Genomic DNA, 144,179 nt, shown 5'->3' with positions numbered 1-144,179 from the left:
AGTAAGGCATTGCTTCAAACAAAATCCAATCCATAAATTCACACAATTCCAAGACACTCATAACCACACAATTAATTGGCTGAAAGAATTAAGCAATAACAAAAATCGAAATTACAGACAGCCCAAATTGAACGGCAAAACAATCAGATATCTGAGATAAAACACCAAATTTTTGGGTTTATCTGATTTGCTTGTAAAACATGGTGACATAAAAGGGATTTCACTTCCCAAAGCAATAAACTATTACGCCACATGACATAAACGTCGAATTTAGAATCAACCACAGTCTTCTATTCAATACTGAATCAGCAAAGAAATAATGTAAATTGCTGAATTTAACGAAAACAGGTTAAAAAGGAGATTACCTTCGAAGCAACCTGTTGAACGTCAATGCTTCTCAGAATTGATTCCTAGAAAGAAAGGGAAAGGACAAGAAACTCAGAGAATCGCAAAGCATAATCCGAAAACACCCCCAAAATTTAAAGTAAAAAACAAAAACAAGGCAAAGAAAAAAACGCAGACAGACAGATGCAATCGGAACCGGGGTGCGATTAGGTTATGCTAGGTGAAGTTTATTTTTTTTGGTTGAAAATGTTAAGTGAAGTTTAACAAATTTTACTGAATAAATATTCATTTTTATCCTAAAATTAAGAAAATGATGCATATTAGTCCTATCATAAAACCTGTACAGAACAGTCCTATCATTAAATTTAACTTGTGAAATTATTTTATTAAATTATAATATTTAAAAATCAATTTAATAATAGATTATATTTTAAGAATCAATTTCATATAAAATTATAAAATTTATGAACTAAATTAGCAATTAAATTATGATTAATATGTCTTTTTTTTAATTTCTATCTTGAGACCAGTTTCATAACTGATCACACTTAGGGACCAAATTAAATATTTATTTATTTTTTTTAAAAAAATATTAATTTTAGGTTTTAGTTATTCAATAATGATAATTTTAGGTTTATTAGAATGTTTTCCTCTCAGAGAAAAAGTTTAATAGAATATATTTTAAATAATAATAGTCAGTACAGTAAAAATATAAATAAATAATATTTTGATTCTATCATTTTATTTTGTTGAGTACATATTATACAAATTAATATTCAGTTTGTAAAAAAAACAAGAACTTTGACTCGTTTTTAAATGTTATATTTTAAACTGAATATTAATTGTGAATTTTTAGAACTACTTAATTTTGACTCAATTACAACATTTATAATAATTAAATAAAACTGAAAATCACGTCAAAAAAATAAAACTAATAATTAATAATATACCACATTATAATTAAAATCATGACAATATATTATACAAATTAATTATTATAAATATAATATTACTAACTTTTTGTATTAAATTGTGAATTTAGCGTGTGGTTATTTTATTTATGAATTTGTTTCATATGGAGACACTGTGGTTAAAGAAAAAATATGAATTTTAAAATAGATTGAAATTAGTTAATGTTATTGATGGCAATTGAAGATATTTGGTATTGCAATAAGCAATTCAATCGGAGGAATAATAGGAGTGATTAGGAATTGAAATGTGATTAATAAGTCCACAAGTCTAGACCATTAAATTTGTAGGCTAATAATATTCAGGTCAAATTAATAACCATTTTATTATGGTTTCAGATCTATGAGACCCACACAATCCTTCATAAACTTCTCCCATTAGTCTTATGGACTCAATTTGGTTAATACATCTTAGTAATACTCCATTGGAACTTCTTACGTTGAGATCATCTCCTATCATGATATACTTTAAAGCCTTTTCTTTCAGTTTAAATTCTACTTTGGCACTTGGCTTTTGCAAATAGTTAATCAATTTTTATTGCCATGTATCCAATTCCTCAACTTGGATAATGGCTAAATCTTCTATAGAATAGTCCATCATTTCTCCTTTGATTTTCTTGTATTCAAAAACATGTTATGCTAACTCATTTTTCCCATCATTCTCGTCCCTACAGGTATGTTCTATGATCACATCGACAAAACATTGCAACAAGTGCTTAGCTGATTGATAAAAATCCAATAGTTGGACAATATTACACTTATATTCCTCATGCCTAATCATCAATTGGAAATCACCATATATTCTGAAATATTGCACACCTCTTTCTATTAAAATCTTTAAACCCAAAATCAAAGCTTCATATTCAGCTTGATTATTTTAAAAACATGGGTTTATTATTCTAAAATATCTCCATACTTTGTTGTTTGGATTGATTACTACTATTCTCACCCCCAAACCATTTTGTGTCAATGATCTTTCAAAACCTAAAAACCAAGGTTGTAGGCCAACATAATTATTAGTCCACTTTAATTCATCATTAATAGGGATACAAATGTTAAGTCTGCCTGCGACCAAGTCACATTGGACTGTACCAAACAATTAAATCCCAAAAATTTTGATGTTAACAAAGTATAAATTTTATCTATTAACCTTTCATGCTTAAGCTACATATTCATAGACCTATATGAGACACAAGTAGAAAAGAATAAATTGAAAGGTTATGGACGATAGGCAAAGTACCAGTAGTTGGACGATATTGAATTAGTGTCCATTAATGAGAAGACAAGTTTTTTAGCACTTGGCTCGCAATACAAAAGCAATAGAACAATTACTCTATTCTCAAGTACTGCAAAACAATCATCATAAAGTAACATACATATGTTCAGTAAGAAACTTGTGTCATGACGCACAAAAGGGAAAATTTAAATTGTCTTGTCTTGACATTCTTAATTTCTTTTGTCTTATATTATTAATGTTTCTTTCAATTCATACGGTAAAATTCAACTTTGAGTACTAGGAAAAATTGATAGATTCTCCTTCTCTAAAGATCTGTTGCAAAAATTGTTTGTGGTCCCACTCTCTCTCTACACAGTAGCGGTCTCATGTCAAGTGTCAAAGCTATTATATAACGGCTAGCTAGGATCTCTCAACGGATCGAAGCTCTGAAGTCTATATAAAGCTTGAAGGTGTTTGTGTTAAATTTGTTGAATCATAAGAAAATAATCTGAGACAAAACAAACAAGTGTTGTAACAATGTCAGTTTACTGGACGAAGGAAACTTGAACAAATTGAGTGAATCTTAGCTTTGCTAGGTTTGAGAGTTTCATTGTATCTGAGCTTATTGTGTAAACACTCTTTGAGTGATTAAGAATATATTTTCTATCAAACATATATTGTTTGTGAAAGACAATAGTGGCTTAATGACAAAGAATACTTAGGTTTTAATCTCAAGGGGAGATTAAGTGTAGTGTCAGGAGTGACCTAGTATTCGTTGTAGCCAAAAGTGACATAGAGAATACTTAATTGTAATCGAAGAATCGATTAATGGAACTCTTCAAGGTTTGAAGGAGAACTAGATGTAACCCAAAAGTTTGGTTGAACCAATATAAAACCTTGATGTTTTCTTTATTGCTTCTATGTAACTAGTTTGTTTTTATAAGTTACTCCTGCACTACTATATCCAATTTTTGTGAATTGGTTTTCTAAGCATTAAGTGATTTCAAAACCACTTGGACGAAGCCTATCGTCCATTGATATTTGTTTGAGTAAAACTTTTAAAATTTTTTGGAAGACTAAGTTTTTATCCATCACATTATTTAACCCTTCTTCTAGTGTGTTTCAGGTACTTCAACACAAGGGTTAGGTTATGAAATCAGCAAGAACTTGTCCTTTCATTGCTCATTATGGAACATACATTAAAGAATATGCATTAAATTTAATCACTCATTTCCTTAAATATCCATGAAATCTATTAAAAAAATACCGGACAATATCAAACTTGCATAAAACCAATACCTCATTGGGCAGTAAATAGTCCTTGAGTTTTGTACACACATGAAATAAAGATAAGCATAATTTCTCAATAGGAATATATCTACATTCAACATCAAGTAATAATCGAATCAAATAATATATGGCTATTTCGATCCCATCTTCAGTATCTTGTGCTTAAAGGAATTTATACTTTTCTGCAATTGAAATGTACAATTTCAAAGGATTGCATGGTATTGGTGGAACTAATATTGCAGGTGCAACTGATACTTACTTAATTTGGTCAAAGGCTTGTTGTTGTACATCTCCCCAAATGAATTCATCTTTGTTTTTTACTTTCAACAATACTAAAAATGTCTTCATTTTTCCAGTGGAATTGGCTATGAATTGACGAAAGAAATTAACCATTGGAAAGTTTAAGTTTTGGGAAGAGATTGATCAACCTTGTTATTGCCAAGCCACGGTCCAACTTTTGTTCAATTGCATCATGATTTCCTCTCCTCTTGGCCTAAGTGTATTGATATCCTTCCATTAGAAGGTCATGCAAATTACAGTCAAAGATTGCTTCTCTAAAACCATTGAGCAACCAAGAAAGGGGATCCATTAAACAAATTTTTCCATCATTTGATAGCAAACCATTGAAGTCTCAAAAGATACACCAAGGGAAGGTAGTATGTGATGCCATAGAACAAAGAAGGTTCAAAGACTTTCTTCTTTTGTTTTTGTTAGGGTAGCCATAGAAGCTCGTTAATCTCCATGGTGGATGATCAGGGTGAAGAACCTGGACATTAATTAGAAGAAAAGTTGAGAAAATGACAGGTGAAAGGATTTTTCCAGAGCGGTGCCAAACCACCACTACTTCCATTGACATCCATTGAGAACAAGAATCAAGTCATGATGAAATTTTATTTCTTCTATACATATAGTGTGAGCAAGTGTTTGGCACAATCCACATGATATAACAAGACAATATCCCATAAGATAAGAAATATGCTCGGGTCGCCTAAACCCTCATAGTTCCAACTGGGTAGAGTCATTATCCCTGGAAGGCCTAACTGGGTAGGTCAATTAATTCAATGCTACTAGCCAAATTTCAAGTAAAAGTGAGTTATTAAGAAACATAGAGAAAAAGAATCTTCATCTACTTCATAAAACTCAAGGCATGAAGAAAAAAAATGAAGCACATAAATGCCTAGACTAAAAATAATCAAAACAAATGTCTCATCTACAAAAATGTATTAGGCATTGTAAAATTATCAAACCAAAAACTAAATTAGGGGCTTCATGCTTTTTAAGTTTTGTTCTAACACCAACTAAACATAGTGAGAAATCAATGTGTTCTTCAAGGTTTGGAACAAAGGATATTTGAGCCCTAGATCATTCCCATCAAGGTTAAGGTTCTCCATCCGAAAGGAAGGTCAAGGATTAGGAGTGGTTAAGGGAGAAAGCAGGTAAGATACATTTGGTTTAGGATCAAGTGCTTACGAAGAACCGTATCTTTAGTATAAGGCTCTATGGGTATGAAATCTCAATATCTATAGGTAATTTCCAATACAATAATATGCTCCACGAAAAGATGCTAGAAATGCATAAACATTGGTTCAACTGCATAAGTATGTTATGGTATGAATTACCCACCTTATGTTCGAAATGGATTATTGATTTAAGACTAAGCTGTTGATAAATATTGTCTCGGGTGTACTTTTAATGGAATGAGGTGTAAGGCCTTTAGAATTTGGTTAACACTTTGATGAGGTTGAGTTCATGAAAAAAAAGGAGGTACATGTAAAAGGTACTTCCACACTCAAGTTAATAACAATTTCATAAAGTAACTATGTATATTAAATATTTACCTGATTAAGTGACATTGGTGTTATATATAGTGGATAGAGATGAGCTTAATTCTGAAAGAGAGTCCAAGGCTTCTCATGGACAATAATACCTGGCTTGGTGTAGCAACAGAACAAGTATACTTCAAGATGTGATATGACCCACACTGTTCGTGAGTGCATGTTAAGATTCTTGTTCTTGGTGTTGACCTGGTTAACACTTGCAATTTTTTTTATTTTCTTGTTGTTAACACTTGTGATTTTAGACTAATAGGCAAAGATTAGTCATCATATAGATTGAGTCTAAGCCCAGCACATAACATGAACAAATACATGTATAATTGATTTTTAAAACATTTCCTATAATTGTTGAAAGTGTTTAGAATCGAAATGTAACTTAAAGAAAGCTACTTGTTTATTGTAAGGGCAAATTAAAATGAAACGAAGTAAAATTATATTATATAGGCTAAATTATAAAAATCACAAAACACGGCTAGACATGCTATTTCTAGTGACTAGGATCCAAGTATGTTTTGCTATGTAGGACTGGACCCCACTACACCATAGGTGATTCCCTAAGTTTTTCATGTAGTTCTTAGCCAATTCAAAGTCCAAACCTAGCGAGCATGTGATTGGGGTGTGGTCATCCCCAATTGTTGGCTGTTGCTAGATGCACCCAGCAATATTGCTGGTGCACCCAACATTTAAGGGAAAAAGAATGAAATACCCTTGATCTGTAAGTTTTTTAAGTTGATCCGTAAAAGGCTTATGGATCAACTTGATCCTTATGCTTTTCATCATACAGATCAATTTGATTCGTATTAATCTTACGGATCAACTTGATCCGTACGATTTACGGATCACTCTCACGCACACCCAACACAAATGCAAAAAAAGCGCAGGGACATTTTTTATATTTTAAAAAAATGTTGGGTGCACCTAACATCAGCCCCAATTATTTCTCCATTTGGGCAAGTTATAAGAGGCAACAAGTTCACCTTTTCAGCCTTGTGGAAACTTGTGTCATGCCCAATACCAAACTCAGCCCAAAGCATGCAATTGGCCCATTACATAGGTTTCTTGTGGTGGCTAGTGAAAGGGTCGATCAATAAAAAGAAAAAAATTGAGCTTGTTTACTAAACAAACTTGTGCACATCTTTTTTCAATCCATGCCTATTTTATTCATGGGTTATTCTTTTCAAAATATTTAAGGTCTTCCTCTAAATATTGTCAGAGTCATGAAAGTGGAGCGCAATAGCAAGTTCTTTATGGGATTTGAAAGAGCCGAAAGAAAAATTGACGTACATATTTGTATGTATGACTCCGTTGAATCTTAAACACAGCTCATAGATTGTAGAAGTTTTAAACTAGCAGATATTGCGTCCGTACTTATTTATTGCGTGTTATGATTTATGAAAAGTAGTTTGGTTTGTTATTTATGTATTTATTCATCTTAATATATAGTGTGGTTCGTACAAACTTGGCATAGCCTACTTTATTTTATTTTCATGATACATAGCCTACTTTATTGTTTATATATCATGTTGCACGCACGCAAGCAACCAATTCACATTTAACTCTTGGTTGCATTTTGTAATAAAGCTCACAAAAGGGTTCAAAACATGCTTTTGAACATCACAGAAAAAGAGCCAACAAACTTTTTCTGGTCCAAGTGTAGCTTCGGTAAAAGAAATTTTTTGTAATGGAACTCAATAAAGTCACTGAATCATTTATTAGGTGCTAAAAAGAGCTTATTTTCTTTACAATGCTTTAATAGTCAAATTTAATCCTCTAGAAAGCATGTCAATAAATGAGTGTTAAGTGTCTTATAGCACCAATATTCAAAGTATATGGTGTGAGAGATACCAAACTCCGGATCTTGTTGAGATTTTCATACAAGTTTGCAACTTGTTAATAAAGGAATAGAATTTGTATAAAAAAAATATGATAAACTGAAAGCAAGATCACATGAAAATTTACATTAGAGTAAAATAAAAAAGGCCAGGTACATGACAACAAACATTTCTCTCTCTCTTTTTTTGAAAAAAAAAATACAGTTTTGTGACTTGTAAACATCACTCAGCAATCAATTTAATGTAGCACTCAGGTGTTTGAAAATTACAAGGTTTCAAGTAACGTATAAGATGATATGCCAAGTTTTGATGACCCATATCATCCACGGTAAGAAAGATTAGCAATCTTGTAGTAAGGTGCATTTTCTTCTAAAAGCAGTGTTTAAGGTATATATCACAGCCAACCACAACAAATGTAATTGGAAGAGGGCAATCGTCCTGTTTGGCGAATGTATTCTGTTTGAGCCGCAGTTCTTTCTGCTTCTCGATTTTTTCTAGCTTCAGCTGCTGCACATTTTTCTTCCAATCTTTGCCTCGCCATAGCAATCTTTTTTACCATTTTTGCATGTGTCTGGGCTCTCATTTGCTCAACTTTGGCCTAAAATGCATTTAGTTTCAATCAAAGGTAAAATATTAGTAAAGACTTTAGCTAAAGTATTTCTAAGGCCAGATTGCAATTAGATAATGATCAAGCATTTCATGCACTATATTCAAGTAGTTATAATAATCATAACAAAATTTATCATGCCTCTCTCTCTCCTTCCCTCTACATATACTTGGTTTAAAATCCTCTGTAAATTGTAATCTCTTCAAACTATATTTAGGTTTCAACTTTTAAGCATGCAGTAACTTTGTTTCCAATGAATATAGGTATGTGAACAAATAACTACCTCAATTCTTCCCATTTCTGCTTCTAATTTTGCCTTTTGCTGACTTTCCCATGCTTGGATTTTGATTTCCTCTCGCTTAAATCTGCAAAATGTCATAAATTATAATCACATTAGAAAGGATGAACAAATTACACGGTTCGATTATTATTTTTCATAAAACATGATTTACATTAGTCTTATAGATATGTGAGTAAAAATAAAACCTTGCAGTATGTTTAGATTTCTCAGCTTCCTCCCACAGAGCCGCACGTTTTTCAAATTCAATTCTCTCCTGTTCTAGCACACTCACGTCCCGGGGAGAAGATTTGTTCTTTTCCTGTTCATCTTTGCTTGCCCATGCAGCAATATTCATCTTACCAAGCTGCACCCCAAGGGCTGCAATCTCTCTCCTTGTCTTGATCTTCATTTCTTCTTCAGACAAATGCCTTTTGCCATTTTCAACTGGAAACTGGGAATCCTCATTGGTCGTGTTGTCCAAAGGTGTCGGAGCAGGTGCACCTCTCCTAGGAGTCGACGGCATTGAGGAAACAGGGCTTCGTAGTGGTGTCGCAGACCCAACAGGTGTAGCAGTCCGCGAAGGTTCTTGACTTGGCACAGGGGTCATTTCAGTTCCCATGTCTCTCATGGCAACAGATCTTATCCCAGGCATCACTGTATCATGAAAAACAAGTTAATCTTACTGTCTACACTCTGAGTATGTCACCTACGGAAAGAATCCGGCTTATAATAAGAACATGCACCAGGAAATTCAAATTGCACTTTTTATGTTTCAGTGGTTTCACTCAAAATCTCAGATCATCCATCTACTAAATTAGGCAATATATTTTCTATGGAAATTAATCTTTGTATATACTCTAGAGCATGGGAAACACATCCATATGAATAAAAATTCCCTTAGATCAGTGGCAGCCACACTGACCCAATGAGTTGGGGGACACGGGTGGTGTCTGACCTAGGGCAAAATAATAAACACATCCACACTCCAGCGCCCAGATAAACAGGTGTGTATATATAAACTTTCAGCTAGCCATAATTGGCTCATATTCTCATTCTCCAGTTATGCAATGAGGTTGCCTTAAATTAGCACGAATAATAATTATGCAAATGATTTGTATACTTTTTAATCTTCCAAAAAGAGGATATAAGAAAACCTATATCATCAATACTGGGGGTCGAATAACATACCTGACTGATCATCTGTACTTCTTGAGCAAGATAAACCCAATTCATTGACATCCTTTAGATCTTTGCTTTGGGGAAGAGACTCCACAACTGGATTTCTTCCGTGTGCTTGACCTGAAACCGAATGAGCATCGGAAGGAACAAAAGAGAATTTCTCAAATCCCATATATGATGTAGTCTGACAGATATCGACTCGCTTTGTTTCTGTGGCCTTGCCTATTGGGAGTTTATGATCATAATTACCAGACTCTGGTGCAACCCTGCCCATATTTGTTGGCATGCGATTTGCTTGGTTATGTGCAGTATTCTTTTTCGAGTGATTAGCCTGTATGTTTTGCCTATTCATTATCCATTTCTCGGCATCGTTCCACTTAGAAGGAATAGGTCTGAATAGGGATCTAGTGGCAGGATTGTTCCCTGGTCTCTCCCCTTTATCAAACTCAAAACTGGACGAGCTAGCATTGCTGTCATAATCAAGATTTTCATCTTCTATTGCTCTCACCGCATGAATTGCGCTTGAATTTCCCGTGTCAACCTTCTGAAAATGCTGCATCTTTACACGCCCCGTGTTGCTGTTTTCCTTAGCCATTGTCTCCTTTGCTTCATAGGAAATCTGGCCATTTTGTCTCCGGTCCAGCACAGCATCACTCGACGGCTTTAATGACAGAACATCCAAGCTTGGAGATGTAACTGAGAAGAACAAGTTTCCAATTAGTCAATATATGAAGCTTTATATTCAATAGAAAAATTAATAAATACTGACTAACATATTAAAAAATGTACATACAAAAATTGTTAAATTGCAATTGAAATTGCAGACCTTCATCATCAAGGTTGTCATTTTTTGAGCCAAGTAAGCTATTCACAAATTCAGCATCCTCAATCCTTGAAGGGGAGGTTCTGGATGAGTTACTGTTGGATCCATCTTTCTTCCTATGATGGAGAGGTCCTAATAACTTCATCCTCAGTTTACTGGGGGAAATTATTCCAGCCTGCAGAAAAAATGGCATACTTTTCCTCATCAACAAAATTCTAGAAGAACTCAATTAGCAAATTTCTAACTGAATCCATATCGCAGCACACTTCATAAACAATTATACCCAATAAATGACCACTTTCTTCTTTTCCACCAAAAGGCCCACCCCACCGTTTCAACCCACACCCTTTATTTACTCAGGAGAAAAACAAGCGCAAATCAATTCTACCCTTCTTTTTTTTTCTTTCAATTTTCAGCCTTTTTCCCCCTCTCTTCCTCACCCACCCACCCAAAAAATAATAATGGCAAGCCCCATCCTTCCATTCATTACAAAAGTAGAAAAAGCAAAAGCATGCTTTTTGAAACCATGTTAAAAATTCACTTGGAGGGAATCAATGAAACCAAGCCCACAAAAAATAAAAAACAGAAGGGGGAGTGACCAAGTGTAATCGGAACTCCAAGAACAGAAACCTTTGAATCATATGGACCATTTTTCCACCAACCCAGTTTAAGAAACAAAATAAAGATTTAATTTTGATGAAAAAAACAACAACTATGAGGTTGAATGGAAGAGATGGCAGCAGTGCGGCTAAATGCCAAACCTGAACTTTCTCTATCCTCTCGTACTCCATTAGATCTCTGACTGTCTAAGTTGGAAAGTAGTTCATGCAGAAGTGGAAGGGGAAAAAGTTGAATCTTGCAGCTTGGCTTGGAAGTAGTAGTTATGAGTGGTGAGTTGTGATTGTGAATGAGAGAGTGAGATTATGAATGAATGAATGAATGTTGATGCAGCAAGAGCAGGTGTTTGCTTGCTCAAGAAAGTGTTCAAGTTGGGTTCCTCTGCAGTAACGGAGATGCTGTATCTATCTATCACAATGGCCCCTCCTGCTACAAATTCAATTCGCATTTAAATAATCTTTTATGAATTTTATTTTTTTTGGTACACACCTCGTCTATTTTTACAGGAGTCCATCATTGTAGTCATGGGTTGTAAGTTTATTTTAGAAATTAAATATAGAAGTCACATATATTCTTTTTTTATATAATTATTTTAAAAATCATATTAATAATAAATTATAACTAAACAATAATATCAAAATATTATACCTTAATACATAACATTAAACTCTGTCTTTTCTAGAAAGATAATTTTGTTTGTGTAAGATAATTATATTTCAATTAAATTTTAAAGATTTAATGATATATTAAATTTTAATTTAAAATTTTAAATAATCTAATGTCATTTGTTTATTATTTTTAATTTTAATCCAATAATTATTATCGATTATTCTTACATAAGATAACGTATCCATGTCTCGTGCGCGCATATATATATATATATATAAAATAACCAATAAAATTTATTAGATAATGATTAAAATAATAGATGGTCAAAATTAAAATATATAAAAATTAAAATTAAAATCTAATATATTATTTAAATCTAAAAAAAAATTCATCAAACAAACTACATCATAAAATATTTTAATTATCATTAATACATAGTATTATTATTGTAATTATCATTATCATCACTATTTCCCTTGTCACAATGATCGTTAACGTCCCTATTCTATTGGTGGCAACAAAGGTCAGATGACTACAATGGTGGCAGCTAAGGATTTTTTTTAGTAAATACACTTTTTTTTTTTTCTCAATCTACCCTACTTTGTAATTTAATTCTCAATATACATTACTTGAAATTTTCTATTTCCTTTTTATTTTTTTTAATTTAAAATATTATAAAATATAAAAATTATATTATATAATTTTTTAATTGATTTTAAAATTACTTATTTATTAAATTAAATTTTATAATTTTTTTATTTTTATTTTTTTAAAAATAATATTATTAAATATAATTATTTTTGTTTTATTATTTAATTTACTTAACATATTTTTGCTGAAAAATATCAGTGAAGTAAAGCCGTAGATGCGGACATAGTAGCTAACTAATTATTCCGATAATCTCGGCTCCGAATATCTTATATTAGTAACAACTTTTAAAAGAAAAATACAATAAAGACAACGTGGTTTCAATTGAATTACTCGAGGCGGAGCTAACAATTGTTCGGATACTTTTGATTGGATAGAAAATATTACCTTGTACGAGAAAAAAATATACATCAATGTAAAATTTTATACAAAACCATTTAATTATAATTTATTATATATAATAATTTTATTAAATTTAAAAATAAATATTTTAAATTAATTTAAATAATAATTTGTGATTAAATAATAATATAAAATTACTTTATATACCATAAGTGCATAACCAATAAATTTATTATTTTAAGAATTCCAACTTTTTATGTATACATTAAAAAACACACTCTCTTCAACATTCAATTAACTAATTAATCAAGAGGAAAAAATTAGTTAATGTAATTTAGAATATTAAATATATTTTAAATTGGTATTTTAAAAAAATTATGCATGAGAATAAACTATCAAACAATAATAAATTGTACACTTCTATAATACTTTTAATTACTAATGTACCAATTAAATATTTATCATACCAATAAATCTTTGGTTTAAGTGGTAGTTGACTTTTTCCTTTTAAGTAAAATCTTATATTTAAGTTTTATTGATAAAAAAATATAATTAAAAAAAAAGAGTCTCAAAAAAGTAATAAACCAAATTATTAGACAAAAATTAATTCTCATCAAAGTCAATAAATATTTTATATCAATAATATTGTCATCCAAAAATACTTATGAGTACTAATATACCAATTATGTCCTTTTTCCCTACTCATAAAACCTTTTTTCATAATTTTATTTATGTATTTTTATAAGATTATTTTCTAATTTTTAAATATATTAATTATTTTTCCTAGATATCTCTACTTAAAATTTCTCTCTACAAGTATTAATAAAAAATAATTAAGTGAATAAAAATATATGAAAATTTTATTTTAAAATGATGTTACAAATAGTCAATAAAATTAATGTGATTAACTAAATTAATTATTTTTTAAGGTACATAAATTAGTTTAAAAAATCATCATGTTATTACTTTGTGAAATGTCAAGAACAAATAGTCTAACACATTTTTTTCATTGTTAATATATTATTAAAAGTGACAAAATATTACAAATCCCACATCATTTTGAATGACTTTCTCTCTAATTTTATAGATTTTAATACATTTTAATTAATAAAAAATATTTACAGAAAAATATGTTAGAGAGTGTCAGTAATATTCATCGGTAATATTCATCTTCATAAACAAATAATTCTTTTGGTCTTGAATATAAAAAAAACATCATTTTTTTTAAATTTTAAATATAAAAAATTTAATTAATTTCATCTTATTTAATATAATTATTTTTAAAATACTTTTTATTTAATTAATATGCCAGTTTTAATATTTTTTTTCTTATCATTGATATCAAATTTCAATAAATAACATTTTATTTAAAAACAATATAATTAAATATAATCAACAATTTTTTAAAATTAATGCGTGATTTTATTTTTCATTCTTATATTTAAGAACAATAGATGACAAGGAAGGCATGAATATATTCCTTGGTGGGTCAAAGATACTTCTGGGAACACATCCACGAAAGCAGGCTCATAGTTATAGATTTTAATTTATTTGACAGAGGAATTAAATTAATTAGGGCGTCAGAAGACAGAAGCCCAAAGATCAGAGTTCGGAATTCTATAATGTGACTTCTCCTTTCACTCTGCCCACACCATTTTAATTTAGAAATTTTTTTAGTGCTAGTACTTATCAAACAATACAAAATAGTTATTTAGTATTTCTATAAGAATTAAATAAAAGATTTAAAAATTTCATATATTTTTAAGAAATTATTTTTTTCCCAAGTTAAAAACCATTTTTTAATTTATTAGGTCGAAGATTAATGATACTCATAATACATAAAAATGACTGATCTAAATAATTTTTACATATGGTGATAATTAATTTAAAACTTTTTTACATTAACTTTTTTATAAAATATCCTTAATTATAAGTTATCTTTTGCTTTCAATAAATAATAAGTAGAATATATTAATATTTTAAACTCTTTAAAGTTTAACTTTGTTTTGTAAAAAGAGTATTTAAAAAAATTGATTTGATTTGATTTTCCTCTTCTTTCTTTTTATTTTGAATATTCCCTTCTCCCCTTCATCAATGCTCACGTATTAGGCATAAAACTTGATTTTCAAATGCATTTACTTATTAACATTCTAAAATAATTAAGGATCTTGAGTAACAAAATCTTGTTTCAACACTTTCACAACGCTATTTGAAAAATTATTTTATAAAATAAGCATGGAACACATGAATTAGTTAGCACAAAGATTATTTAACCAATTGTCTCAATCTTAAGTCCTTAAAATGTAACTATAAAATGATCTCTAACATAATATATATATATATATATTTTTTTTTTTTTTTTTTTATATATATATATATATATATATATAACTCTTTCTAATAAAACACTTCAATATAATATTATATATCTTGCATCTGTTTCACTTGATCGAAACTACTGTCAACTGAATCAAAAGTTTAGACTGCAACTTATGATGTTCATAACTTGATCCACAGATTCTTACTCAGAAGTTTCTCACGTAAACTTCATGATCAATAATTAATACTCTGCACTCAAATAGCATAGTACTATGCCATTCAATATAGGCCAATATTGTTTAGTTTAGTACATTAACAAACTTTTTTGTTACATCTTTATTAAAACTAATCTCTTCTTGATACTACTTGAAAGCTAGGTCTTTTGAGCCTACCAAACACTTTCTAAACAACCTTCTAAGCAACTCAATTCTTAACTTAAGAATAAACACAAAAGGGCTTTTAGTTTTGTAAAGCTTGCAATTCAACGTCTCATGTTGCGATTAAAATATTTTCTTTATTGATTTTTTATGCATTTTTCTTTATTGATTTTGTTGTGTCATGAATGTGACCTGCAGGTTACAACTCTATGGATGATTGATTCAATCTAAAATAGGCTAGTTTCCATTTAATTCAGAATTTTCTCGCAAGTTGGTGTGTATTTTTAGGAGATTCTCCTTTTTCTTTGAAGATTAAAAAACCAGTAGACAGATGATATCACAATCATAAAAAAAGTTCAATATCAATAAATGATAAAAACATGTGAATTAAAAGTGGTTGAAAGAGATTTTATCCAGTTGATACATACGCTATAATCAAAAGTCATACAATTTTATTTTCATAATCAAAGCAGCATTGCAAATAGCCAAATAGCAAAGAGCATAATATTTTATGAGTGGGTGAAACATACTGAAAGACATTATTTATGCAACTTATATCCCTTCTCGATCATATAGTCATACTCAATTAGTTGATATCTTCTTCAAGACCATAGACAAATTTGATATAGATAGATACTGGAAAATTTGATAGATTAAAATATAAACAATTTTCTTTACATTTGTTTTTTAAATTATAAGCTTTTTGATGCAACAAACTAAGAAAGTTAGAAAAAGAGTAATGGTGGAAGTTGGAGTAATTTGTACACGATCTTATATTCAAATTTATTATCTTAAAAATGTATTGAAGTATTAAACATACTTCAATGGAGGGGAAAAAAGAAGAAGACAAAACTCATCTTGTTATCAAGTCTAAATAAATAACTTAAAAAGGACGGATGGTAAAATAATAAAATAAAAAAATTAAAATTTTAAATGAATATAAAGAACCATAAGTATAATTATTATACCATTCAAAAATGTTGTTGAGATCTTATTTCAGATTGCCCACAAGCCGTAACTTCCTTTGACTAATTTGAAAGTGCAAATGAGCTACACTTAGTAGTCAACTAAGGAAGAGAAGTAGATATAAGTCATTTTATGTCGTACATGCACGATCCAAATCAGTTTTAGCTATCATTTTACAAATACTCTATCTATATTTTTAAGGTTCTGATAACATTTGATTAAGAAAATACTGATTGATAAGGTGAAGAGTATTAATAATATTAACTACTTTTTTCACAATTTATTGATTAGAAAAACTGATTAACCCTCTTTTCCCCCCCTTAATAATCCCTCACTTCTATTCTTCGGCTCATTAATTAAGATGCCATGCATTTAGAAACGTAGCTAGGAGACCGTTGCCAATGAATAATTGAATAGTAATTAGGTACTCCTCATTCTTTTAATTAACTCTATTTGCAAATATATTAACTTCCCGTATCGGTCTAAGAAAACATTATTTTAAAGGCGGTCTAAGAAAACATAATTAACATTATCCAAGATCTAAATAAAATTTTTAAAGCTCAAAACCCTATGGGAAAAGTAGGGAGGTTATACTACACTTTTTGTTTGCTTTTCATTAAGGTATATGGTTCTATAAAATGCTTCTATTTAAGTAACGTTACACTTTTATATTGTTTACTCCTATTAGGAGCTCAAGAAACATTATTTTATTAGTGTTAATTTCATCAATTCATTAACCAAAAGTTAATTTCATCAATTTCACATTTCACATGGTGTGTTCTCATTTTGTGTGGGGCCCATTCTCTTTTGAAGATTTTGGGTATGATGTGTACTATGGTTTATGCCCTTCAAAGGGGCTTTGACCAATTTGTCTTATATATTTTGCATTCGTTTTGGTATGTGAACTCATTGATTCGCCTACATGTTTGACCACCTTCAAATTCCACATTTGAATTCAGGTACAGATCGAAAACGATTCCATAGTCCATACTAAATGTTTTATTTCATACTTTTATAGCATAAGTATGTCTTCGTAAAGTTTTGTAAGCTAATACACTTCACCTCTGTATTGACTTTTTTAAACCGAAGAAAATACACCGATGAAAAAGATGATAGATTTTTCAAAACTAGAGAAACATGCAGAGAAGCAAATAATAAATGTAGAAAAATAAGCCACAATGAAAAACAAAACAACCGACATGATGTGTCATAATTAGCAAATAAGTTTGTCCTTGATTAGTAATTCAATCTTTAGATTCATGCATTGAAAATGCATTTGTTGTAAGATTCATTAAATGAATTTTAGAAATTAAAGGAATTAGTTTTTAAGAGAGATAACAAAATGGACTCAGTTAATTGGATAAACCCAAATATGTCTTAATATAGGTTTCTTAATTGGATCCAATTATGACTTAATAAAGGTTAAGCCACAAAAAATCTATTAAAAGCCCACAAAAATAGATTTTTTACGAAGTTAAATTTTATTTTTTAGGCTCAAATTAAATTTGAACCTTTTTACCCGACCCATTATAACATATGACTCGCGTAGAACTTAATTGTATCGAGTTGAATAACTTTTTTACCACCTATAAGCTTTAATTATATCATGGATTTGAAAAAGAAGAATAAAATAAAATCAATGAAGATCAAGACACTAAAATTTTATGTGATTTACTCAATGTGCCACATCATGGTACTTCCATAATATTCACTATAATTACATGATAATATATAAAGATTGAGGCCAACAAAAACCTCAACTTTTTTCGGTGATAAAAGAAGAAATCTTATTTTTTATATATTTTTTAAAAAAATGACGCTAATGATTTTTTCCTCTCTTACTAAGTTAATTTATTTTTTTCTTAGGTTAGAGATCACGATGTCCTCAATCAACTGGATTAGAAATTAATCTCACTTGTAGTGTGTGATTATTGTTGATCCAAAGAAATTTTACACATGATAAGAATAAAAAATTCTCTCATTAAATAAATTATCTTCACTCATGTGAATACAATAGAATCTTATACAACCACATTAATTTTTTGAGTTTAAGTCAATTCATTCAAATAAAATATTCCTTTAAAACTTCATTTCTCAAGTTGGAAAGATCAAATCTTGTTTCTTAAAACAAGATTTGAATGTAAACCACGTTTGGTAATATGGACTCTTATTCCTTGTAAATTTTCAGGCCTAACATATTTGCGAATTTTCAATGTTGATATAACAGAAGTCCTTTGAACTTTGAAGTGAAGGTATACTAATTATAACAATTAAAATTGTAAATTTAATTGCAAAATATTATCCAAAGGTAAAGGTCTATAAATTTGAAAAATAAATCTAATGAATATATTATCACATATAGCATAAAGGATCCTTTTAGTACCAGACTTTCAGTTGTCTTTCTAATTGAAGAACACTTCGCTTACAAGTTACATCCAACTACGAACATTAAAACAGGTACAATTTCCTTTAAGAAGCTAGGAAAAACAAAGATGTTAACCTATTTTATTGTTTTCGTTGTTTTTTTTCCTTGGCCCAAGTTCTTTTTTAGCTTGACATGAGACTCTAGTCAGAGACTGTTTTGACTAAATTTTGTAAAATTAAATTTACTCACATGATCTATAACAATTTATGTTTTAAAAACATACATTAATCGGATAAATTTGGATTTGGAAACAAAATCAACTTAATTTAATACATTCCACCATGACATCAAGCAACACTTATATTCCAAACTAAGTGACAAAAGCTACAGTGATATTTATTTAATCTTCATTGACAACTCTCTATCTTAGAGATAAAAGCAAACACTACATTAACAGACTTTTTAATGGCTTTATGAGGACAATGACCAATGATAGTATGAAAGCAACAATTAAACAAGGGAGGTAATGAGCAGAAAAAACACGAGTGGGTGGGAATCTACTGATAGTTTTATTTGTGTGGTCGCCATTCCAACATGCAGATAGAAATGGTTCCACTTCCAGCTCCTAGTCAAAACAAAAGAACCCTTTCCCTTTTAGTTATAGGGTCGCATTATCCCATCTTTATTAATGCTAAACTAAATCATTTATCTTATTTATTAACTATTTATTTAATTGCTTTAGAAACTAATTTAATTAGTTATTTTTTTAAGGATAAGCACTTTTAAAGCATTTGACAATCAGTTAAAAAAATGTTTTTTTTGATATATTAAATACTTTATTTTTTATTTAATATTTAATATTTTCAATTTGTTTAACAAGTTTCTTTAATTTTAATTTTTATGGCATTTATTAAAAATACCAAAATGCTTACAAGTAGGTTGGAATCTCCAGTACTCAGTATTCAGCTTGGACTGTACTTGCTTTGGAGAGAATTATTGAGTATCTTTCCAAATACTGTGTATCGATCTTATCGTGAAGCAATGCAAATTTGTCAGCACTATCATATAACCAATGGTAAGTCGTTTTCTCACATTAGATTCAGGCACATGGTCTGGGCATTTGCGTTGTTAGTTTGCAATAAAACGTACCAAAGCTATTGTTTTTTTTTTTTTTCTTTCTTTCTATTTTCTAGGTTAATTTATAATTACTAAGTATATTTTTGATTTCTCCAATCTCCATGGCATTATTTTAATGGCACAGTTTATTGTTAACTATTACAATACATGCTTTAATATACCTTATTTTTAAAAATCTAATGGAAAATACAATACATGCTTTAATATACCTTTCTTCTAATACACAATCTATTGGTTAAAAATTGTTAACTATTACAATATTTTTTTGACTGCTATTACAGATTATAAACGAGACTCTTTTTTTTTTTAAAAAAAAAAGAGTTATAAATGAGACTGGTTAATTATGAAGTTTTTTTTTTTTTGCTGAATTCATTAATTAAGAAGTAATATCTACAAATTTGTGTGATGTCTAATAAATTTAAGTCAATAATAGCAAGTATGTTCAAAATAGATTGTTAGAAAATACATTTCTTTACATTTAATTGTAGCAATACTTAATAATACCAATTTATCTAATTTTTTTTATTCTAATTGTTATCTAATTGAAAAGTTAAACACAAATCTAATAAATAAAATTAAATTAAATTTAATATAAAATTACACCTTCATAAACTATGATAATATTAAATGTCTTAATTTATTTATTAATAAAGTCTATATAAGATGTTAACCTCGGGTCTAGTTGAGTGAATCAGTTCAGAGTTTCATATCTCACAAGTTGTAAGTTTAAGCTTTCATTTGTATCTTTGAGATCATGTATATGTAAGTATATATATATATACTATTTTTATAAGCACTCGAACCTAAAGATTTTTAATTTTTCTTGTCTTGAACTAATGCGTTATCCTGTTCTTACTGAAGAAAAAGGTCTTTTAAGACTCTCAATTCAAAGATATGAGATTGAATCTCAATTTGAGGAAATTGTGTGTTTGTTTGGAACAGAGGGGGGATTAACCTATATTTTCTATTTTAAACTTGAAATGAGATGAAATAATAATAATTATGTACCTTTCATTCACTCTATATTTAATTTAACAATACACACAATTCAAATGTAAAAAATGGGCCTCGAACTCATTTCCAATCTTTTTCTTCTTCTTCTTCTTAAGTGATGCATGTAAAGACTTATAATATTATAATTCACATTGTTATATGACATTTAAATACGTATTTTTCTTTCAAGTCAATTCAATTCAACCAGCTTTTATTTGGCAAAAAATTTAAAGAAAGTTACTTCAGGACACTAATGTACCATGTCTCCCTCAATCTTCTATGCTTGTAATCGTAGGATCTAATATGGTAATTTGGCTTTCATATATAACCTTTTGATATGTAGTACAAAATATTTTATTGTTCCTTTCAACTTTTCCTTGGGATGGAATTCGATCTTCATGAACGAAGTCATTGTTATAGCTTGGAATTATGAATATTAAGTGAAGGAAATAAATGAAGATTATACACCACACCATCCAGTATGCAGTGTGGATAAACTGGTGCGAGAATGTTTCAATTCAAATAATTATTTTGAATTTGAATCTCATTTAAATAGTTACGTTAAATATTAAAACGGAAAAGTTTTAGTCCATAATTGTGCTGCACTCTATCCAATTTAAATAGTATTTTTTCCTATATGTGATCTATTAAAAAAATGAAAATTGTACTGCATCATCATCTGGTGGTTAGAAACTACATTTGTGGGTGATTATAAGTTGCTTTATTGTGTATTTGTGTAACTTTTGTATCAGAACTTGACTTTGATTAACTTTCATAGATGCATTTGAGCTTAACAAAGATAGACATATAGTGAATTGGACTCAGACCCAAACCGTCACAAATGTCATGCAGACGAGTCATTGTTATAGTATACTAACAAACAGTCAGGCATAATGAAGTATTGCACGATTGAATGAGATAGCGTCCTAAGTGGATTGAATTACAAGTGTGAGGAATAATCTCACACGAATAAAAGTATAAAAGTTAAATACGATATAAATAAAAAAAATTCATAAATTTAAACCTCAAGATTTTAGGTTAAAATATAATATTAAATTTTCTTATATGATTTTAAATGATATTTAACTTTTAACATATTCAGTTATCATAATTAATTAAGTTAGTGTCAACAATGCATAAATAACATCTAAAAAACCAAAGAAGTAATTTTAATAAACTATCAGTGTAAATTTCCATACACTATAAACTGATTAGAATAAATTTTACAAATAACTATTAAAATAATTGTTATAAAAATAATAATTTTACCATATATAACATTCCATAATTGAACGGAAGTATTTGTACATTGAATATGTTCTAATCAAATTCAAAACGAAATAGCGTACTATTTGCTGACCCAAAAGAGAAATCATACTATTTGCTTAAGTAGCTAGTGGCATATTGCTGTCAAAATTAATACCCACAAAAAGAAAGAATTCACGTGGGACCTATGCGGGAATAAAATTCGCAAGGCAGAATACTAAGTTTGTTGGGACTTGTTGGGACCCTAATGAACTTTGACTGGGAAAAAGGAATTGCAGCTTTCTGATTTTGGGACCCTTTGATAGCTAATGTTAGGTGCAGGAAAAAGCTAGCTGACTTGGAGGGTCAGTACCTTCAAAGGTTAGTACCTCCAGAGTATAAGGGAAAAGAAAGGTAAAGGGCAAATTGTATTTTCTTATGTCCTGTTTACTTATTTACATAGATATATATAGGAAATTCCAATAATAAAACTGTGTAAATTCTATCTTAAAGGAATATTCTACTAATAACATATTTTGTAATTTTGTATGCAAACACCGACTATTTTTACTATTATAGGTTTCTTTTGCAAACTATTTATTAAAAGGAGACTGTTTTCAAACTATTTATCGAGGGGGTCAGTTTTTATTTGTATTGTATTAAAGGCAGGAGTGCAATTCAACAGAGAGATGACATATGGCATTGAACTGTTGTGCCAACAACTTTGCATAATGAGTTGCTACACTTGGTCAGACTTTTGACAACATGTGTACTTGACCAACTTTGTGCAATGGGTTACTACACTTGCATTTGTCGGTGCTTCTACGTTGAATGTGACAAATTTGCTATTATCATGTGGGAATAATGTAACTGCCAATGAATCAAAAGTTCAAAGATTTGCAACAAATTTAGATGAAGATTCTGACGATGATGATTATATGACATTTAATTCATATGAAGAATGTATATTTAATCATTGATATCTTCCTCCTCATCCAACGAGTCCTCATCATCGTCAGAATCTTCATCTAAATTTGTTGCAAATCTTTGAACTTTTGATTCATTGGCGGTTATATTATTTCCACATGATAATATCGAATTTGTCACATTCAACGCAAAAGCACCGACAACTGCAAGTGTAGCAATCCATTGCGCAAAGCTGGTCAAGTACACACGCTGTCAAAAGTATGTCCAAAAGTGATTGCGCCACTGCAAGTGTAACAACCCATTGCGCAAAGCTGTTGGCACAATAGCTCAATGCCACATGTCATCTCCCCGTTGAATTGCGCCCCTGCTTTTGACGCAATGCAAATAAAAACAGACCCCCAGTAAATAGTTTGAAAACATCTCCCTTTTGATAAATAGTTTGCAAAAGGAGCCTATGGTGGTGCTTTTGCCTGCAAACACCACCAAATAGGCTTCGTGTTGATTTTGCTGATTCACTATTCCAATTCTGTCCTTATACATAGTCTGCAAGGTAAGTTGACTTAACCACCCTTCTCTTGATCTCTTCTCCCTTTTGCACTCTTGTTGCTGGTGCTTCCTTTGTTGCTGGGATTATAAGCTTGCTCGTATCAGCTAATCTTTGAAAAATCTATCAAATATTCAAATATAGGTGTGGAAAGTCGCTTTCTCATGCTTTAACTATTTCCCCCTTTGTCAAGCAATGAGAAATTTGGCTTGCTTTGCCTTTAAAGTCAATAATGGTTTACAAACTTTTGGAAGCATTTAACGATATGGCAAATCTAAAGAAAATCAAGACCAACACTACCAACTAAAAGGTGCCCTTCAAAGTGTGGTGTTTGATTATAATTCTTTAAGGAATCAAAGTAGCCATGGTTTAAAATGATTGAAAAGATCATTGTTTGCTTTGAATAATGTGTTCTAAGCTTAGAGTGTGTATCCAAAATTAGCTTTTAGTCTAAACTCAATAAAGGCTAAAATATTTTCTTTTAATTGGAGATATAGATCTTTTAACTTTATTTATCTGAAAAGAAACTTTTTTTTTTTAAAAAAAGGAATTTCAATGAAGCACAATAACGTTCAACGCATTTAATTTACCCTAAGTTCCTAATAACATTAGGGTTGCTTCTGCTGTTTACTTAGATTGAACGTATGTGTAGTGCTTCCTCTGCAAATGTTCTTTGAGGACCATGGGTCGAGATGCAACTTGTAAATCAAAGGAGAATGCTTCTTGAGCACAAATTTAAGACAACAAAAAGATGTTTCTTTAAATTTGAAGTGTATTTTTAAAATGCATATTGTTAAAAGAAAATAAAATGCAAGTAAGAGATAGAAATAAGCATATATAGTACTTATATATGATGTTTACTTTTAATAATAAAATTGGTGATTAAATGTAATAATTGTCACTTACCCAAGAAAAGCAACTACAGGAAAAGCCACAATTTTCCGTTCAAATGTGTCCCAATGTTATATATTACTCTTTAAGTGAGCCCATGCTAATCTCTAGCCCAGCAAACTATGCATAGCCCAAACGAGCATCGTGACCACACACTTGCGGGTTATTGCTTCCTGCACCTCCTTTATGACTTCTGGATTGCTAAATCCAAAAGGTAAAAAAACATTCCAGAAAGGATGCAGAAAGCAACTTGGAGATGCAGGTCCCTCTATCTTCTATCACTTTCTTATCATAATAGGAAGTGTAAGTTCTTACTGTTCCGTACTTGTTCTTTTCAAGATGAAACAAGCATTCAACTGTGGCATAATATAGTCAGTGCATATCTTTTGCACTAAGACCCTATGCAATAGTTATTGTGGACCCAAATCTAGATATAACACCCAAAAGACAAGTTGTGTTTTTCATAATTAATTTTGTAGAAACTAAGCAATTAAGATTTAGTCAAATTGAGAGTAACTGTGTTCAATTGTTCCTTTAGAAACACCATATAATCCTCACCCTTGGCCTGACTCCATCTACTATAGAAATTCAGTATTTATGCGAGCCTAATAGAAGTCAAGAACAAGAGAAAGAAAATGTTAAATGTGACAAAAACGGTGTTCACTATCAGCTTCAGAATTGATCACATATTTCCAGAAAAAAATAAAAATAAAAATAAAATCAAATTTTGCTCTCACTCTAGTATCATATCGCTTGCAAACATAAGGATCATTATTGCTTGTCTCTGCCCTTCTATTCAGAAAGAGTTAAATAAGTTAACTAGAGATAAAGATGGATTTTTTTAATATTCTAGCAAAAGTTTTAAAAAAAGGATTAGCAGTTATTTTTGGTTAAGATTTCAATACCCTTCAACTGATTTTACAAAAACACATTTACAACAATAAACTAATCTTTGCAACACATGTGCTCTCATTGGTGCATAAGTTGTCCTTGTGTGCTCTCTTCTTCATCTTCTAACATCCGATGAGGAGAATCATAGGGAAGATTCATCATATTTTCACCACTAACATAAACTACTCAAAAAATATAATGCTTCATCTCAGTGGAGAAGCGTTCAAGATAAGGCATCATCCACTTTCTATGGTCTGAGCTGAGAATCCATGAGTAACAAAATTGTAGGGACTGCCACACATGAATGCATACCACTCTTGGTAAGCATTGGCCTTTCATGCAAAGGCCTGAAGTTATGCCTTCTGTTTTTGGAAAACTAGACCTAAAAATTGCTAGGACTGCATAGCACAGATCATTAAGGTCCTTTGTAGTTGTGACTACTGAGTTCATGGATATTATGTCACCAGTGCTGAACTTTACAGCTAAAGAGCCATCTCTTGATTCTCCAGCATATGCATCAAGGAAATTGTGTTCAACCACCAAGACTGCCATTCTTGTTACATTATTGGTTAGCATTGATTGCTGTAAAGGGAAAATTGCAAACATAAATAAATAAATAATCAGGGCATGGCATGTTGGAGATGCCGCATTAACTAGTATATAAACAAAAAATTAATGAGAGACAATTCTTATTCCACGAGCTGGTTTTTAGTGTTGAGTTATGCTCAAATTTAAATTCTAAGACATGTGATCGATTAATCAGATTACAAAAATTATTAATCTAGGAAACTTAGTCTTACTCCAGCTACTTTATAATTATTCTCACGTGAATATTTAATGATGAAGATCAATGCGCATTGCAATTATGAAACATTGTCTTACTCCAGCTACTTTATAAGTTTTAGATATTCTGTCATAGCAGGAAAGTAGAAAACTAGAGCTGGCTTCTAACATGAAATGTTCAATTATTTTCTTCTGAAGAGGGTTAGTTTTCCTTGGCATCCATGTCTATAAAGACGTGCCAGTCAAATTCTAGAGTTCTTGTCCCACAAATAATATTTATTTAGTTAGAATTTGAAGACATGGATGTGAATGAGCCTCTGGCGCTTCAAGATTATGCACTAGTAAAACTTTTTCTTCAGCTATATTTTATTCCAGAATTATTCCTCATGAAGAGGGTGTGCGCATGTTGAATTTCATGTAATAATACTTTCCTAACTACTCTTTGAAATGTCCAGGTTTGGGAAAGTAGCACATAATGTGGTTAATATCATCAATTTGTTTCAACTGCATAAACCACATAAGCCTTTCTCTCCAGATGTTGGTGTTTGTGTTATATATATAGTTTAGAAGCTGCTAGTCAACAGATTTTGCATTGTGATTCTGCTAGACAGCTGCAAATACATTTTTTATATTACATGGTGAGCATTGTTTTGTATTTCATTTCTCTTCTAATAATTCCTTCTTTTATCAAAACACAAACACTCATAATCGTGGTTCACAAAAAGGTTTCATCAGAATTGTCTTGTTTTTCTATATGGACGTCTAAATTTTATTAAGTTGCTGTCTTATTGAAGTACTTCAAAAAAGAAAACCAAGAAAGCAGTCCAATAGTTAGGGATCAAACTTACAAGATTTGCTGTCAGCTTATCTTTTTCATCACTAGACCGTTTCTGCCATGCTCCATACCATATGATCTGATTACAGGACATGACTTTTTTATAACACAAAGTGCAAAAAAGAAAATAGTGTAGCGTGATATGCTCAGTGGGGGAAAAATAACTAGCACTAACACGTACCAACATATGTACCATGTAACGGAGTAATTTACAGTGACACATTTCACTAAAAAAATGAGAGTAGCCTGTTCATTATTGCACCTGAACTGAATAATCTTAATGATCTGAAAAACTATCAAGTGGGTTGATCGTTTTGGTTCCAAGAAAAGTTTTCAGCTAAGTAATATTAGGAATTAGAATTTTTGTTTCTAATTTATTTTAGGAAAATGCTTACTGTTGATTAGCTACATGATGAAATACTTTAACACAACTGACTAGGAGTTGATGCCATATTTATCCATCACTGATGCTAGACTATCATGGAGGTATGAAACAAAGAAGTTCTCATTCACAAAATATTAGAAATATTACAAAAAAAAATTACGTGGAATAGGAAAAGCAAAAATTGATGCTATATATTTTTTCCTTATGTTGTGTTTACTTTGAAGCCAGTCATATCGGAAAATCATTACAAATGTTGGTGCAATCTTCCAGTTATGGCTACCCCACTCAAACAATAAATGTACTACAATTTAACAGAATAAAAAAGGGGATTTCATTTGTTTATCAGCACAATTTCAACCATATAGAAGGAAAAGAAAGAACATACACTGAGAATTGAGATTAGAAAAAAATTTAAGAGAAAATTTTCAAAACTGAATTAACAAAATTTAAAATTAGAGAAAGGAAAGAAGAACTTACCATATTTTCATGTATGCTCCTGTTTACGCTGAAATTTGGTAAACAATCGCTAGTCTAAGTTAATTGCTTGCGAGATCAACTAGTGAATCTCAGGAGCATGCCATTTGTGTGTTTGCATTACATGTAAAGCCTTTAATGTTCATCGTTGCAACAAACATTCAATGGTTTGAGATTTGCAGAAAGTAAAGTTTTTTGAAAGAAACGAAATGCTGAAAGTAAATTGACAAGGGAAAGGTAAATTGCAGAATTTAAATGATCAGCGAGTTCATCCGATCGAATGAACCATTTAAAAGACAGGAATTATAAAGTGAAACGTAAATTGCATTGCACTTGAACTGTAAAGTTTGCAGAAACTTAAAATGGTTCACAATCATACATTCTCCTTGCGTACTCGTTTCTCTCTGCACTGGGTACTTTGAGTGTATAAGGATTTGTAGAAATGATTTGCGACCCTTAAATCTGACTAAAAAACTGCTATATATAGACATTAAAAAATAAACTGCCCTAACGGTCGAAACACTATCCTAATGCCAAGTGTCCTGCTACGTACACCTTGCATGCACATAACTGCTCCTTAGAACGGTTATCCATATTGCTCGAAGTCGAACTAATTTTGTGGAGTTTTGTCAGAAATTGCGCTAAGTCCAGAAATCTTGTTGCCTTGACTTCGATTCGACCATACGCCAGCTCGATTCGCCCAATGGTTCGAAGCCCTCTTTCTTGTCTTAGCCTTATATTTTGTAAATACTTCCTTGAACCTGTGAATCCTTTTCAATAGACTCTTCTTTCTTTTCGATTCAAACAGAACCTGACAAGATTCGTATTTAGAGCATATTTTTAGCTCATAAAAAAATATGGGCTAACAAGTTGCCCCCAAAAAATGCCTGCTTCGATTTGAGATCGAAGGAAGATGAGAAGTTGACATTTTTTCTCTTCTTCTACCAGTTTTCCTGAGATGGCGTCATAATTGCACGTTTACTGTGTAACCGTCGCCTCGATCTCCCACTACCCATCATTAATTCCATTTTTCTAGGCAGAGTGGGACACGTGTCACGCTGGGAAGTCGGAAGGGAAATCTGATTTGATTGATTTTTGACAATTGATTATTATTATATTGTTTTTTCCTTTTTAAAGTGAAACTCCATAAATAGCGCCAAAAACTCCAAAAAAAACCCCTTCAGCTTCTTTGCTTCCAAAACCCTTCTTCTTCTAATTCGTATCTACTACCTCCGGCGAGACCTTCTTATTTTCAGATATTCATATCAACCTGTTACTCCTTTCATCATCAACCTCACCGTATCTCTGAACTTTGCCACTGTTCTTCGTGAATCCAAGCTTTTACTCACTGATTCTACCAGTTACCAAACCCTTCGCAAGAATCATCCCTTTTCAGATTTCTTACGATGTCGCAAGGACAAGCAGTTCCGTTTGCTGGGAAGTGGCAACACTTTACAGTCAGGAATGATGGAGAAAAGGTGGTTCCAGAACCACATGGTGACGCAGAACAGACAGAAACCTGGGAATCAGAGGTGATGATCCCTTTTGCAGTGGAAAGAACGGTTTACGCTTTTGGTGGACCCCTGCCAGACAAAGCATCACTTTCGAGTAAAATGAGTAAGGTATTTCCCTGCTACCAAACTTGCGAACCTAGGATTTTTGATAGTGAGCCTTACAACTTTAATTGTTTAAGCAAACCCAACAAACTCTTTCGATCCGCCCCGTCAATAGCCCATAGGGATTACCTGCCTTGGCTTGATCGAGTCGAACAAGCGTATGAGGATTTCTGGAAGACATATGGCATCTTTGATTTGATACAATTCTCTCGATCTGGTCCTGAATATCGACCAGAAATGCTGATAGCAGCTATGCACTTTTTCGAGTCTTCTACCAACACCTTTCAGTTTAAATGTGGTATGATGACCCCCACTCTCTTAGATGTGGCCGCCCTCACAGGCCTTAGGCCTAGCGGAGAAACTTACGACCCCACTAATTCTAGTGATAATATCAAGCTAGTATATAATGAGAATACCTTTTCCAAATATATAGCTGAACACAAAGGACCGGTCGAAGAGGAGGTCTCTGATGAAGAGCACGTAGCCTTCTTAACTCTGTGGCTATCTCACTATGTCTTCTGCACGAAATCCTTGCAAGTAGCCAAAAGATTTATTCCAATGGCATTACAAATTCATGAAGGTCAGAACTTTGGATTTGGACGCCTCTTGTTAGCAGTGCTATACGAATCGCTTGGTGAGGCATGCGATGATCTGAAGAAATCGAAGGATGGGTCTTCCTTCTTAGTGTCTGGGCCTATGTGGCTTCTCCAGTTGTGGCTTAATGCCACTTTTGAACAGGAAATGGGATTAATAATCCCACAAGATTATACTGAAGAAGTTACAAATCGCTCGATCGAAGGCCAGAGAGCACTTCGACTAACGCCCAAGACCTTGGATCCAAGCTCACAAAAACTGTTCCTAAAGTATATGAGGATTTTCCTGAGCTTTGACAAGTTTCTTCCCCAACATGCTCTATTCATTAGTCGAGAAGTTGGCCCAGCCTGGTTCACTGACTATTTCCCTACTGTCGATCCGGACAATGAAGAAGAGGTGAACGAAATATGGTCATTTTACTTGAATCCACAGATCCTGTCTTGTCGTACAGGTGTTCAATCGAACTATTTAGGCCTGGTTGGATACCAGCCTAATTTGGTTTCAAGACAATTTGGCCTCTCGCAAATTCGTCCTAAAAGCTTGTTCGAAGATCCTCAAGACGTCATAAGAGGGGCCAATCTTTCGGAAAAGACTTTCAAGAAGTTTTTGAAGATTTCTCTTGATGAAAACTATGACTTGCATCCTTTTGAGTTCAACCATTCCCACTTCTGCACCATGGGGTTTATTACCTGGTGGGAAAAATATTATTCGACTCGTTCGGTTGGAGACACTACTACCATGATCTCCAGGCTTGAGAGTGGCTTTGCACAACCAACGGTCGAGAATATTCGCTCAAGCCTTCAAGCTCGAGGTACTAACTTACTTTTGACTTTCTAAATTGATATGTATTTTTGCTTTTTCTAATATTATTACTTTCAGGCAAAACACCCATGACGAAGAGGAGTGCTGAAACGTCTCGAGCTGACGTAAGACCCAAGAAACCCACTGGGGTGAAAATCCAGGAAGGGAAACAAGAAGAGAAGGTAACTCTTCCGAACTTATCTTTTAATCTTAACGTCTTGCCTCATATTTCTTTATTTTTTCAGAGTCAAAAGAAAGATGATAGCACTGAGACTACCACGACTTCAAAACGCTCGAAGCATGCGGGCGTCGAATTAGACGAAGAGAAAGATGCAAGTTTTATTTCTAATGTCAATATTATAGCTTTCTTTCAAGTCTATATTCTGACATTTCTTTACCCTCGTGATGCAGGAAGAAGAGGAGAGACCTCTTATAAGAAAAAGAAAGTTACCTACGACTTCAACCAAATCTGCTGACCAAACAGAGGCAGGCAATTCCCAGGCTCAAATGCCTAAGAAGAAAAAGAAAGTAAAGCAGGTCGAGCCTGAACCTTCTGTGGCTGCTGAGGGTGGTGAGCCAGCCAAGAAGAAAAAGAAAAAGACCAAGTCTTCAAAAGAACAAGGTGACAACCAGCCTGTTGACGTCCAACCACCTTCGCCCGATATTGACGGCACTGAGGTAGAAACTGCCCCTCCTATTGCTGAGATGGGCAACCCTGTCGATCAACCGGACTCACCTCAAGAACAACCTGCCGTCGAGGTATCATTCTCTTAATGTAATTTTAATCATGGCTTATATGAAACCATTCGTTAACCTTTTTTCCATGACAATTCGAATCAGGTGCAACAAAATGTCTCTGCAGAAGAAATACCCTCATGTGCGCGAACATCTCCCGCTCCTGAGGCGGATGCAGTGAATGTTGAGGAATGGGGTGAAGGTCAAGGCATTGGATCCAGTAGTCCTCATGGTTGGGCAGAGGTTGATGACCATCATGAGCCAAACCAGTCAGATAATACCATTCCTCATGAATCAAGTCAAAAAAGTTCATCTGAAGGAAACTTTTTCGATGAAGATGCCATAAAAGAGGCTGAAGCTGGAGGCTCCGACATTTACCCGGTGTCCTCAACATCTAAACTTTCCGCTAGCATAGGGATCGCAGAAGATACATTCATTCAAATGCAAAATGAAGACCCTGCTGCAGCCCTTCGACTCCTGCTGAACACAAGTCAAGCCAACACCTCAAGTGACAAGATTCCTGGTGCTTCGACCCCATCTGATGCTGAAATAAACTCTTCAGTACGTCAAGATTCTTTGCTCTTGAAGTTATCAACGGAATACGCACTGAAAGATGTGCTTAAATCCATTGAAGAGAACCCCTCTGCTGCCTTTGGGCACCTGAACTTTTTGAAGAAATTGCACAACCCCCTTACCTCTGATGAGACTCTAGGCAAAGTTATCCAAATCGAAACCATTATTGACCAGTTTGCAAGTACTGTGCAGAAAAAACGCGAAAATGGAACAAGACTAGATGCCCAGAAACAGGCATATACCCTTCTGCTCGAGAAAGCCCGAGCTGCTCAACATGAAGTCGAACGTCTCACCAAAGAGGCGAAAGAAGGGTCTTCTGAGATCAAAGACTGTGATGATAACATCTCCTCCTGGGAGGCAACTATTACGGATCTGCTGTCTCATGTCGATGATCTAAGGCAGAAAATTGTGACAGAGCAGGCCAAACGCAAGGAACTCCAGGAGAAGGCTGCTAACTCGATCCAGAAACTGGTTGATAAAAAAGGGAGGGAAGGCCTGAAGGCCTTTAGCGCATCTCAGGCTGTAGCGGATGAGGCAAAGGTTATGGAGAGTGCTGACCAGGTCTTAACTAAAGAGATGGCCTCCTTGAAAAAGCTGTATGGGGATTTGGTCAAGAACTTGTAGAACTTGTGATTTCTTTATTTCGAATTCTGTATTTCGATTCTACTTTTTGATGTAATATTGACAAATGCCCTTTTGTGGCAATTTACTATTATCGCCATTTTTATGTTTCCAGTATTTCTCTTATTCTATGCTTATTTTAACTTTGAGCAATGTTGGTTTATATTTTTTCAAATACTTACCATTCATACTCAAAGTACGTTTCTGAGGGGTTAGCTCCTCCAACTCATAAGCACCATTCGAATAAATCTGAATTATTTTAAACGGTCCTTCCCAATTTGGGGACCATTTGCCCAAGGCTCGATCCTTACTATCCATGGGCAGGATAACCTTCCAAACTAAGTCTCCAATATTAAAAATTTTTGACTTCACTTTCTTATTATAAGCCTTAGCAACTCTTTCTTTTTGTTTAGTCAAAACTTCTAATGCTCTTAATCTCTCCTCATCTAAATCAACCAATTCATCTGACATCATTTTCCAATAATGGTCGATTGGAATGTCCATTTGTTTTTGTACCCTGGCTGATTGCAAATGTATTTCGACCGGAAGTACAACATCATGCCCATAAGTCAGTCGAAATGGGGTAGTATTAGTTGATTCCTTAGGAGAATTTCTACATGCCCATAGAACTTGATCTAACGTTTTATTCCAATTTCTTGGCTTTTGGGCAATGTGTTTTTTAATCAAGTTAATTACAATCTTATTGGCTGCTTCGACCTGACCATTTGCTTGCGCGTAATATGGTGTTGAGGTTAATAATCGAAAGCCAGTTTTTTGGGCAAATTCTTGCATTTTTCGTCCAGTAAAAACTGAACCTTGATCAGTAGTAATTGTTTCGGGAATACCATACCTATAAATAATATGATTTTGAATGAAACTAATTACTGCTTCCTGATCAACATTGGGCAAAGGGACTGCTTCGATCCATTTTGTAAAGTAATCGACACCAACTATGATATAACGCTGGTTCTTAGAAGACGCAGGCTTGATTTCACCAATTAAGTCCAAAGCCCATCCTCTGAAAGGCCAAGGTTTGATTATGGAGTGTAACTCACTAGCAGGTACATGCTGTATCCCTGCATGCTTTTGGCATTCCTGACAGCCTTTAGCAAATTTTATGCAGTCTTTTAACATCGAAGGCCAATACAAACCTTGTCGAAATAAAAGCCATTTCATTTTATGGCCTGCTTGATGTGATCCACAGGCCCCACTGTGAACATGGGAAATTGCCAAGTATGCTTCTGATTCACTTAGACATTTTAGCAACACTCCTTCTGCAGTCTTTTTAAACAAATCATTTCCCACAACCACGTAATTTAAAGCCCTATATTTGACCTTTCGAGCCACATTACCTATTGGATTTTCCAAATATTCAACAATGGACTTTCTCCAATCATTATCTAACATATTGTCAATGGCCAAAATTTGAATTTTTTCCTGAAGATCATCCATGCTTTCATCTTCATTATTTTGTGGTGTACTTGCCCCCACAAGTTTTGGCATTGGCAATTTAGTGCCTAATGGCTCTAGTAACACCAGTTTATCTTTTATTTCGATCAACTGAGTTAACTTTTCCTTCGACATTTTGTACCCTGAAGCTATTTGGGCTAAATCATTTGCTTCTTGGTTTTCTTGTCGAGGTATATGCTCAATGTTAATGTAATCGAAATGACTCAGAAGAGAACTTGCCATAACAAAATATTTTGCTAAGTGTTCATTAACACATTTGTATTCTTGTGTTAATTGCCTCAACACTAATTCTGAATCACCCCTTATGTTAACATTTCTTGCCCCCAAGCTAATTAAAATTTCAAGGCCTGTAATTAGAGCCTCATACTCAGCCTCATTATTAGAACAAAGCCCTTTGATTTTATATTTGAATTTAGTTGGAACTTTATTTGGGGATATTATTAAAACTCCAATTCCAGTTCCATGTTTGTGTTTCGAACCATCGAAATACAAAATCCAAGGCTCTGTATCGACATAGTCTTGCGGCATTTCGATCACTGAGTGATCTACAATAAAATCTGCCACAATTTGACCCTTAACAGATTTCAAAGGCTTGTACGTTAAAGAATATTCTGTTAATGCTAAAGCCCATTTTCCAATTCTACTGTGTAAAATAGGTTTTGACAACATGTGCTTAATAATATCATAATGAGAATATACATAAACATCAACAGGCTTTATATATTGCTTAAGTTTTGCACAAGAGAAATACAAACAAAGACAAAGTTTTTCTATGGCAGTATATCTAGTTTCTGCATCATTTAGTACACGACTAAGATAATAAATTGCATGCTCTATGCCATCATCATCTTCCTGAGCCAACATGCTACCAATGGTCTTGTCAGACGCAGCAATATACAACTTCATAGTCTTGTTTCGACTAGGAGGCATTAACACAGGAGGCTTGATCAGATATTCTTTAATTTTATCAAAAGCCTTTTGATGCACTTCATCCCATTTGAATGATTCATCTTTCTTGAGTCGAAGTAATGGCGAAAAAGTTTGAGCTTTGCCACTTAGATTCGAGATGAATCGCCTCAAGAAGTTGATTTTTCCTAGCAAAGACTGAAGCTGTTTTTTGGTCGAAGGAGGCTTCGTCTCAAGAATAGCCTTTGTCTTGTTTTGATTTATCTCGATGCCTTTTTTATGCACCACAAAACCAAGGAAATCTCCTGCACGCACACAAAAAGCACACTTTAATGGATTCATTTTTAATCCATGTTTCCTCATTCGTTCGAAAGATTGCCTAAGGTAATCCAAATGGCTATCTTCTGAGGAGGATTTGATGATTATATCATCAATATAAACTTGCATAAATGTGTCAATAAAATCATGAAACATGGAATTCATGGCCCTTTGATAAGTGGCCCCAGCATTTTTCAACCCAAAGGGCATAACTACCCATTCATAAGTGCCTAAAGCACCAGGGCATCGAAATGCTGTTTTTGACACATCACTTTCAGCAATAAATATTTGGTTATAACCAGAATAACCATCTAACATGCTTAAAAATTCGAAGCCAGCTGCTGAATCTACCAACATTTCTGCTACTGGCATAGCATATTCATCTTTAGGTGTAGCATTATTTAAATCCCTAAAATCTATGCATACTCTAAGAGTTCCATTCTTTTTAATGACAGGGACTATATTTGCTAACCATTCGACATACCTGGCAGATCTGATGAATTTACTCCTCAGCAGCCTTTCGATCTCTTCCTTAATCTTGGACATGATTTCTGGTGCGAATCTTCTTGGTAGTTGTTTTACTGGTCTTCTTCCCTCCTTAATAGGTAATTTCATTTCGACCATTTCTCTGCTTAACCCCGGCATTTCGTGGTAATCCCAAGCAAAACAATCTTTAAATTCTCTAAGAAGAGGCACCAGCTTTTCTTTTAGACTTGAGGTGATATTGGCACTGATATAGGTTGGCCTTTTTATCGAGCCATCTCCAATGTCGATCTCCTCCAAAGGATCTTGAGCCTGCATCTTTGGCGCCTCACTTATGGGATTTTTTTCAAAACCCAGTGGCTCATCATCATAAATGCAGTCCAGTCTTCGATCCTTTATTTCTTTGTTTTCATGATCTTCGATCTTGGCTTCAACTGCCATATTTTGTTGGGATTCAGCCTCAAGGGCCGTATTTAGTCTATTTTCGGCCATATAAGTCGTAATTCTGGCCCATGCAGTGGCCTCAGGCATATTAATCTTCATATATATTCCACCCAGTTGGTGGAATGACTCCATCTTCAGAGGAAACAGCCTCAATTTCCTCCCTCTCCCATATAAACCCATGGGTAGGATGGAGTTTGACAGAGTGGATAACATTATCACTTGGCTCGAAAGCAATCTCCTTGTCACCACAAGGTGCTATGTTAGCCAAATTTTTGTCAAAGGTTTGTGGAGTAACATTATCAACCTCTGACTTATAGAAGCTTTGATCTGCCTCTATATTTTCAACAATCCCATCCTCCCTCCAGATAATGAGTTTCTGGTGGAGAGTAGATGGCACAGCCCCAACTCCATGGATCCATTCCCTTCCTAATAGCAAGTTAAAATTAGCCTTGGACTGTATTACCAGGAATAGAGTTGGTCGAACTATACTGCCTACAGCAACATCTACTTGAATGGCTCCCAAAGAATAGCCAGTTTTGCCCTCATAATTAGAAAGCACAATGTTGTGGGCAGATAGATCAGTGTCATGTTTCCCGATCTTGTAGAGCATAGATCGAGGCATTAAGTTGACAGCCGCTCCTCCATCTATGAGCACTTTGTTGATTCCAACATTCTCAACTTTTGCCCTGATGAAAAGAGGTTTGAGATGACTTTTCATCCGAAAATCTGGCTTTTCGAAATAAGCTAATTGTTCTTCCACACAGCCATTGTTCATAACATAGTAGCATACTGGCTTTGGGTCAGCCATATCAAAATGATCGAACTCACCTTCGATCTCAGTAACCTCAGACTGGACATCATATTCAGATGGCAAGATAGATACCACACAGATGACATCAAAGTCTGGTTCAGAATCCAGTAGATCCTCATCCTCCATCTTATTTTCATCCACTGGAGGCAGGAGTCTCTCTTTTACTGGCCTCCTAGACACTTCTTTATACTGGCCCGTTTGCAGATTCTGTTGGGCCAATTTCTTCTGACGCTGGAACCTGCACCATTGGGTCCTCGTCATAGGATTCTTTCCTCTGTAATTGTTCCTATAAGAGTACCTATTAGCCTCCTGTGGGCCAATTTGCTTCGTTCCACTCGAACCACCTACTTCCATGGCCCCTTTGTTGAACCTTATGAGTCCTTGGTGTATCCATTTTTCGACCGGAACTGAACCAGGAGGAACGAAAGTATTCCTTCGACCATACCTCTGATTACTGTTCGACTGCACCATAACCCTTTTGCCTTTATCGCAACGTTGGTTCTGCTTTGCCCCCTTGTTAACAGCTTGGTATTTTCTGAGGCCCTCAGTAGCCTCCCTATCACATACTGCACTGCAGCGAGGGCAGAGCATCACACTCTTGCCTTCGAGTTTGCATCTGTTCAAGAAATCAATTAGATCCTCCTCAGCCTGAGGATACACAACCTTCATTTGTTCGTTGTAATCCTCTTCAGATATGCCCTGAACTTGCACCTGAGACAACTCCATTGCTTCGACCATCATTATTTCTTGGGGCTCTGCATAAAGAGTTTCAGCAGCTTTGGATGTTTCAGCATGTGCCTGGGCAACCTTTGGTTTCTCACCAAATTTGAGCCTCCCTTCGTTGAGAGCCTTTTGAACCAAATCCCTGAAAAGAACACAACGTGAGGTTTTATGGCCAAGGAAATTATGAAATTTACAATAACCCCTCTTCTTCTGTTGTTCGATTGGGGGTACTTTCAAGCCCTTAGGAACAACAATTTGGCCATCTGTGACTAATAAATCAAATATTTCATCACATTTAGTTATGTCAAATGTATAAGTTTTAGACACAAATTTATCATTTTTAGGTTCAACAGGGTTTTTTTCATTGGAAGGTCTAAGGAGTTTACAAACATAAGGAGGTCCAGGTTTTAATTCTGCTAAATCAACCTCATTGTCTTCGATATCTTCATAAATAATATCGAACTCCTGGTCACTGTCATTGGTTTCGACATATGCAACCTTTTCCTTCTTGTGGAACTTAGAATTTCTAGCCTTTTCGGCCTTCAATCATTCGAGTTGTCGAACTCTATCAGCCAATTGAGCCATATCCCTTAAATACTGGTATCTAATTTCTTTCTAATCGAATAGTCTAGGCCACCAGCAGCCATTTCGACTAATTCATGTTCAGGGACTTGGGTGAAACACCTTGCCTTTAAGAGTCTGAATCTGTTCAAATAATCATCAATTGATTCAGGTGCCTTACCCCGAACGCTGGCCAACTCTTTAAGGCTTATCTTAGACTGTCCCATATAGAATTGCTCATGGAAAATCCTCTCCAATTGGTTCCAATTATGTATGGAATGAGGAGGAAGGGTTGTAAACCATGTAAAAGCATTTTTAGTTAAGGAATTAGGGAAATATTTCATTCTTAAATTTTCATTATTAGCCAAGTCCCCTGCCTCGACCAAATATCTAGCAACGTGTTCGACAGTGGACTCATTTGTCTCTCCTGCAAACTTAGTAAACTTAGGGATTTTCACACCCCTTGGTAATTCTGTCTGTAACACATACTCAGATAATGGAGACACGAAATTGGGCCTGTGTAAGCCCAAGTTCAAACCATTCTGTACTAGAATTGTTTCGACCATTTGGGCCAGGTTATTCTGCCTATCGAAACGGTTTTGTTGAACATTCCCTATTACTTCATCAGCATTTTGGTTTCTATTTACCAATACTATACCAGGGTTTGGTTCGACCTGTTGGGCTGGTGGCTCTATGCGTGCCACTGGTTGTGGTGCTTGAGCCATTTGCATCCCTGGGTTGTTAGGCATCTGTATCTCTTGGACAGGCGCCTGTATTTGGATCTGTCGAATTGGTGGTTGCGGTATGGGTGGTGCCCCAAAAAAGTCAGCAATTCGACTTATTTGATTTGTTAACATTTGGTAACTGTCATTTGTATTTTGAATTAAGGGGTTAATGACAGTTCCTATTTGTTGTGTTAACATGTTAACCATATCATGGTTACTTTCATCCATTTGTTGTCTGAGTGACAAAACGGATGTATTGGTTAAATTTTGAGGAATTACCCTACCTTGATTTCTCGCTACAGACCCTGATGGAGAGCACATATTAAGATTTTCTACATTTGGTTGAGAGTTTTGCAGCCCTGCCATCAAAGATGTGGGCATGCCATATAGAGGGTTTTGAAGCGGTCGAAAAGGACTTCCACTGGGATTCCCTAAACTGGGGTTATTCCATGGGGCAAAAGCAGATGCTGACACGGTCGAACTTGCCAATGTCATGTTAGTCATAGGAGAAGTCACCCCTGTCTGATTCATAACCGTCGAAGCGGTTGAACTTATCGTGCCAACAGTTTGGTCAGGAATTGCTCTTATGCCAGAATTTATATTGGCATTACTGACGGATGTCTGCGTTGGTTGCCCCTCCATATTTGGAAGGTCATTGTTTTGATTATTTGGAGGTGGTCTAGCCATCCTTGTACGAGTTTTAAATTCCGTCAAGTGTGGAACAGATTTCCCACTTCTTAAATGCATACAAGGTCAAAACAATTAAGAGTGCAATAAACCAACAGTACTGAATAAAACTTTAATAATAATTTAAAGCAGAAACACACAATTGACTGGTCCCACTGGGCGTGCCAATTTGTTTACGCTGAAATTTGGTAAACAATCGCTAGTCTAAGTTAATTGCTTGCGAGATCAACTAGTGAATCTCAGGAGCATGCCATTTGTGTGTTTGCATTACATGTAAAGCCTTTAATGTTCATCGTTGCAACAAACATTCAATGGTTTGAGATTTGCAGAAAGTAAAGTTTTTTGAAAGAAACGAAATGCTGAAAGTAAATTGACAAGGGAAAGGTAAATTGCAGAATTTAAATGATCAGCGAGTTCATCCGATCGAATGAACCATTTAAAAGACAGGAATTATAAAGTGAAACGTAAATTGCATTGCACTTGAACTGTAAAGTTTGCAGAAACTTAAAATGGTTCACAATCATACATTCTCCTTGCGTACTCGTTTCTCTCTGCACTGGGTACTTTGAGTGTATAAGGATTTGTAGAAATGATTTGCGACCCTTAAATCTGACTAAAAAACTGCTATATATAGACATTAAAAAATAAACTGCCCTAACGGTCGAAACACTATCCCAGTGCCAAGTGTCCTGCTACGTACACCTTGCATGCACATAACTGCTCCTTAGAACGGTTATCCATATTGCTCGAAGTCGAACTAATTTTGTGGAGTTTTGTCAGAAATTGCGCTAAGTCCAGAAATCTTGTTGCCTTGACTTCGATTCGACCATACGCCAGCTCGATTCGCCCAATGGTTCGAAGCCCTCTTTCTTGTCTTAGCCTTATATTTTGTAAATACTTCCTTGAACCTGTGAATCCTTTTCAATAAACTCTTCTTTCTTTTCGATTCAAACAGAACCTGACAAGATTCGTATTTAGAGCATATTTTTAGCTCATCAAAAAATATGGGCTAACAGCTCCTAAACATAGAGCTTTGTACACAACCAAGATTCTGAGTGAGTAAGGAAAACTGTTGGAGTCCATGAACTAGATGATCAACAATTACTACAGTTGGCTTGAAAACATAGAAGCTTATGTCCAAATCTTTGTTGTTCAAATCCACGGAGCATGTCATCATCCTTTTCTTTATGACTCTAAATTCTCTTCTGCTGATCTACAAACACATTTTATGTTTTATTGGAAATGTTACTAATACTATTTTGTCTGTGATATTTGTCAAACACGAGTCGTGAAGCACAACACACGCATTCTCAGAACTTATTTAAATGAGAAAGGATTAGATTAGATTAGAGGGTGAAATACATTGAGAGAAACTTACTCATTTGAGAAGTTCGCATACCCACTAGAAAACATCTTTTTAGATTACAACTGCGGATTTATTCACCGTTGTATTAGATTGATTTTGGGTCAGTATATTCTACACAAGTGATATTTCAAATTATTAGGTTGGATCGAAAAAAAGATATCTATAAAAAAAGATAAATATTTCACATTATATACTCTATCTTGTTGTCTCTATTATATCAATTGAAAATTTATTTTCATTTGACTCCTAATATTGTTACAAGTTGAGGACTAGTTTATTATTTTATTGACTTATTTTATAGCCCAAATCTCTATCAATTTTTTTAATATATTAAATAGAATTTGATTAGTGTGTAGAATTTAATTAGTGTGCATCAAGTCAAGGGTATTCCTCACTTCACACAGTAAAATACTACTTTAGAGAAAATGAGAAATAATTGAAATTAGTACCACTTTCTCGGTAAATATTGTATAGTTCATTTTTATTCTATAATAAGTGGTCTATTTATAATAACTAATGCTAAACATATGGCAATATATAATTTATAGAGTGTAAAATATTTTTAAAAACCAACACATATAAATGATATCTTTCTAATTTTCAACTTGAAAATGATCCTTTTTAATATCTGAAAAGCTCGAGTCAAGATATTAATCAAGTCTTATAATTAATAAATGACCAATAACTTAGATTATATGACAAATAATTATTTCGACTCGATAACTAGTGGTTTTTTTTTTTTTTTTAGTCGTTGAAAATAAAATATTTACCTTTTGACACGTTCAGGTCTACGTGAGCGTCGGGCTATTTCATGTTCATGCTTTAACTATAAACACGTATATGGCAACCATTTAATTAAAAGCTAGCTAGTGGGTCAAATCCAACTTCAATGCGTATTGTCTTTTCAGTTTTGAGTGAGTGAGGCAAGATCACATAGAAAAACATATTTTAATATATTCTAAAAAAAAATTAATAAAAAATTAAATATATTTAGCATTTAAAATTTAATATTTGCTTAAATTATTGAAAGGGAGACACAAGCCGAAATCCGAAGACCATCGACAGCATTTCTAACACGTTCACTGTAGATAGACCCACACCAGTTTCCTCACGTGTAAACGTCATGGAGGAGTTAATACTTAATATTATAGGTCAACACGCCTAATAGACTACAAATATCTTGGCCACTACATTTTAATTAAATTAGTTTTTTTCTTCTACTTTTAACCTATTGTTTAAAATGATAATACATTTTATTTTTAGGAGTTTATTTGACATTCTCCTAATTCTGAGGATTATGGCAGTAGATTCAATCTTTTTTACTTAAAAAACTTTCCCTACGACTTGGGTATCATTCTGACCCCCTAAATTTTACTCTAAAAAACAAAAAATGTAGAAACTCGATGTTTTTACTACTTGATTGAAAGTACTTATCAGTCCACAATTTATGAATGCAAACTTTAGAAAAACAAAAGGCAAAAGTACTCAGGATCTTGATAATCTAGGAAGCGCGCCCTCCAAGAAGGGTGAGACCTGGGACACATGCATGCATGCTACTAATCATAGTGAAGACTTGATAGTTCTGGTACCACGTGTGCTATACTCTTGATGTGAAAAAGGGAGATCCATGTCCACAACTATAAGTTTATGGGAACTCTTAAACCATCGTGAGCAAGCTGCATTGATAGTCCTTCCCTAAGCACAATTATAGAAGAATCAAGTCTGTAATATTCTAAAATTCATAACATACCACTGAGTACAAACTACAAAACTAAATAGTTGAACAACCTTCACATAGTATTGTATTTTTAGCCATTTTTTTTCACGGACATACAAGGTTTTTTTTTATACCCAAACATACAACTTTTTTTTTTTATACCCAAACATACAACTTTCCTCATAGTTTATCTATACATACATATTTACTGTTAGTAGTGTAAATTCGATTTGAGGGATCCAAATTTATATTTTGTTTTTGAATTTTTTTTACAAAATCCGTTGAAAATTCGAGCTCTCCCAATTCAAATTCTCAATATGATTTCTAATTTTTTTAGAAAAAATATTTTTTTTAAAAATGATTTTTGAAAAATATAAATAAAGAAAATTAATTAAATTAGATTAGTTAAACATTATTTGAAGCTTAAAAAGCTACACAAATAACATACAAATGTTATTGGTGCAGGTAAACACATTAATATATATTGCTGGAAATATGTTAATCCACCATGTCAAGTTAGTGTTTATAAAGTTTCAAGGGTCAATGAAAATATTATTGAATCTGCATGGTCATTCAAAAAAATAGGTGTTCTCATCGTCCCAAAAATTTTACTCGAGCTAATTAATTTTTTTTATTTACTATCAGTATTATATTTCACACTATATATAAATTCAAAAAAATTCTTCAATGGTAGTGTTTTTATCTAATTTTTTTAATTTTATTACCTTCTCTAATTTAATTAATTTCCTTTATTTATATTTTTTTCATTTTTCTAAAAAAAATTAAAAATCACGATAAATATTCAGGTTGGAGGGATCCGAATTCAATGGGTTTTGCAATTTTTTTTTAAAAAAACACAGTATAAATTTGGTTCCCTCAATGAATAGTAAACATGCATGTATTTGATAAATAGTGGAGGAAGTTATGTTTTGGTAAAAAAAAAATTCTTGTATGTATGAAAAAAAAATCTATTTTTATTAGCCGTTAAAGTTTTTGACTTCTTTGAAATATGGGAAGTGTACCTTCTGGACCATTCCATTAAAAACTCGTTGTCCTTGTGGTGATCAAACTTGTGATTCATTCCGATCAATAGGGTTTGCTTTGGACATAACCACTTTACAGTTTCAATAGTCTGTGAAATTACAAATAATGATATTTCACCATCAGGGACATAAATAAATAGTGTAAACATCATTTTGAAAAATCCAGAACTAACCTGTGGAAGACAAAAGTGAACGTTGGATGATCCAGTCTGTAGTAACGTTAGATTAATATCAAGAAGTAAACAACTATCTTTTTAGAAAATAAGAAAACTATAAAATGGAATTGACAAATATGTATTACCAGTGGCGATGTAAGACCCTGAGTTAATGGAAGCAATAGAACAGTAGGTTCAAATATATAAGATTAGAGGAAGCAAAATAAAAAAAATTTAAAATACTTAATAATAATTTTACTAAAGTCAGGAGTGCACCTGCACACCCTGGTGTATATGCAGGTCCGCCACTGTGTATCACTAAAGACAAGACTGAGGATGATCAATCAAATAAGATGAAGCTTCACAATCATGATTACAACAGTGATGATGCATCTTGCTAGAAACAAGTGCAGAAAAAATAAAAAAGAATTGTTTGTTGATAATTGAGAGCACAGCAAGTATGACAAGCACAGTTGTCCATTGAGAAACTGATGAAAACAAGTTTCAACTTCAACTTCAAAAGCTGATAGAAGGAATGGCTTATGGGGAGAGAACATTGTTTCCAAATTTTTCTGCTACAAATAATCGATTTGAATTTATTATGGCATGTCTTTTCTGCTGAAACTATCTTTTATCTAACTTAAAGAACAATAATAGGATACTATATTTTAATTGTTATATCTAATAGATTTTATCTTACTACACAGAATTAGCAATGGAGGAAAATAGGAGTAGAGATATGTGTTTAGTAATCGTTTATTGGCCTTCTATGATCAAGTTTGTTGAGACTAATGTAGTCCTTATGTAGGGTTGAGTTAGATTTTAAGACTAAATTTTAAGATGATATTTGAATCAATTATAAATCTGTTATTAGGACACTTATATTTGTCTTCGACCTAAATGTTTATTCCTAGGTATGAGCGGGTATTGTTATTGGGCCCCCCATTTGTCCTCACTCTAGATGACTAGTCTTAGTTGAAAAGAGGTATATTGAGATCTTATATCAATTATAAATATAATTGTAGTCTTTTTTTATAAGGCTTAGATATATTTTATCTTACAAATCGATTTTGTAGAGTTAAATCAGACTTTAAGCACAAATTTTAAAATAGTTATCTTACGAATAAAATGTTTTGTTTGTCTTATAATTGAAAATCAATGGAGAGGAACAGAGAAATTGGAAGGAAAGAAATAGTGCAACATAGCGCAGTCTTTTCTAAAAAATTTCCGAGATATTTCTACACGTGAGTGCAAGTGGCAAGTGCGTTCTTCTAATCTTGTCCTTTGCAATTCAGTGTCAGAATTCACACATTCACATGTAAGACAATATTTACACCACAAAAACCACACACCCTCTGACAACTAATGAAAATTGAAGCCCTGACCTTTTCCAACGCATCCAATATAAGAAGATCCAACTGTCCTGTCTGTCCAGCCCCACTTTTCGAAATGACTGTAGAACATTTTGTTTTTAGATGTTAAAATCGTCTCATTATGCAAGCTACATTCCTATTGTTTCAATGAGGAAGACAAGGCTACAAATTCAAGCTATTCAGCCGCTATGGCTTTGTTTACAGTTAAGTAAATGATGCTTACTGCTTCTTCTTGATGATATAACATCCATGAGAATTGAGTTAATTTTTCAGGTCTGAAAACTAAATTCTAGGTGATCTTTGATGATAAGTTGCATAAATCAATACTGAAATACTTTCTTTACACAACTAATTTGTTTTGTAATTTTCTTATAACATTGTGGTTACCATCACACCTTCCTTCTTAACTTACTAGTCAGTAGTCACTAGCATGAGATGGGAGGTAGTTGAAAAACAAAATATGTTCAATTGTGACTCTTTCCATTTGACTGAAAAGAGCTGGATAACATCTGGTATAGTTGGTTGAACTATTGAAGTAGTTCGTTATGCTCTTAAATATAGTAACATTAAGTTCCACAATGAAGGAAAGCCAAAGCCTCCTCTTCAAGGAATAGCAGGGTAATACTCATCATGAGAAGTTGGAATCAAAGGTATTTCCCAATTGTCTTTACATGACTTAAATTATAATACCTTGATATTTTCTCTGACTATTATAGTCGTCTGTGCCATAAACTATGCAATTATGCGGTTCTTTTGTTTACAAAAATACATGACAATAATGTGCATTTCTGGGTGCAATTGTAATTTCATAACACAATCTCCCCCTCCCTTCAGATTAAAAAAACCCATTTTCTCATCTCCTATATTCTTTCTTCACAAATTTTCTCCAACCAAATAAAGTTTTAAATGTTATGAGAGATAACACTAATGCAGTAACACACATGTCTAAGTAGAAAGAAATGACTTTAAAACGCACCATACTCTATACTAGCTGGAATCCGTGAAACATCAGATATATAAGCCACCCTATTTTTCTCACCAAAAAGAAATCCCAAACAGATATAATCCTCTCCATGCATTACCTACATCCATAAATGTAGAACTTAAGTCCTTATAATGTAAAAGGGGTATTGCATTCCTACCACCAATGACAAGGTTTGCAGTGACTAACTGGCAAAGGAATCAATTTTAAGCCTGATGCAAAAAATGGCCCATTACAATCATCAGCAATTATGTTCCAGCAAAGCTGAACTACCCTTCTCATTTCTTGTCCTTCTTTGTGTTTTTTCTTAACCAAATAAGGGAACCTCTTTTCGACGCTGTTGCAAATGTGTAAACAAGATATCAGTTTTCTAAAGCAAAATGCATCGATAAAGGCAAGTGAAAGGGAAATAACGCTGACATAACATTTGCATTGTAATCAGAAATATTTTCTATGCACACTAGCAGCCCACATATGATGGTTAAGAAGAACACATAACACGCGCTTTCATCTTAATAACTCATGCACCTGCCACTACTCTCATTTTAGAGTATTTTCAGAAAGTGTAATTTAATTGAGTTCTTGTATATAACTGCACTGTGATAACATGAGTTAAATCATCAATGTTGAAACTGAAATTGAAGAGCCATGCAGATCAATATAGTACCTTTTAACTGATTGACCAAAAAGTGATACCATTTTTCGCTTATTGGAACTGATGAGATGTATCATGCGTCAATTGACTAGCAAAAAATAGTGTTTCACAATATTCTCTAAGAAAACTAAAAGTTCATCTAGTGTTAAATGCTTCCTTAGAGCTCCTACTTTCACAAAGAAGAGCAACATATAATTAAACAGTGTTTCCTAAGCCAATTTTCCCACTAACCAAGGATATTTGAGCAGCTGACATCAAAGAAAAAGGGCAAGTTACTAGAGTTTACCTATCCATTGAATGCTGAGTTAAGTAAACGGGGATGGGATCAGTATCATTTGTGAGACTAAACGGCTGCAAAGCAAGCACATCATCCAATCCAAGGACAGCATCAGCATGTTCATGAGTCAAAACAATCTGCAACTGAAGAAAGAACAAACTAATTTATTGCACTAAAGAACTATTTCCAAATCAAGCTCCACCTGCAACAAAATAAGCCAATAAGGCACCTGACTGAACACATAGAAAGTTACATTCACATTGAATCTAAATTTGAAAATTTTAACCGAAAACTTTTAAAAAAAGAATCGTAAAGAAACAAGGGAAGTTGAGTGACTGACAGAATCTACTCTGGGAATGTGATGGAAAACAAACCACCTAAGTGCAGTCTCCCTGAATGTCTTGCCAGCATCAATCAGTATATATTTGTGAGTGGCATCGCTTCGACAGTAATAATCGATTAACAGAGAGCTATTGCACCTGTAAAGTTAAGTCCATTATATATATAATGAAAGACCTCTATTTAGTCCCTAAAATGAAAATTAGCACAGAATGTATAATGTGTTGAAATGTTAATCCCGGAAATTAAAGAAATTCCAAATAATTTTCTGAAATTTTTAATTGTTTCATCTGAGTTCCTAAACTTAATCACTTATTATTATTATTGTTATGTTTTAGTATGTAAACATATGTTAATATTATCACTTAAGCCAAAAATAACATTTGCTGATATAAAAAAAAAACCTTTTGAATATAGTAGTGTAAACTTGTCAACTCATTTTGAACTAATAAATTGATGGATAACATTTTGTGAATGATGGTTTGAGGAACTAACGTGGCAACGCTATACACGACTTAAGAAGAAGAAGAAGAAGGAACCTGTAGTTAGGATTGAGGTGAGGAGGGAAGGAGAGAGAGTAAGCACATACAGGACATGGAGGATCTGAAGGGTCAATGAGACACCTCATGCAAGGTAGGAGGGAAGGAAGATTTCAAGAGTACTTACTTTGAATACACAACCTTTCGAATATAGCAAGTCTAATGCAAATGTAACGTGGATTGAATGATTAAGGAAAAAAGAAAAAAAAAATCAGATCTTCTTCTTTTTTAACAAAATTTTCATTCTAACAAATTAATATTTGTTATCAACAAAGTCTAAATTTGCCATCTCTCTTCACACGTGACGTAGGATATACAAGACATAAGGCAATTCATTTACCAAATTAATGCATGGCAGTGTCATTGGTGGTCTACACAAAACCGCACCACATTTCTGTATAAAAAAAACAAAAATAAAAATATAAAATAACAAAGTGACGATTATTATTAATAACTAACATTATAATTAAGCACAAGTTGATTAGCATTAGAGCTGAGCCAAGTCAAAAACTGATGAAAGAGCACGTTGATTGTTGAGCAAATAGAATCGGAACCAATCAGAGAAGCACATGGTAAAAACAAAAATTGAAGAAAACGTACGGAGGAAGAGAATAATAAAGGAGAAGCATATCTGGTAGAGATGAGCCTGGGTTAAGGAAACGTGGCAGTAGATTGCGACTTGGGGGAGTTGCAAACAAAAGAAACAAGTTATATTAATGTTTGTAATGAGATTTTAAATATGTTTTCCAGTTAATTTAAAAGAAAAATTATAATTTTATGTCATTAAGGTAAAGTTTTTCTTTAGAGGAAAGGTAAAGTTTGGAACAAATTAAAAAAATATACAATACAACATAAAATGAATTCTATTTTATTTTTGGCTTATTTGAAAACAGAACAAAATATTGCACGAGACTTAATTAGAAGTTTTCTTGGTACGAGAATTTTATTTATTTTTTTTATAAGAAGACTGATAGTAATATATATTACACAAGCATATAGTAGGTCCGTATCTTTTGGTGGTTGATCTTGATACTTATCCTCTTGGGCCTATTATATATTTGTGTAGTATTACCATCATTAAAAGTTAGGTGGTATATTTAAGTTTTACTTTAAAAAAAGGTAAAATCAAAATAAAAAGAACAAAAACACATCATTCTTATTTTGTGTTGTCATGTGGCAAATATTAGGATTGTATAAGGTGATTCCTAAAATGCTCATGTGTCAAATAAGATACATTTCCTAAAAAAATATACATTTAAAACATTATATCGCATTTAATTTTATCTTAAGAGGATCTCATACAAATATGGTAAATTACGCGTCACTTAAAATCCTTTTTAGACTCTAATATCAATATCAATTATTTAAACAACTTTGAATTTTTTTATGTGATCCATAAAAATTAAAGATAAATACTAAAGAATTTAGAGAATTTAAAGTAACAATTCGATCAAGTCACCTATCTTCTTTAATTAACTAAATTAGACCTCTCGATACAACTTTGAATTATTTTTGTACTTCTTTTTACATTTCATTTACACTCACTTCTTTTTTCTAGCTCTCCTTTTTCATTATATCACTCACTTTCTTGTTTATAAACCGTCACCTGACCGGGCAAAAGGGTATACACGGCAGGGTTGATTTTCATATGAGCCATAGGTGTAAAAAATTCTTGAGGGTTTCCTAGACTAACAATTATAGAAAACCAACAGGATCTTGAAATTTATGGTTCTCACAAACAATCAATAAAGAATAATAGATAATGATGTGTACCTTTCTTCATAGGAACTTCTCTCTGGTGCACTTTGATTTCCTTGATCTTGAGAGAAATAGGATTTCACTTCCTTTGGCCTTTATTTTCTGTCTCTCTCCGTTCGTGATGGCTATGGGTGAGAAAAGAGCACTTTCTGGTCAGGAAGGGAACCTTATTTCACGTTAGTGGGTATTAAGCCCCTTTTATAACCACTACTCCCATCAAGTAGCAGTTAACCTAGAAACTTCTCCTATTAAGCCCAATTACAATTTAGCCCTTAATCGTTAATTATTTATTTATTAGTCCCTACTAAGTCATATGCCTCTCACATGAGACATTAATTCTAACATTCTCCCACTTGGCTCATGTGACATTAATAAACATTATGGACTAAATAAATAAATAGATTAACTAACATAATGCGCATTAAAAATTGACTAAATTGTTTTATACATTGGGTACATCATAATTTCATGATTAAGAATAGGAACCAATTCGAGTCATGGCGGTTGTACATCATCTAATCGACATAGTCCCTTCCATGTACTACAAATTAGTCTTCTCCTTAATATGACCATTAGTTAGGAGTACATAATTGGTCCAACATAATGTCTTCATTCAAGACAAAACCTGTTAACATTACTTTAACACAAACATGCATGCAAACATAGAGAACAGGTAATCAGAAACATATCATAATTGAGCTCAGAGTGTCAGCAAAATTACATAAGGTAAGTTACACTTAATGATCATCAATAACAATAATGCCCATACTTTCAACATGTTCTATAAATGTCTTGGGCGGTAATCCCTTTGTCAAAGGGTCAACTATCATAAGCTTTGTGCTAATATGTTCTATTGACACTCTTTGTTTCTGAACTTCTTCTTTCACGGCAAAGTACTTCAATTCCATATGCTTAGCACCCGTAGAGTACTTGTCGTTCTTAGAAAAGAATATTGTTGCGGAGTTATCACAATACATTTTCAGCGGCCTAGCAATACTGTCGACAATTCCAAGCCCTGAAATAAAGTTCCGCATCCAATTAGCCTGAATTGTAGCCTCAAAACATGCTACAAATTCAGCTTCCATGGTGGATGCAGCAACAACTGATTGTTTTACACTCTTCCATGATATTGCTCCTCCGGTTAAGAGAAATACAAAGCCAAGAGTGGATTTTCTTGTATCCACACATCCAGCAAAGTCTGAGTCTGAATATCCAATCACCTCTAGGTGATCAGACCTTTTATATGTAAGCATGTGGTCTTTTGTTCCCTGTAAGTATCTCAGAACTTTCTTTGCAGCTTTCCAATGTTCCATTCCTGGATTACTTTGATATCTTCCCAACATTCCGGTTGCAAAGCTTATATCTGGTCGAGTGCAGGTATGAGCATACATAATACTCCCAACAACTGATGCATACGGAATTGCTTCCATTTGCTTCCGTTCCAGATCATTTTTAGGACATTGTGCGAGACTAAATTTGTCTCCTTTCTGAATTGGAACGGGAGATGCTGAGCACTTTTCCATCCTAAATCTCTCTAGTACTTTATTGATATATGCTTTTTTAGACAAGCCTAATAATCCTTGTGATCTATTTCGGAATATTTCTATCCCTATCACATAGCTTGCCTCACCCATATCCTTCATTTCAAAGTTACTAGAAAGAAACTTCTTAGTCTCATGAAGAAAACCAAGATCATTAGTTGCAAGCAATATATCATCAACATACAGGACTAGAAACATAACCTTACTCCCACTGACCTTCAAATATACACACCGATCAACAGTGTTTTCCTTAAATCCAAAGGAAACAATGGTATCATTAAATTTTAAATACCATTGGCGGGAAGCTTGCATAAGACCGTATATTGATTTCTTTAATTTGCACACCATGTGTTCCTTCCCTTCAAATGAGAATCCCATTGGTTGGTCCATATAAACATCCTCCTCTAAATCTCCATTCAAAAAGGCAGTTTTCACATCCATCTGATGTAGCTCCAAGTCATAATGGGCTACTAATGCCATGATAATCCTGAAAGAATGCTTTCGTGAGACTGGTGAAAACGTCTCTTTATAATCAATGCCATCTTTTTTAGTAAATCCCTTAGCAACAAGTCTAGCCTTGTAACGTTCAAGGTTGCCATGAGAGTCACGTTTAGTCTTGAAGACCCACTTACAACCAACTCTCTTACAACCCTTTGGTAATTCTACAAGGTCCCAAACACCATTATGTTCCATGGAATCTATCTCTTCTTTCATGGCATTTAACCACTTCTCAGAATTATCACAACTTACAGCCTGTGAAAATGAAACTGGATCATTATCATTAATGCTTAAGTTTGTTTCTGTTTCATGTAAGTATACCACATAATCATTCGAAATAGCTGGTCTTCTTTCTCTTTGAGACTTCCTTAATGCTACTTCCTGTGGTTCTTCCACAATGGGTTCATTATGTATCATGGGCTCATCATTGTGTTGTACTTCTTCATTACTGTTTGTAGCAATAACTGAAGTAGTAATCACCTTACTGCTAGAGGCAAAAGCTAAAGGGACTTGCACTCTAACTTCTTTAATTTCCACTTCTCGTGGAACTGTACTCCCACTGATTTCACCGTTTTCAATGAACCTTGCATTTCCAGTTTCGACAATTCTCATACTATGATTAGGACAATAAAACATATACCCCTTTGACTTTTCTGGATAACCAATGAAATATCCACTGATTGTTCTTGCATCCAATTTTCTTTCTTGCGGATTGTAAATTCTTATTTCTGCCTAGCAATCCCAAACGTGTAGGTGCCTCATACTAGGTGTCCTATTTGTCCACAGTTCAAAAGGTGTCTTTGGAACTGCTTTACTAGGAACCCTATTTAACAAATACATGACAGTTTTCAAAGCATACATCCACAAAGATACGGGCAAGGATGAATTGATTAACATACTCCTAATCATATCCATTAAAGTTCTGTTACGCCTTTCTGATACACTATTTTGTTGTGGCGTACCATGCATTGTGTATTGCGCACAAATGCCTCGTTTCTGAAGGAGCTTAGCAAATGGACCTGGGTGTTGCCCAGTTTCATCATATCTTCCGTAATACTCACCACCTCTATCAGATCTAATAATTTTCACCTTTCTGTCTAATTGTCTTTCTACTTCATTCAAGTAAATTTCCAAAGCATTCACTGCCTGAGATTTCTCATGCAGTAAGTAGACATAACCATAACGTGAATAATCATCAATAAAGGTGATAAAGTATCTTTCCCTTCCGAAAGAACTAACATCAAAAGGTCCACAAATATCTGTATGCACAATTTCAAGAAGCTGAGTGCTTCTTGTGGCTCCTTTCTTTGTGTGTTTTGTTTGTTTTCCCTTGATACAATCCACACAAATATTTAGATCCGTAAAATCTAGATCAGGAAGAATTTCATTCTTTATTAATCTTTCTATCCTCTCTCTAGAAATGTGACCTAAACGTTTATGCCACAAGAAAGCAGATCGTTCATTCACTAAACTACGTTTAGTGCCAACATTATGATGCAGAGTTAAAATGGTTTCAACATACAAACCATCCAATTTCAATTTATATAAACTATCGCAAAGAACACCAGTACCAATGAGATGATTATACTTAAATAAACTGAAACATCCATTACCAAAATTAAAAGAGTATCCAGTAATATCAAGTTTAGATAATGAAACCAAATTCCTTGATAAACTAGGTACATAAAGAGTTTCCAGTAAATCTAAATGATGTCCAGTGTCGAGTTTTAAACGATAAGTCCCGACCGCTTCCACTGGAGCTTTCACTCTATTCCCCATGAAAACAAACTTCTCATTTGGACTTATGGTCTGGATTGTAAGGAATCCCTGCATAGTATTAGAAACATGAGTTGTACATCCAGAATCAATCCACCATGTATTATAGGGAACTTCAGTTAAGTTTGATTCAAAACATACAAGAGCATTGAGCTCACCTTTCTTTTCGAACCAAGACTTACGCTTTGGGCAATCTTTCTGGAAGTGTCCAGATTTTCCACAAAAATGACAATTATTGTTCTTTGATGCTTTCTTCTGGATTTGCACAGGACCGTCCTTGATCTTTAATGGTCCTTTGCCTTTATCATGTTTCTTTACAAATTTTTTTCCAGCTCCTTGATTCCCTCGGTGGCTTACATAATGGATTGAGTGACTTCCTTGATTCTTAAGCCTCGTTTCTTCCTGAACTAACATACTGTGCAATTCATGCACATTCCATTTATCTTTCATGGTATTATAGCTCATTTGAAACGGGCCATACTCAGACGGTAATGAGTTTAGAATAAACTGAACAAGGAAATTCTCATTCACAGCCATTCCCAAGGTCTTAAGTCTTGCTGCAATGTTTGTCATCTCAATGACATGTTCATGCATAGTACATGAACCATCAAACTTCATGGTGGTTAGTGTACTCATTAATGTCCCAGCAAGAGACTTATCAGCTGTTTGAGAGCGCTCTCCCACTAACCCCATAAACTCTTTAGCACTATCGGTTTTAGGGAGAGCTGTCTTAATACTATCTGCAACAGTCATTCTCATGAACATTAGGCTGAGTCTGTTAGATCTTTCCCAAGCTTTATAATGAGCTTTCTGTTCATTGCTACTAGCATCAGTAATAGTAGCAGGCTTCTCTTCCAATATAGCAAGATCAAGATCCAAAACACCGAGATGAAATTGAACTTGCTCATTCCAATCAGAGAACTTAAGCCCATTAAAAATTGGTACAGATGATACATGAGAATTCAATGAGTTGGGAACTGGTACTGCATAATAAAACTTCACATAAGCATTTTGGTACATGAAACACAAGTCATGCATATAATTTACTCAGATAAAAATCAATGTATATTGATGTTCTCCTTTGGGTGACACACCAACACACAACATACAAACATGATGATGCTAATAAAATTTTAACATTATTTGACAATTAAATATGCACCAATTAGTAGTATCTATTTCCTTTGGGTATATAAATAAAACTAATGATACACACAAATTGCCTACAATAATATTCATTAATTATAAGAACAACTAATCAACCTTTGGGCGATCCATAAATGCCTTATAACAATGAATTTCAATTTAGCATCCATTATTCTATGAGTAATTGAAATAATTATTAATTTGGAATTAAATAATCTTACAAATTTCGCCACTTTGGTGACTAAAATATTTAACATACATTTAATTCCAACCAAATATATATGGCCTGCACATACTTATTGCTATTAACAATTTATAGCCATTCCATTAATTCCATTCTAGGCCATAAAATAATATTTGCATTTATTTGTTGTTTTTACATTCTAACACGTTCAAGCAAATATGTAGTATATACATATATTTACTGCTACCAATAATTGCAAAACATTCACATTAATTTAATTATAGAACATAAACTTTCAATCCTTTAATCATGTTTAATGATCATTTTCGAGAAAAAAAAATAGGCAAGTGGAATTGGAAATAGCAGAAAGGGGTTTGCAAATAGAAATTCGAAAAGGAATCCTTCCCTGCAATAAAGGTACCCGGCAGCTTTTCAAAGTTGGAATTAACAATAGAAGCGTAACACTTTCTCCATAACATGAAACTTGCCGTTATGTAATGGGATATGGCTTTCTCCAAAACGTAATTGGTATTTATTATTATTATTATTATTATAATATATAATTTTCATCTCTAATTCCAATAAAAGACATGAATTGGAAGTCCAGCAAAGATCACTCTGGCTTTCTTTCTCAAAAACAGAATTTCCAAAAATTCTACCGCTTTCATGGCTTTCCTTCTCATGAAATTTTATATATCTAGAATTTCATACTTTGCAGCGGAAAATATAATTAACACGAAAGGCACGTTATCAAAACATGTAATTGAAAATACATGTAACATAAATTAAAAATCCCTAAATTTCATAATTAGGGTTTATGCATAATTGGGAGAAATTAAATCATTCTTGGAGAATCATAAATTTCATAACACATGTTCTGATACCACATGTAAAAAATTCTTGAGGGTTTCCTAGACTAACAATTATAGAAAACCAACAGGATCTTGAAATTTATGGTTCTCACAAACAATCAATAAAGAATAATAGATAATGATGTGTACCTTTCTCCATAGGAACTTCTCTCTGGTGCACTTTGATTTCCTTGATCTTGAGAGAAATAGGATTTCACTTCCTTTGACCTTTCTTTTCTGTCTCTCTCCGTTCGTGATGGCTATGGGTGAGAAAAGAGCACTTTCTGGTCAGGAAGGGGACCTTATTTCACGTTAGTGGGTATTAAGCCCCTTTTATAACCACTACTCCCATCAAGTAGCAGTTAACCTAGAAACTTCTCCTATTAAGCCCAATTACAATTTAGCCCTTAATCGTTAATTATTTATTTATTAGTCCCTACTAAGTCATATGCCTCTCACAATTCGATCAAGTCACCTATCTTCTTTAATTAACTAGATTAGACCTCTCGATACAACTTTGAATTATTTTTGTACTTCTTTTTACATTTCATTTACACTCACTTCTTTTTTCTAGCTCTCCTTTTTTATTATATCACTCACTTTCTTGTTTATAAACCGTCACCTGACCGGGCAAAAGGGTATACACGGCGGGGTTGATTTTCATATGAGCCATAGGTTTATTGGCCCAGCCTAACCTGTTAGTCAAATTTACTTGTTTTTCTTTCTTGTATTATATATGTGAATTTTATATAGAAAAAAACACATTTATAAATAAACATTGAGTCGGTCTAAGGAGCGGTGCTCAAACTGTGGCTGCAATTAAAATCAATATCTAAACTATTAATCATGCCGGTGGTGACCTGCTAATAGTAATAATTTATATAAAGCACATGCACTTCATGCCACAGTGAAGGAAAGACCACATTCTACTTGTAAGATTAACCAATAAGAAGGATTCTAAGGGAGGTATATAGTGACATGGTATGATATAGGCATAAGATCCCTAAATGGATTATCTTGAAGAATCTTGTAGGGCAGATGCTAGTGCATGTTCACTTTTTCCACTAGTATCACATGAGAAAGATATATAGAAATGGGGCCAGGATCTAGCTTTTGGTGATTGAACAAGAGTGGCATGTGCGAACCTTTGTACCAATATGTAACATTGAATGTTAGCTAGGCTGGTGGGGATATATTTAGTTTTGAAGAGATCAATTCACAATGTGCTTTCCTACACCAAAGGTTTGGTTTGCCATTCGGTGGCTATTCTGAGTACGTGTTACGTACGACCATGTAGTAATTTCAACTAAAAAGATGAAAATAATCTAAGGGAAAAAGTGTAAGAATGGAAAGGTGTGGAAGACTAATGATTTGAGAGAAATGCATGCAAGCTTTGACTTGCTTTTTGCTATTTTGCACAGAGGACATGCATGATGAAGGTGGTTTTACTTTTCACATGCAAAGGCAACAAGAAACGGTTTGTGTTTGCTTAAGGGCTGAACTGCCAATGATTTTGCTTTTTTTTTTTTTCTCTCACTCGTTTAATCATATAAGTAAGATGCTCTACTAGTTCCATATATATCACTTAGGGTTTAACTAGCAAAATGAATTGAACGGAAATCATTTTCAAAATTTGCATAATTTCATCCGGTCATGCACATTGATTGTTCTCATACTATTAAAGGGAAATATTAACTACTTGTCATTTAACATATTTATTTATTGAAAATTATAAAATTTTATGAGTTGTATTTTATTTTTGATAAATTATAATCAAATTTTATAAATTTTAATCAACAATAAAAAAAATGTGAAGAGGAATTTGCTGCAATCATTTCTCATATATATATATATATATATATATATATATATATATATATATATATAGTGCCAATGTTATACTAATTTGCAGTTTAGGAAATCAAGAAGGATATGATATATACATAGTAAAGATTATATGAAATGAAAAGAAAAAGGAGACCCTCCAATCCTATATTTCTTGTTCTCAAATATATCCGGGTGGTAAAAGTAAAACACTACTTCACGTGAGTAACTATTAATTTTATGGTGAAACTTTTGTGATCAATGACAACTGATATCATATCTTATATCTGAAGATTGAAATTACTGTACAAAATAAGAAATCGAAGTTTCATTATTGAGGAGCAAATTACTTTAAGATTAGCAAACATCTTTTATAAAAAAAATAATTTCTAATGTTATAGTTTTTAGCTATGCTAGCTGATCGGTGCTTGTAAATCAATTCACTTTATGAATATATATATATATATATATATATATATATATATATATATATATATATATATATATATATATATATATATTCATTAAATTTTAAAAAAATGACAAAAATATAGATAATTCTAAAAAAATTACTTTTGAAATAAGTTGATTTATTCTTTTTCTCTTTATATATATGTGAGCAAAAAAGTTACATACATAAATAAACTGTCATAACAACTCATTATTATATATCATTAATTTATTAATTTTTATAATAATCTATATTACATAAAAAGTCATGCATGCCCACTAATATTTATTATTGAATGAACAAAATATATTTTATAAGGTCAATGAGCATTAAGCTCTATACATGTACATAGATACATGGTACTTCTCATGGATCAAACCCTACTCATCGAGCCCAAGAACCAAAATATCTCAAGTTAATTATTCGACCGTTATTGGTGCTTGAATTGAAAAGTACTCGAAAATGAGGCATCAGCAAGAACATTCATCCCGAACAGTTCTCAATCTGTCGTATACGTACACCGATAGATCAGTTTTCTTGTTACTTATTTAAGTATTGGACTACAACATCTAGATATAAGGAAGACATTGCAATATAGCATAGTACAACATTGTGTTTAATCATAGCAATACTACAGTGTTCCTTTGGCATTTTCCTCATGCATTAGGGCATTGCCGTTTGGTTTCTGTCTATACATATCTCAGTGTCTGAAAGTATCTGAAATATTTTATTATAAAAGAAAAAAAAACGTGCCGATCTTTTTAGCTAAACAATCCACACTTAATAAAAAGTTTGGCAGTGTCTATATATACTTATCTCAGTGTCTGAAATATCATATATAAAAAAGAAGGTAAACGCGCGTGCAATATTTTTAGCAAAATATCTACTACACTCATTTAAAAGTTTGGTTCTGTCTATAGCTTATCTCTGTCGGAAATATCTTATATATAAAAAAAAGGATAAAGGTCCTGATTTTTTAGCTAAATCTACACTTTTTTGAAAGTTTGGTACTGTCAAAGCTTATATCAGTGTCTCTGAAATGCTCATTTTTCAGTTAAATCTACAATTCTAATTTCTTTGGAAGTGTGGCACATGCCAGCTGATTTATATGCCATGTGGATATGAGTATGGTGTGTGTATAATTGAATAGATGTGATTGAGTTAGAAATTAAAAAATGTATGGAAAAACTTAGAGAAAAAAGAAGCACTAATATTAACTGAACAAATGTTTTTTAAGAAAAAAAAAGATTTAGTTAGTACCCAAGAAGTGCTAATCTCAAATCATAGAAAAAAAAAAGATTTAGTTAGTACCCAAGAAGTAGCTAATCTCAAATCATAACTAGTTTTATTATTAGTGTGTAACCCAATCGTGTATCACTTTTTTTAAAATAATTTAAATAAGTATCTAAGTGTATTTTACATGTACCAATAAGAATTGAGATTAGTTATTACCTGTCTCTAATTAAAACTCGTGATTTCAATTTAAAATTACATGTAGGATTTTGAATTTCTCTATACTTCTTTTGATAAAAACGCACACACACGTACATTCTTCACCGTCTATTTCCTAGGTCAAAAAGCACCATCCATTACAATAAGAAATCGCACACCAACTAGTAATATAACAATTTAAAGTATATAAGTGGTAGGTAAATTTTTTTTAAAAGACTAAGTGGAAGATAATTCTTATATTATTATAAGTTGATTTTATAGAATTAAATTAGGTTCAAGTGATATTTTAAAATGATATTAGCATCTATCTAGTGTGTATTGCTTAAAATCATCAAATCATCCTATATAAAGTGTTTTGGACTATTAATAAAATTTTAGTTTTATAAAACTTAACGTCCGAGTTAGGTCAACTTAGTAATGAGTCACGGGTGATCATTGTTACCAGCACAATCATCACTAATGTGATTGCAAACACCACCAACACTATTGTTATTGTCACCATTGTTACCACTAACATTATCATCACTACTAATATTGTTATCACCACCATCATCATCCATGTCACTTTCACCGTTATCATTATCATCACCACCATTACGAACAACAACAATACCACCTTCATGACCACAACTACTAGCGTCATTGCGACCCTTACCAACATTGCTACCACCACTACTCCATACCAATATCATCGACATTACTATTACCACCATCATAACTAATATCACCTTCATCACTGTCACCATCATTGGCTGTCACCACCACATCGTCACTATCACAACCAAATGTCACATCTATCGCATTGTTATTGTGATCATCACTATTATTTCTATTGTTGTTGTTTGTTGTTGATACCATCATCATCGTTATTATTGTCGTCGTCATCACACAAAAACACTCTAAGATTAGTTTTAATATAATATAAAACTTTAAAATAATTTATTTGAAACTAATTATATTTTAAAAATTGGTTTAATTTTTTGAAAAAAACTAAAACTAAAAATTAAAAACCACCCAAAAAGACTCTTATAATCCTAAAAATTGATTTTATTTTAAAAAAAAAAAAAACCATAACTTAATAAAACTCACAATCATACTGAACAACACACTAATTATTAGATACGTTAGTATCATACTTTTCAACATATTTTTTTATTATTAATGTTGTTGTTTGAAAGACAAAAGTATCTTTATTGGAGAGCAAATGCAAGAAATACTACAAAAAAAAAAAAAAGACACATGAACTATTTCTAAGGTATAAGTCTTATCTTGCTTCCAACGAAATCCCAAAACTCAATTCACCTAAGCTTTTGTTATCTACCGAAAAAGTATTTTACTAATTCCTCTGTCACACTAAATAATGGGAAGTCAAGCCTACGTATCCTTCTTGCACGTCGTAATGCATTTAAACAGCCAATTACAATATAATGGAGAAAGAAAAAGGACACAATAAAAATTGAAAACCATAATCATTTAGGCCATCTGGGTTAGTTGGTGAGTCTTACATCACCTCATCTAAAAATCAAAAGTATATTGATTATGATCTCTAAATGGAATAAGTGAAGGGTGAGGCTGATCTCAAATCAACTTAAGCATGCAGTGTCCCCTTTTGAGGCATCAATCATCCTTCCCCAAGTCCACTTTTTGTTTACTTTTTCTTCTTCAGCTATATACATAAATCCACACTTCTGACATTTTCAGCCAATCCCTCCAATTAAAAGCAATAATTAGTGACAGCTATGTTCTAAGGGTACTACTAGTTTGTTTACTCTTTTTTTTTTTTCCCTTGAATAATTTTTATCCGCATATTCTTTTCCTCAAGTTCAAAATTATACATTCCAAAATAATAATGGCTTGACAAACTCGATTTGGGGCATGAAGACAACCGAAAGGGCAACACAGAATTGCATGTCCCACGCATGGTGCGAAAAGGAGGAAAAGAAAACACAACTCTCATTATGATGTCTGTGGGGACTTCAATTTCCAGCATAAGCATCTTTCCAGGTAAGGAAAGCAATTCTATCCCACCATGCATTTTCCCTTCAATTATCACACACCATTTGAGAGAAAGCAAAACCAATCGTAGGATATAAACAAAATTAACTTTGAGTATCATTTACTTTTTTTTTAAACTAATTTCTACCGTTCAGTTTTCAGTAAGAAAATTTTGAATTTATTTTTATTCACGTTTGATATAAAATATTTTTATATATTTATTTTCTTATCCGTAAAAATGAAGATAATTACCTAAACTTTTACAACTAATTCATGTACGAGTTAGACGTCTTCCATAGACATTTAACTAATTAGAAATTATACTAAATATATTTTAAGTAAATACAATATAAGTATCTTATAAAAAAATAATTGAAAATAAAGACACCACTCAAAGTAATTGACTAAATTCTTCAAAAGAAAAATAGTTATGACAAATTTACATCTATCAAAACACACACAAATATTTTTACATAAAATTAAATGAAGAATACCTAGTATGCCATACAATTACTTTTTAACATCTCTATAGATAATGTGAAAAGTATAAAAAATGAAAATAAATTGAAAAAAATATGGTAGTAGGAAAAAAAAAAGTGTAAAAGCCAATCAATGTCTTTTTCACAAATCACTTTATTTCTTCAAACTTTCTTTTTTTAAAAAAATTGTGCGTGCATTGCTCTTTCAACTATCACTCTATATATTAGCTCCATACATCAAACAATAATAATAAAAAAACAAAGCACACGCTCCACATTGGCATCGACTTAATGCGTGGTTTCCCTCGCCGGAGATCGGTGGAAAACCGGTCATCTTCCCGGCGGAGACCCTCCATCTTCTACGGCGCCGGCAATTCGGAATCTATGGACGCCGACGACTTCGCCGACGTCTTTGGTGGCCCACCGCGAACTCTCCTTGCGCACAAATTCTCGAGCTCTGGTTCTTTTTACGAGGAAGTTTTCCGACCACCAGAGTTCACGTTCCCGGCACCTAAGGATGGCCGGAGCTTGCCGGTGTTCAGGATTCCGGCGAGGAATGAGGGATTTTACAGCGACATATTCAGGTCGGACGATGACCGGAGATCGAGAGAGCGGTCAAGGTCACTGTCGAAAGAGAATTCGTCGTCGGCGATGAGTTCGGAGGAGTTAAGCCCTCGCCGGCCGGCGATTGGAGATGACGTGGCACTTTCTGGTTTTGCTTCAAAGCTAAGGTACTTTTAACAGTTGGGAGACCGAGAGACACACCACTGAGAACAAAACTGAAAACTCAACTGTTTTTTTTTTCAATTTTACATCCATGCCCTTACAAAAATAAGTTAGTAATAAATTTTATAAATTTTGGATTCAATTCAAAAACTATTAAAGTTGTTTTTAACTTAAAATCAAGTTAACATGGAATCAAACATGAGAAAATCCACTAAAAATCATATTAATATATATTGTAACATGATTATAAAAAATCAAACGTTAAACAAAACACGAACTGAATACATGCTTGAATTTTACAGAGATTAAAAGTATTTTTACTTTTTTTACAAAAAGAGTATTTTTACTTATAAAGTAATTATTTTCCTTTTTATTTTATATATTGAAATCAGCAATTGTATGTTGAAATTCATTAAAATACTTTTTTAATTTTAATCCAAACAGAATGGGATGAGAAGAATTTCTCTTATGTCCTGGTTTATTTTCAAAGCTGAATTTTTTGTTTTCTATTTCCATGTTGGAAGTGTTAGAGTTTAATTTCGATACGGCCAGAATTCAAAATTGGTTTAGATATGATATTAATTAAATTCTTATTTTTTCTAATTTTTTAATAGATATCTTAAACTGTAAATAATTGTTTTTGAAAAATTGAATTATCCGAAAAAATACTAAACAAATGTTATTGATATTTTTTTGTGCTTTTAATTGTTCAGTGGCTTGCCTATTCTAAACTTGTAAAATACTAGTAAAAAGAAGTGTTTTGTTTTTTCAGAATAAATTAACCGAATGTAATGAGCCAAGCTTGGTGAAGTTGGTGGTTATAGGAAGTAAACCATTCATGGCAGCCATTTCATTAGTCAATACTTGTATGTCACTTTAATCTTCAACTATGTAGCCTTTCTAGTTTCCACAATAATGTTAATTTTTTAGGATTAGATTAAAGAATAAAAATGATTTCCTGAAACTGTGGTAATGCAGTAATGGAATTCTGAGTGTTCCAAATAATTGCTACAGGCCAATCAATATTCCATGGAGATGGAATCCATCCACTGTGATGCCTGAGGCTGAGGAATACACAAGTAAACTTGGGGTGCCCCTTTTTGCATGCAAGGATCAGTCATTTGAAATTCAGCATCAGGACAATGAATACAAGGAGAACTTCAGAAGCCCCCATTTAGGATCCTCAAGAAGAGCCTCATCCCCAGAAACCATTAGTCTTGAATCCAATTCATATCAAAGCACCAAAGTGTTCACTGATGACTGGGAGCTCAATTCCCCATTTTCTGTCGTCTCTTCGCTTTATCAAGAACCTGAGGCAAAATTTTCTGTGCATGATCGTGTGCTTTCAGACCAAATTATAGAAGATGATGATGACGACGACGACGACGATATTATGAGCTCCTATGTCATTGAACTCAACTCCAACCTCAGAAGGGAAGAGTGTGGAGAATCAGCCATTGATGAAGCAATTGCATGGGCCAAAGAGAAGTTTCAATCGCAAAGCTCTGATGAAGAATCAAGCATAAGAAACGATGGCAAAGAGCAAACTGTTGGAATAGGTGATTGTCTTGGCTAATAAAAAGTTTCATACAAAGTTAATGTATTCTGAAACAGTCTAGCGGAAGCTTATGTTTGTATTGTATGATGCAGGAGGCTCTGATGCAAGTGAATACCATGACAATGGAATTGGAATAGTTCAAACTCAGGAGGTAATGTATTGGATAAGCCTAAATAAGTATCAGCATATCATATCATATAACTGATACAAAGCTTAATCAGATCTTTTATGAAAATAAATGTTTGAAATATGATGTTGGGTTGTAAAATTGAAAAAAAAAAGAGGCAACCATTTATTAAGAACGAAACTTTTTTCAAGTGATTTTGATTTAAACCATTCCATGCTCTGCCAATCGTTGAAGATTGATGACACAACCTCCAATTTCCCAAGATCACACTACTAGTTAATAAAAGATATTGTTCAAGAAATTACACATATTAGTGTTTCCTTTGTTTTCATTTCTATTTCCTCACAATAAAGCTTATTGATAGCTGTGCTTTATCTACAGAAGCAACAGACAGAAACAGAGAAGTTAGACAGAGATATAAGATTGTGGTCATCTGGCAAGGAAACAGATATTAGGCTACTACTTTCAACATTACATCATGTAAGATTTTCTTTGTTGATGATTTCCTATTACTGACAATATATGAAATCTTCCGTAGTTTTATACCCCATTTGAGTATACAGATAGATAACACAGGAGAATTGACCTGGTTATATTTTTTTCATTTCCAGATTCTAAGGCCTGAGAGTGGCTGGTATGCTATTCCTCCTAAGAGTCTATTAGAAAGCTCACAGGTGAAGAAGGCTTATCAGAAAGCAAGGTTATGCCTGCACCCAGACAAACTGCAGCAAAGAGGAGCAACACTCCTTCAGAAGTATGTAGCAGAGAAGGCTTTCTCAATTCTTCAGGTGTGAAAAATTTATAAACCATATATCATAAATTCTATTTCCACTTCTACCATTAAGTTTTTTTGTGGCAATAAAGAATGCTATGAGAATCAATGCTGATTCCAAATTCACATTGAAACAGGATGCATGGGCTGCATTCATTTCCATAGATGTTTCCTTCTAGCCAGTGGATGACTCTAATCTTGATAACTCAGTTTTGTCTTGAGATTTGTGGACAAACACCAAGCTTGACATTCGAAATGTCGGGAGTGTTTGTTGTTGACAAGCAGCATATATAGCTAAATACATGAAACTTGAACACATCAGCTCTTTTGTACAAATAGTTTACTGATGGATCTGCTGTTCTATTTATGTTTGTATCATAACTTCATAAGCTGTTTGTTGCTTAGGTAGGTATTGTTTCTGATGTAGTTAACAGAAGGTAATTTGATTGGCCTTAGTATTTGATTTGTATATGATATGAAATGGAAACAAGAGTTAGTTTGTATGTGATTCATATGGAAACCTATAACCCTATTGCAACTCCATCTCGTTGACTACAGCCAAATTACATGTCATACTCAAGAGGTTTCAATCTCCTACATTTTATTAGGAAAAGAAAAACTATTCAATAACCAATATTAACACATGTAAATGCAATTACTATAAATTATTGAAAGAAAACTTATAACTACAATGTCTCAAATTCAATGCAATTATAAAATTAAGTTGGATGCCTTTGGATTAAAGGAAGGAGATAATGGAAAGAATAGATTCCGCTGTAACTCACAAAATTAGGGTTCTAGTACAGTGCTTTGTGTAAAAATTCTTAAGGGGTTTCCTAAACTATCAATGATAGGAAACAACAGGATCTTGAAATCTATGGTTTTCACAAACAATCAATAAATAACAATAGATAATGATGTGTACCTATCTCTTCAGGAACTTCTCTCCAGTGCACTTTGATTTCCTTGAAAGATGAGAGAAATAAGATTTCACTTCCTTAGGTCTTTCTTTTCTGCCTCTCTCCGTTTGTGATGACTATGGGTGAGAGAGAACACTTTCTGGTCAGGAAGGGAACCTTATTTCACGTTAGTGGGTATTAAGCCCCTTTTATAACCACTACTCCCATCAAGTAGCAGTTAACCCTAAAAACTTCTCCTATTAAGCCCAATTACAATTTAGCTCTTAATCGTTAATTATTTACTTATTAGTCCCTACATAAGTCACATGTCTCTCACATGAGACATTAATTCTTACATTCTCCCACTTGGCTCATGTGACATTAATAAACATTATGGACTAAATAAATAAATAGATTAACTAACATAATGCGCATTAAAAATGGACTAAATTGTTCTATACACTGGGTACATCATAATTTCATGATTAAGAATATGAACCAATTCGAGTCATGGCGGTTGTACATCATCTAATCGACATAGTCCCTTCCATGTACTACAAATTAGTCTTTTCCTTAATATGATCATTAGTTAGGAGTACATAATTGGTCCAACATAATGTCTTCATTCAAGACAAAACCTGTTAACATTATTCTAACACAAACATGCATGCAAACATAGAGAACAGGTAATCAGAAACATATCATAATTGAGCTCAGAGTGTCAGCAAAATTACATAAGGTAAATTACACTTAATGATCATCAATAACAATAATGCCCATACTTTCAACATGTTCTATAATGTCTTGGGCAATAATCCCTTATTCAAAGGGTCAACTATCATAAGGTTTGTGCTAATATGTTCCATTGACACTCTTTGTTTCTGAACTTCTTCCTTCACGACAAAGTACCTCAATTTCATATGCTTAGCACCCTTAGAGTATTTGTCGTTCTCACAAAAAAATATTGCTGCGAAGTTATCACAATACATTTTCAGCGGCCTAGCAATACTGTCGACAATTCCAAGCCCTGAAATAAAGTTTCGCAGCCAATTAGCCTGAATTGTAGCCTCAAAACATACTATAAATTCAGCTCTCAGATGCAACAACAACTGATGCATACAAAATTACTTTCATTTGTTTTCGTTCCATATCATTTATAGGATATTGTGCGAGACTAACTCTGTCTCATTTCTAAATTAGAATAGGTGATGTTAAACACCTTTCCATCTTGAATCTCTATAGCACTTTATCGATATATATACTTTCTGAGATAAGCCTAACAATCCTTGTGATCTATTATGGAATATTTCTATCCCTATCACATAACTTACCTCACCCATATCTTTCACTTCAAAGTTTCTAGAGAGAAATTTCTTAGTCTCGTGAAGAAGATCAAGATCGTTTGCTACAAGCAAGATATCATCAATATACAGAATTAGAAAATAACCTTACTCCCACTGACCTTCAGATACATACACTGATAAACAATGTTTTCCTTAAATCTAAAGGAAATAATGGTATCATTAAACCTCAAATACCATTGGCGGGAAACTTGCTTTAAGACTGTATATTGATTTCTCTAGTATGCACACCATATGTTCATTTCCTTCAACTGAGAACCCCATTGGTTGGTCCATACAAACATTCTCCTCTAAATCTCCTTTCAGAAAGGCGGTTTTCACATCTATTTGATGTAGCTCCAAGTCATAATGGGCTACTAATGCCATAATAATCCTGAAAGAATCCTTTCGTGAGACGGGTGAAAACGTCTCTTTATAATCAATGTCATCTTTCTGAGTAAATCCCTTAGCAACAAGTCTAGCCTTGTAACGTTCAAGGTTGTCATGAGAGTCACGTTTAGTCTTGAAGACCCACTTACAACCAACTCTCTTACAACCAACTCTCTTACAACCCTTTGGTAATTCTAAAGGTTCCAAACACCGTTATGTTTCATGGAATCTATCTCTTCTTTCATGGCATTTAACCACTTCTCAGAACTATCACAACTTACAACTTGTGAAAACAAAACTGGATCATTATCATTAATGCTTAAGTCTGTTTCTGTTTCATGTAGGTATACCATATAATCATTTGAAATAGCTGGTCTCCTTTTCTCTTTGAGACCTTTTTAATGCTGCTTCTTGTGGTTCCTCCATAATAGGTTCATTATGCATCATGGGTTCATTATTGTGTTGCTCCTCTTCATTAATTTTGTAACAACAATTTAAAAAGAGCAATCACCTTACTGCTAGAGGCCCAAGTTAAAATGACTTGCACTCTAACTTCTTTAATTTCCACTTCTCGTAGAACTGTACTCCCACTGATTTCACCGTTTTCAATGAACCTTGCATTTCCAGTTTCGACAATTCTCATACTATGATTAGGACAATAAAACATATACCCCTTTGACTTTTCTAGATAACCAATGAAATATCCACTGATTGTTCTTGCATCCAATTTTCTTTCTTGCGGATTATAAATCCTTATTTTTGTCTGGCAACCCTAAACATGCAGGTGCCTTATACTAGGTATCCTATTTGTCCACAGTTCAAAAGGTGTCTTTGGAACTGCCTTACTAGGAACCATGTTCAACAAATACATGGCAATTTTCAAGGCATACATCCACAAAGATACAGGTAAAGTCTAATTGATTAACATACTCCTAACCATATCCATTAAAGTTCTATTATGTATTTCTGATACACCATTTTGTTGTGGTGTACCGGGAATTGTGTATTGCACACAAATGCACGTTTCTGAACAAGCTTAGCAAATGGACCTGGGTGTTGCCCAGTTTCATCATATCTTCCGTAATACTCATCACCTCTATCATATCTAATAATTTTCACATTTATGTCTAATTGCCCTTTTATTTCATTGTAGTAAATTTCTAAGGCATCCATTGCCTAAGAAATCTCGGGCAGTAAGTAGACATAACCGTAATGTGAATAATCATCAATAATGGTGATAAAATATCATTCCTTTCCGAAAGAACTAACATCAAAAGGTCCACAAATATCAGTATGCACAATTTCAAGAAGCTGAGTGCTTCTTGTAGCTCTTTTCTTTGTATGTTTTGCTTGTTTTCCCTTAATACAACCCACACAAATATTTAGATCCATAAAATCCAGATAAGGAAGAATTTCATTCTTTATTAATCTTTCCATCCTTTCTCTAGAAATGTGACCTAAACGTTTATGCCACAAGAAAGCAGATCGTTCATTCACTAAACTATGTTTAGTGCCAACACTATGATGCAGAGTCAAAACAGTTTCAGCATGCAAACTGTCTAATTTCAATTTATATAAACAATCATAAAGGATACCAGTACCAATGAGATGATTATGCTTAAATACATTAAAACATTCATTACCAAAATTAAAAGAGTATGCAGTAACATCAAGTTTAGATAATGAAACTAAATTCCTAGATAAACTAGGTACATAAGGAGTTTCCAATAAATCTAAACGATGTTCAGTGTCGAGTTTTAAACAATAAGTCTCAACTGTTTCCACTGCAGCTTTCACTCTATTCCCCATGAAAAACAAACTTCTCATTTGGGCTTATGGTTTGGATGGTAAGGAATCTCTGCATAATGTTAGAAACATGAGTCATACATCCAAAATTAATCTATCATGTATCATGGAAAACTTCAGTTAAGTTTGATTCAAAACATACATGAGCATTAAGCTCACTTTTCTTTTCGAACTAAGACTTACACTTTAGGCAATCCTTTTGGAAATGTCTTGATTTCACAAAATTGACAATTATTGTCCTTTGATACCTTTCTTCTGAATTTGCAAAGAGTCGTTATTGTTCTTTAATGACTCTTTGCCTTTATCATGCTTCTTCATAAATTTCTTTTCGAGCTCCTTGATTCCCTTGGTGGCTTACATAATGGACTAAGTGACTTCCTTGATTCTTAAGCCTCGTTTCTTCCTGAACTAACATACTGTGCAATTCATGCACATTCCATTTATCTTTCATGGTATTATACTTCATTTAGAACAGGCCAAACTCAGACGGTAATAAGTTTAGAATAAACTGAACAAGAAAGTTCTCATTCACAGTCATTATATTTCCAAGGTCTTAAGTCTTGCTGCAATGTTTGTCATCTCAATGACATGTTCATACATAGTACGTGAACCATCAAACTTCATGATGGTCAATGTATTCATTAATGTCCCAACAACAGACTTATCAGTTGTTTGAGAATACTCTCCCACTAATCCCATAAACTTTTTAGCACTTTCGATTTTAGGGAGAGTTGTCTTAATACTGTCTACAACAGTCATTCTCATTAACATTAGACTCAGTCTGTTAGGTCTTTTCCAAGTTTTATAATGAATTTTCTCTTCATTGCTACTAACATCAATAATAGTAACAAATTTTTCTTCTAACATAGCAAGATGATGATCCAAAACACCGAGGTGAAATTGGACTTGCTCATTTCAGTCAGAGAAGTTAAGCCCATTAAAATTGGCTCAGATGATGCATAAGAATCCAATGAATTCAAAACATGTATTACATAATAAAATTCACATAAGTGTTTTGAGACATAAAATACATGTCATACATATGATTCATTCAGATAACGGATAATGTATATTGATGTTCTCCTTTGGGTGATACACCAACATACAACATACAAACATAATGATGCTAATAAAATTTTAACATTATTTGGCAATTAAATATGCACCAATTAGTAGTATCTATTTCCTTTGGGCATATAAATAAAACTAATGATACACACAAATCGCCTACAATTATATTCATTAATTATAAGAACAACTAATCAACCTTTGGGCGATCCATAAATGCCTTATAACAATGAATTTCAATTACCCATAAACCAATAACCATATAATTTAGCATCCATTATTCTATGAGTAATCAAAATAATCATTAATTTTGGAATTAAATAACCTTACAAATTTGGTCACTTTGGTGACTAACAAATTCAACACACATTTAATTCCAACCAAGTATAATTGAAATAATCATTAATTTGGAATTAAATAACCTTATAAATTTGGCCATTTTGGTGACTAACAAATTCAACATATATTTAATTCCAACCAAATATGTATGGTCTGTACATACTTATTGCTATTAACAATTCATAGCCATTTTATTAATTTCATTCCAGACCATAAAATAATATTTGCATTATGTTTTTACATTCCAACACGTTCAAGCAAATATGTAGCATATACATATATTTACTGCTACCAATAATTGCAAAACATTCACATTAATTTAATTACAGAACATAAATTTTCAATCCTTTAATCATGTTCAACAATAATTTTTTCGGAAAAAAAAATCAAGTGGGATTGGAAATAGCAAACATAAGGTTGCAAATAGCAATTTCCAAAATTTCATATTTTTCCTACAACAAAACGTGCGCAACTTTTTAAAATTGAAATTAAATCTTTACCTTTAGGCACGCTTCCTTTCTTTTACCATTAGAAGTAAAAACTTTCTCCAAATTTAATATATACATGTCGTGCAACTTTCTCTCTCATAATCATAAGTTTTCAAATAATCTTTCTCCAAAAATTGGTATTCAACAATAATAAAAATATTGCCAATAAAACAATACATGCAGCGGAAAATAAAATTCCTAAATTTCATAATTAGGATTTATGCATAATTGAGAGAAATTGAATTATCCCTAAATTTCATAATTAGGGTTCATACATAATTGAAAGAAATTAAATTATCCCTAAATTTCATAATTAGGGTTCATATATAATTGAGAGAAATTAAATCATTCTTGGAGAATCATAAATTTCATAACACATGCTCTGATACCACATGTAAAAATTCTTAAGGGGTTTCCTAAACTATCAATGATAGGAAACAACAGGATCTTGAAATCTATGGTTTTCACAAACAATCAATAAACAACAATAGATAATGATGTGTACCTATCTCTTCAGGAACTTCTCTCCAGTGCACTTTGATTTCCTTGAAAGATGAGAGAAATAAGATTTCACTTCCTTAGGTCTTTCTTTTCTGCCTCTCTCCGTTTGTGATGACTATGGGTGAGAGAGAACACTTTCTGGTCAGGAAGGGAACCTTATTTCACGTTAGTGGATATTAAGCCCCTTTTATAACCACTACTCCCATCAAGTAGCAGTTAACCCTAGAAACTTCTCCTATTAAGCCCAATTACAATTTAGCTCTTAATCGTTAATTATTTACTTATTAGTCCCTACATAAGTCACATGTCTCTCACATGAGACATTAATTCTTACACTTTGCTTACATCAAAATGCGTTATCTCGAGACAATTTTTTCTATCTGTTTATACAATATATAAAGTGTGTGTTTGGACACACATAAAATGCATATGTTATACTATAAATAATGTCAAACAGGGGAAATAATGAATGTGGATTCTCTGCAATCCCTTTTGTAACTACATGATTACTTTAGAGTTTAATTTTAATATGCTATCAATGTAACTAATTAAAAATCTTTGTAACCAATTTGGCAAAAAGGATAAAAGAGAAGATTTTCATGAAAAAGTGTGACTCATGCCAATTGGAGGACCTCTTACTCATATCTTAGCAGTTCCAAGTTATCAAACAGCTTTTATAATTAGAACGTTATGGTTGATCGCTACAAAAGTAAACCCTTCTTAACTTTTTATAATTTTCAACTTCCAGAAGTATCACAAATATACACATGCCCACAAGGGAACGATTATCCTGTGCTACGATGTCAGTCTGAATTTTACATTTCATTATAAAAGTGGTTCACTTTACAAAATTATAAGGAAACGCAAAGTTGGTTATCCTTACATCTAATTGACTTTTATTTGAATTATTTCTCAATCAGCACAAGGTCTCGTAACACTTTCAATTATAATGTCAAGGAATTTACCTTAGTTGGTTAACTCAATTAGTTGAATAAAATGCATAAATAAATAAAAAAACTTTCAACTATAACTATATCTAGTTTAAATGGAGAAAAGAGTCCTGCAAGAGTTTGGTATAAGTGGGTGGCTTTCAATCAGGCTTTTGGGCTTATCAGATGGCATCCCCAGGGGTGGCGTGGGTTGTTCAATTAGAAGGAAGTGAAGGATAATGGGAAGAGAAGCCGAGAGAAAAGTCAGAGAAGAGTGCAAAAGCAAGGAACGGCTCGTGCAACTGGCGTTGTAGACGGAAAATAGGAGTGATATGTCATGCCATTGCGGGATGACATGTTCATGTTTGTTTTGAATTTGACATATATGATCACCTCAGTAATGAAATGACCAAATACACATTTATTCAGTAGTAAAAATGTACACCACTTGAAATTTAAACAGAACGGAAAAATTTTAAGAAAATTCTAATTAACACGTTACAGAAGGGCCAAAGGTCTAGACACAATTCCACCATAAAAGGAATTTCCAGTATTTACAACTTTTAATTTAATGCTCAAATTGCAGACAAGTTTTTGAAGTAAATAAATAGTTTGATAAAAACTATCATTGATTGGCAACACAGAATAATGCAAGATTCCAGTTCTGCTGAACAACCGGTTTCCCTTGTGGCATTAGCATGTGCAAAAGCCGGGAGAAAAGTAACATTTCTGCTACAATCTCACTGAGTTTTAGCAAGGGAAACTGAAAAATGCAAGAATACCACGTATAGCTTGGTCCAATACGCCTCTACAATGCTACAAAAGTTAGGACAACAAAAGAGTTAGAGAAAACAGGGCAATGCACAAGTTTGAGTAGAAAAAAGTAAAGAAGGGTTCTTCCACCTACGATTTAAGGTGAGTAAAGTTTGTGAGAAACTTTAATTTAAATTTATGAGTGGATACATCCTTACTTTTCTCATTTCACATGCTTAGCCAAATCTATAATGTAAAGTAACAACACTCACTTTCTTAAGATATAAGCCTATAACTTTAGCCACTTACAAGGAAATGGAAACTACCCAATACTCAAACAAAATCTCAGAGTTGACCATGGCTTCAGCTCATAGAGTGGTTGTGAAAGAGTTTTTGACCAGGTGCTTGCTGGTCATTCTGCTGCAACAGATTCAAGCCAGAGAAAATGAACACAAATTATTCAACGTAGGGTGCAAACATTAATGGATTAATTTAATTACAGAAACAAACAACATATGAAAAATTTATTACAAACACAGGAGTCCGTGTCTACAAGGATCAATTATGCCATAAGGCTCTATAAAATCATCAATAAATTTTTTTAAAGCAAGATATTGTGTATTGTTTTCTCCAAAAGTTTTTTGTCTTCCTCAGGTCCTCTCCACTTTTGGTTGGGATGTCTTCCATTTTACCTTACCTTCTCCAGAAGACTGATTTGAACTTATACCTAAACTAATTTTAGATTATAGGAGAAGCTTATTTCATTTTTTCTTCTTTTACAAGTGCTTATGGAAAAGCTTATCCAAACAGGATCTTAATGCATATCATAAGAATAAACAATACATAGACATTTTTCAATAAAGTGAGAGAGAACAGAGAAGAAAAAGAAGAAAGCTGATATTATTGATCTGAAAAGTTAGTTAGAGTTAGTTACAATTGAGGTATTTATAGACCTCTACGCAGCTTAACTAACCATAACTGATTCTAAATAATCCTAACTGAATTCTGACTAACTGATCCTATTGAGATGTAGTTAGAAAGGTCCTTACACTCCCTGAATTACTGACTAACACTGGATGGGTGCTGTTAGCTGTTAGCAAAAGCTAACAGCCCTTACAGTAGTTATTTATCACTGGATGGGTGCTGTTAGCAAAAGCTAACAGTCCTTACAATCAATATACAAAACTGTTTTCACAATTATACATTTACATACATTGATACCCCGCTCAAACTCAAGGGGGAGAGTTTTCATTGGAAACACTCTTCACATTGAGTTTGCCTCTAAGAGCTTCAAATCTTGATGCAGACAGAGGTTTAGTTAGAACATCAGCCTACTGATCCAGAGCTGAAATATGAACAAATGAAAGCTGCTTGACCAAAATCTTTTCCTTCACAAAAAACACATCAATCTCCATATGTTTTGTTCGACTGTGAAAAATTGGATTGTGAGCAATAGAAACAACACTTTGATTATCACAAAATATTACAGAAGTAGTGAAAGAAACTTGTAACTTTGTCAACAGAGTATGAATCCAAATCAATTCAGTAGAAGTCTGAGTTATGCTGCGATATTTAGCTTCAGTACTAGATCTGACAGTAACCTTTTGTTTGTGAGACCACCAAGAGACTAAGTTTGGGCTAAGAAAAATAGCAGTCCCTGAGGTAGAGCGCCTGTTATCCACATCAGATGCTCAATCAGAGCATCATAGAATGCTCGAATAGCCAAGGGATTTTTAACAAAAGCAGGCTGCAGAAGCAGACTATGAAACAAAGTACCTATGAGATATCTTAGAATCCTTTTCACCACTGTTTCTGTACCTTGTGATGTGAACCTGAGTAGGAGTGGATCGTTTGATACAGGCTACGGAGGTTTGGATGACGCCACTTCCGGTGAAGGAAGATAAGTCAGGGTAGACGCCACTTCCGGTGAAGGAAGATAAGTCAGGGTAGACGCCACAAGGATTACCTTGATAAGTCTGAGATTGGTTCAACAAGGAACTCAGAGAGAAACTCTCACCAAATTTTATCAAATGTCAAAAGTTTTTTTTATTCAAAACAAAAACCAATACTTATAGTGTAGCTGAACAAAAAGACCACTTGGACCTTCATCCTTCTCCACTCGGGGGCTTTGTCCTTCTCCACTTGGGCCTTCGTCCTTCTCCACTTGGGCCTTTAGCCTGTATTTGGCCAATTTCAGGATTCTCATCACCTTGTCCATCTACTTCTTCTGCATCTATCTCTGTTCAGCCTCCAATTTCTGAGTCTACTAAACATCTACTTCAGAATCTGTTTATACACCCAACTCTATCCCAGTTAACGCTCACCCTATGCAAACAAGGTCTAAGTCTGGTATTCACAATCCTAGACTACACCCTTCACTTTTTCTCACTCATTCTGAGCCTAAAACTGTGAAACAAGCTCTGGCAAACAAAGATTGGCTCACTACTATGCAACAAGAGTATGATGCCTTGCTGAAAAATCACACCTGGGACTTAGTATCATTAACTCCAAAACCTGATACGAATGATTGAGACCTAGAACTCTTGATAACACGGACTTCGAAAGCGTAGACTGCAGCCAAACAAGAAGCGTTCGGTCTTGAACTTCCCAGGTTTCGTACTCTGGGTTGACACGATCAGCAATGCGATCATCCCCGGTGAGATAATGAGGTGGAACAACTAGATTAACAACAAATTGCTGCAACTTGTGTGATTTGATCACTGGTTCGACATGTTGTCACCAGTGAAGATAATTCAAATCATCAAGGTTCTCTGCAATAGAATTAGGAAACGAATGAGAAATGAGATTTGAAGGAGCGGAAGCCATGAAAGCACTGAACAGGACCTTGCGAAAACACAGCGATAACAAAAAATGGCTCTAGATACCATTTTTGATAAACTGAGAGAGAACAGAGAAGAAAAAGAAGAAGAAAACTGATATTATTGATTTGAAAAGGTTGGTTAGAGTTACTTACAATTGAAGTATTTATAGACCTCTACACAGCTGTACTAACCATAACTGATTCTAACTAATCCTAACCAAATTCTAACTAACTGATCCTGTTGAGATGCAGTTAGAAAGGTCCTTACACTCCCTGAATTACTGACTGACACTAGATGGGTGCTGTTAGCAAAAGCTAACATCCCTTACAATCAATATACAAAACTGTTTTCACAGTTATACATTTACATACACTGATACACATGGAAGTTGGTAAAGAAAATCTCAGTTTGTCACCTAAAGGAACCTAAAAAAATCTTCACATCCATCAAACAAAGTGGGCATCCGCAACATGGGCAAGAGAAATGTATTGGTCTAGTCTAGTCACATTGTATCAATAAAAAGCAGTTCGTAGAAGAAACTCAAACTTCCAAAAGAATAAAATGAAATAAATTCATGGCAATCTGCTCATGTCATGTATCATGTCTTATTGTTTATCTAAACAAAATTTACAATAAGGCAAAAATGGAAAAAACAAATGTCGAGTGAGACAGACAAACCTTGTACAAGGATGCAGCAGATTCAGATGGTACTGTTGGAATTGCATTGTGCCCCAGTGACAAAGCATCCAAAGCATCTATCGTCAGCTGCCAAACACTGAGGGCAATTGCATCACTACTTGGAACAGAACTAGCACAGCCAGCAGCAGCAACATTGCCATTCACCCAAGGGCAACATTGATTGTGATGCACAATAGGATCAAACTCTGCAGCTTCATAATTACTCTCTCCTTTTGGAGGGCCTAAAAAATTGCTCAATGTCAGTAGCTATGCTCCAAAAATATGTACAACTAATGAATGAAGTGCAACAGGAGTACAGGACCATTGAAGAAATAGAATATCCATTTACAGTTTGATGCTAGATGAAAAGTAGCAACAAGAGTATATATATACACCTATATTATAAATTAGAATAGATAATTGGAGAGTGATACTCTCGCTCTATCTACTCTCTCGCTTAGACACTTGACATTCCCATTCCAGCTCCTCTCTTTTGGGGGTGCATTTCACATACTATTTTTGCAACTAGCCAAAAAATTTGTTTCTCAACAACCTGGCTATCTAAAACTACCCTCCATTTATCTTGTATATTTGGTTCTCAATGACAATAGTGAAATTTTAAAAAGCCACCTGGTTTTCATTTTTTCAAAGATTTGTAAAGGAAATGGTGGAAACCAAAACAATTGTGTTCACCATCTCCTATACAAATATTTGGGAATAGGAAATAAAAAAATAAAGTGGCATTTCACTAATTATTTCTGAAAACAGAAAATGTTTTCTCAAATAAACAGACCCTAAGTTTCATGGTAACATTTCAACAACAACAACAAAAAAAAAAAAAACTTTGCCCACTAGGTGAAGCTCACTACATGGATCATGCAACACAAATAAATTCTGTCATGAACCAAGTCTTCAAATTTTATTTAGATCCAAGTCTTTTTATTTGTCTCACCCAGAGTTTTTTCTTAGTCTTTCTCACCTCTAATTATTGGACTACCTCCATAATCCACTCTTTTTATTGGGATTTTCATTGATTTTCACTCACATGACCAAACCACTAAAGGGTAACAAGAAAAAAAAGTTCAAGACCATTAAAAGTACAGGGGTTACCTATCCCATTTGCAATGGCAAAATCTGATTCAGGGAGAGCACAATTGTTGGCAAATGATGATTTATCATGCTTCATGATCTCTTAGTATTTTCACAACCAGAATAAATATTAGCATTACAAGAACGAGAAGGGTGACTACTATTAGCAGGTAGAAGATTGCAGTTTTGACTAATCTTTTCACCACTTTCAACAGATTCTGTAGAGCAGCCAATTTTTGACCCACTGTCTGTTCTTCCTGCAGAGTGAGACATCATCTCCTGGCTATCACCAATAGGATCTTCCCTGTTCATATCAGGGATAAACTCATCCATTAGACCTGGATCTGAAACAGATTCACCTGTCTGTCCCTGGTTTTCAGCATCTTCTACTCTCTGTTCCATTTCACCAACAACACTATCAGCTCTGTGCACAGATATATCAGCCCCGTGGATTTCAGCTTCATGACTAGCACACATTCAAACACTCCCTCCACTGATGCCCAAACTAATTCCATCACGAGCCTGAGCAGTCACAGTTTCTGCATTGAAAAGTTCTTCCCCATAGTTTGTACCACTGACGCCCACATCACCACGGGCAACTTCAGTAGCTGTTTGTAAGCAAGTGCTTTGCTGAGCTTGATTGCTGTTATTCAGTTCAGATTTTTCATTCACGTCCACATTGCCATACATGCTAGAGGAGGGGAAATGAACATCATCAAGGTCTCCAGGGTAGTTTTCAACACTTTCCATAGAATCACCATTCACACTATGACATATTGTGTCCATTGCAATGACAGATGATGCACGGGTTGAGTCTCTAGCTGATTGGATACCCATTGGGCGTCACTACCTTGACGGTATGAAGAAACTCAATTTCCAGTAATGTAAGCCTCTAAACCCATTGACTGACTCGGACCGGCACCAGATGAGTCTCTTTGTTGAGGTGAACAATATGTGTCAAAAATATCAGAGTCATGTGCACGTTTTGAAGGACCAGCTGAATATTGTCCACCATCTGTAACTTCATCACCATCACGATCAATGACAGTTCCTTCTACACTATCAGCCTGCTGCTGCAGCCTAAGAACAGGCTGGTTATCTGAGCTCCCACCTTTTTCAAGATTTCTCTTACGCGAGCTTGGCCCATGTGATTCATATGAAGCTGCACGATCACCAATCTCGCTCCCTGAAGGCTGGCCGATCATTAAATCCCTTCCCATATCCTCATGAGTATATTCAGATGTTGCTGTCCTGCCCAAAGGAGTAAAAGGAAAACCCCCTGCCATGGTAAGATTTAGATCTAAATCTGTGTTCACCAACAATTTCCCCTCATTCGTTGTTGCAACTTCATCACGGTCTTCAGTCTGATCTTTCTCTGTATCATCAGCTGCAATCCAACCACTGATTCCACTAGCTGCACTCGCTCCACGAGTCAATCGTATTTTTTTACTAGTATCAGGAATATCTATACTGTTAGATGCAAAACGAGCAGGACGAGGAACTGTCAGAAAATGTGAAATTCTAACTGTAGCACCACATAAGCTACAATCAAGCAAAGGTGACCTAGAGTCAAGTCTAGACTCCTTAAGAGGCGCCTTTGCCTTTCTGGCATCCAATTTAGTAGAAGCAGAAACTGCCTTTGACCCGGGATCTTGAGTAAGATGAAGTTGAGTCTTGCTTGGGCCAAAAGAATATCCATTTCTTTCAGATTGGGCAGAGTGTTCTTCACAATCTTGAACATTTAAACGCCAGCTTGATTCCCACCCACAAAGGCTTATAAGCTTCTGTGCCTGCCAAAATGAAGATACATTAATAGAAAATAATCATGTAACAGAGTAGCAACAAAAGTATTAACAAGACATTAAAAAGAAAAAAAAAACTTATGCGAGAGTATAAACAGTATGCCTCATCTTGAGCATTTTCAAGGTCAGATACAATGTCTGGTTTGATATCTACTTCTCCTGACATAGAATTCTGAGACTGTGATAGAAAGCGTTCAATTTGTGGGCCACGAGAAACAGACATCAACTCAATTGCAGAGATGGCTACCACAGGAAGGCAGTGAAATTGTACGAGTCCATCACATCTATCCTTGTAGCCCCCAATTAATGCAGATGGAGGAGTTGGAGGGAACTGCACTAAGCTTTCTGGACAGCTGTTTCCTTTCCAAAGGTAATTAACTTTATGACCCGAATCCAGCTGCCTGGCAAAGGATTCGCTGGCATTTTGAGCTTTGGCCATGACAATAAGAAAACAAGTTAAAAACAACTGATGAATATAATCAGCAACAACAGAGAACTCCTTTAGCCTAGTTACTGGATACAGTTTGCTTGAAAGCAAGATCAAAATAAGATTATATTTTTCTAACTCTTTGAAGAAAAAATATATAGAAAAAGATCTCAAATGATTTGAACAGAATAAGAGTTGCTTAGATATCAAGAGTAATAACTTATCTTGTATGCACAACTTACATACTGTCCCTTTGTTTTTATTTTTTATAAGCTCTTGTTATACAATACCCTATAGGAACCTTGAAACAAAGTGGTACAAGTAAAAATTGCATCCATTATTATTATACTTACATGCAAACTAGTCTTACATATAAAAAATAGCACACATGTACCCTCCACGGCCCAGTAACAAACATGAGCTGGACACCCTAGAGAAATAAAAAATTTAATCTTTTCCCCATAAAATATTTCAGACGAATTGTCAAACTAATATGTATTAAATCTCATTTCATAGACAACAAATTATACAACATTTAGCTACACATTTTTAAACATATAAAACTTCACCTTGGCAGCATCATTGTTTTTTATACACTAAGTGAGGAAGGACTATATTTATGTTAGGGGATTTACAAGTTAACAATTGACAGTAGTTCTATGAAAGTAAAGCTACAATTGTGATTTTCATCCTATAATTTTCTCAAAAAAATTCCTCTTCTACATCTGCCCTGTATATAAGGTACCTCAACGAAGCACAACTTTTAACATCCATGATCCGCATGAAAGCATTGCCTGTTCTTATAATTTCTACCTCCAGTTATTAATATGCCACATTTTAGAGAAAACATAAAGTAGCCAAAAGTACTTAGATTACAAATTTGCAATCACCAACCTTCAGCTAATGTCCAAGATGGCAATGCTGTAAAACTCAGGCAAGAACCGCATGACTCGCAAGCAATTTTGTCTACTCCATTATTCATCCAGCCTTTCTGAGCACAAGCCAATGAACTGATGATCTGGAAGAAATTAAAGAGGACATGTGATCCCTGGAGACTGCATCATATCTACTTAGAAGATTTGGAGTGGCAAGTGTAACATATTAACTATGCATACTCAATAGATAAAGCTTATGCCCTAACAGATCAACATATCCTAGGACAACTACTTCATGCAAATGTGACAGATCCCAGATTTAAATTAATTTCAGTAGAGTAATAAGTAGAAAATTCACATCACTGAACACATTCAGTTGGATCCACACTTAGTGTCAAAGCTTTGAGTGTTACTAACCACCCAAATGTACCAAAAATATATATAACTGCACAATGCCTCCAAAGTTCAGCTGCCATTATTAGATTACAGGCTGTAAGTAGAACCAAGGTTTAAATTTATGGTCAAAAGGTGATACATGATACCGATTTTGTTTACATTGTATAACAATTTAAGTTCCTATCATAATCTATAAGGGTAATCATTACAAGTTTAAAACAAGCATATGCATTCTTGACTTTAGACATACAAGAAGCGACTCTTTGTCATCTAGGCCTACAGGATATCATTATTAAGATATTGAAGCATACGTGAATCAGTACCATACTACCCACAAGGAAAAGATGGACGAAAATGTAAATATACACATTGTGGCTGTAATATAATTAGGGGAAAACCATGGTCAGTTCAAACCTGAGGCTTCCCAAGCCAATTTGAAGGAATAAATGTAGCCAAACATCTTAATAAATCTCCTCTTTCCCAAGGTCTACATGAAGATCTTGAAGAACCAAAAAGCAGAACTGCCAGCACTTGTGCTCAATGAAGTCCATGGTGGTTGTGAACCAACACACGAGAGAGAAGCCGCTTTAGAGACTTGTCCATGACTTGACCCATCTATGCTGCCAACATTCATTGGAACAGCTGATGACGCCCCAGCAGAACTGATAAAATTATGAATAATACGTCAATTGAAAGGGTCAAATAAACAACATAATAAATAGAGAAAACAATTGAGTGTCTTATAAAAATATCACAATTTACAATCGCCACCCATACATCACATATGCATTAAGTTCAAGGAAAAAAATTGTATAGGGAGAGATATTAGTGTGACATCTATCAAGGAAAAAAATGACAAAATGGGACAAGGTAGCTTAGACACATGCGAAGGTCACTAGAGGCTCCGAAGCGGAGAGTGGATCGCAGTTTTTGTCCCTGTGAAAAGGGGTAGAGGAGGATTAAGGACATTGCAAAAATAAATATTAAAAAGAATCACGTAGTGACTATTGTTGTATCTGTTTTACACAAAGGAGATATATAATGGTGACGATTTAGCCCTCAGTGTGGGTACTTAGTAGAGAAATCACGCAAGTTAGCCTTGATTAGGAGGTAAGGGCATAAGCACAACATTTCAAAAGCACACAATTCGCAACAAAAACAGCACGACGCCGCTTTTTTTTTTTTTTGGTTAATTAGATCCAATTCTCGAGGTGCAGGAGCAACAACAGCAAATAGTATTGCGTTTTACTGATCAATTGAAGTTGAAACCGAGCAAATTGAAAACAGCGGTTACAGAAATGCACGCAAAACGAAACGAAACCCTAATTTGGGAACAATTGAATTCAACGCTTGCGAGGAAGAGAGAGAGAGAGAGAAGAAAGCAGTAGTTAGTACCTGGCAGCAGGTGTTGGATCAACGGTGCCTCCGGAGCTGATAACCTCTTCTCTCATTCTGGAATTCCGAAGCGTCAGAGCGCGTGGACTCCACTGCGAATACGAATATTATTTTACGATGCCAATGCCTGCGCCTGCATTATTTTTATCAAACCAATATAATAATGTTAAATCTTTCTCTAACATTCTTTTTTATTAACTTTTTTACTCCTTGTTAAATAAAAATATTAAATACAATTGTATTTTAAAATTTAAAAATATAAATAAAAAAAATATTATCATTGTTAAATAGTTTTGAAATTACATATTTTTAAGTATAATATAAAATGAATTATTTATTAATAATAAAAAATTAATTTCTGTTTTATTCCCTAACTATAAAAAAGTTATTTAATATTCATCCTCTAAAATTTGGAATGCTATTTTCCCCCTAAAATTCATTTTAAGATATACTTTCCATCACACATACAGCAGCATATTAGATGTTTTGTTTTTTCTTTTAATGATCACACTGAAGTTAAAACTTAGCTGACCCTAGTTCAAGGAGCTAGAGTACATTAGAAGTTTAAATTAAGAGCGCATAATACTTACCAAAACAGGACAACATATTATTATTTTTGTGTCACTATCAAAACTGAGTAACTGACCATCTTTTTTTGTGTTGACTGTTGAGAGACTCTTCTTTCCAAACCAAATGATATTTTGCAGTCTATTCTTATAGAACTGCAAACATTAACAATCCATTCCAAAGTCAAGTTAATAAGCAAGAAAAATCATTTATTACAAGAAAAACACATGGGGATAAAAGAATTCAGCATCAAAACATATCATTGTTCATTAAGGTTTATAGAACTTACCTTGTCAAATTTCTCAGTATCCCCACGGGTCTTTCCAATCTCAACCGCGTGAAAGAAAGGATCTGCCTCATAGATCATTAGAAAGTAGGAACATCTCTCACTAGTAACTTGAAACAATGCTCGTTTAAACTAAGTTTCATGAATTTATTGCTCATTTAAATCTGGAAATTTTAGGGATTGATAAACTAAATACAGTAAATGTATAATATTTTTTATTCTATTGACAGAAACTATCATCTATTTACAAGAATATCGAAATGAAAAATGAATATTTAATTGAAGAGGCCTCCATAGTAGGAGATTAAATATACTTTTTTTGTTCTTAATCCATTCTATATCAAATTGTCCTATTATAAATTTAAGTCATTGGTCTTCACAGAGGTATGATCTCTATGTATTCATCTTATATAGTTACATATGATTCTCATCTCGTAACATATGTTAAATGGACATTTTTCTTGAATTGTTCGTTTAAAATCTCTGGAAACCAGATTAAAACTTTTGAAACACTTATAATATAATATTGAAGGTTTCTTTGTATACCTTCTTGAATCAAGGACATTGACATCAAGGATAGGACTCAAAGCTAAAAGTGAAACCAAAAGGGTTTTCAGCTGCTTCACTGAAACCAACCCTTACTTCATCAGAGCTAATATTTTCCTGGGAAGATCTAGCAGGTTGATGCTCATTCTTGAACCATTCATCCTTCCACGACCTCATCAATTGTAATTGTAATCTGTTGTTTCATGCCATCAGAAAAGTGATAACATTGTAATCTTTATTTTCTTGTTTCTCAAATTTAAAAGTCAACAAGAATGGAAATTAAATTAGAAATCACACGGCTTACAATCGTAACTTGTAAAGAAAGAGAAGAAAAATCTTAACTTTTCATATCTAATTTTTGGACTCACCAATACTCTTCACTATCCCTTCCATATCAACATATTACTCCACACATTTATACACCCAATATAGAGAGATTAGAAGTATTAAATCCTTATCCCAAGAAAGTATGTCCAACCCATGATAATTAATATATCATACCCTCTATATCGTAAAAAATACTATGACATTTTGAAAAGGTGAAAATAATGTAATTTAAATCTGAATTAAGTGACATAAAGTTTTGTATTAATAATATAAACAAAAAAAGTATAGAATATAGATGAATGAAATGAGAATAGAAAAGTGATCGAGTACACACACCACGTCTTCTTCAACCTTCTTTCTTCTTGATTGTAACCCTCCTAACTAGTCTCGTTCTTTGAAAACTTTATTGTGATAGGAGAGGTTTGCACTGCACGTAGAAATGCGAGAGCAACAGAATATATATGGACTTAAAATATCTATGGTTGTACAGACTAATTATCAGAACTATTAATTAATTACGACACTTTTTTTTAAATAAAAAAGAGCTAGCTAGAGTATTTTTTTAGATTCTTTTGAAGATTAGAATAAGTAGAGGTAAAATAAAGAAAAAGAGAAATATAAAATTTTAGTATTTGTATGATAATTTTTTTGATGGAAGATGAGATAATGACTATAAAAGATTAGTTTTTATATATATAATATATAATGTCCCCTAAAAAAGGTTTATATATATATATATATATATATATATATATATATATATATATATATATATGATGTGATGAATCACAATTTTAGGATAAGTATTACACTTAATGTTCACCTATTATGTCTCGAAGACTTGAACTGAATTTTATTTCAAGGAGAAAAAAACAAAGAATAAATTGTAATTTTGCTTTTCTATCATTTTAATTAATTATATTAATATTATTTTATTTGTATTAATAATTATTAATTTTTTTAATTATCAAAATTTATAAATTAAAAATATACAATATATAAATGTTTTTTTAGTTTTACGTTAACAGAGTAAAAATAATTCGTATATCAAAATTAATTTTTAAAAAAATTATGTAAATAATTTTCATATTAATTCATGAAATTTAATTAAAAATTGATAAAATAAAAATAAAAATATGTAAACTATTCAAAATAAAAACATATAAAATGATATAAAATAAAATTTAAAAGATTTATATAATAAATATATTTTAATTATAAATTTTTTGTAATTTAAAAATTAATCATAATTTTAATTAATGATACATAAAAAATAATTTTAATATAATTAAATAAACAAAGTAAATATGTTAATGATTTATCGTCTTATTTATAAAAAATAATTTTTTTATTTTTAAATATAGAAGAATTAAATATTTTGATTTTAAAAAAAATACTAAAAGTATAATTTAACCAATAGAAATGTAATATCAGTTTATAATAACTTTTATCTGAGAGAAAAAGTGTGTATAGTAAAAATAAATATAATATTTATTGGTGGATATACCAATGCAGAGAAGTGATATTTTTTGTAAGAGTTATATAATAAAAAAATTAAATTGGACTCAGAATTTTGCTAAAGAAACTAATTTTGTTATAAATATTAAAATATAAGTTGAAAAGTGTCTTGAAATGTGATAACAGTGTACTATTAAAATATTTAATTTTTATATAATAATATTTACAAATAAGTTAGTGGTTCATGTTTGATAATTAACGAGTGGAGCAACCAGTAATAATTAAATAATAAGGTTAATTATATATTTTTTGTCTCCCTATAACTCACAATCTGTCATTTTAATTTGATTTCTTTTATTTTACCGTGCACATTTAGTCCCTTAAATTTTAAAATTAAGTCATTTGTATTGTGGTTATATTAGTTGACCATTCATTAACCATTTGACACATATTTGAGAATTCCTAGTTGAAGAATAGAAAGACAGTTTTCTCCTTTATCCTTGAGACACACAAGTATAGGAAATGCATTTAAAGGAAGGGTTTTCTTTTATGATTAAAAACAAAAATTGACTATTAAATCTGAAAAGAATTATTAATATTAAAATATGTAATTAATCTGAATTTTTTCATTAGTCACATAACATTTTTTTTAAGTAGTCTTATTTTATGTCATTAAATTTTAATTATTTATATATGATTGTATCTCCTTATCTCACCCTTAAATAAAAAATTATCTCCACTCTTACATAAAAAGTTATCTTACTAGATATGCGTGTGTTACATTGAAATAATAATTTTAGGGATTCCATTTGGATACTACCTAGAGCCGTCCCTTTCCACTGTTGATCGATTTCCTCCGTCTTCGAAGACAACTCTGTGACCCAGCGTCCCATTTGGTCTTCACCCAGAGTTCAATCGTAGGAACTGGTAAGTACCCATGTCCTAGTGTTGATTGCTTGAAAATGTGTATTATATATGTCGTTCTTCTTCTATATTTGCTTCGGTGGTAGCTAGGGGCTTTTATTTTGCCTTTATCGATTTTCAACACACGGACGAAGGGCACAGCTTGCTTGCGGCTTCAATATCTGCTAACCAAACCCTTAGTCATCTGGGATTTAAAGGTACCGCGCGTTCTTATTTTGAACCGCATGTTTATGCTTTTATATTAATATATTAATACTATTAATTAATAAAAATACAATTTTTTGTTGTATATATTTGTTGGTCTGGATGGTGAAGATGAAGGAGATTGTGTAGAGGGAAAAGTAGTGTTTGGAGAGGATAAAGTTGGATGGGTAGCAGAAGAGGAGGAATTAGATAGCAGTTCAAGAGTGCTGTCTTTAACCCTATATACTAAATATGAATGTTTCTTAAAATGGTGTTTGAAACACAAGGTGGATGAATAAGGAAAGCTGGTGTGTGTGTCTTCTGTGCTTTCTTTTCTCTCTTAGCTAAAGATAGGTCAAATCCAAGTCTTTCTTCAACTCAATTATGTAGCATTAGCATACGCCTTTTTATTCTTTCTTCTATTTCTCTGCAGTGTGTGTGTATGGTCTTTCTCTTTTGGGGTCCTTGTTGCTTTCTTTGGATTGTTGTTTCTTATTTTTGTCTGTTTCCTACCAATACTTCATAAATCTCTTTAAGATAAAACTCTATAATTACACAAATATTGAGGTTATCAAAGTATAACTCATTAGGAGGTATAATGAGAGAAAATTTGGATAGTTTGCGTGAAATTTTAAAATTTTATTGCTGTCATTGTAGACAAAGAAATTGGGGACATCAAGGTTGCCGTGGATGAGAGCAAAAAGCTAATGAGTCAAATTTGTTAAAAATAGCATATCTTGATATTTTTAATACCTCAACAGACTTTAGCTACTGTTCCTGTTGCATACTTTGTTAGATGAAGTTTGAACATGGCAGTATGCTTCTCTTTGGACATTTTTTTTTCTGCACTGTGATTGAAACTTTTCTGAATAGAGTGCCAAAACAAATTTAAAGGTAAAACAAATCCTAGTGTGATCCAAAAATCATAGGTACATGTTTGCCTACCTGCATTTTCTTATACAAGTACTTGATTGATTTTCTATACTACTTTTTATTTAACTTATTATATAGTCTCAAACCATAACTTGTTATACAAGTACTATTTTTTAGCTCTGATACTACACAAAACCAGCATCGCAGCACAAAGAAACATATACAAGCCAAAACCCAAAATGTTCACGTATCCTGAACCCAATTTATAATACCAATTATTCTGGCTAAAACATTTAATAAAGCTGCCTAATCTCTTAGCATATCAACAATGGAAGATATGTTTAAAAATCATGAACTGTGCACCAAGAGACCATGCACAAAATCCTAACCCAAAATACAGGAATTTCACTCCAACCAAATGCACTAAATAACTGCATACTATCATAAAATATTAGCCCCTTTATTCTTTCAAAAACAATAAAAAGTGTATGAAAAGAAATTGCTCCAAGATAGAGGTCAACATTCCCAAAATGACACTAAGAATAGATAAGGAAAATAATATTAAAAAGGTGGGCATTGGAGGGAAGTACCAGAAAGGATAAAAATTCTGTTGCAATTACAAGATTTAGATAGGAAAAGACAGCTAGATTGATCGCATGTGAAATGATACAAAACACAAAGCACTAACACGATGTCTTTTGGCAGAACTTCAATTTCTGCTACAGGGACATCTTACACTGATTTTTTTGCCTTCTGTTCACCACAAGGTTCACCTCGATGCTGCTCCTTTGCTTCATCCATCTCCATAACATAGTTGATTGCCTGAATATTTCGGTGGTGCCGGCTGATTCCAGATTTTAATCCTTCAATCTCTCTCATTTCATACTTAGTTTTGAAACTTTCATTCATCTGTTTAACAGCCATTTCAATTGCACTGATCCTTTTCTGCAAGTGTTGGAAGTCTGGAAGTGCATCTGTTGCCATACCATTCTCATTTTCAGCTCTTTGTGGACCACCTTCAGCATATTTGTGATCCGCCAAATCTTTGTCCTGGAAACAAAGATTTAAATTAAACAAATTACATCAATATAAAATATGCAATAGTGGCTGGTTCCCACTTGAATATATGATGTAAATTACCTTTAATACTTTGTAGTTATGAGGATTTACCTGTCCAAGTGACTTCATCTCGAAGGCTGTTATACTATCATTCAAACCACTAACAGCAGGGACATAAGCAGCCAACTGACAGCGTAGTCTCCCATTTTCACCTTCCAACTTCTTAACTCTTCCTTTCAGCTTTTCACTTTCCATACCTTTAAAGTTGCGTCTGCTTTCAAGATCTTCACATGCATCAGCTAGCTCAGGGACTTTCTCTTCAAATAATGTGAAATTGACAGCAGAAATCTGCAGTCTGGTGTACAGTGTGGCAGCCTGAGGCAGAAAAAAAGGAGGGAGGGTGTGCCATGCTTGCAGCTGACATTACTAGTTTAGTTTAGTGTATCATATTTTGCACGCCTGTTAAATTCATATTTTATAATTTATAGCATTAAATATTTTGTATTATTTTGGATTTTTAATATATTATTAATTATTTACTCTAAATTTGAATAAAGGTATGTCAGTAAATTGAGTTGAATGTCCATCCACTTATAATATACAATTTTACATTATTTTCAATCATAAATTATATTTGAATAATTTTAAAATAATTATTTTAAAAGTCAACAAATATTTAGAGACTAATCTTATTTATAATTTAGGATAAATTGTAGTCGAAAAAATGCAACAAAAAAAAATGAAATATTAATTAAGTGACAAGGTATGTGCAATGTAGTGTACTAGTGTACACTTGCTAATTTTGATTTGAGTCAAAAACCTTGTTTGCCCTAACCATTTCACATTCCCCAATTTCCCTGACAGGGTTGGTGTTGAGCAGATAGAGATGAACCCGCCAACACTAGTGAAGCGCACTCAGAACATCAATGCCAGAGAAGCTGCACTCAGCATCGGCGACCATGCCTCCTGGCACACCAAGTACAAGGATTCCGCTTACATCTTCGTCGGTGGCATCCCCTTCGATCTCACCGAGGGTGACCTCCTCCCCGTTTTTGCTCAGTATAACAACTCTTTCCTCTTCCATTTCAATTCAATTCATCAACTCTTTTTGCTTTTATTTTATTTTTAACATTTTTTTTTTTAAAATCTGAAGTATATGTTTTTTTTTATTACTCAGATACGGAGAGGTTGTTGATGTTAACCTAGTTAGGGACAAAGGTACCGGAAAATCCAAGGATTTTGCGTTCCTTGCGTATGAGGATCAGAGGAGCGCGGATCTTGCTGTGGGTGAGTTCCTGTTCTATGATTTTATTATGTGTTCTTTTTTTAATGGTTTTTTTTTTTGTGTGTTTGTGGATGCATTTGTTGAATTGCGTTTTGATGTTTGTTTTTTGTGGCTCAGATAATTTGAACGGGGCACAGGTTTTGGGGAGAATTATTAAGGTGGACCATGTTGATAAGTATAAGAAGAAGGAGGAGGAGGATGAAGAGACAGAGCGGCTGAAGAGGGAGGCACGTGGCGTTTGCCGTGCTTTCCAAAGAGGTGAATGCACTCGGGGAGCTAGCTGCAAGTTTTCTCATGATGAGCAAGTAAGATAAGCATTTCATGATCATGTCACAAAGTAATTTGATTTTTTTTTTTTTGGTATATATATTATGTTTTTAGATGTGTATGCTTTGTGTGACTTGAAAACTTGAGTATTAGGGTTCGAGTTTTTGTAAGGTTTAATTGAAGTGTTCAAATGCAATACTTTTTGGCTTATTGGAATGATTTATTGCTCTTTGACTCTTTGATATTGTTGGAGTGGGATTTTGGTATTGACCGTAGATTGTAGACCATAAACTACAAATAGAGCTGTATTTTATTTTAGTTAATATTTTTGTTATTTGTTAAGGTTGTAGTCTTAGATATGTCGTTGGTCACATAGAAGTTTGGTATTTCAGCTAATAAGTTGTTCATTAGTAATAATAAGATGCTATGATACTAACAACAGGCATGCCTTATTCATATACACGCGGTTCTGCCATGGATGCGTCACCCTGTCGACATCACTCGCTGTCCAGAACTCCCCGTCTGTAGTGTTCCTTTGATGAAACGCAGGTACTCCTCCACCCATTAATTTCAATTTCGCTATCTCAACTCAAATTGATTAGTTCCACTTCACAACTAGGTTACAGTCGGTACTGGAGGAGAACATGGGAATTTCCAAGCTGTTCCCTGTTCAGGTCGCACTTTGGCAAGAAACGGTTGGACCGGGTGACTTTGAGCGAGACCTTTGCATAAACTCGCCCACCGGAAGTGGCAAAACCTTGGCCTATGCTCTTCCCATCGTTCAAAACTTGTTCACCAACCCCGGTGGCCGCCTCCGTGCTTTGGTTGTAGTTCCCACCCGCGACCTTGCTTTGCAGGTTAAGCGCGTCTTCGACGCCCTTGCATCGCCGCTGGGTCTCCGTATTGGCTTGGCTGCTGGTCAATCTTCGCTTCGCCACGAGCTTTCTAGCCTCATTTATCTACCTGGAGAAGACGATGGTCCAGATCCTGGGTTTTTGTCTCCGTTGTGGTTCCAAAGCAAGGTCGACATATTGGTAGCGACCCCTGGAAGGCTAGTGGACCATGTCAACAAGTTGTCATTGAAGCATCTTCGTTATCTCGTGGTTGACGAAGCAGATCGATTGCTACGTGAGGACTACCAGTCCTGGTTACCTACTGTGCTTAAATTAACTCAGTCTAGGCTGGCAAAGATAGTTTTATCTGCTACGTTAACTCGGGACCCAGGAAGACTTGCTCAACTTAATTTGCATCACCCTTTATTCCTGAGTGCTGGGAAAATGCGTTATCGGCTCCCAGAATATTTGGAATGTTACAAACTGGTATATGACACTGACAGGGTTTTTGTTTCTTTTAATTTACAGAGGGTGTGATTGGGATATGATTTTGAACCTTTTTCACCGTAAATTTGTCATGTTATTATATAGCTAGCTAGTTTTATTTAATTCTTCATTAATTTGAAATTTTATAGTTTCTTCCAAAAAAGTTCCCTTATGCTGTTCTATTTATAATTTTATTGTTTTGTAGATCTGTGAAAGAAAGGTCAAACCCTTGTATTTGGTTGCCCTTTTGAAATCCCTAGGAGAAGAAAAATGCATAGTTTTTACAAGATCTGTGGAATCAACACATCATCTCTGCAAATTGCTAAATTGTTTTGGTGATCTGAAAATTGGTATCAAGGAGTTTTCTGGTCTAAAACATCAACGGGTAAGAAGGTACGTTTTGATTCACTCTTAACAAATAGTAAATGTTTTAAACTGTGCTGAATGCTCTCTCCTTGTAGACTTGACATTATGCAAAACTTGTTCTGAAAGAACTTTTTCATCTTTGGATGAGTAGCGTGTTTAAAGTTTAGACTAGATTAGCTTATTTTATGTTTGAAAAAACTTGTATTAAAAAACTTTGAAATAAAAATGACTGGTATCCCAAATGTATTGAAAACTATATATGCTGGGTTTTTGACAAAAAATGTTACTTTTTGCAGCAAGACAGTGGGTGAATTTCGGAGAGGGGAGTTTCAAGTGCTTGTATCTTCTGATGCAATGACTCGTGGAATGGATGTTGAAGGGGTAAGAAATGTCATTAATTATGACATGCCCAAATACACAAAGACGTATGTTCATCGAGCTGGTAGAACTGCAAGAGCTGGCCAGACTGGGCGTTGCTTCACATTGATGTCAAAAGATGAGGTATGAAGTCCTTGTCTCACTCATGTTCATTGTTTGTGCAGATCCAGCTTATGCATTTGAGCCAAAGAAAGAAGCTACAATGAGTTTGTAATGACTACTAACTAGCAGGGATGAGAATAGCACAATATAGGGCTGTGGCGAGCGGCCCCTCACCGCAATGGGTGCCCTCCGTAGCGGTGTAGTTCAGTGTCACAGATGCTTTCCCAGCTGGAATACCGGGAGTCAGGGTGCTATTGTATAACTCCCATGTGTTGTGATTGTGACTTGAGACATCCCCTGAAACTTTTCTGTTGCCACAGTTACTTAACTCCCTAGCTCCATCTCCCATCTTTGAACAACAGAAAAAGTTAGGCTTAGGGTTGTGTCATTTGGGCCATGGGGCAAACACTTTTTTTTTTAGTTTTGGACCTCTATTTGAGTCTAGTTTAGCTTTCTTTTCTTTAAATCATTGTTGGACCAAATTGGATCATGGAGGTGGTTGGAACATCAATGATGTTTGAATCTTGGAATGTCAACTTGTTGGGTGAGCTTTTACCATTAAACTTTGTTGCATCTATGGTTGACAGCTCAGCAATGGAGCTAAAGCAAAAGGTATGTACTGACGCAGTCATGATGATTAAAGTTATATGGAGTCCACCTTTGTCCCTCCCACCACCGAAGCCGTCGGACCTCAATTTCCATGCAGGGACAGTGGGTCGTTCCCAGTTAAAGCTACAAGGGGTGCAGTTGTCTTCCAGCAATTAGAGAAAACTTGAGGAAGTTTCAGTACAATTCCAGTTTTCAAATTCCAACCTTGAGGACAAGAGTGATTGAGGGGTGTATTGTTAGGATATAGGGATAAGGGAAAGTTGATTAACATAGTTAGACTATTAATAAGTTAGTTACTACAGTCAGGATATTGATTAGTTAAGGGGTTAGTTAGATAGTTGGGGTTTATTAGATATAAATAGGGGAAGAAGAATAGGAGAGAGGGGGATCTTTTTCTCATTTCAATTCTTGGTTCTTAACAAATACATTAAATAATAAAAGTAATAATAAAAGGTCAAAATAGCAGCCATCCCGCTATATCAGTACTTTCTGTTTTGGCTTGAATAATTATCATTCTATTGTTTCTATAGTTGAGTGTAGTCAATGACCATTAGGATTTTGTTGATGCTCTCTCATCCCTCTGACTGACTAATTTAATTTATCAATACTAGAGTATGAATATTCTTGTTTTCCTATGTTTTATTTTAACCTTTGAACCTAAATCATGCATCTTAAATTCTTGTCAACTCTTGTCCCATTCCAGGTTGGAGGATTTAAGAAGTTGATGAAAAAGGCTGAGGCTAGTGATTGTCTTGAGTATACTGTTCCATCCAGTTTGATTGAAGCGCTTCATAGTACCTACCAATCAGGTAAATATCTTCTAACGTCTCTGGAGATCTTCTAAAATCGTTTTTGATTCCTCCATGGGGAATGAATATAAAATATTACTTTTGTTCGTTGAGAAAATCTGTATATTTTTTTTATTCACGAGAAAATCTCTATATTGTGCATGTATCTGGGACGATCTTAATGCTTGATTTTCTTTTCCTTTTTGCTGTTTTGAAGTTACATTGAATGTTTCATAGACTTGGTTTCATGGTTCCATTATACTTGTGGATGAGCTCAACGCTTCTTGATGTTGGTTTACGTTATGCTGTTTTGGATTTACATTAGATGTTTCATTAAGTCTCTGTCATGTTCCATTGTTGGCAGCACTGACAAAATTGAAGGAGAAAATTCTGGAGTCCCGGAGAAAACCAAGGATAAGTCTTGTCAATCGATCAAAGTGAGAACAAATATTCACGAGAATAGTTTTGCCTATGAACGGATATACAAGAGATTCTTTTACTGTACATTTTATGATTTAATTAGAATGATAATATTATGTTTTTTTGGGTTACATATTATTTATTTTCACCACTATTTTTTGTTTAATATAAAAAGAAATTAATATTATGCTACTCGTATATTTGTTTACTTTACAAAGGAGAATGTCTTCATTTTATTGTTTATGATGCCCTGTTTATTTGGATGATTTATGTGATTGATTTAAATATCCACACATTTAGCCAGTTAAGCAATTTTCACCATCCCCGTCATTTTCAATGACTGAGTCACTAAGTTGACAATTTCATCAATATATAGGGTAATGTGGGCCTTGTCATTTCACTGAGACTAAAAATGAAAAAAAAAATACAGGGACTAAAAATAAAAAAATAAGAGAATAATATAGAGGGACTAAAAGTGAATAAAAAGGATTTATTGGGATGAAAATTAAAAAAAAATGTTCTTATCAAAAGAAAAAAGGGACAAATTTGCAGGCATGGAAGATAATAAGCCATAAAAAAATCTTGAATAATAAAAAAGATTGTTAATAATGATGATTTTTTCAATCTTTACTTTTTTTTCTTGTTGCTCATGACTAAGATCACTCACTTTATTCCTTCCCTCTTGGAGACAAAAAAAAAAAACACTTTGTGCATAGATTGTATATTATTTATTTTTCAAAAAGCCTAAATTGGTGCCTAGAGTGTATTATTTTGTTGAGATGAGTGTGTTAGGGAGAAAGAGTAATAGATTGTGAGTGAGTGTTTAAAGTGTTTATGTAATTTGTAAGTGGCAAAGGGACGAACAAGGAAAAATAAAGAAGGTTGAGAAAATGTATGATTCCTAACAAATATAATTTTTTTTGCTATTTAAGATTTTTATTTTATATTAATTTTTTATTAAAAATTATATATTTAAGGTTTAATTTTTTTTTGCCTTCAAATTTGTCACTTTTCTTTTACTTTATAATTTTTTTCATTTTTTTATTCCTGTAAATTATTTTTAGTCAGTATAAACTTTTTCTTCTCTTTTTTTTTGTCTATGTAATTTTTTATTTATTTTTATTCCCTCTACTATAATAATGACATGACATTATAGTGATATTATTACTCATGTGACTTTGATGACTTGACGTGTTGAACTTAACAAAGATTTAATAAATTTTAATTATAAAGACTAAAAAGGAAATGCTTGTAACTAATAAAAACTTTTTTGAGAAAAAAAAAATATAAAGAAAAAAAATGTTAAATTCCATGAATCAAAATCTTATTTAAATTTATAAATCAGGTATGCATGTAATATCAAATAGATAAGACAACTAACATTCCTCAACCGCAAGTATCAATAATCTAGGAATTAGTTTATAAATTCAATTTATTGAGGGATTGTCCGGTACCATTATTTCAATCCATCATTAACCAAAAAAGATAAATGTTCTAGTAAAAAAAAATAGGATTACATCATAAATCGCAGTACATCCTTCTTGAATACCAACTAGAGATCTCTCAATGGCCTGTATAGTAGACAAAAGATGCAATTCAGATGGCCTCTCTATATATGCTTTGAATGAATTCCGCAGCCCAATTTTAAATTCATCCAAGGAAAAGCAGTGCAATTCAGTAAAAGAATAAGCTTCAACTGATCCTTTATGAAGTGACTTGGTACTTGACTGTCTTTCATGAAAGGTTAGTGTTGCCCTTTTTCCTTGCAACGAAATGGTCTCGCCTATTGCCCTCATGTGAATCTGTATCAATTTTCTGTAAACTTTTCTAGAGGAGGTAGGATAAGTGAAAGGAAAATAACCCGCTAATTCTCTCAAATAGTTGCAAGCACCATCTAACAAAAGTAAAGCAGAATACTGTGGGACCGCAACCATCTCTGTAAATTCTAATAACAGGACTTGTGAAATTTCAATGAAAGTAGGTACAAAACTAGAAGGTAAGAAACCATCATCTTTCAGAAAATTTAACCTCAAAAGAGATGAGAAAACAATTAACAATTGTCTCAGCAAAAAAGCTATTTCAGGGTGATCACCTTTTACCAAGCTTTGCAACAAAGGCTTATTCAAACCCTGTAGCTCAGTGGATTCCACCCTGGCCAAAACCCTGGCAACATAGTTTTTACCATTTGGATTCAACATTCTCCCATGATTACTGACACTTTTGGAGACATTATCAACAGCTGATGAAGTACAGCAAGTAGCTGCAGCTTTAGATTCATTTTGTGTACCAACTAAGGCATTAGCCTTAGAAACTAAACTTTTAGATGACAAATAATTGGTACTTGACAAGGATAACTTCACGGCTGGATCTTCAAAATGTTGTGTATTGTGTGAACTTTTGGAAAGTTGATTACTCTCGATAAGCAATTTGTTTACAAAAAACATTGGTAAGTTCCATAAGAGAAGATATACAACTGTCCAGTTCAGAGGCATGCTCACTTTTCCACATCAACACTTTTTCTTTTTCATCACTATCTTTAGCATCTGTTTGGTCCGTGGAAGATGTGAGTAGGCCCCACAAAAGTCTACTAAAGCAACAAGCTGAAGAGGACAATCTATTAATGTTTTCATAAGTAAGACCAAATCCCACATTGACATTGCAAGGGGTATTGTGAACAGAAACAAGCAAGCTCTGTATCTGCTTTCTCAAATTCTCAGCCATAAAGGTTAAACATTTCAATGCCTCAAGCTTGGGGGAGTCCTGAGAATATGGAAGCAAATGATTCTCCTCATGGCTAATCTTATGATTAGAGATCTCTTCACAAGGCATCACAGCTTCTTTACTAATGGAAAAAGCGTGAACAATTTGATATTTTCCTATGCCAAACAAGACATTTGATGTGTAATGCATTAAGGAAAACATCATAGATTTACAGAGAATAATATTTTTGGTTGAGTGTGACTCTTTAATCCCAACAACCACAGATAATGACTTTGAAAGCCACAATACAGGTAGCGAACTTCCAGAAATAATCGAGTTTGGCGAGAATGGGATAGTGTTTGCCTTATCATAAAATCCGACTAATATATGCCATAATGTCTTCCGACAAGAGACAAATAATCTTAAATACTCAAAATAATAATCCCAGTGCATTGTACTCTGAAAATACAGCAAGGCACCAATAAGAAGCCTGAAAAGTTTAAGTAGGCAAAAACTTGAGAATGAATCATTTTGTTTCGCAAATTATGCTTCGAACAAATTTTTGCAGTAAACAACTAAAGAATGTGTCCAAGACATTTTATCATGGGTTCACAACTATTTGAATTTCTTTTTCTTCAGCAAGGATCAAGGAATGTGTAACCAAAAAAAGGTCAAGGAATGTATCATAAACAAATTTGAAAATTTCAAGCAAAGAGAGATAATTTTATAATTTCGTCCAATTACTTTCTTGCTTTTGAATATATAAACAAATAGTGACTGATAAAAAAAAATATAAACAAATAGTCTTGCATAAATATAAATAGGAAAAGAATATTAGTTAGTTAGTTAGTTAGTCAGCTGTTTAGATGGATTGAGTAAGCTGCCTATAAATAAATTAGGGTTGAATTTTAGACAAACTAAGTCTAAATGTTAATCAAAAAGTGCCGTGCACAATTTCCCAGGACTCTGTTTCTCTTCTCTCTCTATCCTCTCTGTTATTCTTCTCTCTTCCCCTCTTTAGTTTCTCTTTCTGTTCCTTTCTCTTTCCTACCTAAATTCTATATCATATAGCTGCACTGGTTTAATGTCCTTTAGGCTCTTATTGCCAAAAGTAAAATTATTTGGAAACAGGAACAAGTCTAGTTTTGAAGTGCTATTAGAATATAAGCAACAGATCAAAGTGAAAAGACTCTCAAGACCGTATGTATGCCAATTATTAAGGCATAGGGTTGTGTTTGGAATTGGGACAGAAGGGAAGGTAAATTTTTTTTGGAATAGCTAGAGTAGTTAGTAAGTTAGCTAGTTATAAAGGGTTATTTAGAAAAATAAATAGAAGGATGTGAGGGGCAAAACACATTCTGAATTGTTAGCAATGGGGAATTGAACAAGTACTAAGTTATAAAAGGGGAAAACCATTTCGAGGATAGATTTTTTTCCTGGTATTGTTTATTTTCAATCAAGAAATAAAATCTTCTATTTCTTTTCTGGCATTTTTACACTTTTGAGCTCTTTGACACTCTGTTTCTCTTTACTTTCTGTCTTTTATGAATACCCTACGCCAGCATTAGTTGAAATGTTTCTCTTCTCTATAATATAAGTTCTTTTTGTTATCTGCAAACAGACAAAAAACCATAAAGAAGTATCCAACAGAGAGATGAGTGTACCGTTCAAGGTTGAAAATACAAGTCAGAAGATGCGAAAATGATCTCGCATTTTTATCTTGCATCCGACACAAGAGATCAAGCAACTGGTGGCAATCTCTAAAAATTTTGTCAGTGACAGGGAAAGTCTCGTCTTTTCTGCTGATATCTGCAGGAAGTTTGTCACATGAAGGAGTGGTTGAACTTAAAAACTTAAAAACTCTGGCCAATTAGGCAATGACTGAAGATTGACATCAGTACATGGAATGTTACTAAATAATGGGAGCACCAATTTCTCTAAAGCAAGGCAAAACATCGAGGCCAGACTCCTGTGAGCAAACTGAAACAACAGTATGAAATGAATTAACCTTTTCTTGCTCAAAATACCACACCCCAGCATTAAATAAAAAAAAAATTAAAGATTACAACAGAAAACTGAAATAAGCTAAAAAAAACACTGGCAAAGATTAATATGCAACTCTATTATTATGTGTGTTTGTGTGAGGGGTAAAAATGAATTGTGTATAACCAAAAGAGGGTCTTACTTTTTGTTCATAAAAAAGTGAATCATTTAGAAGTTCTGATGATATTTGTGACAAAGTGATCGTCTTGAGCAGCTTACACTTGTCAATTTCTTGCACACCTGGCTCTTGAAAACTACTTGTTACACTGTGAAGGTAAGCATGGAGTAAATGTGAGAAGAACGTTTTCAATTGCTTCTTTGAAGCATGGTTGCTCCAAATATCAACATTTTTGCAAAGCTTTGACCAAATGAGTGTTGGCAATGATTTTTTGTTAGCAGCATACACTCCTAGATCCCAATCCCATTGGTTGCATCTTTCTTTTATGTGGTCTTGGATGCTTTGAGTGACCACAGAAACTACATCTTCACAAGTTACATAATCAGAAACAAAGATTGGGGATTGATACACACATGATAAATACTCCAAAATAAAATTAGTAAGGTCAGCCGCCTCTTCTTTCAGTGTCTTGATTTGAGATCTATAAGACTTCTTTTGCAAATAATGTTTCTTTTTTAAATACTTGAACAATTTAATCTGCTTATTCAAGTAAACAAGCCTTCGAAGAGCCATAGACTGAAATATATAGATCAAAGGGGAAGAGTCATCTGAGCCAAGTTTAAGATATATGTCAGAAATAAATTGCATAACAACAAGGAGGGAAGAAGAGGGTTGAACAATCCAAGAAAAATAACCAAAGTCTATCTTATCAATCCTCTCCATCAACTCAGAGGCAGAATATGTTGTGTAATCCTCCACCTCTGCAGACATCTTTGGCAAATCAGGAGGCCTAAGGCTTGCTTGCCTATATAAGCTTTGACAGGACACAAACAACTGAAAGAAGAACACAAGAACCCATTGACTGGACCTACCAAATTTCTTTAAAACTTTTCCCTTTCTAACCACCTGATCAACAGTTTCTCCTATGACAGAAGAAAAGAACTTGCAGATTGTATCTGGTTGTTGCCCAACTAGAATACTCAAGTAGGGACGCACTAATGCCATAAGTTCATTTACAGCAACCCCAAGAAGATTGCGGTTGCTGTTGGTGATAATAACCGAACCAAGAACTAAACAATACAGTCTAGACAGCCCTCTACCCAGCAATTCCCCTTGCAGATTAAAATTTTGCAATTTCTTGCCATCAACCAATGGACAGAAATCTTTCATCCACCTGAGAGATTCTGAAATATCTTCTGTTATTTGTCTAATACAACCACATACTTGCCCTTCGGGAATAGATTCAACAGCTTTATAAATGGCATTGATGAACTTCTCTGAAGATAACAGCCTTTCAACTGCTTCAGAATGAAATTCATTCGACAGAAATACCAAGAACCTGGAAGAACCCTCAGTATTACCCTCGTGAGATATAACAAGCCTTATTGCTTTGCACAATGCTAAAATAGCAATTTCCACCTACATCATTTCAAACATGTAAATACAACACAAGCTGAATCAAAACAAAGAGTATAACAATTTTAAAAAAATTTCCCCTCACCCAAAACATCATTCCCCTCCCCTTTGCCAAACAATCATACCTAGAATTACACCAAGTGACTAGCACATGAAGTAATGAAACCACCAACAAGGCAGAACCCATGCAAAACCTCTAAAACATAACACTTACTGCAGTCTGGGATATGGGATAAAAATACAGTATAAATAAACAGTAATCGGAATTTTGATACGAACCTGGAGAAGTTGACTGTAGAGATAAATTGTTTGGCATCCCAGGGCAGGTATAGTGGAAGGTAATGGGCATTGGTCAGGAACATTCACCAAATTGCAATTGATGGCAGAGCATGACAACATGAGAAGCCACAGATTTACCAATAACCTCATATTCAATTTGCAAAAGATATCCCATAGCAACTAGAATCTCGTTAGCAGGCAAGGTACTAGATATCTCCGTCCTGTTGGTTGTATCATAGTTGGAGAAGTGAAGTACACTAGTGAAACTAGTCATCAGTGTATTAAATATTTTCTTCAAGAAATTAAGACAAGCTCCTCCAGATGTGTCCTCGGTTCTCACATAAACTTTGTCTTGCATAAAACTAGCAAGTAATTTACCAATAGACTTGAGTAAAGCATGAAAATCCAACAACAGGGGATTAGCATCCACTTCAACTTGAATATAGGCATTAATCTTCAGCAAAAGGGGTTCCATAATCAGTACAAAAAAATTGAAAAGTGAGTTTTGAAGGTCTGCAGAAATATTATTTGAGCTACAGTGTTTTCCTGGCACTGGTTGCCTTGAACCATCTATATTCTCCACTATCTGGTGCCCTTCATCCAGTTTGAATTAACATACAAGTGAAATAACAAGCCTAAGCTACCCATTGCCATATCATTCTTCTTAGCTATAATTTTGTTCAGTACATCAAATAAAATGTCTCTTAATAGTTGCCTTTGAGTCATTTGACTTATCATCACATGAAGCATCATCGTTTTCTGAAACATGCAAGCTTAAAAACTCAGGAATATGCATGTGATGAAACAGTCCATGAGAAAGAACTCCATGGTGTTTGTCTTGGATGCAGAGTATAAGATTAAGGTTGTTCCAGGGACTGTGAGGTTCCAAAGGGTGCCGTTTAGAAGTTTCTCGAGGTTGGGCGTCGAATATGTCTTTTCGCTTAGGATTTTGCATTCTGTGTAAGAAGGGTTCTTGAGATGTTAATAAACCCTAAACCCTATCCTACAAATGATTCAACATAGGACCCACGTTAATCGTCGATTAAATTTTATATTATTAACAGAACCTCTCCAGTTTAAAGTAAAATGGAGAGGATCCAAATCCCTAATTCTAATATCTAAATATCTATATCTTCTAATTCTAAATTTAACAGAGAAATTTCCCCCAAAAAAAATTAACAGATAAATTATTTTTTTTTTCACTTCTATAATTTAGTGTTTTTATTTTTATACCTTTAATTTATTTTTTCATTTTAGTCCAAATAAAATATATCTATTTTATTTTTCATAACACTTTGAATTTTAAAAAAATATTTTCAACAGTAAAAGATGTCATCTAAAATGTTTTAAAGATAAAAAATAAAATAAATATATTTTATAATGACTTAAATGAAATACTTTTTACAAATAAAAAAAATATTTAAACTAAAAAAACATTTACATTCTACTCAATGTTCATAATGTATTTTTTTATTCTATTTCTAGAAAAAAAAAAGTATTTACATTCCGCGTTAACCTAAAGAAATATTAATCCAAATCCATTCCAATGGAATCTCACTCTTGTTTGGAGTAATGATTTTGCTAACTCAACCTATCAAGCCGCATTCATATATGCATCTATTAAATATCACTCTTAATTAATTAATCATTTAAAATCCGACTAATTTAATAGACTTTCTTTTCTCCTGTTTCTTCTTACAGCTACTTCTAATCATTCTATAAATCAATTGGTGGGAGCTGAAAAAAGTAATTTATTTATTTAACTTGGCAGTGGGGTGCATGTAAATTAAATATGAGATTTTTAATAGAAATGTATCAATTTTCATTTTTTAAATGCTCGAAAATACTTCTACAAACAAGAATGTTAAAAGTTGGTGGCTAAGATTTGGAGAGGAAAAAAAGTTGACGAAACATATTGAATTAATTAACCAATTGGTACAAGATTTGAATTTGACCATGTCATGAAATTTTACTTTTTGTTCTTACCAAAGATACTAGAGCATTTTACCAAGATTAATCTAGTAATTAAGGAAGAATAAAAGGAGAAATTTAAATCTTTTCTACTAATAAAAATTAATAATAATGATAATTAATATTTATCAATAAAAAAACATGACAAAATAAAAAAGCAGTTTTGAGTTTATTCAATGGAAAAATATGAGCCTGTACAACAAAATTCAAGGTGCAAGAATTCCCAATCCATGAGCCTTTTTACACTCCCAAGTCCCAAACTATTCTTCTTAAGCTACAGAGTCATATGTCTATATAAGATACAAGTAGAAAAGAACAAATTGAAAGGTTATGGACGATAGGCAAAGTACCAGTAGTTGGATGATACTGCATTAACGTCTAGTAATGAGAAGACAAGTTTTTTAGCACTTGGCTCGCAATACAAAAGCAATAGAACGATTACTCGATTCTTAAGTACTGCAAAACAATCATCATAAAGTAACATCCATATGTTCAATAAGAAACTCGTGTTATGGCGTACAAAGGGAAAAATTTAAATTGTCTTGTCTTGACATTCTTAATTACTTTTGTCTTATAGTGTTAATGTTTCTTTTGATTCATACGGTAAAATTCAACTCTGAGCACTAGGCAAAACTGACAGGTTGTACTTCTCTAAAGATATGTTGCAAAAATTATTTGTGGTCCCACTCTTTCTAAACAATAGCGGTCCAGTGTCAAAGCTATTATATAACGGCTAGCTAGGATCTCTCAACGGATCGAAGCTCTGAAGTCTATATAAAACTTGAAGGTGTTTGTGTTAAATTTGTTGAATCATAAGAAAATAATCTGAGACAAAACAAACAAGTGTTGTAACACTGTCAGTTTACTGGACGAAGGAAACTTGAGCAAATTGAGTGAATCTTAGCTTTGCTAGGTTTGCGAGTTTCATTGTATATGAGCTTATTGTGTAAATACTCTTTGAGTGATTAAGAATACATTTTCTATCAAACATATACTGTTTGTGAAAGACAATAGTGGCTTAATGACAGAATACTTAGGTCTTAATCTCAAGAGGAGATTAAGTGTAGTGTCAGGAGTGGCCTAAAGAGTACTCGTTATAGCCAGAAGTGGCATAGAGAATACTTGATTGTAATCGAAGAATCGATTAGTTGAACTCTTCAAGGTTTGAATGAGAACTAGATGTAACCCAAAAGTTTGGCTGAACCAGTATAAAACCTTGGTGTTTTCTTTATTGCTTCTATATAACTAGTTTGTTTCTATAAGTTACTCCTGCACTACTATATCCAATTTTTGTGAATTGGTTTTCTAAGCATTAAGTGATTTCAAAACAACTTGGACGAAGCCTATCGTCCATTGATATTTATTTGAGTAAAACTTTTAAAAGTTTTTGGAAGACTAAGTTTTTATCCATCACATTATTCAACCCTTCTTCTAGTGTGTTTCAGGTACTTCAGGACAAGGGTTGGGTTATGAAATCAGCAAGAACTTGTCCTTTCATTACTCGTTATGGAACATACGTTAAAGAATATAGATTTAATTTAATCACTCATTTCCTTAAATATCCATGAAATCTATTAAAAAAATACCAGACAATATCAAACTTGCATAAAACCAATACCTCATTGGGCAGTAAATAATCCTTGAGTTTTGTAAACACGCATGAAATAAAGACAAGCATAATTTCTCAATAGGAATATATCTACATTCAACATCAAGTAATAATCGAATCAAATAATATATGGCTATTTCGATCCCATCTTCAGTATCTTGTGCTTAAAGGAATTTATACTCTTCTGCAATTGAAATGTACAATTTCAAAGGATTGCATGGTATTGGTGGAACTAATATTACAAGTGCAACTGGTACTTACTTAATTTGGTCAAAGGCTTGTTGTTGTACATCTCCCCAAATGAATTCATCTTTGTTTTTTACTTTCAACAATACTAAAAATGTCTTCATTTTTCCAGTGGAATTGGCTATGAATTGACGAAAGAAATTAACCATGGGAAAGTTTAAGTTTTGGGAAGAGATTGATCAACCTTGTTATTGCCAAGCCACGGTCCAACTTTTGTTCAATTGCATCATGCTTTCCTCTCCTCTTGGCCTAAGTGTATTGTTATCTTTCCATTAGAAGGTCATGCAAATTACAATCAAGGATTGCTTCTCTGAAACCATTGAGCAACCAAGAAAGGGGATTCATTAAACAAATTTTGCCATCATTTGATAACAAACCATTGAAGTCTCAAAAGATACACCAAGGGAAGGTAGTATCTGATGCCATAGAACAAAAAAAGTTCAAAGACTTTCTTCTTTTGTTTTTGATAGGGTAGCCATAGAAGGTCGTTAATCTCCATCGTGAAAGGATTTTTCCAGAGCGGTGCCAAACCACCACTACTTCCATTGGCATCCACTAAGAACAAGAATCAAGTCATGATGAAATTTTATTTCTTCTATACATATAGTGTGAGCAAGTGTTTGGCACAATCCACATGATATAACAAGACAATATCCCATAAGATAAGAAATATGCTAGGGTCGGCTAAATCCTGACAGTTCCAACTGGGTAAAGTCATTATCCCGGGAGGGCCTAACTGGGTAGGTCAATTAATTCAATGCTACTAGCTAAATTTCAAGTAAAAGTGAGTTATTAAGAAACATAGAGAAAAAGAATCTTCATCTACTTCATAAAACTCAAGGCATGAAAAAAAAAAGTTGAAGCACATAAATGCCTAGACTAAAAATAATCAAAACAAATGTCTCACCTATGAAAATGTATTAGACATTGTAAAATTATCAAACCAAAAACTAAATTAGGGGCTTCATGCTTTTTAAGTTTTGTTCTAACACCAACTAAACATAGTGAGAAATCAGTGTGTTCTTCAAGGTTTGGAGCAAAGGATATTCGAGCCCTAGATCATTCCCATCAAGGTTAAGGTTCTCCATGTCTGGCATCTCCATGCGAAGGGAAGGTCAAGGATTAGGAGTGGTTAAGGGAGAAAGCGGGTAAGGTTCACTCTGCAATGAAGGAAAACTCAAATTCTCATACATTATGGGCAAAATCTCTCAAGGGAGAGGAAATTCTTACAAGGTGAGAAAAAAAGACATATATAATTTGATCAAATTAGATCTTAATTAAGTTGTTTTTTTCTTTCAAATAAACTAATAATTATAAATGTTATTAATTATCTTCCACCATTTAAACACGATTAACAAATGAGGTAAGCAGAGTCAACATCACTTGGTTAACAAATGATGCAATCAAATAAGTTTGGTCATTGATTAAGCTTTTTTATCAACATATATTAATTATTAGTATGTGTTGAGGTGTTTGGCAAGTGTACCAAATCGCTCTAAGTAGTAATTCTCGAAAGTTCGAGTATCATTTTCACAGGGATTTTATTGCACTTTATTGAATACTCTTCAAATTGTAAGTAAAAGTAAATAGTAAAAACAGGAATAGGCACAAGAATAAATTGTTACTACTAGATCAAATAATTTAGGAAGACAATTGATGAAAATGCCAAGACCGGACAAACCTAATTGGCCTACGATGAATGAATTTATGATGTTCATTACCAATGCAGTTGAATTAGTTCTACCCACATCTATTAATTTTACTTGCCCCTGATGCCTCACGATGACAAACCTATTTTAACTACCTATCTCCCAAATACCTTTTGTGAAGATTCAATAATTAAAATGCATTAAGGTTAAATTCTAGATGTTGCTAAATGCATGGGCATTGGGCCATCATTCAATGCCTAGCAATGCTAGCCCGACGATCCTTTTCTTAGTTTGTTCTATTAGGTGTTACCCTTTTCCAAGTGTATAACCCCTAAAACTGATGCATGCATTACTTCTTAAATCCTTATTAGGAAATACCCTCTCTCGAGCGAATAAAACCCAAAAGAAATTCAAGACATAAATGCAAGATAAAAAGAAAAGAATCAGAACATAAAACCTAGAATGAATCCTCTTTGCATTGATAACTCTTGAAGTACACCATACATCGTTGGCTTTTTAGGCCTGCCAAGCCCTAGCTATGGGATTAGCCGCTCATGGCCATTGAGGGGCTTTACAACTGGGGTGAAGGAAAGAATGGATAAAAGCAAAGAATATAGAGAGAAAGGGAGAGCTCAGGCTTGGAATGCTAAGAGAAGTGCTCTGAGGCGAGGTGTACTCTCCCTTGGCTTGGATCTCTATTTATAGGTGTAGAAATGGGCTTTGGGCCTTCAAAGGCGCGCTTAGCGCGACAACACGCGCTTAGCACGTTTAGATTGTGCGCTTAGCGCCTGCTGCAGGCTTAGTGTGTGCTTATGTTGGAACGCCTCGCTTAGCGCCTGTGTTTCCTTCCACGCTTAGCGCGTGACGCGCGCTAAGCGCGCGTGTTGGGCTGGGCCTGCTTCAGATTTTCTTCTTTTTCTTCAATTTCTGTTGCCTTTTTGCTTGTTGTACCTTCAGTTTTCATATCTGCAGGCAAAAATTCAACTAAATTAATTTTCTAACTTTTAATCACAAATAACTGCTAAATAATTAATTTTAAGCCAAAATTTGACTAATTTTATACTATTAATTCACAATTATTTAACAGTTATCAATATGGTTAGTTTTTGCTAGTGAGGGATTTGAACCCATGATCTCTCCTCCATTTCTTTTTCCCTTAATCACTAGACCAACTTTATATCTTCATTTTTTAAGGACTTAATTAAGTTTTTCATATCTGAAATATAGATCATTTTTAGATTACTACTTAACATTCATTTTTTTCCAACTAAGTACCTTAAAAAAATTTAATATCATTTTACTACCTGTTGTTAGTCATCTTCTGTTAAGTGATGATGTGACCTTCAATGATGTAGTAATGACGTGTTAGTGATTGACGTGATAACGTGACACTATGTTTACTACGTCATCACTTAACAAAAGACCAATGACAAGTAGTAAGTTGAAACATGAAAATTTTTCAGGTAGGTATTGGACAAAAATTGAATTTTTAGGTAGTAATCTAAAAATGACCTATTTTTCAGGTATAAAAAATTTATTTAAATCATATATAATTGGTATTTTACGGTCTATGATCAATGTAAACATATAAAATGTTATGTCTTTCTTCACTCTTCCTTCAATATTCTCTGGATCCAAAATATATATCTCACCATTTGATCTTGTTGGTTCTCTTTTAGCTTTGTCCAAATATTAAAAATATTTAGTTTTTTGACGAGTTATTTTAATTAATTTTTAGTTTCTTAAGTCTATATAAAATTAAATTACATATATGTTCATCAAGTTATTTTAATTAATTTTTAATTTTTTGACAAGCTTACAAATATTTAATTAAATAAAAATGTTTGGAAATAATTTTTTCTTATTGACTTACAAGATTTGCTTTTAAATATGACTTAAATTTGTGATTACCATTTTATTTTTATTTTAAATAAAATAATAAAATTTATCATTTATCATTTTATCTATAATTAAATTATTTATTTTGATAAAACCCCTCCTTCTCATTTGTTAACTAAAAAATTGTTTTTCAGATTGGCTTATTAAGTTTTTCATACTTGGAAAATTGACTGTTTTTAAATTAGTATCTAAAAAATCATTTTTTTATCAAATAACTACTTAAAAAATTGTTTTAATTTATTACCTGTAATCAGTCCCTTTCCGTTAAGTGATAATATGATAGAGAAAGTGTCACATTATCACGTCCAATCACTAACACGTCATTAAAGGTGATGATATGACAATGAGGTATCTATGACAAAGCATAATGACATGACACTTTATTTGTCACATTATCACTTAATGGAAGTCAACGATATGTAGTGAAATAAAATTGAATTTTTTTAGATACTTGGTTGAAAAAAATGAATGTTAGGTAATAATCTAAAAACAACTTATATTCAAGGCTTGAAAAACTTAATTAAGTCTTATGAGTTCATTTATTTTTTGTGAGTTGACTCGTGTGTAAACTCTTTTTTAGTAGATTCTAGGTAGACTTGATAAACTTTTAGTAAACTCTATAGACTCTCGAGTTTACTATTGAGTCAACAAGTCATCAAGTTAAAAAATTAGACCAAAACCTAAGTCATTTTGAGTTATTTTATGTTTGTTTAGGGTTCAACATACCTTCATTTAGTGTGTTCTTCCCAGATTAAAAAAGTTTCACCTCTAATAACATCAAATCTTAATGGAAATGTTCTACCACTACTATATCATCTGCAAGTTATTATTTAGTAGTGATGCATTATTAAACTTGGTTATTTATGTATTGTAAAATTTATGATTTATTATTTTACTTTATGTTGTTGAAATATTTAATTGATATGTTATTTATAGATATTTTGTTGTTATTTTTACATAAAGTGATGGTCTCTTACGATTTACGAATCAAGTCTATGAAACCTTTATAAATATAAGTAAACTTACAAATTTAATAATCTTGATGGTAGTTATCAGATGTTTATTTTATTTAAGTAAATGACTGTATTGCATTATTCTAATTTGTTTTCACATTTTGATTTCATTAAAATGAATGCATACAATTTAGATTTCTTTTGCCAACAATTTTCCTTTAAAATTGGTAGTCGTGTTTTAATTTTAATTAAAATTAATTTTGAAGTAAACTAATTTTAAAAAATATTTATCTCAAACAAATTTATAGTAAAAGTGACACTTATCTTGACATTAGACTGGTCTATTACAATTATAGATTGACTAAATTCTAAATCTTAAATCTTAAAACTCTAAACTCATTAGAATAAACCTAGTGGTAGAGAATTTACATAAATATTTTTAAATCATTTTCTTTTGTTAACACGTTTATGTGAGTTGGGTTTTGAGAGTTTATAGAAACTGGACATGCCTCAAGTTCAAAGAATGTTAATTTAGAGAAGCTTTTCATTCAAATATTTTTGTACCAATATTTTTGTGAAAAAAATAAATTGATTCATAAATGTTCAAAGCCATCCAAATTGATACAGCACGACACACATCAGTCTGCAGAAAATCTGAAATGCTTTTTTTAAACAGAGAAAATCTAAAATGATAAGCAACTTTACCTAATTAATTAAGGAATGCTTGTACAACTTTCACCCTAAAACTTCCTCTTTTTCACATATTTAAATTTATTGAATCTATTTACAATTACAATTTTTTTTTCTTTTGATTTGAGTAAGTCTTACTTTTAGTTTTAAAAAAAGAATCTTTAGGTAAATGGATTATTAATGCGTAAAATGCGAGCTAATAGTCCAACATGAATAAAAAATAATACCAACAGGGATCATTCTTTTTTCCATAGAAAAATGTAGCCATATTATGGGGTCCTTAGGGGCAATTTATTGCCGTATCATGCTTGTGGATCCAGACTCTTTTGAGGCATTTCTTCTTCCCAATAATTTATAATGGGAAAAAGAGTTTGGTTGGTTAGGCTGTAGGTCATTTCACAACACAACCAATAATTTGATTTCCAGTGAAATTTTTGTAGTTTTGGAAAAAGAAAAATGTCGATAATGATTGAAAACTTACCATTAGCCTTAAGTTGCAATTATAATATCATGTGTTGTATAAGGACATCTATAAGCATACTATTCATTAATTAATGAAGAGACATGCAAACCCATTCATGGGATTCTAGTAGCTTTAAGACAGCCAATGAATTACGAAGATGCAACAATGATGTTAATCATGTAAAGATGTACCTCTGCTTTGTTTTCTAATGACTTTTTCTTTGTTTTTAAACCTTAAGAAGATCATAAAGAAGGGGTAAATTAGAACTTACGGAACACTCTATCATAAGTATGTTACAACTTAAGAAGACTGTGCAGTAATAGAACCGCCTACAAGATCAAGAAAAAAATTTCCATTTAGGAAACATTAACAAAATCTTTACCATATTTTAACTATTTTGTTAGCATTATCTTAAACACACAATTAGTTGGATTCTAAAATAGAGTGTTCGTAAAATGTTATTTTTGCTTATCCAATTTCATTTATTTGATCTCTTTAAATATGACGTATTTAGTCCCACTCCCACACATAAACACTTAACTGACAAAACAAATAGAATATTATGGAAAACTAACAAATTGACCATTCAAGAACGATAAGTAATTTTAAGAGGATTAAATTATAATTTTTTTTAAATGGAGGACTATATATTTAAAATCATGATATTTAGAGGTACTTAAAAATATACTTAATTCATAAATAAATAAATACTTATGATTCTAAATATATCATGAAGAACATTTCTTCATGTCTAAGACAATTTTAGTCAAACATTCAGCACTATCAACCTTCAATAATCTTCTATCCATGCATAAATACAGAAAGTTATGTCAAAATAACATTATACTCAAACTACTATGTTGTTACACTTTTTTTCTATCAACAGAAATCTAAGATGGATACCTAGAGATTTACAATAACTCACATATTCTCCTCAATTAACTAAGTTGTTACACATGTTTATGTGGAGAAGGTCATGACACGAAGCTACTACTATATATAAAGAGAAAAGGTGGGAACCACAATGTTGCATCTTGTTACCACACCTGTTCTTATGCCCCCACACGTCCCCAATGTTTATGGAGAAATTTCGGTTGATTGGGGTCCTAAGTCAAAGTGACATATCACATTTCCAAAAGCACAGATCGATTTGACTAAAGTTGCAATTTTATAACCGTAATTGTGGTCCTTTAAGAGATTAGAAATCTAAACTATCTTTAATTAGTTATAAACTAGATAGTGATGTATCAGCAATGAATTAGCACACCCTCCCTCACCTAACTTCCAACTACCACCTCCTACTAGCTAAAAGTTATGAATGAAAAATTAAAAATTGCAATGGTGGTTGATATTTTTCTAATTCTCTATTTGATAAACGTGCAATGTCAGAATCCTCTGAATTGAGGGAACAATAATTGGCTGCTTAAACTAAAAGTTGTTGCATAACTGAAAACTAACATTTCATCAAATGAAGATTACAAATGGAAAAAAAGTATGGTCTCTAAAGATAAAGAACTGTAAAATAATCTCAAGTAGATAAAGAACATAATGAAAAATGAAATGGTATTGCTGTGAGACCTAACCATAACAAACAATGTAACTTCTTGTAGGTGAGATTTTCAAAATCTGCCACCAAATGATCCCACTTCCTGGCCTACATAATTATTCAGATTCCTTTGCACTTTTGTAGGTTCAATTCTATGGCCAGAACATGGAATTTGATAGGGGCACTGTGGATAAAGAGCATTTTTTTTTCATCACAGTTCCTGTGGTTTATCCACTACAGCCAAACTCACATACTAGCTACAAATTCTTGGACATAAGCACATTCTTGACAGCAAAAGAATCTCTGTAATTTCCCATCAAAACTCTGCAATTAGTATCAGGATCAGTAGCATCAAAGAAATTCTTTGGACACTGTCCATGTCACATGCTCACTTGTTTTACCAAACAAAGTCTCACAAATCTAAAAAATGAACTCAGTAATTTGGGAGCCAGATTTGGAATTCTAGAAATTGGCAGCTTTAGTTTCAAGATATAATTCCTCATTTGATTTTACCCCTTGACATCAACATCAACTGTCCTGAAATCTGTTTGGTAGTCAATTGCACATTTTGTGAGCAGAACACTTACTCTTTTTTTTTCTTGCTAATTTCTCATATATAAATGTTATATTGTCTCCAACCACATCATTGTTAATGATGAACATGAAGAATTTCAAAGTGTGCAGCACCATTGCAGCCAAAGTGACCAATACCACACACACACAAAAAAATCACAAAAACCCTCATGGATTCTAGAACATAATTTCTTCAAGTTTCTTGAGGACTTGCTTTATGTTAGGTCTAACTGAGGGTGAAGGGGAGCAACAAGCCATAGCAAGTTGAAAGACTTTGAGAATGCATTCTTCCGTCACTGGAATGCTATCATCTCTGCTGTTCCTGAGAAGAATGGCAGGATGGTATAAATCAGCAATTCTGTGTCCAAGGACTGCATTTCTCATGAAATTTGGCAAATAGAAATCCTCGTCAGGAGTTGGATGCTCGTTGATAGGTTCCTTTCCTGAAAGCAATTCCAGCAAAATCACACCGAGGCTATAAATATCACTCTCTTCACTTGCATCCTTCATTTTGATGAGCTCAGGTGCCTTGTAACCCTGAGCTGCTGAACTTTCAAGCATTTCTTGGCCAGCCGTTGGATTCAACAGAAGATGTAGGCCGGAATCCGAGATGTACGGCTGGTAGGAGCGGTCCAGAAGAATGTTTTTAGACTTGAGGTTTCCATGAATAATAGGCTTCTCCTGTGATGTGTGAAGATGCTCTAGTCCTTTGGCTATACCAATGGATATTCTACATATGTTAGACCATTTGTAACACTCTCCATTTCCATCTGCTAAGTGAACATCTTTGATCAATAAATGAAATATATAACTCAAAATAAAAACCACTCTATAAGGTGTGAAGAGTAGGACTAATGAATCAAATAGCTTGTTTGAAATCTTCTGTCTAGTTATTTGATCACTTGCCCCTCTTAATGTATACATTTCCTAGTGTCAATAAAATTAAACGAAAAGATGAATGAATACCAATGCCATCAAATGACCTAAACATATGAAAATTAAAATTGAGTAGTGTTAATATCAACCTGGAAAATGTTACTAAAACAAAAAACAGAAAGAAAAAGTTGTATTCCTGCTCTGTCACTAGAAAAGAAAAGTCTATTCGTTAAAGTACACATCAAAATTAAAAGATTTACATAATTCCTATATTGCTTCCTTTTAAAACAATAAAAAAAGAAATAATACATATTCCAACACAACATCATCTCTACTGTGTAAAAATGATGTAACTTTTTGCTGTGCAAATATCATTCAATTGTCTTTTTTTTTTCAACAGCATTCAATTGTCTGTTAAAGTAACTATTAACATTTACAGTCAACACAAAAACAATTTGCTTCTTCATCAATGTTTCTTCTTTAATTCCCAAATCCCCACAATTCAACACTCTCCATCTTCTAAGAAAAACCTAACAGCAAAACCAGTTTAAGCAGTGAATGATTTGTCACAAGCCTAACAGAAAAATTAGAGATCAAACCCATTATTATATTGCTAAAATCAAGACACACAACACCAAAAAGAAGATCCACAAAGAAAACAAGACACACAAAATTTCATTTCAAAGAACATTTTATTTACCTCTTATAAATTGAGTGAGACTCCCATGCCTATAGAAGGGATGAACAAGAAGCTTCTCACCCCTTGGCCCAGTGTAGAACCCCAGAAGAGGAACCAAGTTAGGGTGCCTTATCCTTCCAAGAAAGTGAATCATCTCATCCAATTCTTCTCCCCTTGCAGTGCACACTGGCCTCAGAAACCTGAGCAGGCTCACCTTGTTGCTCCTCTGCAACAAAGCCTTGTACAGTGTTCCATAGTTGGATTTTCCAATCACTTCACCAGGAGCATCCAAAATGTCACATATTGTAAGGTCCTCTCCACCCTGAAAGATCATCAAATCCTCCTTCTGAGCCATTTCCTCATCCTCCTTGTGTTCTGAACTCTCAATGTCTTTACTCTCATTATACTTTGACACCCTTCTCTTGCTATAGAACAAATAAACAGCAACAAACACTAAAAAAGTAGCTGAAGCTAGTCCAAGCACTAGTATCAACATGGAGGGGGTAGGTTTCTTTCTTCTCGCTTCACTGAAAAATCTGATCTTTTTAGTGAACTCGATGACACAAAATAAGAGGGTCAGATTAAATGAGATGATTAAGATCTGGGGTTGTGATGAGTCATGAGAGAGATTGAAAGGGGGCACATGTTGATGGAAAAGTGGACTAATTTTTAGAGGGGAAAAAATAAGATGATAATATTCCCATGTGGGTATATAGGACAAGGAGAAGCATTGTTAAGGGAAACTTTGTAGTTGTTTAGTGGAACCCAATTTTTTTTAAGGTGGTGGGAAATTAGTACTTACATGAGGTGGTGGAAGTGGTGGCTAAGCTAAAATGTGCAATAATTGAAGCAGAAATGGACATAAGAGAAGGTTAAGTAAGTAAGTTGGAATGAATGAAGGAAAGAGGGATTTGTGTTGTGAGGAACATACACGCTGGATGGAAATGGAATGAATGAATGTGAATGCAATGTGAGACAGATCTAAGGCATGTGATGGTTCTATCCTCAATTTTTGACTCTCGTGTCTCTGCTGATGTTATGTGATGATGTGAAAATTACTAATTTGCCACACACCCCACAAGGACCAATAAGGGTGCTTTTATTATTATTGGGGTGAGTCCTAGATTTATACTTGAAAAGTATGGTGCCCCAAATATCATTACTACATCATGTACTACAAAGAGAAAATAGGATCTCGACTCAAGTGTAAAATTTTGGTTGATAGCATACAATTTTATACACTGAATCCATTAAATTCATTATATATTGATTTCTTTTTGAAAAAAATAATTCTATATCATTTTTAAGATTATAAATATTGGTGGAGTTGTACATATAAATATTCAAATTATTATATTTACAGTAATTTTAATTAGTTGATAGTTTTAAAAAAATTGTGCTAATAATATATTTAAATTAAATTTTATTGTTTCAAATAAATATAACTGAAATACATTAATATATGACTGTATATGTAAAATAAAAAAGTCTTTCAAGTAAAAAGCTGAACCAATCACTCAATTAATTAGACTGATTTCTTATTAATTGAGAATTTAAAACTTTTTTAAGTTGTATATTTACTTATAATTACAATTCTTAAGAATTATGATAGGAATTTTATACCTTTAAAAAAAGGAGTTGATAGGTACACCCAGCATTATTATTGGTGCACTCAACAACTTTTAAAATTATTGAAATTGCCCATGCTGCCCCTACTACTCCTTCTTTCTCTCTTTTCATGAACAGTGCCGCCATAACAATGCTTCCATTTACTGCACCCAGCACCCAGCTTTTAAAAGGGAGTTGCTAGGTGCACCCAGCAACTTTTAAAATTATCGAAATTGCCCCTGCTGCCCTTGCTGCTCCTTCTTTCTCTCTTTTCATGAACAGTGCTTCCATTTACTGCACCCAGCACCCAGCTTTTAAAAACGGCACAATGCTTCCATTTGCACATCCTCTCCTTTTCTCTCTTCGGTGAGCAGTGCTTCCCCGTATTTTGTTTGTTTCCTTGCGATCGATTTGGTTCAGTGAACGGTTAGGTTTCGTGAAGGTGAAGGTGAAGGTATCGGTGTTCGGTGTTGCGGTGGTGGTCGTTTGCGGCGAGGTACACAATGTTGGGTGCGTTCTGGTGTACGGTAGGTCGCGCAGATCAAGTTGATCCGCATGTAGATTTCATTGCCTTGGATCAAGTGGCTTGTCACAGATCAAGTTGATCCGTAAAAAGACTTACGGATCAACTTGATCCGTAAAAAGACTTACGGATCAACTTGATCCGTGATAGGCTTTATTTTTTGAAATTTTAAAGTTTAATTTTGTTTTTAAATTATTACTTTGTTTGTATTGTCATTTTTTATTTGAATTGTTTGTACTTGTAGAATGAAATAGGGTTTTGGCTTTTTACTAATGATGAGTTATTATGTATAGTTTTGTATGCTATGTGTAGTTCGGTTATGTGTTCTATGTTTGTGTTGAAATTTTTGATTTATTGTTAAGATGGACGAAGATCGGTGGATGTATGAAGGTATAATACCTGAAGAAGTGGATGTGGATTATGAAAATGAAGAAGAATGTGGTGTGAATGAACCACATGGATGCGTTCAATACTTTTCAGGTAATAATGTCCATGATTGTGAGTGATTTAATAAAACGAATATGTTGTAGGAAACTGAAATTATCTGGATTGGTTTGTAGGTGTTTGATAGCCGAGAGGATGTTTTGCGGGGGGGCTCGATCCGTTGCTTATGAAAATGGATTTATGGTGGTGATTGTAAGGTCTGACACAAACACAGGTAGTAGAGGAAGGACTTCGTTTGTGTTAATTAGCTGTGAAAGGAGTGGCAAGTATAGGTGTAGGAAGAAAAAATTTGTTAGAAGAGACACTGATACTTGGAAATGTGGGTGTCCCTTCAAGCTTCATGGCAAGCCAGTGGTTAGAGGACAAGGCTAGATGGTGAAGTTGATTTGTGGGATTCATAATCATGAATTGGTCAAGTCATTAGTTGGACATCCATATGTCGAGCGATTGACTAAAGATGAAAAGACACTTATTGCTGATATGACGAAGTCAATGGTCAAACCAAGAAACATTCTCCTGACTCTGAAGGAGCACAATGCCAATAATTGTACGACCATCAAACAAATACACAATGCAAGAAGTGCATATTGTTCTTCCATTAGAGGAAGTGATATTGAAATGCAACATCTAATGAAGCTTCTTGAACGAGATCAGTATATTCATTGGCATAGATTAAAGGATCAAGACGTGGTTCGTGATATCTTTTGGTGTCACCGTGATGCAGTGAAGTTAGTCAACACATGTAATTTGGTATTTTTGATAGACAATATCTACAAAACAAATCGGTACAGACTCCCATTGCTCGATTTTGTTGGGGTGACACCAACTGGAATGACATTCTCTGTCGGTTTTACATATTTGGAGGGTGAACATCTTAATAATGTGGTTTGGGCTTTAGAACGCTTCCAAGGTATATTTTTAAGACATGATGTCCTCCCTGGAGTTATTGTCACTGACAAAGACATAACATTACAAATTTGTTGTGAAGCTTTCACATAAACAAGAACGTGAAGGCCAAATGTAAATCGTTAATTGGTCAAAGAAATGCTTGTGAATATGTCATGAATGCCTGGGGAACTCTTGTTGATTGTCCTTCAGAGCATCAGTTTGATGAGTGCCTAAAGAGGTTTGAAATGGTTTGTTCACCTTGGCCAATGTTTGTTGATTATGTCAAGGATACATGGATAATCTCACACAAGGAAAAATTTGTTACCGCGTGAACGAATAAGGTGATGCACTTAGGGAACACAACAACAAACAAGTATGAAATTATTGACTTATTTCTATTAACATTGATTAATTGATGGATTTTTATTGTTGTATATGTTTATTGTTATTTGTGTATTTGAAATGTAGGGTTGAATATGCTCACTGGGCTTTAAAAAGAGTGTTACAGAATAACCTTTGAGACTTATGCAATGTCTGAGATGCCATGAACAACATGATGACACTAGAACACAAGGAAATTAGAGTATCATTTGAAACAAGTACACATGCCGTTGGACATGTCTTCAAAAAAACCTTATACAAGAAGCTTCTTGAAATGGTTTCAAGGTATGCTTTAAATCATATTGCTGCTGAATTTGAGCGTGTTCACTATGGTGGCAAGAATCCTTCCACTTGTGGTTGTGTGATGAGAATCACGCACGGTCTTCCTTGTACTTGTGATCTATCCAAATATGTTGTTGGTTGCATCCCATTGGATTCAATCCATACATTTTGGAGGAGACTCGATTTTTCAGACCAATGGTTATCTGAGCCCGAGGTGAGCATTAAGGAAGTAATGGAAACTATATCCAAAAGATTTGAAGAACTTTATGTTTGTGGTAAGTTTACTCTGAATACTAAGCTTTGGGAGATTGCATACCCTGATCAAAATTCAATGTGTCCTCCTCCAGCAAAGGTTAACACAAAAGGTGCATCGAAGAAACTGATGAACAGAAACCCAAGGTCAACAAAGCGTAATCCATCTTACTAGGAGTATGTAGATGTTTTTCATTCTCAACAAAGTAGCAATTCATCAGTGAGGCGTAGTGCATCATCTTCTGACCAACCCAATCCAAGAAGGATGATGCCTATGTTGGATCAATTTCAACCATTTATCCACGATTTCATTGATAATATTGTTGATGTCAAAGTTGATGGAAATTGTGGATATCGGTCGGTTCCCGATTTATTAGGTATGGGTGAAAACTCTTGGTCATTGGTCCGCACCCATCTGCTTATAGAACTTGGCAAATTCTCAGAAGACTATATCAAGCTCTTTGGTGGCAAGGACAGATTTGAGGATTTAAGGATGTCATTACATGTGGATGGATTAACCAAGGAATTTAATTTATGTTTTTGATTTTTAAGACTTAACTTTAAAATAAACTTTGACGTCTATATTTGTTTCATTCAGGTCACTATGGATAAGTGGATGGATATAACCGACATGGGATATGTGATTACATCAAGGTATAATGTAATTCTTGTATCCTTGTCTCACCAACAAAGCATGACGTTCTTTCCTCTTAGAAGTCAACCACCGGGAGATTCTTTGGGGCATCGCATAATTTATATCGGTCACGTCTATGGCAATCATTTTGTTCAGGTACATTGTAGATATAAAGTTTTTTTTTATATTTATGTAATCAGTTGTGTATGATTGAGTTAATATTTTTTTTTTGCATGCACGGCAAATTTATTTAAAGGATCGTTGTTCTTTACCACCGATAGTATTGTTATGGTCTAGCAATTGTCATCCTTAGGCGAAGCAGTGACCAACTCCATATATTAGTAGAATGCAACATTATAGAAGCTCCACGGTGTACAAAAGAGACTATGTTGACTTAAATGATGATTGAAAATGTACCTTTGTTTATTTGTTATGTTAACATAAAAATTATTAGTTAATGTTTTTTTGAAAAAAAAATAATTGGTGCAACTAAAATAAAGTACGCATGTATGATAAATCGTTGTCTGAGTTGACAATACATTGGGAAATGCAAGCGTATTAACATAAAACATGACAAGACACTGTAAGACTTGACTACACATTGGAAAATGCAAGTGTGTTAACATAAAGCGTGTTAGCATGTCACGTCATTGGTGTGATTGACAATACAGACATAAACCATGTGCACGCGTATGTATTTATTTTTAAAAATTGAATCAATGATACTGAAACTCATCTATATATATCACATAACCAAACACTGTTAAAAATCAAACATTCATTTCTAACTCAACTCTTTGAACAAAATATGACATTCTTGAGAGAAACAAGTAGTCAGACAATTGTGAACTCCATGTTAGGTTTTATTTTTCCAAATGGTTTCATTGTTCACAACGACAGCGGTGTTTATTTTCAAACCTCTACTCCAGTACCTTTTCGAATACCTAACACTTGTGATTTTCAAACGTTAAAAATCAGAATACACAATACCCTTCAGTTAACCGACAAACAATATTTGGATGAAATTTACTACTGGCAGTCATTCACAGATATATGCAACCATTTTCGCTTTCAATGTATGCAACTGAAAAATGATGATGTTGTTAACACAATGTTAATGTGTAATCATCAATTTTCAAGTGTTGGTCCGATTGAGTTATTATGCATCATTGGTAGAACACCAGATGGTATATTAAACATACTTGAAGCCACTATGACCCCTACTCATGATGCCTTGCTATATTACAATGGGAGGTGGAACGTGTCACGTCAAAATGAGTTTTTTGGTTACTCGTTCACAGGAAAAAATCCTAAAAAGTTTGACATTCCTTCCGCATGTACCATGGATGAACTGAAGGATTTGATCAAGCAAGTTGCGTCTCATGAGATTCTCCCTTATGGTATTCACGAAACACAAACGATAAAACAATTGTTTTTTTGACAACCAAGTCACTATGAGTATTTAGATAAAATTATCAAATTTGAAATTATTGAACTGAAAACCAATGATGACGTGTTGAAGGTGTTAGTGCATTCTAACTACGGGAAAAAATTCATGCCAATAGAAATTTTAGTTGTTTTTAGTAAGCATGTAATCGAAATGGAAGATAATATGTCTATGTCCTTGTCACAAAATTAGCATGGCTTAATTGTCGTATATGATGCTAATTTTATTTCTTTCCACTCACTTTAAGTTAATGTAATGTTTGAAGTTAATATAATGTTATTTTATGTTTGGAATGATTTTACGTTTGAATTCGTACAAATTTTATGTTATTCGTATTCAAAAATAAAATAAAATTCTCATCTAAAATAAAAAAAGTAAAGACACAATCTTCTTGTGGATCAAGTTGATTTGCGACTGTCTTACGGATCAACTTGATCCTACACAAGCATGTGGATCATCTATGTCAATTACAGATCAAATATAACTTCTACGAATCAACAAAAACCTATGCACGGATCAACCTGAATGAGTTGGATGTACAAAAATATTTTAAAAAATAAACGAAAGTATTTTTACTTTTTCATGTAGGGTGCTGGGTGCACCTAACAACACCCTTAAAAAAACAAAAAAGCTTCTGCCTCACGAGCTGTTAAGTCTTTGGGAAAAGGATTTTATAAATCTGCTCTCTAATATTATATTATGTATGTCTTTGGATGAGAGAGAATACAAGTGTGATTTGGAATCTTAACGAAAGATAATTGCTGGATTTGTGAGAATGAATGATGGATGCATGAAAAGGATTTAAACTCACATACTTAAACGTGTATCTTTCATTTTTCTATCAGACAGGGATGTATGAAAGTGATAATATTGTTGAACAGTAAATGTATTTACTTTATGAAATGCACATTTCTCAATAAAAAAATTATTTAAACAACAGTAATAGGAGATCATTAAATATTTTAAAAACTTAATTTATTTACTTATAAATAAGACATATATATATATATATATATATATATATATATATATATATATATATATATATTATTTAATGTAAATATATTGATAGTATAAATAATTTTTTATCTTAATATTAAAACAATAAGATACCGTGTATAGTATAATTGTTAGATTTGTAATAATTAATTTAAAAATCTTATATATCTAATTAGTTAACAATATAAATCTGTTTATACTAATAATATATATAAATTAAATTACTAGTTTATAAATAAATTTAATTGAAATAAATTAATTGTGTAAACGTTGCTTTTATAGTGTTATATAATTATGGATTACTATATAATTGAAATTTATTAATTTTTGTAATAATTATTTTCAAATTTATATTTAAAATAATTTATAATTAATTGAAAATGGAACATATTTCAAAATTATTTTTTAAAATACTAAATACATTAATTATGATTTTTAAAAAGACTAATATGACTTTCTATATATGTACTTATTTTTAGGTGTAAATATGTACTTATAATTCTTAAGAATTAAGATAATATTTTTATATTTTTAAAGAGAAATGCCTCATAAGCTGTTAAGTCTTTTGGGAGAAGAATTTTAAAATTTTGCTCTTTTCTCAGCTACTATTATATAATTTTAATACCAATATTGATTGTATTAATTGGATAAAATAATTAATTATAAATAATAAATAGCATACAATAAATTAAAGAAAGGAAGAGTCAAAGAAAAGATAGTTGATAAAGATCTTAATTGTAATAAACACACCAGGGGTGGCTTAGTGGTGGGAGTTGAGGCAAAACACACAAAATCATAGGGTTAAACATCGATTATACACACACACATTAGAGTTGCTTCCTGCACTTCCGTAATTACTTCTTACACTAATTTGGAATATAAAATGACAATTTTTTATCATCCAAATCCGTCCCACTATAACATAAAATATTCACTTTGATGGAGTTGCCTATTCTCGTAGTCATACTCGTGCCTACCCGTTATATATTATTCTTTTATAACCTTTTTGCTATAGCATATATAAATTATATATTATTTTTTTGTTATAAATTTATATTTTATTTTTGAAATATAAATTAATTAGTTTTATAATCAAATAATTTAGATTATAATAACAATAATAATTAAATAACAAACTTAAAATCTTACATTTGACTAAATATATAATTTACTTAAAAACATACTAATAAATTAAAACATAATTAATAACTAAATACATAAGTAAAATATTGTTATATATAATTTAATTCTTAATTCTTTATCTTTAGTTTTTTGTTATTTATTTTTCTTTATGTTGTTTAGAATAAAATATAAATAATAACTAAATATATAATTTATTTAAAAATATATCAATAAATTAAAAGTATAAAAAATGGTGTAGCTAATTACCAATGAGTATTTGAGAATTCGATAAAATCTAACAGAAATGGAGATGTGTGTTAAAATTTTAAATCTAACTCTTTATTATTAATTTTTTAAAGTAAAAAAAAAAAGCCTCATATATTAACTAAAAGATGTTACATATCACTCACATTCTTAAAATATAAAAAAATTTATCTCAAATTTTGTTTAAAGTCTCACTTTTTATTGGATCAATCTTTAATATATAAAGAAATAATATTGCATAAATTATTATACATCTCATCTTGTAATGACTCTAGATAACAGTGACACCCTAATTAATTCTCATCTTATTCCTAGGTCTTTCAGATGCATTGATAGTATGATCAATCTTATACAAAGTTTATGATTAAACCTTTGAGCACTTGTGTTTTGTATTACAGGTTGTTTTAGAAATTCTCGTGTTTCTAAATGCACTTTCAAACCCATGGCTCCCTCCACCGAAAGAAAGTTTTGAGTTCTGACTGCTCTAGAACATTTAGTTATGTAGTGTTTTCTAGTTACCTAATGCATTAAGCATATAATGGTCCCCTAACTAAGACACAGTCAAAATGCATGTGAAAGAAAGAACGTCAGTGAGCACAGTAAAGCAACCCAAAAGGGAAAAAAAATGTGTTGGATTATTTTTTGTGTCGCCTTTTATTACGAAGTGAAAGTTGATAGTGAGATAATGATTTGTGTTCATATACAAATTAAAAGATTATCAGGAACAGAGGGTGTATTCAAAATGAGGTGCAATTCCCTTTCACCTTAAATATTTTTTAAAATTCTCATTACCCTACTGCATGGTTTAACATTCTAGTTTAACCTAATCTTGACTTGTATGACTTTATTATCAATAAGGTTTTGAATTACAGTCGCAGTCACAGTTGTGAGCTCGTTGTAATCCTTAAAAAAATTAGGTACAAATATGATCGATTCCACTGCAATTATAGTCATGATATGATTACAAAAGACTCCAAAAAAACCTTGACATTTATGATTGCATATCTTTTTTAAAACCTTGATTATCACTACAGAACCATGACTGTGATGGCTGAAGGTCATAATAAAATTTCTCGTTTTTTCTATTCATTGATCTTAATTTAAGAATGATTGATTTAAAATACTAGAAAACAAAGGTTTTTTTCTTCCTTCCATGCTTTTGCATATTTGTGTTATATATACTAGTATTATCTATAGGGTAGATTAAATATAACCTAAGATTTGTCATTTTTTCCAACAGGAAAACGAGGATAGAAGTCCAAAAAAGAAAAGAAAGCACATAAGCTAGTCAACATTAGCAGCTGATCTGAATGTAACTGTGCAAAAGATGCTTCGACTTCAATAATTGGCAATTACTCAAGAACACCAAATGGGGCACCTTTTTCCCTATTCAGAGGCAAGTTCAATTAGGGACCAACTTTGATATACATAACTCAATGCTCAAAGACAAGAGCTCACAATGTTAGAGTGAGATTAGAGGCCATGGGACCATGGCATGTTGTGTAGGCTATGGCACCATATAGTGGTCCTTCATAATGGAAGTATGCTGAAGGAAAGCACTACATGACACAAGGAAGTAGATATTGGAGTGGTCAAGCAGCTGAAAATACAATCTTTATTAAAGGGTGGCTTGGGATAGTGACAAATGCTCTTTTAAGTAATGATACAAGAAAAAAAGAGAGAAGGAAAAAGAAGAAAAAGTAGAAGTTTAAGAGACAAAAGACTGTTATATTAGTCTTTAAGCCTTTGGACTTTGAATGAATTAGTCATTATTTTGAGTAAAACACAACTAGGGTAGTTTAGGTTAGCTACTCAAGAATAGTAAGTTTTAGGGGTCCCTTTAATCCCACCAATAACGAAATTTTGCTCCCATACCATAGGCTAGTGGAAAATGCAAAAGCAAATTGCAATACATATCTTTGGTCGAATCACTAATAGAGTGACAAAATGTACCTGAATCTTATGAGTACCCGTAAAAATATTTTCAAACAAAAATGATAATTATTTGTATACTGGGACTAGGTACATAGACTAATATTTACTTGCAAATTTATGTGAATATGAACATGGATATGGATAATATAATATTCATTTCGTCCTGTTCCACACATGTCACATATATAATTATAAATATAATTTTTTTGAAAAAATAATTATGCATTTTTTAATTATGACTAATATTTTAACAATAACATAGACATATAATAATGGAATAAAATCTTAAATCTAATCCTTTTATTTGTGACTAATTTTCTATGAGCAATTTTAATTATTGTTTTTGATATTATAATCTTTAGTCTTCTTGTGTTTTAGTTTCTATTTGTATTAGTGGATTGGTAATATATATATTTAGGAGATAAGCGTTTGCAAAAATATAGAGAAATTGATTCTAATAATAATGTCAAAATCTCATCCATTAACTTTTTAAAAAAAAATTACAATATATAATATTTATAGACTAATTAGTTTCAACATATTCTTTTTTTATAGGTCTTAGAAAGTAATATTACCACATAATGTCAAATTTAATTAGAATTTTTATTAAGAGGTTATATTACACATTAACTTTAAGAATTATTTTGTTGGATGATTATGTTTACAATATTTATTTATAACTTAAATTTTGACATATTAGTATTATGCTTGTTTATTTTTACTATTAGATGATAATGTTTTTAATGTTATATTTTTTAAATTGACAGGACATAAAAAAAAGGAAAATCAATATAAGATGATTTGACTTGTTACTGACAAAATCCAGCTTAATTGATAGATAAACATGTTCACTTGGGCTCAATTCAGTCAAATAAAAACTTGTGTTCAATTCCTTGCATTGTGTATGCAAGCAGCAAAACTTCAATAATATCTACATTTCGAAGATATTAATCTTTGATTACTAGGTGAAAGATACGCATATGATATACTTAATCGTATAGTTTTCTTCTTCAAAGCTGTGAACCGCAGATGCCTCCTTATTTGTCTAGGAAGCTTAGTGAATAATTAAAAGCTATCCCAAGTCACACTTACAAGTGATAGTTATGATTCAATCGCATCTGCTTATGTACGTTATTATTCAGAAGAAAACCATATGCACAATCATGTTAACAACTGGCAAATGTTACATAAGTTTTAACACAAGTTTAATTAGTCAGTATGTATTAGAATTTCAGTGATATTCAGTTTATGAATCATTGGCAATATGATATTCAGTATATGAATTGAGCCACTACCCTTATGTACAATTCAAACAACAATTATATGCAAATGAATGGGGCATTACTAAGGAATGTAATACACGGGATTTGGAAGCTTGAAGGACCGAACAGATATTGAAGAACCTAATAAATCGCTCCACTGGTCACCAGAATTTCCAAGAATCCTGTATCCATCTTTCTCCATCTCACCTCTCTTCTCTGATTTGTAGAGCACAGCTGGTTTCCCTTGATCATCTGAGGTTCTGGACATTGTAAAATAACAGATTCAGAAAATTCAGCATAAAATAAAAGTAACATAGCTTCAGAGTACAAAATACAAGCATGATGATCCTAAAATTGTACATGATTACATGTACAAAGAAAACAAGTAGAAGCTTTTACCTTGCAGAGACAGCATAAAAGATACAGAGAAAGAAACAGTAAAAGCAAGAGGGTAAATTAACTTAGCAACTAAATAAGTCAAAATTAATGACTTAATATGATGATAGCAGAAAAGATGTTAGATTCCTTAAACATAAACAACCACAAAAAAGGGGGGCTACAACCAGGCATACTGTAATTAACTAGTGCCAAGATATGAAGAACAAGACTCCAGAATACAAGTGGACTGTGATGTAATTTCAGGTATCTTCACAATTCATCCATCAAAATTGAGTATTTTAGTCCACTTTAACAAAATTCAGAACATTCATCAATCCATAAAAGAACTGACTAAAGGTCTATGCCAGCACAGAACAAACATCTTGGTTGTGGAACTCTGAAATTCTGGAAATGAATTGCTCCGTGGAAATGAGGAATTAAATATTGAAGAGGGTGCTATAGTGGAATGCGTTACTTATTCTTAATTTTTTTTCTTCTCATTTCAGTATAGCAAGTTAATTTATTAACAGCAACAGAGAAGACATAATCCAAAACATCTACATGAAGGCAAACCATACAGAATTTACAGACACAACAGAGAACATATATTAAAGGCATATGATATGTGATTCAAATAAAAAGAAACATCATCTCTAAATATAGACAAGACTGGCCACATTTGTGCTCATTCCCTTTATAAGACGTATATATGAATCAGCTTATAACTAATAATGCTTTCTCACAGATAATATATGTCTTGCCAACTTCCCGGCCCAATTTATGGATATAGTTCTATCATTGAACAAAAACACAAATTCGCAGACAACAGTGAGATAATATGGAAAGGAGACAAATTTATTTTACTTAAAACAATTGAGACTGTATCATTAAATTAATTTATAAATTTTAACTTTAGTTCTCTGTTCTCCAAAGATATTAAGAAGACAAATATATCATCATCTACCTCAAAAATAAGTCATTCAATAGCTTTCTGTAATTTCATCCAGCAACAGCATCTAGTCATTCACACGATATGCCAATATTGATCCTGACATGGTATTCACATGGATTTTATATGGAGTGCACATATGAACTCAAGAAATTAAAGCTGATGCCTACTGTTAACACTGTAGACACACTAGGTACACTGAAACTAGGGAGAGCAATGATAATTGATAAGGAATGAGCATGAAATCTTTCCAATTAATGTAGCATACAATAACAACTACAAAAGCCTTTTTCCCACTAGCTTAGGAGTTGAGATCAGCTTCATGGACTAGACAACATATTGAGTTCTGTCAAACGAATCTATAACAAGGGACAATATCATTTGAAAATAAGTGTGCAGTAAGGTACTAGCTCCTAGATATAGCTCACAAATCTATGTAGAAAGATAAGGGCTTCAAGTTAACCCTTGGTATACTCCTCTGGTTATAAGGAAATTCTGTGACCTTACCATGTGCAATCGGGATCCATTAAATTCTTCTATGGTAGAAGTAGTACATTAGCTGTAGCTAGCTAATGAGCAAAACTCATTTTGTAAAACTATATTCTCTTAACCAATCACCATTAAATAGGCTGCTTGAAATCTATATGCAATGCTCCACCTGACCTTGTCTAGAGCCATGCAATGCATCAAAATATCTGAAATCCACACCTTTATTCTCATAATTTCTATTATTTGTTTGTAGTTCTATTAATTGTACCATCCTGCTTTATTTTGCCTATACTTGATCTTCTCACTTGCAAACAATTAAACTAGCTTAACTTGAACTACAGGTATTCTATCCCTACAAAGAGAAAATATCAACTTTTAGTGTAACTTTTCTGATGTTCTGAAACATTAGTGCCAATACGATTTCTGGTAAGCAGATTCTGCCGTCCATTGAAAAAAGGAGGCTGGAATCAATGGGTCGTTTGCAAGATTCCTCCTAAAAATAAAATAAACAAAGGCAGAGTTTATCCTTCTTCAATGTTATGTTCTGGGTCATGCAACATTGTTTTAGGGTTTAATTACTCATTTGGTCCCTATAATTTCATGATTTGTATCTTTTAGTTCCTATAGTTTGAAGGTGATATTTTTAGTCTCTATAATTTATATTTTAATCTTTTTTTAGTTCCTATAATTTAAAAGTGATCTTTTTAGTCCTTATAATTTGTATTTTGATTCTCTTTTAGTCCCTATAGTTTGAAAGTGATCTTTTTAGTCCTTGTTAATATATATATATGTGTGTGTGTATATATATATATATATATATATATATATATATATATATATATATATATATATATATATATATAATTAACAACAAATTAGTTATAAATTATCAACTATTTTTTTATTATAAATTATCTTACGATAAATTAATTATGAATTACTAGTTAATATTTTTGTAGTTAATTGTAATTGATAATATTACTCATATTTTGATAATAAAGACTAAAAAGAAATTAAAATATAAAGTATAGAGACTAAAAAGACTATTCTCAAACTACATACAATTAAAATGTAAATTATAAAGGCTAAAAAAATCACTTTGAAATTATAATGATATATTTTTTATGATAGCATCAAACATGCTAGGAGACAAAACCGTTGAACCATAAAGGAAATGGTACTATAACCTTATCATTTCAGATTATTCCTCATGTAAACATGCCAAATCTTTCAGCGACAAGTACAACGCACAATGCATCTGAATGATTTGGTGGTTTAAACACAAAATAACAAAATTTATCCAGATTACAAAAGCATTAAATTGTGGCAGTCATGCCAAACAGAACATGCACATATATTCCAATCTTATAGCATTTATTTAATATACAAACTTCATTTTCTATTCTAAAATTAGCAAATATGTTTTAGAAATTACCTTAATATGAGCTGGTCCCAGTCCTTAAACCCAGCATTGATCAAATTATCAACAGTGACACTCCTGTGCCTTTCATTACGTCCAGTCAGTAAAATAACCTTGAATCCCAGATTCAAAACATCTTCATAGAGCTTTAAACTGGGTTCAATGGCTGTAGCTACACCCTTTTCCACCCAATCGTTAAACTTCTCGTGGTCAAAGACCTCAAGCCTGCAAGCAAATACAAACAAAGGTTCAATGTTAGGAAGAAAGCAAAATAACACAAGTTAGCATGATAAATACAGAAGAATACTAGAGCCATTCATTCCTTGAGGGAATATTCACTGGAAGGAATAAGAAAACATCAAAACCTGAATAATCGCTCCAAATGGTCACACTACAGAACTTTTGGCTTAAAAGCTCTTTGGTGTAAAAGTTAAACTCCAATTCAAGCTCCAAATTTATCCAAACAAAAACTAGGGACGTTTAATTTTCAAATAAAAAATTGAACCCAGTTTAAAATTAGGGGGGGGGGGGGGGGGTATTGAGTTTAATTTTCAAATAAAAAATTTCACACTTTCAATCAGATCAGAAGTCATAACAAATTTCACTTCTTCTATTGGTTAAGTAAATTAATAGAGAAACTAACAAATTTATCGTGACAATTCATGACGACATTAAATAATCTCCACAAATATCGAAAAATCCTTCAAATATACCTAACATAAGAACTAAATAGATGAACAGTCAATTAGAAAGTATTTACATAATCTCATCACTTCAGAACTCTTTAGCAAAGAGGATAATTCTTATGTTACTACGGTTTACTCTAACAATTAATGAAATTGTTAAAACGTGACCTAGAAATTCATGGTTAAGAGAAAAAAAAAATACATTATTATTAAGCGAGAAGAATTCATAGGTTCGTCAGTCTTTTTCACGTAGATTAATTTTTTAAATTTTTTTATCGACAAATGTTAATTAGTTTGTTAATTTTATTAGAAAGGTAGATGGAGATTCAATATCGTGACCTCTCCATTCTTTCCATTATTCCTTCTTTCTTCACCTATCTCCAACTATTGGGTCAACTTATATATATATATATATATATATATATATATATATATATATCTGACAAAGATTAGTTATATCAGCCATAAATATTCCGCACACCAATGTCATGGTGAGGCAAAAAAGAGTAACTAAATAAAATACAAAGATACCCATATCCATGTGCGGCATAATAGGGGAGATTGGAGAGGAGAGTCTCGTCGATGTCGAAAACCCACGCGTCCTTCCCGTCGTAGCCGAGTGGCACAGTCCTCGCGTACTCCTCCGCCTCTTTGGAGACCATTTCCAGGTCAAGCGCGTAGCCTTTCCCGCTCATATAGTCCTTCACGTACTCCGCGCATTCCTCGGGAATTATCGCCCACGCGCCTAGGTTGTTCGCCTCCCCCGCCACGCGCCACGCGCCGCACCGCAGCACCGCGTCGAACTCCGGGTACTCCACGATCAGCGGGCGCGGGAGCACGGGGTGACCGGAATCGGAATCGGAATGGGAGAGTATGAGAGGAAAGAGGAGGAGGAACTGGAAGAGAAAGGAAGATGGAGGAGGAATCATGGGTTCCCCTCTTTTGATTTCTCCAAAGAGGGGAAAATGTAGAAATGTGGATGAAAGGAAAAATTACGTTGAGGAAGAAATCAACTTTATATGCGTTTCTTTCTCTGTGCAACAGTAACCTATGGAGGAAAATAAGCACGTCTTTTCTTTTAAGATTTTTCATTAAATTATATAACGTGATAAATAATTAAAATAATCTATAAAATATATCTATCTTTTTAATTTTTAGAAAAATTATATAAAGATTTTCAATCAACCTCAAACATAAAAGACTCCTACTCTACCAATCATTCCTAATTCCTAAAAAATCATTCCTAATTTCTAAAAAGTAGAACATATGATGTATTCAATATGTATTTAGTCGATAAAATTAATTTTATAAAATTGATGGAAAGTGATATCATTCATATTTAGTATAAATTATGATCTAATACAAGTTATTATAGAAATAAGTTAATACTAAAATTTAGTATAAATTTTATGATGCAATAAAAATTATTTAAAATTATTTTAATTCACAATCAATTATACACCTTAAATTGATATCTTAACCTGATTTTGAAAAAAAAAATTATGTGAAACCAAATATCAACTTAATTTCACGTTACCCATAATCTGTGTATAATCTATAACAATCAATAAAAGGGGATACCATTTTTGGTAATAATTTTTTTTCTCTCTTTTTCTATATCATTTTATCCTTAAAAAATCCACTCAACAACTTTTTCATGATTAAATAAAAAATAAAACAAATCATATACAAATGGAGAATATAAAATATTGAACAAATTTTGATTTACATGTTGATTTTATTATTTTATCCCTTCAACTAAACCTAAAACCATCTAATGTTGTAATCACTCACTAACCATTCTTCACTCTTTGATTTATACGGTTATATCCCTCTCTCATTTTGATGTTCAGTTTTTTTCTCCTATTCAATACGGAGTTGTTAACCATCTTCACCTCATTTTCACATATTGTAATTTTTATTCACGAGCATTCAAGATTAACAACATAGTGTTGAAAGTTGAATTCTCATCCGGAAGGTATTATTTTTCCCTTTGCATCCATTTTTTTTACTGTTTGTCATTTACATATTCAAGAAAGATCATGTACATGTAAAATAATTTTATAATACTTGCTTATATTGTGCATGTAAAAGATTACTATGATGTGAGTTGTATTTGAGAATTATCTGGTAAGTTAATTTTTCACCTCCCTTTTCTTTATGTTTGCTTCTTCATTTATCTTTCACTTTGGTTATTTGCATTTTTCCCCTTCATTGAGGGATATGCCAAAAAATTAATCTGAGTTGAGTATGATAGAACTAACCAAGGTCATGACATGGTGCACACTTGTTTTTTTAATCAATCGTGTCACTCATGGTTTAGAGAGGCTTTAATTTTCGTGCACATATAAAAGAATTATATTATAATTTAAATATAAATTTTAAATTAATTATTATAAAAGTTAATAAATTAAATATATCCAAGTATGTGTAGCTGAATGATAATGAATATATTTTAATTACATTTTATACTTTAATATTAAGTCAGGTAATCTCTGATCATTCCTAAGGTAGGATAAGAAAGAGGGTCAGACAAAGAACATGATAAGCTCAATAATTTGCTAGGGGAAACCAAAAAACTACAAGGCACCATCTAAGGAATTCCCATTTGACATGGTCTTATGCCTTTTACAAATCTATTTTGAGAACCACATCACCTTTTTTTCCTTTTGTTCTTGTGCATGCCATGAACAATCTCATGGAGATGATGGCATTATATTCTATGTTCCTCCTCCTGAGAAAACTGCTTTGGAATTAATGGGCTAGTGAATTGAGTTGAATACAGAATGCTTTTTTTTTTTGTAGGTGGACAATAATGAATACAGAATTAAGATATATAAAAAAGGTTTATATCGAAAATAAAATATTTTATATATTATTTATGTAACTTTTAATTTTTAATCTGACTGATTAATGAAACCATTAAAATAAATTAACAGTAGACTATTAAAGAGTCGTATACAACTGCGTGGTGGAAATTACTTCATACTGTTTGGTTTGTAAGAAGAAGCGTGGTAGCAATTTTTGTTTTTACAAGGTACCGTGAACGTGAATGCAGCTCCTTTGGTTTGAATGTAGTCAATAATAAATAAAATAAAATAACTAAAGTGATTTTTAAAACAGTTAATAGGGTTTCTAACTTTTCTATTAACTTGATTTTATCTACCAGAAAATTCTACTTTCAAACATAAAATAAAAAAATCAAATTCTAACAATCAAAAGTTGTTATAAATTGTGAATATTTTATTTCTTATTTTGCTCACACTACATAGACGGACTAACTAAATTATTTTATAGATTCCATATACTACAAAAAAAAAAAACTTCAAATTTAGAAAACAAAAAAATATCCAAATTTAAATGACTAAATACATATTTAAGTTATTATTTATTTGTTTACAAGTTTGGGTAGAGGCACTTTATAATATATCCAAAACATGTTTTTTTTTTTAATGCAACAAATGTACCCATGGACAGATTCAAAAACTTATCAAAGGGGTTGGAAAAAAAATTAATGATAAATATATTAAATAAACATTAAATCATAATAATTGACAAATAATAGAGTATTTGTAAAAAAATATGTAATATTAAATTTTTCTCCCATCATTCTCTCAGTAAAAAGCAATCAAACAATCAGTTAATTAAAAATCCACTAATCTTATTTTTAAGCTTATTTTTAAAATTTTCATAATTATGACATTAAATATATTTACATTTTTATTTAGTGTTTTCTTCGTAAAGTATGGGAAATATTTGTAAGAGGATTTATGAAAGAATATAATATTAGAGCATTCATAATACATGATGGCTTAAATAATTAAGTTTTTTATTTTAATTTTGTAAATATGTTACATAAATTTAAGCCCCTTGCATAAAAATTTACTCCAATGTTAAAATTATTAAATTAAATGCTTAAATTTATAGATTGTACAATCCATTAGTTTCTCTCATTCATAGCATAAAATAACATTTTTTTATTCTTAAAATTTTTTAAGTATTGTTATTTATGTTGTTTTATGAATATCGTTACTTATATATGAACAATGATACCTATATAAGCAATGCAACCTCATGTGCTCTGATGATAATTTTTTGTTAAGTAAAGTTGTTTAACTTGAAGTAACCCTCTAAGAAATGACATTGGAGATAACCATACTTTTATGATAACAATATTCCTAATATATAGTGTACATCATTCTCGAGCAAATCACTCATAATGACCAATTTTGTCTCTCTTTAATTATTTAATAACATATCCTTTTTTTTCCTTTATTCTTTGTGTCCATGTCTTCCTCAGTTCCTACAAAAAGTGTACACACTTCCAAGGGTATCAAAAGATCATTTTTATTTATGTACATTGAATACACACTTATTAGCTCTTCAATTTCATCCCTTAAAATAATAATAAAATACTACTGGACTTATGAGTAAATTACTATGAAATTATTCTAAATTAATTAGTAAGTTTGAGTTCGAGTTTATATTAAATATTCAGAGAAAAACTTCATTACTCATAAAAATCTTATCCAATTCGAATAAATATACTTAAAAAAAATAAGTGAACATACTTTTTAAATATAATTGTATAGATACTAAATATTGGAAATAGTTTTCGTGCATCAGATAAAATTAAGGTACATGAACTAGAATTGAGGAGACTCGTTATATATGCCATCTGGAATTTTTTACTTGGGGAGAGTATATAAGCAGTTCGCGGTCTGCACCTTGAAGAATCATGTTATTTGGTTTTATTTGATGTTCAGATGTTCTTTGAAAGTATAGATAGCAACTATTGTAAATAAGCTGGTTTCATTTTTATTTTTTTTTGCAAAATCCAGCATAAAGTAATTAAACTAAGATGAGGAGAGAAAAGAAAACAAAAACGCCAGGACGACACTTCACAATTTCTTGCATTAATAGTTTCCTTCATTAATATCAACTAATTACTGATACAGATTCTACTGTTGTGCTGTTTAAATCAAACATTTATTCTTTACATATTAAGTTTATGGTCATATACCAACTAAAAAAAGTTTTACAGTATTATATAAGTTTTAAAATAATTATTATAAAACTATTTTCTCTTAAGATAATAAAAAGTTAGTGCATATTTGAATTAATTATTTTTTACAAAACTTATAACAAAAATACCTTGAAATGATTTTAATTTAAATATTAATTTCATATGACTTCCTAATAAGTATAATACAAATTCATTATTTCTTAACTCTCACTATTCAAATATAATCTAAAGATTTGTATTTTACTTTTATTTCTCATATTAATTAAGACTTGTCACTTGATATCCTTTCTATAATTATAGTATAAAAAGATTTATACCACTAGCATAAATTAGTGCAAACATAAACTTGTAGTTTGCAGTAAAAAATAAACTTGTAGTTGTATAGGTTGTTCTACTTTCTTTTTCTGTTTTTCATCTAACCGTTAAACCATGATTAATCAACTACCATAATGAAAGAGTGACAAGTTAGCTCATCCTTCAAGCCGTGAATGAGTGAGTAAAAACGATTATGAAAGAGTGACACGTTTGATCATCCTTCAAGCCGTGTCATATAATTCAACCATGATTCAATAAATAAACAACTATGTATCACATTTCCAAGTGGGCTATAACGTTAAGCATCAATCTACATTCTACAAGACAATATCATTTCCTGGCCTCCACACCCGAACAAGTTTGTCATAGAATGAGCAAGTAGCCACTAGAGGTTTGGTATTCCCACCTATGTGATTTGCTTCTCGTTTCTGCCAGTCTGCTCCATAGGCAAGAGAATCATGCTTCTTGTAAGTTTCCGACACTTCAGCATTGTTGCCTTTAATGGCGACAATAGCAAAACCATTGTGCATACAAGCAGCCAAAACCAAACCTGGAATGAAGGGGTGGTGCTTAACCCTCCAAACTCCTCCCCCCAAGTTAATTGAAGTCTTATTAAGGGGTTTTGACATTGATCTTAAATCCCATACCCTTAGGTATTCATCATAGCTGCCAGTTAACAAGGTATTTGGGTCATGTGGACTCTTCTCAATGCAACAAACACCCATTTTGTGGACTTTAGAGCTCTGAAATACCACATTGGGAGGTTTATCTCGCAAATCCCAGCAACTGAATTTACAATCATCAGAGCCGGTGTATACCAAATTTGGTTGGTGGATGTCAAAGGAGGTTGTCCAAAGTTCAAAATCATGTGCCTTCCACTCATCTTGTATTTCTAGCTTGGATTCAAGAAGAGAAACAATCGACACAGAGCCGTCAGAAAGCCCTACTGTGATGGATGTAGCTGAAGGATTCCAATCCAGGTACAGGCACATAGAGTTACTGATTTTTCCATTTGTGATCTCCTTTAGATTAGCCCCTGAAATAGAAACAATAAAAAATATTAATACAAGCAAACAAATGAGATGATATCTCTTTAGCAAAATACAAATTTAGAAATATGATAATTTAGATTTCATGGATGAGTAAATGAACAGCATATCCAGCAGGCTGTCTACCTTTGATACTAGCAATTTACATGTAGAGAAACCAAATTTTAGTGCTATAATAATAATCAATAGCTGCTATCAAAAAATATACAAGGTAACTGAAATGAGGTCAAAGTTTTGATAGGTGCAAGAGCATTGCAGTATTCATACTAGTGCACAAGGAATTAACCTTCCATTTAAAAATAGCCAATAACAAGATAGAAACAGCTTATAATCCCAAAAATAGCCATAAATGGGAACAAAACCAGATAGAAGGATGTCATAAATAAATCAGTGTTGTAGTGGGTTTTTAAAACTGCATGTTAAATTGTTATCAAACTTTCAAGTCAACTCAAAAACTCATAAATTCCAACAGTTTACAATTCTAAGTACAGGCAGCCAACTTGCTGTCAAACTCTTTTCTAAATTTACTTGGGTAGAATGGTAAACTCAAGCAAATTTGCATAAACTCTATCCAAGAAGATGGTCAGCAAGTCAGAAATAAAATGTAATTTTTTACCCAATTAACCCTTAGTGACGGCATTTATACTTTTTCCCATGTACTGTTTATGAAACCTACACTTTTCTAGGGGCTCAAATATTACACCAATCAACCAAATCCTTACAGTCTGTTTTGTGCAAACTAATTGAAGCTTAGTTGTAGCATGAAGTTTTGTTATTATCAAGCTTAGTGTTGTCAACTTGTCATCCATACACCCTATGAACTCAGCACCCATTGTGAATCCAAAATCAAGTGTTGCCAACCCATTGTCAAGAAGCAAGGATGTGTGTGAAACAGAGGGCTTTGCACAAACAATAAGGACTAAGCTATTGTGCTTTGATATGGAAAACTTTCTAGACAAACCCCACTATATCATTCCATAAGCAAACATACCATGTAGCAAAACCTAGCATTATACTTTCTGACATTTTAATAATAACATGGACAAACCTTCAACTGTGGAGCCAAATCAAACTATAACTCATCTTGAGTACATGTATGCAAGTCCATGTCTGTGTCTCCATTATAACTTGTGATGGGCTTACCTTGTGTTTTAATATTATTTCTAAATATTTTTATACTTGGAAAATTCGAGCCTGTGAGTCGAGTTTATGGAAGTTTCATGAGTTTCCTTAGATTCTATATTTTGATCATTTTCTATTTTAATACAGTTACAAATGTTATTAAGTTTGACATTTTCATACTGAAAATAGTTATATAGAATGAATCAAGAATTAAATTCATACCTTCCACTCCATTACAGCAACCCCCCAGTATTTTAATCCTCAAGTATCCATCAGCATCTGCTTGAGCTAGAAAAGGACTTGCATGCCCTCCAGCTGGACTCCATTTTATGTCAAAAATCCCAGCAGTTTCCTCACTAAAAACCATGTCAAGGTGACCTGTGTCCACATCAACACTGAAGAGTGAAATGCTTCCATGTCAACTGGGCTGACAACTTTCTTGTAATGTGTAAGTGGATACCGCTAAAACATTCTGGTAGGAATCATGTGGACAAAACTCCACAGAATCAGCATTACCCTTTAAATAGCAATGTGCTATGTCCATGCCAGCCAAATGATTTCCTAGATAGTGCAACAGCAACTTTGCATCAAGTATCAAAGCTTAAACATTATCAAACTGCCCTGGATCAAGCTTTAACACAAATGTAAACCACACACACCTTGTAAGAAAAGTATAATAAATCTGAAATAAAAAAAAAAAAGATTAATAAGATGTTATGGGCCAGGCCATACAGATTAGTAAACCTTGTGGGGACAGAGCAGTGACTGTTGCAAAAGGGGGAACCTTTTGGAGGAGAGATTATCTCCTATTTTAGTTAATAGAATTTTTGGGTTCCCAACAGAAAATGACGCAACTTTTTGCATAAATAATTTATTGAATTACTGACTGGGCGTTCAATCTTATTGATACTTCCTCCCTCATGTTTTACACAATTATCTTTGATACGTCCCAAATCATCAGTCTTACTGAATGAAACCGGGTACCCAAAATAACCAGTGATGAAACTGAGACAGAACATATGACAGAAAAAAGACGAGACCAATCAGTTCATAATAAAGCATCCAAACAATTAAATGAGATGGAAGTCGCTGGATATTCAAAATGCACAACAGAAAAGAGAAACCTAGACTTTTATGACAAAAATTAGTAGTTGATCATAGATAACTTTTAGGGAAAATCAAAGGGAGTGTCCAAGAAACAAAATTCAGTTGGGGAACCATACCCTCAACCCAAAAGGGTTCTTCCCTCTTCTATTTTGAAATGTGTGAACTGCTTCTAAGTTCAAAGGGTATTGCTATTGAGTATTGTGTTAGTGTCATGCATGGGCTTTAGGATTCGATTTGGTGTTCTGGGCCAAGCAATCAAGCATAGTAAGCTATGAAGCCTAGATACGGGATACAGCACGGGTAAGGCACAACACGGATCCGGCGAATTTTTTGAAATTAAGGATGCGATACGTCTTTGATACGTTAATAAAAAATATAATGCAGATTTCTATTATAAAATTTTACCTAATGTTTATCACTAATCTTAAAAAGAAAGTGACTGAAAGAAACGCAAAAACAGGGTAAAGGACGAAAACACACTATATCACCCCAATAGAAACCCAAAAAACAGGGGGGGAAAGCTAAAAGCACAGTATCATCTCACAGGCACCTTACAATAGAAATGTGAAAAGCCAAAAAGGCAAAAACACACAATAGATACCCAGAAAAAGGGCGAAAACAGAAACCGCGTCGAAAAGGGCACCTTACCTGAACGGAAACCCGAAGAGAATGGGACCTCGCCGGAAAGCACCGAAAAAGGGCGAGAGAAGAGCTACCTCGCCGGATTTGAACCACATCGGAAAAAAGCCAGAGAGGAGAGAAGTCGTCCGTCGACGTTCGGCACCCGTCGTCCGTCACCGGTGGTGCTGGGAGAAGCAGTGGCGTGAACGGGGAAGGGATTCTGGTCTCGTGCGTGGAAGAGACTGATGAGGGAAGCTTAATCTTTTGTCCTTTTCTAATTTTAAAACTTAAATAATCAGAAAATGGCTCAAGCCTTATTAAAGCCATATCCTAATACGGCTTGAGCCGTGTTGGAGCCGTATCTTACTTTTTTTTAAGAAAAGAATATATAAAATAATCCTAATACGACACTGATATGTTGGCCATGAAGTATGGGAGCTTCCCAGATAATAATATGTTTGGACTCCTGCAAAAGGAAAAAAAAAAAAAAAACACTAAAGTCAAATTAATTGTTTTTACTTTTCTCTAAGTTGTTGAAAAATAAAACCCTAAAGTGAAATGCATTGTGTGGTAACCCCAGAAATACTAAATGAGAAGTAACATACCCTCTATTATTTAATTTAATAAGTTTATTAAAAATTACAAAACATAACAATGGTTCTGAATGTCATTTTAATGGATAGAGCCCATTTATGCAATTAACCACCGAAACAATTACAGAATTGTCGTTACTCATTAGGAAAAAAAGAAGTTAAAATATATTTTTCATTCATATAAATTTTAAAAAAAAATTGTTCTTCTAAAATTTTTAAGTGTGTTTTTCGTCTCGTAAAATTAAAATATGTTGTTTATTTTTAAAGTCGGGTTTGGATGAATCTGAGCCTATGTGACATCTTTTAAAACTTGATTTATAAGTAAAAATATGTTTTCCATCCTATAAATATTGAAATGTTCAAATTTCATTCCTATAAAATTTTGAGTCTTTTTTCATTTTAAAAAAATTAAAATATGTTACTTTTTTATCAAAACAGGTATCCGAACCCAAACCTATATGTCATTCTTTCATTAGTTTCGTTAATGACTATGAGAATGACGATTTCTAAAAGTTAAAAACGGTCACAAAATGTAAAAAAAAAATTCCCATAAATTTTGTAAATCCCTGATTCTTAATCTCCTTTCCTAACTTTCTTTCCAAATTACAAAAAAGGAGAAGATGAAAATTAAAATATATTTTGGATAAATAGTCATTTTCATCCGTGAATGTGTAGAGCACTGACAAATTTACTCCTGAATGTGTCACGTGTGCTCTTTCATTAACGGTAACGAAAAAGATGGATGAATTTGTCGCAATTTTTCACTTTCAGGAATTAAAATTTAAAGTTTTATCTTTCAGGGATAAATTGGTTAGCACTCTAAGAAAATAAGTATTTATCATTGTTTATTTAAATTTGAAGAAGATGAAGAAAGTTAGGAAAGAGAAATTTACAAATTTATGGTTTTTTTTTTTCATTTTGTAGTAGTTTTTAATCCTATAAATTACCCATTCCCATAGTCATCAATGAAATCAATGAAAAAATGACTCGTAGATTCGAATACGTGAACATACGTTTGGGCAAAAAAAAGTAACATATTTCAATTTTTAGATAAAAAGACTCAAAATTTGACAAGGATAAATTACGAACATTTCAATATTTATAGGAATGAAAAATATATTTTAGCCAATAATTTAAGTTTTAAAAAATGTCATGTAGGCTTGGATTTGTCTAAACTTGACTCTGAAGAAAAAAATAACACATTTCAATTTTACAAGGATGAAAAATATATAAATTTATTTACAAAAATAAATTCAAAACTTTTTAATATTTATAGAGACAAAAAACATATGTTAGAAGAAAAAAAAACCACAACCCCTTCAACTCTATCGCCTTCAATACCCTTGAATGGTTCCACTAAAAGTTATACATTTATCTTTGTTTCTAAATAAATACAAGAATATAGAAAAGACACTAAATGTCTGTTTGGCTAAACTTCTTTAAAATACTTTTAAGAAAAGAAAATAAAAAATAATAAATGAGATGAACTTCCCCTTAAGATAGAATGAATTCTCCATTTGTTAATTATTATCTAATCCATAAAAATTCTTTCATGATAAAAGATAAAAAAAAAATCTCCAAATTAACTAATGAGTAATTAATAAAAAAGTTACAGAGAAACTCATTTTTTTCTTATTTACTTTTCTTATAAGAATTTTCATATAAGTTTATCCAAATATGCCCTAGATAGAAGAAAAAAAAATGTTATCAAGGTCTATCGGTTGCTGCAACAAACAGTGAAACTAAATATCTACTCCATTGGCTATAGGTTGAAAGGCTGATGCTAGAAGACACATACATATGTTAAATTGAAAAACACAATAATGGTTCTAAATGTCATTTTTAATGGATAGAGCCAATTTATGCAATTAACCACCGAAACAATTACAGAACTGTCGTTACTCATTAGGGAAAAAAATAAGTTACAATATATTTTTCGTTCATTAGGGAAAAAATTCTGTTCTTCTAAAATTTTTAGTGTGTTTTTCGTCTCATAAAATTAAAATGTTATTTTTTGTTCAAAATCGGGCTTGGATGAATCTGAGCCTACATGACATTTTTTAAAACTTGATTTATAAGTTCGAATTTCATCCCTACAAAATTTTGAGTTTTTTTTTATTTTTGAAAAATTGAAATATGTTACTTTTTGATCAAAACGGGTATCCGAATGTCATTCAGAACCTCTTTCTCTGTCTCCTTGATAGCTCTGATCAAACCTTTTTTTCATTTTTAAAGAAAGAGGTTGTCGAGGCTGAGAGCATTGTTGCAGTGGCCCCAACAACCTCTTTCTCTGTCTCCTTGATAGCTCTAATCAAACCCCTTGTCATGCCCTTGACACGCAAACCACTCCCTTTCATTTCCTCCTGTAGCTTTTCTGCCATTTCCCAATCCAAAGCCTTCAAGCAGAGAAACTGTATTAACTTATCATACTCATCAACGCTTAGACGACACCATAATCTTCCATCTCCCCATCATTTGAATAAGCGCTAGCAAGAACAGTTTAAGTGTACACATTTGGTCTCATGGCATACACTGCTTATACCTTACCAGCATAACCAAATGAAGGGCATTGATGTTGTATAACTTGTTTTAGAAGATTAGATGGCACTAACTACATGAATGAGTAGTTGTTCTGTCTTTACCTGAAACTCCATAAATTTTACATGATTTCTAGCTGGTGTAACAACATAAATGCTTGAAATTAAGTTGTTACAATGTTTGAATCAATCCTTTGGAAAAGACATTTTGTGTTAAATTTTGCTAGACTTTGATTTGTCTCCCAATCATTTTTTATTGAGTCAACAAATTTTGCATTCATACATGTGATATTTTGCAGGATAATCCTCATAGGCATAAACCAGAAATGGAAAACACACTTGAGTCTTCTGGCAGTCCACGACATAGAAAGGTATTTAGCATGATCTATTGTGCTGTGAATGTGTCTTTGTATACTCTATGAAAGGTATATATCGTTGTCATGTTGCAGATATCAGCCAGATGGGATTCGGTTGAAGCATGCCGACCTATAGTTGATGAAGCACCTGTGTTTTATCCAACTATTGAGGAACTTATAATTATCACTATCATAGTATTATAGTTTTTGGTGGTGGTTATATTGTATTTTGAATTAACTTTTTGTTTATACTCTAATTAGGAGTTTGAAGACACACTTAGTTACATAGCTAAGGTTCGCTCTCAAGTTGAACCTTATGGCATATGTAGGATTGTCCCTCCAGCTTGTTGGGTACCACTTGTATTTCGCAAATTGAACCTTATGGGAAAATGCAAAAATTCTCACTCGTATTCAGCAAATTGACTTGCTTCAGAACAGGGAACCAATGAGAAAGAAAATTAGGGGAAGGAAACGAAAATGTAGAAAACATTCAAAGATGGGCATGGGTACGAGAACTGCCAAATCAGGTTCTAAAGCTAATGTTGCTTCTGAGCCTGAGGAGAAGTTTGGATTCCAATCAGGGTCAGACTTCACACTTAAATACTTTCAGCACTATGCTAATGTTTTTAAAAATTGCTACTTTGGATTGA

At 32.9% G+C, this 144,179-nt stretch overlaps 11 protein-coding genes across 29 annotated transcripts in view; 2 read left to right on the top strand and 9 right to left on the bottom strand.

The window, feature by feature from the left end:
* LOC100791001 (uncharacterized) overlaps positions 1-635 on the bottom strand; it is a 2,736-nt gene extending 2,101 nt beyond the window's left edge. The window contains exons 1-2 of one of the 5 annotated variants that reach the window (XM_003531755.5): positions 527-635; positions 366-410 (exon numbers count right to left, since the gene is read on the bottom strand). The gene's annotated coding sequence lies outside the window, so the exon portion shown is untranslated. Of the gene's footprint in view, positions 1-365 lie in introns of all 5 variants that reach the window. The other 4 variants (XM_006585653.4, XM_014779202.3, XM_026129696.2 and 1 more) reach the window with 4 other exon arrangements.
* Positions 636-7,597: 6,962 nt separating this feature from the next.
* On the bottom strand, positions 7,598-11,412 carry LOC100790482 (SAFB-like transcription modulator). Its single transcript, XM_003531754.5, has 6 exons — positions 11,137-11,412; positions 10,379-10,550; positions 9,562-10,248; positions 8,580-9,027; positions 8,377-8,458; positions 7,598-8,084 (listed from the first exon to the last, which is right to left on the bottom strand). The coding sequence occupies exons 1-6, from the start codon at positions 11,164-11,166 to the stop codon at positions 7,881-7,883; spliced, it is 1,623 nt and encodes a 540-aa protein (XP_003531802.1). The 5' UTR covers positions 11,167-11,412; the 3' UTR covers positions 7,598-7,880.
* A 14,021-nt stretch (positions 11,413-25,433) lies between these two features.
* On the bottom strand, positions 25,434-40,995 carry LOC113002398 (uncharacterized). The gene is made up of 4 exons (XM_026129695.2): positions 40,807-40,995; positions 30,664-30,677; positions 26,879-26,944; positions 25,434-25,829 (listed from the first exon to the last, which is right to left on the bottom strand). The coding sequence occupies exons 1-4, from the start codon at positions 40,967-40,969 to the stop codon at positions 25,434-25,436; spliced, it is 639 nt and encodes a 212-aa protein (XP_025985480.1). The 5' UTR covers positions 40,970-40,995.
* A 1,800-nt stretch (positions 40,996-42,795) lies between these two features.
* On the bottom strand, positions 42,796-51,519 carry LOC100799272 (putative hydrolase C777.06c). The gene is made up of 10 exons (XM_041017749.1): positions 51,067-51,519; positions 48,239-48,351; positions 47,701-47,839; positions 47,370-47,497; positions 46,618-46,765; positions 46,423-46,528; positions 45,459-45,526; positions 44,092-44,127; positions 43,898-44,007; positions 42,796-42,853 (listed from the first exon to the last, which is right to left on the bottom strand). Exons 1-10 carry the CDS (start codon positions 51,517-51,519, stop codon positions 42,796-42,798), a joined length of 1,359 nt encoding a protein of 452 aa, XP_040873683.1.
* A 10,907-nt stretch (positions 51,520-62,426) lies between these two features.
* Positions 62,427-65,919, top strand: LOC100797148 (uncharacterized). Of its 2 annotated transcripts, none has more exons than XM_006585650.3 (6): positions 62,427-62,924; positions 63,934-64,478; positions 64,570-64,628; positions 64,986-65,084; positions 65,216-65,392; positions 65,514-65,919. In XM_006585650.3, exons 1-6 carry the CDS (start codon positions 62,485-62,487, stop codon positions 65,553-65,555), a joined length of 1,362 nt encoding a protein of 453 aa, XP_006585713.1. In that variant the 5' UTR covers positions 62,427-62,484; the 3' UTR covers positions 65,556-65,919. The 2 variants fall into 2 exon arrangements, with proteins under 2 accessions (XP_006585713.1, XP_014634685.1); XM_014779199.2 differs by having other exon boundaries at positions 63,898-64,478.
* Positions 65,920-73,654: 7,735 nt separating this feature from the next.
* LOC100796091 (uncharacterized) lies at positions 73,655-83,505 on the bottom strand. 10 transcript variants are annotated; one of them, XM_026129690.2, is made up of 9 exons: positions 83,374-83,470; positions 82,862-82,914; positions 82,393-82,640; positions 81,602-81,725; positions 80,363-80,709; positions 78,500-80,268; positions 77,390-77,631; positions 74,199-74,306; positions 73,655-73,952 (listed from the first exon to the last, which is right to left on the bottom strand). In XM_026129690.2, exons 4-6 carry the CDS (start codon positions 81,687-81,689, stop codon positions 79,348-79,350), a joined length of 1,356 nt encoding a protein of 451 aa, XP_025985475.1. In that variant the 5' UTR covers positions 81,690-81,725; positions 82,393-82,640; positions 82,862-82,914; positions 83,374-83,470; the 3' UTR covers positions 73,655-73,952; positions 74,199-74,306; positions 77,390-77,631; positions 78,500-79,347. The 10 variants fall into 10 exon arrangements, with proteins under 10 accessions (XP_025985475.1, XP_025985474.1, XP_040874296.1 ...); XM_026129689.2 differs by lacking the exon at positions 82,862-82,914 and having other exon boundaries at positions 74,199-74,309; positions 83,374-83,505; XM_041018362.1 differs by lacking the exon at positions 82,862-82,914 and having other exon boundaries at positions 74,216-74,309; positions 83,374-83,505.
* Positions 83,506-87,295: 3,790 nt separating this feature from the next.
* LOC100789424 (DEAD-box ATP-dependent RNA helicase 1) lies at positions 87,296-95,261 on the top strand. 3 transcript variants are annotated; one of them, XM_006585648.4, is made up of 11 exons: positions 87,296-87,484; positions 87,572-87,678; positions 90,461-90,655; positions 90,774-90,883; positions 90,999-91,186; positions 91,591-91,697; positions 91,768-92,467; positions 92,673-92,860; positions 93,130-93,334; positions 94,626-94,731; positions 95,075-95,261. In XM_006585648.4, the coding sequence occupies exons 3-11, from the start codon at positions 90,483-90,485 to the stop codon at positions 95,149-95,151; spliced, it is 1,854 nt and encodes a 617-aa protein (XP_006585711.1). In that variant the 5' UTR covers positions 87,296-87,484; positions 87,572-87,678; positions 90,461-90,482; the 3' UTR covers positions 95,152-95,261. The 3 variants fall into 3 exon arrangements, with proteins under 3 accessions (XP_006585711.1, XP_006585710.1, XP_006585712.1); XM_006585647.4 differs by having other exon boundaries at positions 87,325-87,484; positions 87,568-87,678; XM_006585649.4 differs by lacking the exon at positions 87,572-87,678 and having other exon boundaries at positions 87,332-87,484.
* Positions 95,262-95,658: 397 nt separating this feature from the next.
* LOC102667416 (uncharacterized) lies at positions 95,659-102,161 on the bottom strand. The gene is made up of 5 exons (XM_041017748.1): positions 101,768-102,161; positions 101,545-101,627; positions 100,016-101,410; positions 99,495-99,810; positions 95,659-98,320 (listed from the first exon to the last, which is right to left on the bottom strand). Exons 1-4 carry the CDS (start codon positions 102,159-102,161, stop codon positions 99,676-99,678), a joined length of 2,007 nt encoding a protein of 668 aa, XP_040873682.1. The 3' UTR covers positions 95,659-98,320; positions 99,495-99,675.
* A 10,443-nt stretch (positions 102,162-112,604) lies between these two features.
* LOC100788898 (putative kinase-like protein TMKL1) lies at positions 112,605-115,890 on the bottom strand. Its single transcript, XM_003531751.5, has 2 exons — positions 114,862-115,890; positions 112,605-114,055 (listed from the first exon to the last, which is right to left on the bottom strand). Exons 1-2 carry the CDS (start codon positions 115,334-115,336, stop codon positions 113,463-113,465), a joined length of 1,068 nt encoding a protein of 355 aa, XP_003531799.1. The 5' UTR covers positions 115,337-115,890; the 3' UTR covers positions 112,605-113,462.
* A 10,921-nt stretch (positions 115,891-126,811) lies between these two features.
* Positions 126,812-131,871, bottom strand: LOC100788370 (acid phosphatase 1). The gene is made up of 3 exons (XM_003531750.5): positions 131,335-131,871; positions 130,133-130,342; positions 126,812-127,141 (listed from the first exon to the last, which is right to left on the bottom strand). The coding sequence occupies exons 1-3, from the start codon at positions 131,730-131,732 to the stop codon at positions 126,964-126,966; spliced, it is 786 nt and encodes a 261-aa protein (XP_003531798.1). The 5' UTR covers positions 131,733-131,871; the 3' UTR covers positions 126,812-126,963.
* A 4,464-nt stretch (positions 131,872-136,335) lies between these two features.
* LOC100787828 (diphthine methyltransferase homolog) lies at positions 136,336-140,327 on the bottom strand. 3 transcript variants are annotated; one of them, XM_041018358.1, is made up of 3 exons: positions 140,071-140,327; positions 138,538-138,997; positions 136,336-137,180 (listed from the first exon to the last, which is right to left on the bottom strand). In XM_041018358.1, the coding sequence occupies exons 2-3, from the start codon at positions 138,680-138,682 to the stop codon at positions 136,462-136,464; spliced, it is 864 nt and encodes a 287-aa protein (XP_040874292.1). In that variant the 5' UTR covers positions 138,683-138,997; positions 140,071-140,327; the 3' UTR covers positions 136,336-136,461. The 3 variants fall into 3 exon arrangements, with proteins under 3 accessions (XP_040874292.1, XP_040874293.1, XP_040874294.1); XM_041018359.1 differs by having other exon boundaries at positions 138,538-138,946; XM_041018360.1 differs by having other exon boundaries at positions 138,538-138,876.
* Between the last annotated feature and the right edge of the window lie 3,852 nt (positions 140,328-144,179).

Source organism: Glycine max, chromosome 8 (genome assembly GCF_000004515.6).
Source record: "Glycine max cultivar Williams 82 chromosome 8, Glycine_max_v4.0, whole genome shotgun sequence".
Lineage (NCBI taxonomy): Eukaryota > Viridiplantae > Streptophyta > Magnoliopsida > Fabales > Fabaceae > Glycine > Glycine max.
This window is presented reverse-complemented; position numbering and strand designations above follow the sequence as displayed.

Coding starts and splice junctions, on each gene's coding strand:
- LOC100790482 (XM_003531754.5), bottom strand. CDS start 11,166: ATGGAGTACGAGAGGATAGAGAAAGTTCAG. Junction 10,249..10,378: donor TGACAACCTTGATGATGAAG/GTCTGCAATTTC, acceptor TGTTCTTCTCAG/TTACATCTCCAAGCTTGGAT. Junction 9,028..9,561: donor AAGTACAGATGATCAGTCAG/GTATGTTATTCG, acceptor TTCATGATACAG/TGATGCCTGGGATAAGATCT.
- LOC113002398 (XM_026129695.2), bottom strand. CDS start 40,969: ATGATGACATGCTCCGTGGATTTGAACAACAAAGATTTGGACATAAGC. Junction 25,830..26,878: donor ATAAGCTGACAGCAAATCTT/GTAAGTTTGATC, acceptor TTCCCTTTACAG/CAATCAATGCTAACCAATAA.
- LOC100799272 (XM_041017749.1), bottom strand. CDS start 51,519: ATGGAAAAGTGCTCAGCATCTCCCGTTCCAATTCAGAAAGGAGACAAA. Junction 47,840..48,238: donor CACCTCAATCCTAACTACAG/GTTCCTTCTTCT, acceptor TTAACTTTACAG/GTGCAATAGCTCTCTGTTAA. Junction 42,854..43,897: donor TTAATGGAATGGTCCAGAAG/GTACACTTCCCA, acceptor AATTGTGCTTAG/GGAAGGACTATCAATGCAGC.
- LOC100797148 (XM_014779199.2), top strand. CDS start 62,485: ATGCGTGGTTTCCCTCGCCGGAGATCGGTGGAAAACCGGTCATCTTCC. Junction 64,629..64,985: donor GAATAGTTCAAACTCAGGAG/GTAATGTATTGG, acceptor CTTTATCTACAG/AAGCAACAGACAGAAACAGA. Junction 65,085..65,215: donor TACTTTCAACATTACATCAT/GTAAGATTTTCT, acceptor TTTCATTTCCAG/ATTCTAAGGCCTGAGAGTGG.
- LOC100796091 (XM_026129689.2), bottom strand. CDS start 81,689: ATGAATAATGGAGTAGACAAAATTGCTTGCGAGTCATGCGGTTCTTGC. Junction 80,710..81,601: donor ATCTTGGACATTAGCTGAAG/GTTGGTGATTGC, acceptor TCATGGCCAAAG/CTCAAAATGCCAGCGAATCC. Junction 80,269..80,362: donor CATACTGTTTATACTCTCGC/ATAAGTTTTTTT, acceptor TCATTTTGGCAG/GCACAGAAGCTTATAAGCCT.
- LOC100789424 (XM_006585648.4), top strand. CDS start 90,483: ATGAACCCGCCAACACTAGTGAAGCGCACTCAGAACATCAATGCCAGA. Junction 90,884..90,998: donor GAGCGCGGATCTTGCTGTGG/GTGAGTTCCTGT, acceptor TTTGTGGCTCAG/ATAATTTGAACGGGGCACAG. Junction 92,468..92,672: donor ATTTGGAATGTTACAAACTG/GTATATGACACT, acceptor ATTGTTTTGTAG/ATCTGTGAAAGAAAGGTCAA.
- LOC102667416 (XM_041017748.1), bottom strand. CDS start 102,161: ATGGAACCCCTTTTGCTGAAGATTAATGCCTATATTCAAGTTGAAGTG. Junction 101,628..101,767: donor TCAATTGCAATTTGGTGAAT/GTTCCTGACCAA, acceptor CCCATATCCCAG/ACTGCAGTAAGTGTTATGTT. Junction 99,811..100,015: donor CACTTTTTTATGAACAAAAA/GTAAGACCCTCT, acceptor CTGTTGTTTCAG/TTTGCTCACAGGAGTCTGGC.
- LOC100788898 (XM_003531751.5), bottom strand. CDS start 115,336: ATGTTGATACTAGTGCTTGGACTAGCTTCAGCTACTTTTTTAGTGTTT. Junction 114,056..114,861: donor TCTCACTCAATTTATAAGAG/GTAAATAAAATG, acceptor TTCACTTAGCAG/ATGGAAATGGAGAGTGTTAC.
- LOC100788370 (XM_003531750.5), bottom strand. CDS start 131,732: ATGATTCCTCCTCCATCTTCCTTTCTCTTCCAGTTCCTCCTCCTCTTT. Junction 130,343..131,334: donor TATGCCGCACATGGATATGG/GTATCTTTGTAT, acceptor ATTTGCTTGCAG/GCTTGAGGTCTTTGACCACG. Junction 127,142..130,132: donor TGGGACCAGCTCATATTAAG/GTAATTTCTAAA, acceptor TACAATGTCCAG/AACCTCAGATGATCAAGGGA.
- LOC100787828 (XM_041018358.1), bottom strand. CDS start 138,682: ATGGTTTTTAGTGAGGAAACTGCTGGGATTTTTGACATAAAATGGAGT. Junction 137,181..138,537: donor TTGCTGTAATGGAGTGGAAG/GTATGAATTTAA, acceptor TTTCTATTTCAG/GGGCTAATCTAAAGGAGATC.